At 33.8% G+C, this 144,179-nt stretch overlaps 9 protein-coding genes and 2 pseudogenes across 12 annotated transcripts; 5 read left to right on the top strand and 6 right to left on the bottom strand.

Moving 5' to 3' along the window:
* Window positions 1-606: 606 nt before the first annotated feature.
* Window positions 607-1,594, bottom strand: LOC108331362 (B3 domain-containing protein At2g33720). Its single transcript, XM_017566011.2, has one exon. It carries the CDS (start codon window positions 1,438-1,440, stop codon window positions 916-918), a length of 525 nt encoding a protein of 174 aa, XP_017421500.2. The 5' UTR covers window positions 1,441-1,594; the 3' UTR covers window positions 607-915.
* A 21,440-nt stretch (window positions 1,595-23,034) lies between these two features.
* Window positions 23,035-25,536, bottom strand: LOC108322559 (uncharacterized). The gene is made up of 4 exons (XM_017554696.2): window positions 24,734-25,536; window positions 23,972-24,042; window positions 23,493-23,868; window positions 23,035-23,390 (listed from the first exon to the last, which is right to left on the bottom strand). Exons 1-4 carry the CDS (start codon window positions 24,848-24,850, stop codon window positions 23,208-23,210), a joined length of 747 nt encoding a protein of 248 aa, XP_017410185.1. The 5' UTR covers window positions 24,851-25,536; the 3' UTR covers window positions 23,035-23,207.
* Window positions 25,537-32,113: 6,577 nt separating this feature from the next.
* On the top strand, window positions 32,114-35,446 carry LOC108322560 (transmembrane 9 superfamily member 10). The gene is made up of 7 exons (XM_017554697.2): window positions 32,114-32,306; window positions 32,895-33,059; window positions 33,144-33,253; window positions 33,339-33,447; window positions 33,529-33,641; window positions 33,815-33,965; window positions 34,051-35,446. Exons 1-7 carry the CDS (start codon window positions 32,181-32,183, stop codon window positions 35,206-35,208), a joined length of 1,932 nt encoding a protein of 643 aa, XP_017410186.1. The 5' UTR covers window positions 32,114-32,180; the 3' UTR covers window positions 35,209-35,446.
* Window positions 35,447-38,887: 3,441 nt separating this feature from the next.
* Window positions 38,888-43,198, top strand: LOC108322561 (uncharacterized protein At4g17910-like; annotated as a pseudogene).
* Window positions 43,199-59,118: 15,920 nt separating this feature from the next.
* LOC108331701 (cellulose synthase A catalytic subunit 7 [UDP-forming]) lies at window positions 59,119-64,465 on the top strand. Its single transcript, XM_017566579.2, has 13 exons — window positions 59,119-59,408; window positions 59,560-59,755; window positions 60,104-60,306; window positions 60,383-60,482; window positions 60,619-60,733; window positions 60,871-61,137; window positions 61,244-61,589; window positions 61,810-62,073; window positions 62,177-62,389; window positions 62,494-62,704; window positions 62,805-63,001; window positions 63,104-63,457; window positions 63,693-64,465. The coding sequence occupies exons 1-13, from the start codon at window positions 59,334-59,336 to the stop codon at window positions 64,272-64,274; spliced, it is 3,123 nt and encodes a 1,040-aa protein (XP_017422068.1). The 5' UTR covers window positions 59,119-59,333; the 3' UTR covers window positions 64,275-64,465.
* Window positions 64,466-68,337: 3,872 nt separating this feature from the next.
* On the top strand, window positions 68,338-73,544 carry LOC108330049 (cellulose synthase A catalytic subunit 7 [UDP-forming]). 4 transcript variants are annotated; one of them, XM_017564502.2, is made up of 13 exons: window positions 68,338-68,440; window positions 68,519-68,714; window positions 68,809-68,945; window positions 69,037-69,076; window positions 69,350-69,452; window positions 69,535-69,789; window positions 69,994-70,339; window positions 70,664-70,912; window positions 71,023-71,235; window positions 71,364-71,535; window positions 71,623-71,819; window positions 72,072-72,425; window positions 72,891-73,544. In XM_017564502.2, the coding sequence occupies exons 1-13, from the start codon at window positions 68,366-68,368 to the stop codon at window positions 73,476-73,478; spliced, it is 2,925 nt and encodes a 974-aa protein (XP_017419991.1). In that variant the 5' UTR covers window positions 68,338-68,365; the 3' UTR covers window positions 73,479-73,544. The 4 variants fall into 4 exon arrangements, with proteins under 4 accessions (XP_017419991.1, XP_017419990.1, XP_017419989.1 ...); XM_017564501.2 differs by having other exon boundaries at window positions 71,620-71,819; XM_017564500.2 differs by having other exon boundaries at window positions 69,353-69,452; window positions 71,364-71,819.
* An 8,288-nt stretch (window positions 73,545-81,832) lies between these two features.
* LOC108330165 (polygalacturonase inhibitor-like) lies at window positions 81,833-82,978 on the top strand (annotated as a pseudogene).
* Window positions 82,979-90,775: 7,797 nt separating this feature from the next.
* Window positions 90,776-95,930, bottom strand: LOC108332123 (methyl-CpG-binding domain-containing protein 11). Its single transcript, XM_017567247.2, has 3 exons — window positions 95,774-95,930; window positions 95,581-95,674; window positions 90,776-91,992 (listed from the first exon to the last, which is right to left on the bottom strand). Exons 2-3 carry the CDS (start codon window positions 95,665-95,667, stop codon window positions 91,159-91,161), a joined length of 921 nt encoding a protein of 306 aa, XP_017422736.1. The 5' UTR covers window positions 95,668-95,674; window positions 95,774-95,930; the 3' UTR covers window positions 90,776-91,158.
* Window positions 95,931-101,020: 5,090 nt separating this feature from the next.
* Window positions 101,021-103,038, bottom strand: LOC108330621 (uncharacterized). Its single transcript, XM_017565113.2, has 4 exons — window positions 102,677-103,038; window positions 102,487-102,601; window positions 102,293-102,407; window positions 101,021-102,188 (listed from the first exon to the last, which is right to left on the bottom strand). The coding sequence occupies exons 1-4, from the start codon at window positions 102,775-102,777 to the stop codon at window positions 101,500-101,502; spliced, it is 1,020 nt and encodes a 339-aa protein (XP_017420602.1). The 5' UTR covers window positions 102,778-103,038; the 3' UTR covers window positions 101,021-101,499.
* A 6,327-nt stretch (window positions 103,039-109,365) lies between these two features.
* LOC108331090 (protein PHLOEM PROTEIN 2-LIKE A9) lies at window positions 109,366-112,094 on the bottom strand. Its single transcript, XM_017565714.2, has 3 exons — window positions 111,953-112,094; window positions 110,792-110,871; window positions 109,366-109,824 (listed from the first exon to the last, which is right to left on the bottom strand). Exons 1-3 carry the CDS (start codon window positions 112,001-112,003, stop codon window positions 109,476-109,478), a joined length of 480 nt encoding a protein of 159 aa, XP_017421203.1. The 5' UTR covers window positions 112,004-112,094; the 3' UTR covers window positions 109,366-109,475.
* Window positions 112,095-115,451: 3,357 nt separating this feature from the next.
* Window positions 115,452-143,235, bottom strand: LOC108331761 (phosphatase IMPL1, chloroplastic). Its single transcript, XM_017566674.2, has 10 exons — window positions 142,827-143,235; window positions 142,465-142,532; window positions 140,434-140,567; window positions 139,969-140,057; window positions 135,563-135,620; window positions 135,202-135,254; window positions 134,956-135,054; window positions 134,767-134,880; window positions 124,947-125,048; window positions 115,452-115,723 (listed from the first exon to the last, which is right to left on the bottom strand). Exons 1-10 carry the CDS (start codon window positions 143,082-143,084, stop codon window positions 115,625-115,627), a joined length of 1,074 nt encoding a protein of 357 aa, XP_017422163.1. The 5' UTR covers window positions 143,085-143,235; the 3' UTR covers window positions 115,452-115,624.
* Window positions 143,236-144,179: the final 944 nt, after the last annotated feature.

The following is a 144,179-nucleotide window of genomic DNA, read 5'->3' as shown; positions in this document are numbered from 1 at the left end:
TAGCGTTCCTTTATTCAACAATGGCAATCTATATATGATTTATGATCAAATCTGAATAATATGCAGACGAAATTTATCGCTCCTGCTGAGTGAACCTCTCTTTGTTATCCCTTAACAAATATTTTGCTTTATCCAGAAACATAGAAGAGTAAAATCATCACTGCTTTAATTAAGTCCTATGTTATGTTTCAAAGTTAGGTCTCAAATGTATATTTCATGTATGGATCGTTCACACTTGAAAAATACATGTTAATAGAACTATGTAAGCTTCAATTGCTAATACACTTATGCTTGAAAATGAGTTTATAACCAAGGATCACATTTGTTATTTTACATTACATGACAATCTGAGAAAAAAATTAACGCTTTCACTGTATTTAGTCTCAATCTTACATCATTTAAAATGATAATTGATTTTATTAGAAGCATGTTGCAGGCACATCGTATCTCAAATTGTAATACAACAACTCATCAATTGATGAGGATTTGTAATTCAATCATTAGTTTAACGAATATAATGGGTAATTTTACATCAGCTATATGAAAATGATGAATGCAATGGCCTGAATTTCAACCAGCAAGTAGTGCAATCGGTCTGCAACATGGTACAGTCATATATAACAACAGAAGTAGGAACTGAACACCATCATAAACATTCATTATACATAGATTATCAATTAAGGTTTAAACCACACAAAGATCTCATGCTAGACCTAGATTTGCAAGATGGAAATTAGAAATGATGTGGGAAACGAAAGAACAATGGAAATAGAAAGTGGTCTGGGATTAAAAGGTAAGTTTGAAGTAGAAGCTCTTACAACAACATTATTGTATGTCTACATAAGCATATATAGAGGTTATACTTGTGATTTCCTCAAGGATTGATTTGAAAGTAAAATAAAACTAAGACTGAAATTAATTATCTGGCATAGCTCGTTTGAGAACACAGAAATTGAAAATGCAATTATATGGATCCCAATGAAATCCGATCTCATCACCTTTCTTTAGATCTCTTCTTCTGACGAAGTCTTGGTTCCACTTTCCAATAAGAACATAGCTCTTGGATGAAGACCATCGCTTTAGGACGAGTTGGTGCATGGATTTGGTGTCCATGTCCCAAACTCTAACTGGGGTACCTTCTTCAGTTTCAGCAGCTCTTGCATGATCTGCACCCAACATAGGCAAAATTTGTTTCTTCACCAAATCTGCAGCCAGCAAGAGTCTACTTAGGATTCCCAAATCACTATCAGTTAGAGTCTTCTTGATCTTCCATGGGTCATCGTAAAGCTTCAATGTTGTTGAAACTCCCTTGTTCATCTCCTCTTCAATTTGGTTGCTGCTGCAGAATCTTCTCCTCGATGTCCTAAAGTTAGAGGCTTCACAAATGGTGGATTTCCTCTTCTTTTGACACAGCTCCTTTTCATCTCCAGGGTTGCTCATGTTTTCGAAAGAGATGAAAGTTGTCAACTTTGATGAGATTTTGTGATCGTAAACTCATAAGAAAGGTTGAAAGGGTTTTGAATGTTTACACTACCACATCATTCCCTATATCAGTTTTTGGTATTTGTGAAATGGAAGTGAGGCTCATTTCCTCTTCTTTCTTAATGGATTTCTCATATTTGTGATACCCATAGCCAATAGAAAGGCATTTCTCATTTTTCTTTTCAAAAGCATGAATGGGATAAGAATATCCAATGTCATACAGCTTATTATCAACATCCTTTTTATAAAATTATCTTTAAATAAACCAAATACTCAAATTCTCTTGCTTTCTTTTTTAGTTTCCATAATCATTAGTCTTTTACTTTATTTTAATAATAGGATTTTTTTTTTAAAAAAAAAAATCAGATGAAATCCCCCCAATTTAACTAAAACTCTATGCATAATTTTTCGTTTGTAAATATATGGTGATTCTGTTAATTGATCTCTGCTTTGGCGTATAAAAAAACTGTAATTAAAGATTGGGATTAGAATCTAGGGCTGTTGAGAAGAAAGAGGAAAGAATGAATAGAAACTGTGGACCATGAGATAGAAACAATGGACCGCAATGGACAAATGAGAACTTCAAATTTGATTTTCTCGCACTTGCAATCAGAATCTAAATACTTTTTCGGTATGGTTCATCCATGTTCACACAAACAATTGAGTAATTCTATACATACAAAAATTCCGATGACAAAAAGGCAAAATGTTTTATTTATATATGTTCTCAAATATTTATTTTCGAATATGCAGGATTAATTTATCGAAAACAATACTTATAATAAATTATACACACACATTTTTTATATACGCAGCATTTTGAATAAAAGATTAAATATGTTTTTCATCTTAAATTCGAATTATGTTTCACTCTTAAACTAAAATCATGTAAAGTATACTCTTAGCAAATTATGTTAAAGTGCTTTCCATGTAGCAAACAAACTTTCAGAATGGATTATGAGATACATGTGGTTGTGTGTATAGTTTGTGTCTTTCCCAAACCAGAGTCAGGTTCCTTCAAGACAAAAAGAGAGGGATAAACATGATATAAAATATTGTGTTGAAAGTTTCACATTATCTATAAATAAGACCAATTTATAATGTGTAAGTGAGTGTAAACCTCACTTTATTGGTTTTGTGGGATTGAGTTAGGCTTAAAATTCACTGCTTAACACGAATGAAAGGGATGTGTTGGAAGTCCAAAAATTAAGACCAATACACATACACCCACGTTCATATAATATATATATATATTTTTCCTTTTTCTCTACCATAAACCATTCATTAAGAATAAGATCCTAGACTTAACATTGTTTATGGTTTGTGTTTGAAGTGTGTGATTAAGGTCACTTGTTTGGTTTTCGATGTGTTATCTAAAGTCTAATTTGTTCAGTAAGAATCTTTTATGTATTCAAACTGTTCGGATGAAACCAGCAGAAGGTAGAGTTAAACCATATCTAAATCAACATTAATAGGTTTGTGATTACCATGCTCTTAATTTGACCTTCATTATATAATCTTTAATTATGTTGTTCGATTAGAGTGGTCAACCAAGAATAATAGATCAGCGGTCAGCCAAGATTGTAATCAATATTAGATTTAGAGAGTTTGGTTAATGGTTAGCCGTTTGAGTTAAACGGACGAACATACATTACAGTTTGTATTTGTTTTCTCTACAATGCTAGTGAGCATTTTATTCTCATTTCTTTTGAACCAATGGACATACCTATGGTTGTTTACAATACTATATCTTTGCGGATTAAAAATGGATTCTAAATGTTCAGCACATTTCGACCTGTTGAAAGAAAATTTAGCGGCACATAAACCAGATATCCCAAGTTATATATTGATTGCCAATTAATATGGCAGAAGATCAGGAACTTATTGGCTATAAGGATAGTGTCATGCTGGAAATAATGAGCCATTGAATCAAAGAGATTCCCAACCTAGAATGTCCATGAAACCAATTTGTTGAGAAACCAAACAAAAGAAAAACAACTCATTTACATCCTCGTTTTCCTTCAGTAAAGAACATAGTGTTATTGTTTCTATCTAACAAAGTTTAAGCAACTTTCAACATGAAACCAATATTTTCAAGAAGTACAACTATTATTTCTCCAACAACTCCACTCCCAAAACAGCTGATGAACCTTAACTTCAAGATTGAAACATGGAGTCCTATGTTGTTTCGTAGGAAGTCTCAAACCCAAGCATGATATCATTGGATTCAAATGATGGCAGAAACCTGATACACCCACAGAGACAATGAAATTTCTGTACAAATATGTAGTTTATTGAAACAGACAAATAGTATTCTGGAACTGATAACCTAGAATTGATTTGTCGCAGGTGGCATAGATTATTGAACAAGTTTAAAATACTGTGTCTGCTATTAAATTGTTAAGAAATTATGAAATGAATATATAATTAACATATTAAGTTATATACAGTAAGAGAAAATAGATTCTTTTGCTGACCATGTAAACACTCAGTTGCTGACACGAGTAACATGAAATAAGTGATATCTCCGGTTTATTATGAGACAACCATTGATGAAGGTGAATATAATGAGTTAGAGACAGCCACACACACACACACACACATATATATATATATATATATATATATATATATATATATATATATATATATATATATATATATATATATATATATATATATATATATATAATAGATGCGATGTTAAGTTTGTAATACCTAGGTTAATGCAAGTAGTATTAAAATAAAGATAAAACATTCCATTTATTTTTTTAAATAATTGCGTGAGGCAGGTGAAAAGGTTTATTAAGTTAGAGTTGAGTAGTTGTATGGAGCAGTGCCCTAAGAGAGAGTTCTTTTTTCTCCTGGAAACACGATGTAGGAAATGAAACAAAAGTTAGAGTAATCAATTAACGTAGAAAGCGACTCTCGAGGGTTCATGCTCGAATTGATATATAATCATAATGGCTGTCACTGAAAAAGAACAACACCTCTTCCATTCATGAAATGGTAATAGCTCAGATGAATTAGTTGTTATGAAGGAATTAGTTTGAACGTTAAAAAAGTGTATGTGGAGAGCATTGTGACATATGTCGAAAAAGATGAAATATGTTTGGGCCTGAAGAAAAGGTGAGAGAAATTAAAGCATGATCTATAGTATATATTTTGATATGGTATTGGTAGATATATTTAGAAAAGGGCAGAAAGAGAGAAAGTTGATGTGGGTGTGGTGGAGAAGGTATGAGCTATCGCGTGGTTACAGTTTGTTTGGGAAGTATTGCTTTCGAATATTTGAAGAAGAAAGGGAATTTATGCATAACAAGTAGTAGACATTGCAATCTTTATCTCAACCACGTCTCGTTGCTTGTTATCTAAATCTATAGTGCTCTTATGAGTGGACGATGGGGTTCATGCTGGCTTTCCTAGCTGCAAACTCAACCATATTTCATTTCACCAATTTTATTTCCACAACACTTTTTTTTATAACATTTTTACATAATATATGTTCTATTTTTTCATTAAATTTAATTATAATAAAAAATAAAAAATAAATTAATAAAAATAATAATATATATTATGTCAAAATATTTATATCAAAATATATTTTTTCTATAAAAAAATGTTACAAACAGATACTTCACACAGAGAGTACTTGTATGATGTCAAGAGAGAGAAACAAATTATTATAAGAAATGTGCCTCTTCAAAAATTCAAAAAATGGAGATTCTTCTGAATTTTTGGTTCTTTCGGAATTCTTTTTTAGTGTTTATATGTTTTAAGTATGCCATTTTTTTAAACTTAAAATATATTAAAAATTTGAAAGATGGAAGCATAGAAAACACCTGACTAAAATTACATCTCTGTTTAATAAATTTCTTTGATTTTAATCAGAAGACAGAACATTACTAGGGTTTATTCTAAGGTTTTAATTCGTTTTATAAGATAAATATGAAACTTTTAAATGTTTTTTAATGATTCTTTACAACAGTACTAAGGGTGTATTTACAAAAATATCTTCCTCTAACTCTATTCCTATAAAAAATAAAATTATTCATTCATCACCTTTATCACCTCCTAAAGTGTGGCATATCGTTCTACATTTATTCTATTTTACGTGTGTAAACATTATTGGTTAACATTTCTTTTATTTTCAAAAGATAAAAATATTCTTTAAAATCTTTTATTAATTTTCAAAATTTTGTTTCATTTTTAGAAATTATATTGGCTGACATTAAACTTTGGGAGGCAAAGAAAATGTCAGTTTCAATTTTTTTATCATCTTTTCGTTTTGGAAGGCAAAATGTGAGTTTTAATTCCCTATATTATTTTTTTTGTGAGACCATTGGTTAAGATATTTTTTAGAAAAACATGAAAAAAAAAACAAAGTACTTATTATTGTATAAAATTCGAAAATTTATTTCATTTTGAGAAAGGTTAAGAAATTCCATTTGTTATCTCGTTAAATGTTTATTTATAAAGTAATAAAACTGAATTTTATCCTTTCCATCTCCTTTTCAAGTATGTTTTGCTTCGCGGCTAAGCAATATTCTTTAAAAAAAGAAAAAAAATATAAAGTACTTTATTTTTTGTAATGTATGAGACAGGCCCCTATCGAGTTTTAAGAGAGTTTTCATATGACATTGCATGTGATAATCTTTTTCTGAACAATAAAGAATTCGATTTTAACTATCAAGAACATCCAAATCATCTTGTCGTATATCTAAATGTTCATATTTTTTATTTCGATAAAAGCACTAGTACATAATATTTGTACAAAAAATAAAGATATAGTCATTTGACACTGTTAATTTATTTTTTATTTACATTTATTTTAGTGTCATATATACCCATAAACAAATATTTTATTTTTTATCGATTAGTTTTATTTTGAAGCAATGAAAATATATTTTAACTTAATTTAATTTTGTGTCCAAGTTTATTTTCCTTTCACATGTCCGTTATTTTGCTGTTTTTTAATAATCCATAATCTCACACTTGATAATTCATAATTTATATATTATAGCATTATATTTAAGGTAACATCTCATAATCTCACAGCTTCATAGTTGATATATATATATATATATATATATATATATATATATATATATATATATATATATATATATATATATATATATGTTTTAAACTCAGATTTCAACTACAAACTCATAAATATAACTCGAATTCTTCTAATTATTCTTCTATCTCTTTCTTCATTGGCACTGCATCAGACGACATTCCTTCATCTGTACCCATATAGCGAATTATATGATCATCGCTGTCAATACCCAATTTCGTCCGGGTAAATAAGGTTTCACAAAAATAAATAATAAAAAAAAGAACAAAAGAATAAAAAATATATTATTTGTTTTACTATATATACCCCCAAATTAAATTTTTATTCCTTAATTCAATGACCCAAAATAATCTCACACTTTTTTACTTCCTCACCACCCTTTTTCTCTTATCACACCCCACTCTCCACATCACCATCCACATCACCCTCCATATCACATTCCACATCATCTACCTTTTTCATTTATTTTTTCCACCTCATTTCCTTATTAATTTTTATATACAAACTTTTATAATTATTCCACTCACATTTTTAATTATATTTTCTTCATCAACATTATTTCACCTACTTTCTCCACCCACTTTTTATATTATTTCTTTCACTTATTTTCCCATTAATTTTACTATTTACTATATTTTATTTCACCTACTTTCTCCACCAACTTTTTATATTATTTCTTCACTTATTTTCCACATTAACTTTTTCTATTCATTTTTTTATATTTTATTTCATCTAAATTTTCCACTAACTTTTTATATTATTTCTTTCACTTATTTTTCACATTAACTTTTAATGTTTACTATATTTTATCTCACCTACCTTCTCCATCAACTTTTTATATTATTTCTTTCACTTATTTTCCACATTAACTTTTTCTATTCATTTTTTTTATTATATTTTATTTCATCTAAATTTTCCACCAACTTTTTATATTATTTCTTTTACTTATTTTCCACATTAACTTTTACTATTTATTATATTTTATTTCACCTACTTCTCCACCAACTTTTTATATTATTTCTTTCACTTATTTTCCACATTAACTTTTACTATTTACTTTTTTCTATTATATTTTATTTCATCTAAATTTTCCACCAACTTATTATATTATTGTTATTCATCAACTTTCTTCATCCTTAACTCTATAAATACCTACATTTTCTTCACTTCACATACACACAATTACACAATATCCATCTTTTCTCTCTCACACCAAACCTCTTCATTTTCATCCCAAAACTCTACTTCATTCTTATCTCCCACACTACATATCTTTCCACACATTCCTTATCTCTCCTATTATACACCACACATGAAACACTTCAACACACCTCTTCTCCTCCATATCAACATCTACATCGCTTGAAGCCTCTATTTTCACTCGCATCTTGATCGGACTATCATTGTCTTCTCATCCAGGTTCTTATCCCTTCACCTTTTCTTTTTGTTTTGAATTATCTTATTAAATTTGGTTTTATTGTTCCATATTTGTTTTTACTGTTTTTTTTTCTAAATTGTCATGTATAAACAATTTTGTTTTTTTATCTCTAAAAACTCACAAAAAAATATAAAATAACAAAAGTTAAAAAAATAAGCTGAATATATTTTTAATGTGTTTTCTGTTTTGGACGTTGTTTTTCTCTATGTAAATATTATTATGATGTTATTGTTTTATTTTAAATACTTCAGTAAATAATTTTTTTTTATTAAACCCTATGCAAATATATTTTAAAGGTTAAGCACATGTGTGATCGCTCGCATCGTCCTTGTGCTAAAAACCTTTTCACCTTCTTTTTCTCAGAAAAATACCAAAAAATATTTTAAGAGTTAAGCACATGTGTGATCGCTCGCATTGTCCTTGTGCTAAAATCCTTTTTTTCTTTCTTTTATAAAAAAAATACTAAAAAATATTTTAAAGGTTAAGTACATGTGTGATCGCTCGCATCGTCCTTGTGCTAAAAAACGTTTTCCCTTTCTTATATAAAAAGACCAAAAATATAAAATCTTCAAAAAACTAAAAACATCAACACTTTCAAGCAAACAAACAATTTCTTAGCCAGAACTACGTGATCCTTGATTCTCCAGCAAAAGTGGAGATACGTAGGAGCAAGGCTAGTCCTTGTCAGGTTCACTTTCCAAAAAATCCAAATTTATTCATAATCATTTTTCCAAACAAATTTTCTAAACAATTTCTCAAACAAGCTTTCCAGTTTCCAAAAGAACTACGTAACCCTGATTTCTCATTTTTATGAGAATACGTAGGAGCAATGTCAATCCTTGTCGGGCACAAAAAACTAAAAAATATGTTTTGTTTCTTTAGAGTTTTATTTTAGGGGATAGTTAAACATTTTGAAAACCACATCACATTCGCGTATTTAGTTAAAGGTATTGCCTTAGGGCAGACGTTGTAGGATGCTAATACCTTCCCTACACGTAACCGACTCCCGAATTTAGAATCTCATTTTCATAGACCATGTCTTATCATTTTATGGTTTTTCCGTTGTTTTCCAGAATAAACTATGGTGGCGACTCCAAATCTCTTTTTTTAACTCTGTTTCTTTTCTTTGGGTCGTCGTCCCGTCGCGATTCCGGTTGCGACAATCACACAAACACAAACAAGTAGAGTGAGCTAACATGCAAAAAATCATTTATAAAACATGCATAATTACTTTGATACACTCAACAAACATCATATAATAATTATGTCAGACACCCTCATACCATCATACCACAATCACATCATAGATACTCATCCCATAATATCCAATAGACACTCATCCCACATAACCCAATAGACACTTATCCCACAATACTCAATAGACACTCATTCCACAATACCCAATAGACACTCATCCCACAATACTCAATAGACACTCATTCCACAATACCCAATAGACACTCATTCGGATGATACGTTGATGAGCGGTCACGGGAGGTTATGCACTTGTGATGACTTCTACTTCTTCTTACAAATACACTTCAAAAATACTTCATATCATTCACAAGGTTAGTCCTCAACACTATGTCCAAAATCGACACATAGACCAGGACCTCCTGCCCCTCTCACCACATAATTCATCCTTCTCTACTTGAGACTGGATGATTATTAGAGTATCAGGATAACCTCCAACAACAGGACCCTCAACATCAACATATACACAAATACCATATCATTACAGAATCTCTCCACGAGACTCATACCATGCTCATATTCCTCAACTCATATTATACCACTACAAAATCTCCCCATAATACTTATATCATGTTCAGATGCATAAATTCAAATCCAATATAATAAAATACAATCATCACAGAAATCATACAAAATGAGTATATCACAAAATAAATTAACAATACTAAAATATCACCATAAATGGTCACCGGAGAAGAATCAAATGTTTGACGAATCAAACTCACCATAAACGCCAGTACATATGACTAGTCACAACTTACTAGATTTGACCAAGACTGCTCTATGATCAGGGATGTACCAACTCTGATTTTTAAGATTCCTCTATCCTACCATCACAATTATAATTCATAATTCCATATCTAACCACAATAACATAAATTCATCAGAAATTTTCATTCCAACAAGATATATTGCACAATAATTTAACAGTACATAATTTGTTCAACAAGATTTAAGTTAAAAACTTGTCGAGTAGACTTCCAGGAAAGAGAGGCGCGTCACAATGGACAACTTAAGTACCAAGTCTTTCCTTAGCCAAATTGTTCCTCAACTAGTTTTAACAAATTTCTTATTTACAGATTCAAAACAACAACATATAATATTAACACAGAAATTCAATATAGATAGATATATAACAAGCACATATGTTTTTCATTAACAGTATTCACGCAGAATTTCAAGACATGAATAGTAATAAAACAATATTAAATCATAATATAAAAGCTTAGAAAGGTTAGCTCCCATACCTCTATTCCAGACTTAATCTCTTGCTCAGAATTTATTTCCCCGAAAACCCTCCAAAACTTCTACTCTTCTTGCAACTAAAAATTTCTTCCTAACTCTTTCTTCTCTATTTCTCAAGATTTCTCACTTGATTCTTCCTCTCATAACTATTTATAGTCCAAAAATTTTACTATTCAACAATTTTTTTAATATTATTTATTATTTTAATATTATTTATTATATTAATATTTTAATCACCACTTGACATATTGGATCTCTTAATAATGCCTTAAAATCTGAGTGTTTTATCCACTATCAATATTTTAATTTTTTTTTTAACAAAAAGGTAGAAAAAAGTTTGAACCCATGTTTTTGAAATCATCACGATTTTCTACCAATTAAGCTACCAAAATTTTTTATTTAGCTTTCCACATTTTATTTTTTTTATATAAACTTATTATATTTTCCATTCACAAAGAAATCTAGTAATAAAATTGTTACTATTGAGGTAAATATTTTTCATGAATCTTACAGTTTTACTCATTTATTTTATTTCTAAAGTGATTTGTCGTAAAAATAAAAATGTATTTCTACTCTATTATTTAATATCTAATAAATTATTATTTGAGTTCTTAAATGGTGTGTTATTAGTTTTTAAATTTAAAATCTTTGTATCAATATCTAAATCATTAATTAAGTCTAAAATTTGAATTATTTTGTAAATCAATGTGTGATATACATAATTAAAAATAATTTAAAAATTAATTGATTTTCAAAATAAATGAATAATTATTTCTATTAATGTTTTTTTTAAACACATTTTAACAATCATTAATATTTTTTTAACATATTTTTAATATATATATATATATATATATATATATATATATAATTACAAAATAACTTATTATTGATTTTTTATATACTATTTTTTTTCATTTTTAATTTTTTTTCTTATGATTTATAATTACATAGTCACTTAATAAAATCAATTATAAATTTATTTCGTTATCCATGTTTATGTTATTGAGAAGTGTCCAAAAAAGTTAATTTTTAAGTCATTTCACATTATTAATTTACTTTTTATTTATTTATATTTATTTTGTTGTCAAAGAGTTATTTTATTCTTTCATCCATTTGTTTTATTTTTAAACAAATTTTCCATAAAAATGGAAATGTATTTCAACTTAATTTGTTTTATTTTCAAAATGATTTTCCATAAAAATAAAAATATATTTCAGCTTAATTTATTTATTTTATCCATATTTATTTTGTTATCACATTATCTGATTCTTTTATCTATTTGTTTTGTTTTTATTGTCGTCAAGGTGAAAATATGTTTCAATTTTATGTTTAATATCTAATAAATTATTATTTTAGTTATGAAAAAAAATGCTATTAGAGTTTCAGAAATTTAAAATCTTCATATCAATTTTTAAAACGTTAATTAGGGGTGGGCAAATAGAACTGAACTGTACTGTACTACTAAAATCTGTACTGAACTAAAAACTAATTTGTCTAAACTGAACTGAACTATAAAACAGTTCAGACAAACTGAACTGAACTGTTTTTTGTTTTATCAAACTGGACTGAAGTGTACTATACTAAATTGTACTAAATTACAATATAAACTAAACTGAACTACTAACTATAATAATTTTAAACTGAATAGTATAACAATACATGTTCTTTTTAATTGAAATTTATTTTAATATTTATTTTATTTTATTCATAAGTGTCTTACAAATTAATTTTTTAATTATTTGATATTATTATTTTCTATTTTATTTATATTTCTTTTATCATTATATGTGTATGGAAATTATTTTATTATTTATTTTATTTTATTTTTATTTTTTATTTTTTATTTTATATTTATTTTGTCATGAATGTTATTTTACTTTCATATTTATTTTTTTAATTTTTTATTTATATTTTTTTTTGTTTTATATGTGTATATAATTTATTTTATCTTTTTATTTACTTATTTTATTTTAAAATAATTTTTTATTTATATTTATTTTGTTCCTCGTAAAATTGTTTTATTAATCAATTATTTATTATTTATATTTTATTATGTAAAAATTAAAATAATATTTATTAATTATTATAATATAATAAAAGATGATACTAGAAAAATTATTCTTAATAACGTTTGTTAATTTTTTTGTCATTTGATATTTCTATAATATTAATTATTTTTACTACATTACTATTTTTTTATGATATTTTATTATATATTTATTTAATAAAATTTAACGTTAACAAATATATTTTAGTTTTAGTATGTAAAATACTATCATTTAAAAATAATAATATTGATATTTATTTTAAAGTAAGTTGATTTTTAAAATAAATAGTTATTTTAGTGTGTGCCCTTACACACATTTTAATATCATTAAAAGTCTTTTTAACATATTTTTACATATTTAATAAGATGTTAAAGAATATAATATATTTAAAGTATTATTTTTTTTATATAGTCTTTTTTTTATGATTTATATTAATTAATCATTTAATAAAATAAAATGTAAAAAAATATATTTTACTTTTATTACTTAAAATAATATTATTTAAAAAGTAATATATGTTTATTGATAAAAAAATATAAAAATTTGTGATAAAAATATTTTGTCTTAAAAAATCATTATTAATTTTTTATTTGAACGGTTTCTTTTATTAATATTAACGTTTTCTTAGCAAGAAGGAGCAATTGAACGGAACTAGAGAAGATAAAATAGTAGATACAGTTCTCACAGTTAACTGAACCAAAACTGTTATAAGTTCAGTTTTTAAAAACTAAACCATAAAATAGTATACTGAACTTTTAGTAAAAGTGGATCAATTTTTTTAAGTATAATATAGTATAGTTAACTATAGTACAGTACAGATCAGTTATTTTTGCCCAGCCCTAACGTTAATTATGTCTGAAGTTGGAATTCTTCTATTAATCACTTTAATCATTCTTAAAAATAATTTTAAAATTAGTTGATTATTAAAATGAATAAATAATTACTTTTTTTTATTGTGTTCTCTCAAACACATTTTGATCACAATCAATTTTTTTTAAGTATTTTTAATATATTTATTTGTAAAGAATAATCATTTTTTTCTACACTTATTTTTCGCATTTTTAATTTTATTCTTTTATGATTTCTAATTACTTAGTTACTTAATAAAATTAAATAAAAAAATATATATTTTACTTTTTATTTTTTTAAATAATATTATTTAAAAAAGTATTTATTAATAACACAAATTGTTTATATGCTTATAAAAATTGTCATGTAATATTTATATCTTATAAAAGTTTCTCAATAAAAAAATATATTTATTATTTTATATTAAACTATAATATAAATATTTTCATGGTTGAATATTCTTCAAATTTTTATTATGTAAAAATTAAATTAATATTATTTAATAAAAACTAGTATGAATCATATACACACAGAACTTCTTTATATAATATTTTAAGTGATTAGATTTGTATAAAATAAATTAAAAGATTCTACTTTATAGTTCATGTTTAAAATATGGATTTATATAAAAAAATCACACTTTCTTAATATTTTTTAAAATAATATCATTTAAAAAATAGGTTTAATAACTTATTTTGTTCCCATTTTTGATGAGTTGTGTCAATTAAGTCCGTTCTTTTAAAAAAGTGTCAATTTTATCTCCACTTAATAAAATTTGCCTCAATCAAGTTCCTTTAGTTAAGTACACAGAAACGTCATTAACTTTTTTTCTCTCCCCTCTGCTCCTCTGTGCAAAGAACAGTATTTGTATATTCAGGTCCTTTTCTTTTGTCTTTGGATTATGTTCAGAAACATGATCATGACTTTTTTAACTATATAATATCATATTTATTACTTCATAAATTGAATAAATATATTTAAAAAGTGATTTCTCTTTTATAAAGCATACAAAAAAAATCTTAAAGCACAAAAGAAAGTTGAGAAAAGCAAAAACCATGAATGTTATTTTGGTGATTTGAAGTTCACATGTCTCCTTTTTAAAATAATTCAACCTGGAAAAGCAAATGGTAACATCCCGTGCTATCTCTTTCAAATTAATTTTGTAGTTCATGCACATGTTGGAAATGTTGGAAATTCAATCGTGACAAAATTTAAATTTAATTTTGGAGAATAAATTGGAAAAACGGGTTGCACGGATAGTTCTTAATCCATGGTAGTGTATTTTTTTCCTGAAAAGAAGCTTAAGATTGAAAAAAAAAAGTGGTTGTACTCCAAACACTACATATATAGTAGTGTATTTTTAATTATGTTTTTAAAATTTAAAAATAATTTTATTTTAATTTCTTTAAGTTACTTAAATTTGATTATGGTAATTATAATTTCTTTTAGATAAATAATCGATTTAGTATCATCAACATTAATATATTTTATTTTTAATGTAATAAATAATTATAATTAAAGTTTTAGTAGAAAATTTTATTTTTATTAATTTTGTTTGAATTTTATTGATCTAATTGAATTGTTACATATATTATTAAAGCAAAAAAAAACATATTTATTAAAGGTAAAATTAGTATTAATATATAATTAATTTTTAAAATATATTTTTTATTTTATAAATTTAAAATAATTAGTGATTGTTTCAAAATTAACTAATTATTAATATGTTAATAATGATTATTTTTTGATAAACTCACTTACTAAATGCATACTTAATTATATTGATCATAAAATTTAAACAAAAACAATAAAATTATTAAAAAATTAAATTTTTAATTTTTAATTTTAGAGTAATTAAGAAATAAATACCTTTTAAAAAAATTATAAACTCACTTATTTTAAAGGAATTAAAAATATATATTTAGATTTATTTTTAATCAATTTTTCAAAAATTTTCTTTTAATTAGCAAGACTTTTAATTTATTTTAATTATAATGTAATATAATTAAAAAAAATAAGAGTGTAAATATAATTCAGTGAAGTATAACTCTAATTTTTATTTATAACTCTAATTTTTCTGACTTCAATACTCAGTGAAGTATATTAAATTTTACTGGGAAAAGTACAATAATTTTGATTTCTGTGAAATATAATTCATTGTTTTTTATCATCCTTCTTACTGATAATTAATATATTTTTTATTGGAGAGAAAACTTGAATTAAACTGAATTTAATATATTAAATCATTTTCGAACGGGGAAGTGAGTAGTTATGGTGTTGAAGCATTAATTAAATAAATAGAAATAAGAGATGTATGTATTAAATTGAGTTAGATATCAGTTGCATCACTAATCACCAAATGCTGCAAACACTGATAAAAAAAAACTGATGTAATATTTATTAATAACACAAATTGATTATATGCTTATAAAAATTGTCATGTAATATTTCTATCTTATAAAAGTTTCTCAATAAAAAATATATTTATTATTTTTATATTAAATTATAATATAAATATTTTCATGGTTGAATATTCTTCAAATTTTTATTATGTAAAATTAAATTAAAATTATTTAATAAAAACTAATATGAATCATATACACATAGAACTTTTTGTATAATATTTTAAATAATTAGATTTGTATAAAATAAATTAAAAGAATCTACTTTATAGTTATGTTTAAAATATGGATTTATATATAAAAAAATCACACTTTCTTAATATTATAAATTTTGTTTTATATTTTTTGAATTTATATCTTTTTATTTTCAACTTTAAAATATAAGAGTTTATGAGATCCAAATCTTAAAATATATTACTAGGTATATATAATCAAGTATATTAAAAGCATTAGAATAAAAAGTAACTTATATATTTATAATATTAATTCTTCTTTTTTATGCTACTTTTTTTCATTCAAAATTCTATCCTTTTATGATTTCTAGTTACTAATACATTTAAAAAAGTGAATTAAAAATTATAATTTACTTTCATTTCTAAAAATAATATTATTTCAAAAATAAAATATGTTTATTGATAATATTTTACATTGTTATATAAATATATTGTCATATAATCATTGTGTCTCAAAAAATTGTCAGCAAAAATTTTAATTTATCTTTTTTATATTAAATTATAATATAAATATTATTATTGATTAATATTCTTCATACTTTTAGTTTGTAAAAATTAAAATTATATTATTTAATAAAAGAATCAACATTAATAATATTTACATAGAACTTCATATTAAAATTTAAATAATTATATTTCTAACAAAATAAATTAAAAACATTAAATTTAATAGCTCATTTCAAAAGTTTAAAATATATATTTGTAAAAAAAAATTATACTTCTTAATAATATAAATTAGTTTTCATATTTTTTGAATTCATTGTTTTAGTATTTTCAACTCCAAAATATAAAGCTTAAGACTAAAACAAAAAGGTAAAACCTAACAAATTAATTATTTTAAAATGTATCACTAATGTATTTATATTATCATTACATAAGTTTAGAATATATATATATATATATATATATATATATATATATATATATATTAAACATGGTTAACAACACATACTAGGTAAATATGACAAAAAATATTGGATGAGTCTAATAATACACATTATGAGTCTGTTCATACACTAATTAGATTAAGGTTTAATACCTCTTTTGGTCCTTCGAAAGAGGACAAATGTTCAATTGCGTCCTACGTTTTTTTCAAAGTTCAATGTGTTCCCGACTTATGAAAAAAATGTGCAATTAAGTCCTTTTTGGTAACGGGGTTAATTTTTTAACGGTGCGGCTGCCACCCTAGACAAAAGTTAATGACGTGTACAGTTTCTCTGACTGCGTGGCAACCCTAAATCCCAAACCCTAGCTTCCTTGTGCCGCCAGCACCATGGGCAACCGTAGGCCGCCGTCAGCCACCCCACCGTCTTGCCGCAACCTCGCCATCACCCAACACCAGCGTCGCCGCCGGTAGCCACCACCGTCACCAATACAGAACGCGAACGCCAAAGTCGCGAGTCCTCCATCATCATCTTCAGCATCTTCCTCGACTTCCATCTCTACCATGAGACACTTTTCAGGTCGCCGTAGAGCTGCAAGGACCGCCATCCACCATGACCATTGCAAGAGCACTCTCTCGCACACACATGTAGAAACGGAGAAATCCCCAATTCCAAAAATCTTTCGAAACCTAAATCACCGCCACAACTCTTCAATTCATCTGCTTATGAGTTTCGCCCAACCTTGAGCTAGCCATCAACGCCTCCACCAGACCTAAATTGCGCCATCTCCCCCTACGATAGAAACCCACCATGGCCAATGTTCATCATCTTCTTCGCACGGTAGAACCATCACGCCGCACCTCCAGATCGCAACCTACACACCATGGTTTCTCCACCTTTGCAAAGCACGAGCACCTGCAAGAAAAGAAATCTAGACAGAGATTCCAGATCCAAATTGTAATTCTGATCGCTAACCATGGTTTCTAAATCACAGCTTTAGGGAGCCTGGAACGTGAGGCGAGGTTGCGGCAAGATGGGAGGGTAGCTGACGACGGCCTACGGTTGCCAATGGTGCTGGCGGCACAAGGAAGCTAGGGTTTGGGAATTAGGGTTGTTGGAAGTCCCACATCGACTAGAGATAAGGCCAAATAATAATATATAAGTGAGGTGCAAACCTCACCTTACAAGCCGGTTTTGTGGGGTTGAGTTAGGCTTAAAACCCACGTGTTGGAAGTCTCACATCGACTAGAGATAAGGCCAAATGATAATATATAAGTGAGGTGCAAACCTCACCTTACAAGCCGGTTTTGTGGGGTTGAGTTAGGCTTAAAACCCACTACTAACATGGTATCAGAGCCATGATTAGAGCCTATCCTAGCGAGTTCTAAGTGGGCATTCTATTCTTCTCTTCCACCCGCAATCGGGCCGCTATCGGACCACCCAATTTCTACTATCACGCACGAGATGTCTATACCTCGGCGTGAAGGGGGTGTGTTGGAAGTCCCACATCGACTAGAGATAAGGCCAAATGATAATATATAAGTGAGGTGCAAACCTCACCTTACAAGCCGGTTTTGTGGGGATGAGTTAGGCATAAACTCACTTTCTAATAAGGGTTGCCACGTATTAACCTTCCCCAGACACGTTGCAAACTTCAGTCCACCTTGTTAGCTGGCCCGTTAAAAAATTAACGCCGTTTCCAAAAAGGACTTAATTGCACATTTTTTTCATAAGTCGGGAACACATTGAACTTCGAAAAAAACGTAGGACGCAATTGAAAATTTGCCCCCTTTCGAGGGACCAAAAGATGTATTAAACCTTAGATTAATATAGCAAAAACCTTTACATGAGTCTAGGAATATACACTAAACAAGTTTGTGTATACACTAACTATATTAGTATAACAAAAAAATAAGCGAGTCATTTTATACATTGATTAGATGAGTCTTGTAGCACACATTAGACAAGTTTGTTAATACACTAATTAGAAAAGTCTATCAATATCATTAGATGAGTTTGTTCATACACATATTAGATTGGTATATTATTACACACTAGAGGAGTTTGTTCATTCATTGAGTAAGGGGGTATTACAATATACATTAAATGAGTTTGTTTATACACTACTTAAACGAGTCTAACATTATATATTAGATGAATGTGTTTATATATTGATTATACAACTCTAACAACAAACACTACACAAAGTCTATCTATACACTAATTAGACGAGTCTGGTAATATACATTAGATAAATTTGTTCGTTCACAAATGAGATGAGTATATTAATACACATTACACGAGTTTGTACACTCAATAATTAGGTGAGTCTTGCAATAAACACTAGACGAGTTTGAATATACATTGATTAAATGAGTTCAACAATACACATTAAACGAGTCATTCATATATTGATTGAACGAGTATAAAAATATACATTAGACAAATTTTTCCATACAAAAATTAAATGAGTCTATTAACATACATTATATAAATTTGTTTTGATTGAATGAATATTACAATAAACATTATATAAGTCTGTTCATACACTAATTAGACAAGTATAATAAAAAACATTAAAAGAGTTTGAAATACACATTAGATGAATTTATTCATGCACTAATTTGACAAATATAGTAAAAAACATTAGACTAATCATTATATATTGATTGGACGAGTCTAGGAATACACATTCGAGTTTAAAAATACATATATAAGATGAGTTTGTTCATACACTTATTAGAAAATTCTTACAACATTGAGTTTGTCAATACACTAATTAGACGAGTCTAATAATATACATTATACAAGTTTGTTCATACATGTATTAGACAAGTGTATTATTAATATACATTATATGACTTTGTTCATTATCTGATTAGACAAGTCTTATGATACACATTAAAGAAGTTTGTCCATACACTGATTAGATAAGTCTAACATTACACGAGTGTGTTCAAATATTAATTAGATAAGTTTAACAACACATTATATGAAATTGTTGATGAATTGATTATACAAGTTTAGCAATATACATTATACCAATATGTCCATACATTTATTTGTATTTTTATTGAGTTTATTTTACATATTTTTATGTAGTTTATCCTTTCATATTTTTAGATAGTTTATTCTATATTTTTGCACAAGCACTATTTTTTGTACTTATTTTTTTTAACTTTTTTATATTAACTTTATAACTTTCATATTTTTAGATAGTTTATCCATACATTTATATTAACTTTATAACTTTATAAATTATTTTTCACGTTGAATCAGATCAAAATTTAATTATAAATTCTACATATTTTTATGTAGTTTATCTTTTGTATTTTTAGATAATATTTTTTATATTTTTACACATGCTTTATTTTTTTATAAAGTCTATTTTTTACATTTTTACATATGTCATCTTTCTAAATTTATAAATCATTTTTCACTTTGAATCGATTCAAAACTTAATTACAAATTTAAAAATATTTATTTTCAACTTTTAAATCTCTTTTAGTATAATATATATTTATTAACATTAATAAAACACAAACAAATTTCTACCCATGCGGAAGCACAATTTTAAAATTAGTTTTTTATAAAAGTTGAAACCCAAACTATTGCAACGTTGCCTTTTACAATAAACGTAGATACAAATGGCGAAAAGAAACAAGATACTTTTCATTGACTTTACAAGTGACAATTTGTTAGAAGGTTTAAAATGGGTATGACATAACAAAAATATTGACTTCTTTACATTTGATAATCGAAACAGAAGGCAATTAAATTTCTTAAAAAAACATTTTATTGTCTTCATAACTAAATTAAAGTATGTTGTTTTCATTAATAAAAGGTGTTTCAGGTACGAAGTAGAGTCACTATTAATACCTGCATAATTTTTCTTGGAATGTCGTCCGATATTTGTTTTTTTAGTCCTCCGCTACACTCCACCGTTCAGATGTGTATTTGTCAAAGGTTTTTCGATACTCAAGTTAGTTGACTGTCCATACAAGGTTCAATGTAATGGTAATAAATTCACATTAAATACGAACACACACCTCTTACATTTCATTTATATTTATAGTTTTAGTGAAACCTTAATCATGACTCAATCTCAGTCCAATATCTCTAATTACTATTTACCTTAATCTTTGGGAGAAAAATTTGTTCATCGATCAAGACCGGACACCAATACTTTGCGTTGTCCGGTCTCACCTACCATTTCTGTCACGTTCAACCGCTACTTAATTGTTTTCTACAATCCAAGGTCGTCCGACATGTTTGGTGATGGCCGTCCGGATAATACAGTACAGAAAACAATTAAATTTGTCTAAGAAAAAACATGTGTACCTAAACTGTCAATAAAAAATTTCGTTTTAACCTAAACAAAGTAATATTGGAAACAATCATAAAAGAAACCTTAGGTATGTAAGCAGAATAAAACTAAACCTACCTACAATTTAAGCTTGCAAACATTAATTGTCTTTGTTTCTACCAATTTTTTCGACATAGTATAAATCTTCAAAAACAGAATTTAAGAAAATGAAAATTACAAAACTTAACAATTACAAAATAAGTTTTGAATTTTTCTTTCCCACGCAAAAATATAATTCAAGATCAATTTCATCTCCAAATATTTGAATTTCATCCATCCTCTTAAAAAAAAGTAAAAAATATCTATAGAAATAAACTCGTAACACAATTAAGAAAACAAAAATATCTCACAAGTGGCTAAGTGTTTAACTCTCAATTTATTTCTTAAGAAGAACTTTCGATAGAACCATCAAGAATTTTACATTCAAATTAAAAGATGTAACAAATTCAATGTTCTACTCAAAGAGATCAAGCACAAAGCTATAAGACAAAACCAATGAATTTCAGAAACAAGCTAAAAAAACAAAAAGAAAAAAGAAAAATAGAATAAAGCCACACTACTAGAAAATAAGCAATATAGCCTCCAAATCTAGCGACTGAAATATAGTTTGTCTAATTTTGTTAACACTTAAGTCCTAATTTTATAATCTCAAATTTTAATCTTAAATAACCAAGATTTAATAGTTTATCTAAGAAAACAATGTTTCACGGATAGGAATTAAGCACTGTACAAAATTACTTTTTCATGTCACATTTTATGTTGGACTTAGAAAAAGACAAAAAAAAACGTTATGATATTTTTGTTAATAAATGCAACGTGTTTACGTGGAACGGTTTATACTACAACACAAAACTATTTAAATTATTACTCCAAACTATTGAAATTAAATTCGTAATTGTTTTGGAAATCTCAATCATGATAATGCACACATGTCTTTCATTAAATTTATTTGTTTATGTAATTTTTATTTAATTTAAATTATGATATTTAGTTCATTACATTTGATTATTGAAATCAATTATTTTAAGGAGTGAATAATATTACATGATAATTATAATTATAATTTAAAATTTAGGAATAGTAAAAATTGTAAACATAATTAATTCTTTTAGTCTCTGTAACCTATAAGTAACTTCACCTTTTTAGTCTCTGTTTATCTTTTGTTGATCTACTTATGCGCCTATTAAAATTTAGTCGCTTGAACTTTAATTTCTGTTAAAATTTAGTACAAATGTTTAAAGATTAATTATTTGTATTAAATTTAAAAATTGTTTATATAAAAAGTTTATTTTTTATATTAATATGCATTCATCATAAGTTTAGACTTTAGTGAGTTTTCGATTGAAACTATTTTGTATTGTTTTTCGATTGTAGACTTAATGGTAAGATTTTGTTATCATTTTCATTTTTTGTAATTTTAAGATAAATGTGAAATACGGCTAATCTTATTAAATATAAAATTATAGACTTTGTATGTACATGTGAGTGAATTATGCAAAATAGTTTTCCAAATGGGTAGGGTCTCATCTTAAATTACAGAAGTGAGAATCATATGTTACATCTTCAATTCCTAAGGCTCAAACTAATATAACCCAAACAACGAAACAACATTTTCCTTATCTTCTAGTCTTCTTTTTCATTCTTCTAAATGATAATGAACAGGATTAGAAAATAGACAGCTTTACTGATATGATTTAGCAGTACAGATGACAAATTGAACTCACTTCAAATAATGGTTTCTGGTGATAAATTCCCCCTTTAATGTCATCTTATATATTAAACATATAATGCTATGCTCTATCTTCACAAAAAGGAAAATAAAACTAAAATGGTTAGCACATGCAAAATAAAAAAACAAATTCTATATATTATCAAGACCAACTACACATTCCAAAAAAGCAGGAATTTGACCTACTCAATTGGTTAAATTCCAACCCTCAATACCACCTGATCTTGCCAAGAGATCTTCCTCTTCACTGCACTGTTTGAACCATTTCCAACATTTCTACAAACTGACAACTTCATGTCATTGTGCTGTTCTTCGATAATTCTCTTTTGTTCTTCAACCCTCATGGCCTCAATACCCAGGAATTCCTCCTCTTCTCTCTGCTCATTATAGGACCAAAATACATGGAAAACATAAGCCTACTGGAATGAAATATAAACAGAGATTACTTATCATTAAAACATAACATGTAAATTATTTACCGAAATCTGGTTCAAGTCAAAAAATTTACTGATGCTCTTCTTTGAGGCTTCTTTACCACTATGAATTCCATCTTCGTGTTTTAAGTAAGCCACTGGAGCAGAATTAAGAAAATAAAGCTCCTTTTTACTAAGACTCAAAGCGTTCTGGTTTAAATCAAACATAACTGTTTTTTGCACTGTGCTCGCAACTCTATCGGAAATCCTTCCTTTAGAATTCAAATGAGAGGTTGTGCCAGGGTGCAAAGTAGATTCCTTTCTATTATATTTCTTGCCCTTTCGGATAAGGGTAGCATGGACTTTAAGCTTTTGCTGGTGTGAAATGTCTTGCTTTGGAGAAGGATTTTGCATCAAATATCTGTAACGTTGCCTCAAAAATCTACAATTACAAGAGAGATAATTAAGCATAAACTCCTATGGATGATCATAAAATGATTCCACTATGAGAAACTACTCAAATGAAAGGCATGGTGATATTTTACCCAAGTTCTGCTGACAGTATCGAAATTTTCTGCTTCGCAGCCTGCAGTTTCATTCTCGTGGCATTTGTTTCCTGGACATATTAAAAAGTGATGATAAATAGTTTGCCAAATTTGAGAAAAAAAAACTTAAAAACAAACACAGAATAGATTCTTCATAGAAGCTAAGTTCATCCTTAAAGATTGTATGAAGATCAGAAGCCACCCAAATGATTATATGAAACATAAAAATAAAACCAAGTAGCTCAGCAGGAAAAAACTTCCTTTATGTGAATCACAGATACTCGAAACGAAAGAGAAAAAAGAAAACCAGAACAAATCACACTGCAATGTACGTGATAACTGTTTTACGCTTATTGAATCATTCAAAGGAAATAGCTTTGGTGTTGTCATAATGAGAGGAACAAATATGAAATACTGATAACAACGAGTAAGCTATTAAATAAGGACATAGTTTCATCGTAATCCTTGATTGTACGGGAAATTGAGAACAAAGAGAATAAAAAACACTCTGATGTTCAAGCAAAAACTACAGTCTCGTATCGGTGACAATGGACAACAATTCACGTGATCGAACATAAAAATAGGTTTTTTTTTTTTTTTCAAAAAATCAACAAACAACACAAGATGCCCTATTGTCTTCCTAAAATAATAAACGAGCACAAAGCCAAACGATCATCGAAAGCCGGAAAGCTATGACAGGACAGGAAAGAGTAGATCTATCACAAAATTTCCAAACTTTTAGAAAATTGAGAAAAGGGTTACCTCCTGCAGGTCTTCATAGTCGTGCAAAAGACTCTGATGCCTGAAACTAACCGTCTGATCCTCATACACAGCAGAAGGTGTATACTCCACAGACACAACCCCTTTCATCTTCTTCATCAGATCAGAAAATAACAGAGCAAAGCACAAAGAAAGAATCAACAACAACAAAAAGTAAAGGTAACAAGCAGATCAATGACAAGGTGAAAGTTGGGTAGGTGGTAGGACAAGTCAGAAAGAGAGAGAGAGAGAGAGATAGGGGAAAAGAAGCACGCAACGATAAAGATAACAAGAGGGGGAAGAGGGAGAGAGAGAGAGAGAGAGAGAGAGAGAGAGAGAGAGAGAGAGAGAGAGAGAAGGTTCTTCTGGCTTTCCTGTTTTCTCTGTGGTACTCTGAGCAGGACAAATAAAACCCAAAACCAAGTCCACATAACTCGGTGAAAAAATAATGTTGTTTTGAGAGAAAGTGATGAAGATGCGATTGTTTGGGGTGTTGCAGAAGGGCAAATAGGGGAAGACATTTTTATGACAGAGAAAGAGAAGGGGTTTGTGTTGCGTTGTATGGTTGGGTATGGTTGGGAGAAGGTTTGAAGCCATCAATTTAGCAAATTTCCTTTCTTTTGTGTTTCCCATCATTTCTGTTTCCTTTTCAGTTTTTGTGGTGATGAGAGAGAAAGAGGGATTGATGTGAGTGTGGATGTTTCCATGTTTCTTCAGTCATTCATCATTGAAGATTACTTTGGGTCTTTCTAGAGAGAGAAAATGCAAATGGGTGAGTGAGAGAGACAGAAAGAGAGTGTGGAAAGGGGACAAACCAAATGGGATAAATCATCTTCTTTTTCTCTGCTACGTTGTACTATTAATTCACGTTCCCACCTTAATTTTAGCTCTACGCACATCTTACGTTCTTTTTGTTAAGAAAAAATATTCTAAACGGTCGTAATTATAGTTGGAAAACTGGCGGGAAGGATTTTTGCTTCATTTTCATTGCTTTTTTCACAAAAAAACGTTTTAAAAAGAGAGAAAAAGAGGGATTAAAAGAATAAATAATAAAACATTTATAGTTGTGGTATGGTATTTGGTTTTTAAATAATTAATTTAATTGAAAATAATTTAAATAATTAAATGCAAACAATTCAGTATTAATTCGGTTGTACAAAATTAGTTTTTTTTAAATTATAATTAATTTTGTTATAATTTTTTTTTGTTTAAATTTTAAAATTATTATTATAGTCATAAAATAAATTGCATAGTTGAGATTATTTTTAACTTTAAATTTTTTATTTAAAATGAAATTAGATTTATATGAATAAGCTTGAATTGATTAAAAATATCTTTAACGGAGGAAATTATATTATATATTTATTGAAGTATTATTGATTGATATAATAATATTAAAACAATTTGAATATATAAACATATACCGTAAAATATTTGTCAAATAATAAGAATTTTTTTTCTAGTGAAATAAAATAGTTTAAAAATATACGAAATAATATTTCATGATAGAACATTTAAATGTAGAGAGTTTTAAATAATGAATTAAATTATAAATAACATGAATTATATATAAAACAATCGAATGTATGAAACTAATTAATAACATTTAAAATATATATGGATTAAAATAGAATTTTATTGTAATGCAAAATAAAACTACGAAATACTTAAATACTTTTTTTATTAAAATAAAGGTATAGGTAGATATCATAAATATAAATTGTAGATTCAAAATAAGTTTTAGGGTTGAATATGTTTTTCATTGAACTATCAAGCGATTTTGGATTTAGTCCATATTCGAAAGGTTTGTTCCTTTTAATCATCTTAGTTTTGAAACTCTTATTTTTACGGCGTTAACTTTTCTTTGATGTGGCAAACGATGAGTCATGTCACTTTTCCTTTTTTTGAAATGTGTCATCCTTCTTTCATGCATCTTTGACTTTTAAATGTTTGATTCTTTGACTGTCAAATGACTTTGGTGAAGATGAAGGTTTTTCGACAAGCTCCGCGGTGGTTTTGTTCAGATGTTGAGGTTAGGCGATTGGAGGAACTCGATCTGGGTCATCTTGGTGTTGCGCCAATTTGGGATGCTAGCATGTGTGTGGTTGTTGCCCTCTAGCGGCATCATGAGGTGTGCATCCTCTCCTCCCTCACCTCATCGGAAATCACCACCCTGGCCTGCACCTCCAAGCAATTGGGATCTCTCTGCACCCGTTACTCTAAGCTGTGGTTCAGTATGTGCCAGCGTAGGTGGGGTTCCAAGACTTGCATCACGCAATGGGGCAACGCCAAAGGCACAATATTCTTTTTTTTTCTAGTTCAAAACCTCTTCTTTGTAACTGAAATTGACATGATTTCAAGCAATAAAACCAAGTCTCGTGAAGGAACCAACACCCAAGGAAGAAAAAGAAAAAAGCTCACCTTTTTATTGTTTTGGAAGTGATAATCTTCTTCTTAATAGCAAACTTTGGACCCTTTTTTAGATTTACCCATTATTAGAGAAAGGGCTAGATTATTCAAAACCCTGGCCAGAAACATAAATCAATTCTGATATTAGTCAAACTCTCAAATATCAACCTCCAAACCCTAATTATCCCATTTTATTAAATTCTACAAAAATTGAATTTAAATATCACAAGCAAATATAGGGAATACAATACAGCAAAGCTAGTTTCAAAGTATTTCAACAAGTTGAATGAATCCACTTCAGAAAACAGAAAACGGTGTTCACAATAAGGATTTTGATGAAACAGGTGCAGTACTAAAATCGAAAAGGAAAGAATCTAACTACAAACAAGAATGACCTTCAAAGTTAGGCAATAAAACGAAATTTCTAGGGCATGAGTCTCGAAGGTTCGCCATCAAGGTTTCGAATAGAATGGCGGCACAAGGTTGTGGAAGATGGAAAATTGTTCCTGGGAGTAGTATTCGTAGATGGCAGGGGTAAGGTTCTTCTCATCCAACCAGCCCTTGTAGACTCTACCAAACCCACCTTCACCCAGCAATGTGTCGCCCTTGAAACTCTTGGCCGCAGATTTCAGGTCCTTGAAACTGAACTCCTTCAAGTTGGGCCGTTCCAGAATCTGGCCGTTAGGGGAACAAAATGGAAGAGACCCTTCGCTGATCTGAAAAATGAAAAAATCAACGTGGCACACAATAACGAGGGAATGTGGCATCACACGTGGCTCATCGTTTGCCACATCAAAGAAAAGTTAACGCCGTTCAATTTTAAGAACTAAACATAAGAGTTTCAAAACTAAGAGGACTAAAAAGAACAAACCTTTCGAATAGGAACTAAACCCAAAATCGCTTGATAGTTTAAGAAATATTTAACCCTAAGTTTTAAAACATATTTAACCCTAAGTTTTAAAAAATATATTAAATAAAAAAGTTTAACTATTTGAGTCAAAAGTCATACAGAAGATTCGATTATTTTGAACATTAGATTTTAGTTTTATAAGTAAAACATGTTAAAGATAAGATAAAAAATAGTTATTTTTTTTGAGTTGTAAACCAAAACATAAATGTCAGTATTTTATTTTAACTAAAAAAAATTCAAAACATTAAACTATAAATAAATAATAAAATATATGAATTATCAAAGAAAAATAACCTTAAAACTAAATAACATTTTCAAATCATAAAGTTATTTGGTTTCGACTTTATTCATAATTATGAGCTCAAATTTTTTTTATGCTTCGGTTATATAGATAATCAAAATTTAATGTAGTTTTTTATTTAAATTATTTTAAGGGTATTTGGTTTCAATTATAATTTAAATCGAAATTGAATATTCGTTTCTACTTTGCCTTTAGCTATAACCGAAGTCTAACATGAGCATCTTTTAAGAATATTTTTCTTTTACTTTTGTTTCATTCTATATATTAAATCTACAAAAAATTTAGTACAAAAACATAACAGAAACATAAGAGCTTATATATTCATTGCAGCTAGAATAAGTCACAATCTAAATATATGTAAATATGCTAAATGTTATCCTTACATTTGTTCTAAATTCTTAAAAATATGATATTTTTATAACAACTAAATATGCTAAATACTATTATACATTTATATTATGTATTTTGTACAAGCTTTCCTTAAATAATGAATGGACTTATCGAGAATTGATGTAGAACTTTTGAATTTTTGCATAAAAAACAATAATTCTTAAACAACAATGCCTAAGATTCTTGTTTTCAAAATGAAAAGATGTGATTTTAAAAATGTGTGAAAAACCTTTCTAAAGAAATATTTGATATTGAAATAAATAAAGAGACAAAAATCAAGTATATTTGAATATTATAATAATATATTTTATCATATACTTGTGTATGTGATTGATTTCGGTTAATTGAGACCAAATTTGGCTTCCGTTATAACTTAAATTGAAGTTGAATACCTATTTATGCTTCGATTTTGGTTATAATCAAAGTCGATGGTTATAATCAAAGTCTAATGTGAACATTTTTTAAAATTTAGTATCCATTTTACTGATAGATTTATCAATGGAATTTTTTGTTAGTAATACAAAATTTTACATTATCAACGAATTTTACCATGAAATGGTCAAAGCTCAAAAGGGAATTTTAACGTCATTTTATTGACAAAAAAATTCATCATTAATATCAATTTTAGATTACCAACCAATTTTACTGATGGATGTTTCTCGAAAAGTATTTTTATTTGTAATTCAGATTATAATTTATCAGTAGATTTTACACCAGAATTTATTTTTGTTGGTAAAAATAATCCATAAATTTTATTTTACCAACAAATTTATTTATGTAAATAAAATTTCATCGATAATTAAAGAGTTTTTTTTGTAGTGAGTGCAATGTTAAATTGATGCATGATTTAGGAATTATTGAAAAAAAAAAGTTTTAACCTTTTATCCAAGAGATCTTCTGACATAACTTGTCCTTTCTTATCGGATCTATTTAACAAACAAAAGTAAGGAACATTTCTTGTAAAATAAACATTTATATGTTCTTATATAATATTATATTAGTCACCATGTAGAATAAACATTTATATGTTCTTATATAATATTATATTACCCAATCATTCAACATATTTATTTTATATTAAATATAAAACAAAACTAAACAATGTTATATTGTCTATTACACAAAACAATTGCATCTTACATTATTTATTATTAAACCAAACTATCATCTTTTATCTTTTAGACAAAGTACACTACAAAATGAGAATTAATTAACGACGAATTACATCCGTTGGTAATGGACAAAAACCGTCGATAAATATACATTATCAACGACTAGGAATCTTTCGATAAAAAAATTTTCGGTAACCTCTATCGATGAAAACTTACATATTCTATAAACATTTGTCTGAGTCAAAAGCGAGTCTAAAATAAACAAAGTTTACCATGGGCCATGCAACATTAAATTATTCAGCTCTTTGTGAATTATGAAAAATAGTAAGTAAGTGGATGACCCCATGCCATGATAGTACATGGCCAAAAGACTCTTATAAGGAAGAATTTAGTTTCACACTATCAATTAAATATAACAACCGAGAACTCTCCTACTCACACGCAAACGTCTGAGATTTCTAGACAAAACGTAAGTTGTATCCAAGCTTCCCATTCATTCCAAAATCAAATGTACAAGGAATTTAGGAGCTATACCTTTTGATCAGACATCACTCTACTTCACCTATTTCAAAGTTAGGATATGCATTTCAACAATTTTCACTAGGCAAGGCATAAACACAAGCCAATCAACAATGCTAACATACATCAATCATATCACTAGAACAATTATTACAGATCATCATTACAAGGTACTGATACAGTTAACACCTAAGCACGTGTTCACTATCATGCAACAAGAAACATTTACTATATGAGTTATGTAGAGAAGAGAAAAATCTATTATAATATTTTAGGGTCTCACATATAACACCTAAACATCCCCAAAACATAACTAAATATTAATACTATTCATTCGGTCCATAAAAACGTCAAAACATAGTCATTATATGCCATAGACAAACCCCAAAACAAATCTATTGTACTTTCTCACACACCACACCTAATTTCCAATGAAGGGATGTTACCTCGTGAGTGTAGTGTCGACAACGGGAGTCTGTAAACCACAAGTTAAGCCCAATGAAGCTTGTGGAGGGGCAATTGAATTGTAATGGCAGTTTTCGAGCTGATGTCGTGGTTGAAACATAATGGAGGGAGCAAACTCTGGCAACCCACACCTACGACCCTTGGAGAAGATCACTACGAGGGCGAGTCTCGAGCTGACATCGCGGTTGAATTACAATGGAGGAAGGTGAACTCCGACTACCCACACCTACGACCCTTGGAGAAGATCACTACGAGAGTTCTCAAATTGGGGAAATCAGAGAAGGAGGAGAATAAGGGTTTTCGTGCGAAATCAAAATGTGAGAGAGAATACCTGATTTTCACCCTAATTGATCAAAGAAAATGGAGGCACGCAAACTCCGGCAGCCAACGCCTATGACCCTTGGAGAAGATGAGTGTGAGGGTTCTAAGATTAGGGAAATCAAAGAAAGAGCTGAGAGAATAAGGGTTTTCGTACAAAATGAAAATTTGAGAGAGAATAATGAAATTTTGTGCCTAAATTATTGAAGACGTTACGGACGGCCAAGACCCATCGGTAATTTATTTCACCAAAACATTACCGAAGGTATTAAATCTATGGTAATGTTCCGCTGATAACTAGCCATTTCCTAAAGTGTTATAACCTTATTTTATACTTGATTGTCACTTAATTAAAATCATAAAGTATAACTTAATTTTATACTTGTTACTTAATCAAAATCATAAAGGATTTTGCTCTAAAAAAGTGGTTGTCTAAGTCATTCCCATCATACTCTCAAGGAAAGCTTATATTCTCATTTTGATAACTTTAATTGAATAAAAATGTGAGTTCTTATATTGAGTATATCATATCTGAAGGTCACTCCTTCTCAAAGTGCCTATTTATATGTTTAGAAATTAAGATATATTAAACATGACTGTGAATCATGTTTGAACAATCAACAACCACTTATATTCTATCAAGTAAAAGAGTAAATGGATAGAAGTTTATTACAAAGTGTTTCAAACAAACAAACCCTCACATTTTATTTCGAAATTATGTGGAAAATTTTGACAAATTCTTTTTTTTCTGAATAAGACAAAATTACCACCCACGTACCCGAAACTAAAATTGCAATGCATACTCTGATGAAGAAACATGTATGTTAATTTTATGCCTTTAGATACGAGAATAGTTGTTACGTTATGATAGAAAAACGTACCAACGGCCACATAACTTTTAGTCCAACAACTAAAACATCATTTTGTAACGAACATAGCAAGAAAACTTAAAACGCAAACTAGTGGGAGGAACGAGGGTAAGAGGAGAGAGAGAGATAGAGAGAGAAAGTACGTTGTTTTGAAACCATGGCGAGAGAGCTTCTCGCACGCAATCTGGGTCAATGGATCTCTGTGTGTTTGCTGTTACTTTTTCATGTCAATTTCGGAACTTGTTTTTACCTTCCTGGTGTTGCACCCGAGGATTTCCACAAGGTACCTTTTTTCGTTAAAAAAACTGCTTGTGTCGTTGTTGAATTTTCAGTTTCATACTTTCTTCTGAATTTCTGGTATATTCATTCTTTCCCTAGCCTTTGTTAATTAAGATCCTTATTCAGTTTTACAAGTTGGCCAATGATGATATTTATTTTTGCTTGTTGGAACATTCAACGTTGGTTTGTGAGATCCGAGCATTATGGTGGTATCTGGGTATGAAATTCTTTCCAACCAGAAGTGGACGTGTTCCTGTGGCAGTCATTTTCACTTGATATCATTCACATTTCTTTTCTATAATTTTCGATTACCCAAAAACTGAAGAATCTAAATTTTGCAGTTCACGTGATGGTATTTTGATTAGTTGCAATGATGATGAGATTCCTTGTGCATGAATATTTTACGGCCATTCTGTTTTATCAAGAGGGAGATAAATATAGGAATTTAGACACGCACTTTTTCATCGCACCTGATTGATGTATTTTCCTTTCCATAAATGGCATTTCAGAGCTTATTTACATGATTTAATGAATGTTCATCGATCAGAATATAGTTTTGCATAAAACATGTTATGTTGTTCATTGGTGACAGGGGGATCTGTTGAGGGTGAAAGTGAACAAACTATCTTCAACAAAAACACAGCTTCCTTACTCCTACTATTCACTGCCTTATTGTCATCCAGATCGCATTGTTGACAGTGCAGAGAATCTTGGGGAAGTGCTTAGGGGTGACCGCATAGAAAACTCTCCTTACGTGGTTGGTTTAATTTTTGCATCAATTCTTCCTTCTCACATTTAGAATGTACAATTACAAAATACTGAAACAGTTTGATTCTTCAAGTTCAAAATGAGAGAACCCCAGATGTGCAATGTTGTTTGTCGGCTAATTCTCGACAAAAATTCAGCCAACGAGTTCAAGGAAAAGATAGATGATGAATATCGAGTGAACATGTGAGTCACTAATGACGCTATACTTTGCTTAGCTCTTTTACCTGACAAAAAATTCTATTTTCTTGTATACTTTTCAATGTTGCAGGATTTTAGACAATCTTCCTTTGGTTGTCCCACTGAGACGACCTGACCACGAATCATCCTTGGTTTATCTGCATGGCTTCCTCGTTGGCCTTAAAGGGCAGTATGCAGGAGTAAGTGCTAGTTTTTAATCACCTTTGTTTTTGTCAATGGTTTGTATTTTATTTTGACATTTCAAACAAAAATGTTGACAGAACAAGGATGAAAAGCATTTTGTCCACAACCATTTAACATTCATAGTTAAGTATCACAGAGATCCACTGACAGAGATGTCCAGGATAGTAGGCTTTGAGGTTAAGCCTTTCAGGTTGTATTATATCTCTTTCCTTGGTTTTATCCATCCTTTGATTTTAGGAAACAATTTTTCTCTGGACAAATTGAAAACAAAAGTTACTTTTACTGTTTCTTACCCAACCATTTGAAACAAAAACAAAACATTCATTTTTGAAATTGTGAGTTGAAATCACTCCTATGAATCAGTGTAAAGCATGCATACGAAGGTGAGTGGGAAAATGACACGCGCTTAACTACATGTGATCCTCATGCAAAAAGGTTAGTCTCAGGCTCTGAGCCTCCTCAAGAGGTTGAAGACAAAAAAGAGATTATTTTTACCTATGATGTTGAGTTCCAGGTTAGTTGCACTGTTCATGGTAATGAAAAAAGGGTGCATGCAAGAATTGAGTTTGGATGTTCATTTGTTGTTGAAATCTTTGCAGGAAAGTAATTTGAAGTGGGCATCTCGCTGGGATTCCTATTTACTGATGGCCGATGATCAAATTCATTGGTTTTCAATTGTTAATTCTTTGATGATTGTACTTTTCCTATCGGGTATGGTGGCTATGATAATGTTGAGGACACTTTACAGAGACATCTCAAAGTACAATCAATTAGAGACACAGGAAGAAGCTCAGGAAGAGTCAGGGTGGAAGCTTGTTCATGGGGATGTTTTCAGGCCTCCTCCCAATTCAGATCTACTATGTGTATATGTTGGAACAGGTGTTCAATTTTTCGGAATGATTCTTGTGACAATGATGTTTGCGGCACTTGGATTCTTGTCTCCCTCAAACAGAGGGGGGTTGATGACTGCAATGCTCTTGCTCTGGGTGCTTATGGGACTGGGTGGAGGCTATTCTTCAGCTCGTCTTTATAAAATGTTCAAGGGACCACAATGGAAGAAAATTGCTCTCAAGACAGCTTTTATGTTTCCTGCCACTGCTTTTTCAATTTTCTTTGTGTTAAACGCTCTAATCTGGGGCCAGAAATCTTCTGGGGCTGTCCCGTTTGGTACAATGTTTGCTCTTGTTTTCTTATGGTTTGGAATCTCAGTTCCACTGGTGTTTCTTGGTGGTCACTTTGGCTCTAAAATGCCAATGGCTGAGGATCCTGTGAAGACAAACAAGATTGCTAGGCAGATCCCAGATCAGCCTTGGTACATGAATCCAACGTTTTCTGTTCTGATAGGAGGCGTGCTTCCGTTTGGTGCTGTCTTCATTGAGCTTTTCTTCATTCTCACATCAATCTGGTTACATCAGTTTTATTACATATTTGGTTTCCTGTTCATTGTGTTCATCATCCTCATTGTTACTTGTGCTGAGATCACAATAGTTCTCTGCTACTTCCAGCTGTGTGGTGAGGACTACCGTTGGTGGTGGAGGTCATATCTCACTTCTGGTTCCTCTGCACTCTACCTTTTCCTCTATGCTGCATTTTACTTTTTCACAAAGCTTGAGATCACAAAACCAGTATCTGGAGTCTTGTATTTTGGATACATGCTGCTTCTTTCCTATGGATTCTTCGTGGTTACTGGTACAATTGGTTTCTATTCATGCTTCTGGTTCATAAAACTAATCTACTCATCAGTTAAAATTGACTGATCCATTTCAGAAATGTCGGGATTCTTCTTCTAGATCTTTAGTTCCCACATTCAACTCAAACCTTCAGAAATTTTTAGGTTGTTTTACAGTTATGATTTTATTTGAATATATTATCCAGGGATCATTTTGTATACTAGTACTTTTCCCTCACATTTCTCTCTTTCTAATTCTTTTGTCTAACACACTCATTAGGAACATTATCTCGTTGTCCTCAATGTCTATCTAGGATATCACAGTGGTAAATACATGAAATCCTGTTAGAATTTGAGAATATTTCTTTCTTTTGTGTAATATATGACCAATATACCATTTCATGTTTTTTTTTATCATTGATTGCTACTTTAATGAAGATAAGTGATATATCACAATACATAAAGTTTGTTTTTAGTTTAGAGTGTGTAGATGGAGATTCAAAACCTATCATGCCATATATTCATATATTTTTGAAGTTATCGATAGAAGTAAAGAACAAATAGTTGTAAATTTCAAAAATCAAGACTCTCAATAATTTATACTCGTTGGAATTTGCAATTACATAGGCATTTTCATGTTGCTTACTACCTTAATCCTAAGCAGTTATGTAACTATAAATTTTTATATTGTAACTTATAATGATCTTTAATACTTATTTTTTATTTTTATCATATTTATTTATGACAAAAACTTCAATAGTGAGTTTTATGAGACCGTTGGTAAATTAATTCGAAATAGAAAGATTAGATTTCAACTTGATACTCAAGAAAGCTTAAGGATTTGTTTTTTAGAAACATGACGATAAACATTAGAGATAAGAAGAATCATGGTATAACTTTTAATTATTTGTCAAGATTTCTTAAAGTAGAATTATTTCACATTTATTTATGTTGGCTTTTTATTTGAAATTACAGTAATTAATGAAGGAAAAAAAGCCAACATAAAAGAAAAAGATTAAATCTTGATAAAGATCACTAATAAAAGATAACAGCATCTAACAATGATTTCTTGTCTAGCTTGTAGTGTTATTGGGTGAAAGAAATTACAACACATTTGATCAAGTACATAATGAAGGAAAAAAATCACTTAGACCAAAAAAGATTAAATCGTTTTTTCTTTGTTAAATATAATCCTCAATTTAGTTGAAGTAAAGGTTAAATAGGAGAAAGACAATATTTATAATCATATATATTTATTTGATAATAAATCAAATAATGAGTTGATTACTGAAAATTGTCTACCAAATATTTTTTCATATGGATAAACATAAATATTTAATTCTTGAAAAGAGAACTCCAAACAATAAAAAGAAAAAAATATCCTTGTTTAAATTTTAAAACTTATGAAATTAAGTTAATCATAAATGTTAATGTACTTATATTGTTTTTTGTTTGTTTAATAAGTTGAAGAAATGTAACCATTAAGGTGAATAAAAAGGAAAAACTTATCATAATAACAAATGACAATGAACTTGAAGATATAGTTGGATTAGTGAAGAAAAAACATATGGATAAATTACAAGAGAACATCATAACAGAAAACAAACTAAGTGGTATTGATCTCGAACGTAATAAATAAGATTGTAACATTACGATGCAAATATAAAGAATAACAATTTGTTGTATGAAAATAATGTTTTCCTCTTATAAGTTCAAGACTTTAAGTTGACTTCATTTATATAAGAGAGAAAAAATAATAGTTAGAAGAACAGCATGGTAAGGCGGAATATCAAAATAAGTTCAAAAAATATGAGATTTTATTTAATGTGAAATTTATGTTTTGATTCCCAAGAATCTCTTCTCAATATGAATCCCATTTACATGAATACACTTTTTTCCTCTTACATAAGCATTCTCAACTAATCATAATCACAATCACCTGTAGCCTTTTTCAATCGTAATTAAAACAGTAAATTAATGCGTCTTTCATATCTTTATTGAACAATCTAACATTTTCTGAATTTTGAAGAATAAAAGGAGGCTAACCTCAAGCTCCTCCAAGCCCTCAGAAGAACATAAACGAGTTGAACTAGTTTCCATATAAAAAATTGGCTCTTCTGCCATTGCAGGCTTTGGGACTAGAGATAATAATGCCATGGGAAACCCAAACACAAATCAATGACTGATCAGTTACTCTACAACCATTAAAACTAAGAACAGTTTGCTCATCAACATTTTGTAATATGGATTCCTTTGATATATCCTACTAAAAAAAATCAATTACTATTAAATGATAAACTAAAGGTAAGATAAAATTTACACTTAAGATTCATAAAAACCTGAAGAAATCACATATGGGGGAAAGGAGATGTATTCACATTAGAAGATTAATTTTCAAAGGAACTAAAGGGGTATTTGGTTTCAGAAATTTGTTTTCATTTTCAATTTCCTGCATTTAAAAGTTTACATAGGAAATGGTGAAAACAGAAAAACACAGAATAATGTACACTATTTCCTGTGCATACTTTTAGAAATCGTACCAAATTGTTCAGTTTATACACTAAAATTATATCAAATTAGTATAACTTCAATTAAAATTAAAAAAATTATGAGAGATCAATTGGACCCAAACAGTGTTTGGTTTATCCAATTCGAACGTCATAGTCAACCTTTTGTAAATTTAGCTAAAACAAATCACTAAGAACTTAAAGGATAGATCAAACTATTTCATGCTTAAAAATTGATGATGGTCACTTTCCCATCAAATGTAAAAGTATGGTTAAATATGTTTTTATCTCTTAACTTTTAGTAAAAATTGGAATTAGTCCTTTTAACTAAATTTCTAAAGTTTCTAAACTTTAGAAATGTGTGAATTTAGTCCTTTTAACCAAATTTTGTTAACTTTATTTGATGTTTCAAACGCATTTTTAAGTTAACATTGAAGCAAAAATGTGTCAAATAATATAAACAACTCAAATGCTATCATGAAACGCACTTGAAACATCAAATAAACCTAACAAAATTTAGTTAAAAGGACTAAATTCACACATTTTTTAATTTTGGAGACTAAATTAGATCAAAGTTTTAAAGAAAAACTAATTCCAAATTTCAAAGTTAAGGGATCAAAAACATATTTAAGCCTAAAAGTATTTATTGAAGTAACTAATAAATATAATAATACAGAAATGAATATGTTTTTCTGTTTTTTTTCATTGAAATATTTATAATTTCAAATTTGTTCATGTAAGTTTTATATTTATTTTAGTATGATAAACAACCTCTCTTAGAGAACTATCTCCATATGTCTTCTAATTTCTCAACAGTTAGTCTGTTTAATAGTCTTCCAGGCCCCAAAAGCATTGATTAACAGTATACTTCTGTTTCTAATTATTTTCTTTTTAAGAGGTTCAATAATATTCATGATCAAAATATATGGTAAGTATATTAAGCAAATAGGTGGTGGGTTTGAAAAAATGAAGTGGGAGGGGAAAAGAATGCTAATTTTTGCAGTCTCACAGAACTTATCGAACACTGAACTTCATCCTCCGCTGGGTTTCTCATTCTTTTCACATTTCCATCATAGTTCGTTTTGCTTCTTCCGCTGCCTCCTCTGTTCGCCAACCACGTATTGCACTGAGTTTGCTTCAATGTTTCCTCGTTGTTTGTTACAATTCTTTTGATGTCTTGTAGTTTAATGCCTCTGTTATGTGTTCTGCACATTTTAACAAACATACCAGATTTGTGTGCTTTTCCATCTGATTTCATAGATGGATCTTCCTCTGACTAAATCGTCCTTCAACTCCAATAAGCATATCAAAGAACAGTTACTCTTTTCTTTACTTTTCTCAACTGTAACAATAGTCCTTGATTTTTAACCTCTGATATCGTATTTCCTTTGTCTCAATTTTACAGATTTGTTAGCAACTTGACCGGATCATCTATGCCCGAAATTGTGGCACTTATAGTGACTGTTCCGGTGAGTGACTCTGCCGTTTGCATGCCCATTCATTCCAGCTTCAATGTGAGGCAGTCGTGAGCTTCAATGTGACGCAGTCGTGGTTGTTTTGTGTTCTCATTACAGGTTCTGGTTCTTATTAGTCACTCCATCTCCTCCATTTCCATTACTGGTCAGTCTCTTCCAACACTTCAATTTTAAATTTTTAAATTTGTATATTCTCTTGCACAACTTTTTAGCTATGCTAAATTGCAGGAATTTGTTCTAATTCCGTTTGACTCTTTCTCTCATCTTTTTGTTTTTGGGCAGAACATGAGTTACTTTTAGTGTATAATTTTTCTTTTTATTAATTATAGGTGCCTCCCTGAAAAAGAAAAATGACAATGCACCTTCCCGTAAAAATAATTTCAAATCATACTTCGGCACATTGTCTCTGGACTTTCTTGTTATTGTTGTTCCTATGCTCTTATTTTTCACTGTAAATGCTCCCTCCCTAGCAGCAATAGTATATGATGTTTTGCCAACAACTTGAAAACTAGTGGCTTGAAAGTTGTGACAGCTTGTTTATGTGTAGCTAATCTGTAGTAACTACCTTTTATGCAAGTTTCCCTCATTGTTTAGTTTGTAATTTCTGCAATGAACTTGCTAACAGGTACTTGCAAACTGGACCTATATCATTGCATGTTCGTTGACTATCTTGACATTACTATATATTGCAACCAAGAGGTAATTTTGCAATCTTGTATGGGTAATTTCTTAAGGGATATGAATTTTTTATGAAACAGAAAATTAAGGTCGAAAGTTTCAAATGAGCCACAGTAGATAATGGCGGATTCTGTACACATAATTGTAGGTCTGGAGGCTCATCTTCTTTTGAAGGAGAGCCCAATTCTCTTCGGGCATATGTCACTTCTTACAGGGTTCTTGTGGTATGAAGTGCCATATAGAATTCTTTATCCCGTTGTTCTTATTTTTTATTTGTTTTTGTGCTGATGAAAGCTATTTTGGCAGATGATTATAACAATCCTGTGCATCTTGGCTGTTGACTTCAAAATATTTCCTAGAAGATATGCAAAGACTGAAACCTATGGAACAAGTTTGGTATGATTCTTCTGCAATTCTGATACGATTCTATGAGAATGAAACAAATGTTTTACAATAAGAATACAGGAAAAGAGATTTCATTTAATATGATTTTTATACTTCCTAGTCCAACACTTCTTGCTTCTTCAAAAGCTGAAGTACATAAGTTGAGTTTAGCTTATTGGATAAACCAACTTATTTGATCTTTTTATTTTCTTCTCCTATAAGTTCTTATAGAGAACTTCATTCAAAAAAATTATTTGTACTTTGTTCGATTAAGGAGGATTTCTTTTCCTCTTGAGTGATTTAGGACTAGAGTAGATTCAGAGTTTGTGTGAGTATGGAGTTGGATAAAAGGGGCTTTTTATTCAACATATAAATTAATTCTCATCCGGATTACATTATGTTATAAAATTTGATCTCTCTTGCTCTCTCTGTCTCAGTGCAGTTATTGATTTTATTGTCATCTTTACTTATACACCTAAATTTTTGTTTCACAATGTTTCAAACACTTCAATAATTTGATTTCTCTATTATGATTTGAGATTACTTTTGCATTCCAGATGGATCTTGGAGTTGGAGCATTTGTCTTAGCAAATTCACTAGTTTCTTAATATCACATCTGTGTGAGTCATCTATTGCTACCCTATCTAATATCTCAAGGCTTTAGTATTATTCATAATTCACCAAATGACCTCTTGGAAATTAATTTTTGTATGTAAGATGCAAAAGGGTATTTTTTTAGTGTGATAGACTGTGAGATGTTTTACTTGAATGACTTAGAGAACATCTCTGACAATCCAAATAATGACTGAAGCAATGAGAATAAAATGAACCTTGCTGACAATCTCTTAAAACTATGCTACCCTCTTTTTAAATATTCTTGCTCAAACATACGGTAAGGCACTCTGTATTTCCCTGATTATGTCATCTTTTCTCATGCTACAGAAGCTGGAAGACTGCAGTAGTTTCATCAAGTCCCCTGATCATCTTAGGATTTCTCCGTCTTGTTACAACAACTGGTGTGGATTATCAGGTGAGATTTTTCATTGGGATTCTTAGTGATATGTGGCAACTCAAATAGATTAACTTGTCTTGCATACACATACTGCCCTTAAAGCTTTAACAAGGCTAGTCACCTATATGTTTTTGTGCTTGAAATGAAGATTCCGATAATAATCTTTTGGACAGTATATGACTTATGTCAAACCCCGTGGTTTTTGTTAGCCCATAAGCCTGAAAACTATGAATGCCGTGGAATGCTGGGGTAGTACAGTTTTTTTTGAAAACCTGGCATCTGAATGAAATTTAATGTTGATTGCACTATGCAGGATGATTTCATTTCCTCAGATTTTTAATTAAAATTACTACTGGTATTTGTATGTGCTTTTACTTATATATAGAATCTAATTTCTTAAGGTAGGCAATAATAGTTTTATGGTCTTCATTATTGTTTTTGTAAGTAATAATTTTGTAATCCAAGAGTGAAGACATTCTCAAGGAACCAAGTGATCAATTTCCCTTTTTTATAGGTACATGTCGGTGAATATGGTGTGCATTGGAATTTCTTCTTCACACTTGCTGCTGTGTCAATCCTTTCTTCCTTTATTAACATTGCTCCTCAATATTGTGGAGTTATTGGTTCACTTCTACTAGTAGGTACATCTTTATTTGTATTATTCTTAGGTCTTGTCTTTGAAAGCTGATTTTCTTATCTGTTTATTTTCTGTTTCCAAGGATACCAGTTCTGCTTGGTGCAAGGTTTAAACCATTACTTACTTTCTGATGAAAGAGGAGTGGATATTTTAAGTCAAAACAAGGAGGGAATTTTTAGCATATTTGGTGAGAATTGCACCCTGCATTGTTCAGTCTTGATTCTAAGGCTATAGTTTTGTTTACTAGTACTTCTAGCCGTTTTATTTTTTATATATAAAAGTTGGTTAAACAATATGTATTTTGTCTCTAGGATACTGGGGTATGTACCTTCTGGGTGTTTATTTAGGAAACTCTCTTATCTTTGGAAGCCATTCCTCTGGATTTAGAAGTAGCAGATGGGTACGGATGAGAGTTTGGGCTCTTTCCATCCTGTTTTGGTAAAGCTTGATCCAAAACCTGTTTATCCTGCACTAAGCAATCTTGTTTTGATCTAAAATGTGTTTATGCTGTCTACGTCTTTGAGCTTATTCTTTTATCATGATGTTCATGGGCAGGTTATTAACTGTACTACTGGACAGGCATGTGGAAAGAGTTTCACGGAGAACAGTATGTCTGGCTATATTGCAGTTTCTTAATTAGAGGGGGCATTCTTTAGCATCAGTGATGGAAACTAACTGTTGATATTTTTGTGCAGTGCAACCTTCCATATGTTACTATGGTATTGGCTGACAATCTACAGGTCATTCTCACTTGAGTTCTATTCTATGGATCGGTGTCTAACATAATACGATGGGTCATATTGACTTTGTAGTTTGTATTGAAGTTGCTACATTTTAAAACTTTTTAGATTTTATCTTGGTTGGTAGTGCGGATAAATTTTATTTGAGCAATTAAATTTCTAAGTCCAACATATCAAATGCAGTTTATGGTGTCTCAATTGTTAATTCCACAGCAAAGTATTTTTGAGTTATAGTTGACATTGTATTTTCTAATCTGAAATCTGATAATGGATTTGGCTATTTAATCTGAATATTGCCCATTTTTTAGTTGTTATCAGTTCTAATGCTGGCTGATCTTGTTCCTGGAAGGAAAGCTTCAGTACTTGAAGAAGCATTCAGTCAGAACTTACTGGCTACATTTCTACTAGTGAAAACAAGATATTCCTTGCTTACAAACATTATGCTTTCTCTCTCTAGACATCATCAGTTATAATTTTTCTGGACAATTTTGTGCAGGCAAATATTCTCACAGGGTTGGTAAACTTGTCAGTGGATACCCTGTCTGCATCATCAATGAAGGCCCCTATTATCTTGTTGGTCTATGCTTATATTTTATCAATTGTAATTGGTATAGTAGATTATTTTGGTATTAAATTAAAATTTTGGTGAAGCAGTCTATTGCTACGCTGTAGTCTGTTCTATTAGTGTTATTATATATTTTCAAATAAGAATTCTTTCTTTTAACCATCTATTGATTTCTTTTATAAAAATCACGTGGCAGTTGTGATTTATTTGTAAAGGTATACATTATGAAAATTCTACTGCAGTTGAACTCAAGTTTAAGATCTAGGAATGCATATGTACTCTAGACGTAGACTGGACAAAGCTGATCTTTATGGCACTTACGGACAGCCATTTCGTTGACCTAAATATGAATTTAAATTATATTTTAGGTCATATATAAGCTTTGAAATCAGTAAACATAAACCTAAATATGAATTATAATTAAGTCCATAAACTTAATTACAAAAGTTTAAACAAATATAAAAAGAATTTCATATGCATTAGTGACTTTAAAATATTTAAACAAATTTGTCTCAATTTTAAAAAGTTAATAGAAATTAGCAGAGAACTACAATTGAAAAAATATATATTTGTTTCAAAGTCCTGATAAAATTCAATGTAACTAAAATCAATAAAAAATAATATCTAAAAATATTATGATCAAAATAGTAAGTAAAGACTAGATGAACCAAAAATATAAAATTAAAATAAATATATACAATAAACCTAATTTATTATTATTAAAAAATAAACTAAAAATTAAAATAAATCATATGGAAAATATTTCTAGTACACAATAAAACTATAAATATGGTGTCATCAATAGGCGTAAACTATTTTTTTTTTACTATACAATGATTTTTTTTCTATCATCATGTCAATCTTTCAGGTGGTTAGTGTTTTTTTTTTATTTACTTTTTTTTAATGTTAGTGGAGAATACTTTCAAGTAACATTAACTATACTATTTTTTGGCAAATGTTAACTAAGTAAAAATTTTAGCCACCATTGAGTGAAAGGTTAGAAAAAAAAAATTCCAACTGAAAATGTCATAAAAATAACTTCAATAGATGTCTGTTTTGATAATTATAGTCTACATCAATTGAAAATAGTTTTGATCTACATCAAAACTGACAAATTTTTTTTCTCAATATCAATAAAAAAATTGAAAAACTCTAAAATATTAAAATCAACCACAATCAATTAAAAAATAACCCATATTAATATTTTTAAATTATTAACAATTATTTGATATTCAAAATATTCTTTTATATTTGATGGCAAATGTATTAAAAAATAAAACAGTTAAAAAGTAAAATAATTTAAAATAAAACTAATTCAAATTTAATGCATTTAAATATAAGATGATATGTGAAATTCACTATCGAACAAGAAGATAAAAACTAGCAAAAAAGAAGATTCAATTTTGTCTAAGTTTCTAATAGTCAAATAGGCTCTGGGTAGCTTTCTTTCTGTTTCGGATGTGTAGGGCTGTGCAGTTCCAAACCTCCACGTCCTCCTGTCAATTTGTCCTGGTAGCTGATCTTCTATGTTGACTCTCCGTTCCTTCTTTCAATCCTGAGGGGCGGAGACCTGCAAAAGATTCTCCGATGCCAAAGTCAGTTTCAGATCCATGGCTTCTCTCAGGGATAGTAATCGATGTGCATTTAATGTAACCTCCTTACCACTCACCGTCAACCTGTATTTATAGTTTTCGCTATGGGCTTGGGATTAGTGGAAAGTTAATCACGGCCCAATCAGCCCAATAGCTCCTAATTTCTACTTACCTCTAAACCAGGTCAATTTTACCTGAGCCGCCGTAATTAGTGGTTTTGGTCGGTCAGTGTGGTACGGGCGTCCGCCCAAGTTATACGGGCGTTCGTCTTCCCTATGGACGGCTCAGGCATTACATTGGGCGGACGATCCTCTGCAATGTCGTCCGGTACTTAGTTGGGCGGGAGATCCTCTATGAGGTCGTCCGGCACTTAGTTGGGCGGACGATCCCCTATGTGGTCGTCCGGCACTTCGTTGGGCGGGCGATCCTCTATGCGATCGCCCGGCACTTCGTTGGTTGGGCGATCCTCTATGCGGTCGCCCAGCACTTCCTGATGCTAGACGTCTCTCAGCATTTTCTTGAAGGACAGTTTTTGTGAGCATGGAGAGTGCGGCGCTGTCTCGTGGTGATGGAATTCCTTGTGAGTTCTTCAAAGTTTCTCTTAGAGACAGAGGTTCTACCCAGTTGGTCGGCGTATGCACCGAGATGGTCGGACGACCTCCTTAGTGGGCGTCCATACGTGTGACGCCGGGCATTCGCTGGTGTAGGAGTTTATACGGGTCTGGGTTCAATCCGTACCTACTTGGGCGGTACAGCATTTGTCTGTGGCGGGCGTGACACGGGCGTCCTTTGGGCGGCGCCCGTCACTTCATGGGCGCCCTTCGTACGGCGCCCGGCTCCCCCTGGTACACAAGCCCCCCAAGTCCTAGTGCACGTAGTGAACGTAGGATTTTGAATACGGCGCGCCTTGGCTCAGGAACCCGCAATTGGGCTTTATCCAGTGGGCTTTTTGAGTTTGAATCTTAGGCGGGAAAACACGTGGCGCGCTCCTATTGATTGAAGGTCTACCGTCGCCAAATCCGGAGCGTTGGTCGTGCTGAATCTGGACGACCAGGATACACCCAACGGTTACTGAATTTTTCCTATAAATAGCGGATTAGAGGATGTCATTTTCACTTATCTTCATTACTCCAGAGCTCAAGATTCTTTTTCCCTCAGGTAATAAATGGCATCTGTGTCCATCGAGTCAGGTTCGGGGTCGTCGGGCGGAGTCCGGGAGGGGTCGGCGCGGGGCGACAGCAGCGATTCTCTCAGCTCAGTTTCTTCTCATTTTTTGGAAGAGGCGATTGGGTCTTCTGGGGCGGACCACGAGTCACCGGTATCGGCGGATGAGCGGATCTTCCACGGCGTACCGTTATTCTTGCTCAAGGGCGGTATTCGTGTAATCGGGTCCCCCTTTGAACCAGAAGGTCAGGGGGTGGTGGCGTGTGACTTGGCTCCCCCTATTCCTAGCCGGTATGCATCCTGCTACGCTTTCCGCAAGGAGTTGGAGTGGCGGATCCGCCATACCCATATCGTCCGGGATGTGGAAGACTCGAAGTTAATTCTTGCCGGGGTGACTTTGTTAAATGAAAGAGTGTTCCACGATGGGCGGTCTAGCCCGTGTGATTTCTTCTTCATGTACGTGACCTTCTTTACCCATCTTTTCATCCGGGTTCCTTTTACTAGATTTCAAATGGCGATTCTTCGGGAGGTCAATGTGGCTCCCACGCAGCTGCATCCTAATTCGTGGGCGGCCGTGCAGGCGTTTCTGGCGATGTGTTTAGCAGTGGGCGTCACTCCCACCATCCCGGTATTCTTTTACTATTTCGAAGTCCGCCCTTCTCGTTCTGGCGGTTGGGTGTCTTTTACCTCGGTGCGTGGCAGGACCCTTTTCCGCCCCTTTTCTGATTCCTTCAAAAATTTTAAACAACATTACTTTAAAATAATCGTTGACAAAGCCGGCGTCCGCGAATTTTCTGATAGTGAAGGGAGGTTGTTGTTTCCATTCTATTGGACAAGAGATCCCCGACATATAAGGGCGACTCCCATAGGAGCCTTGACAGCACCGGACCTAGAAGCTGTGCGCACCATTAACGCCCTCCCCCGCCGGATCTCCGCCCGTCACTTGGTCGAATGCCTTAGTCTTGAGGATTGTGGACCAAAGGCGTTCGGTACGGTCTTGTCACATTGGGTGTGTTTTATTTTTCGCATACTGACGTTAAATTCTGAATTTTCTTGTTTTTTGCAGAACTAATGACGAATCCGGGCCCCCGCAAATCCAACTTTTTCGCCCTAAGGAAGAAGTCCGGGGCAAGCTCGTCGACCGCCCGGCCGACCACTGTTCCGAATGCGCCCCGCCCTCCTCCCTCTGGTGTCCGTCTGACGGCCGCTCGCGCTATTCCTAAGGCAGGAGTCCCCCCCATATTCAAAACCGGGGGTTCCAATGTCGAGGTGCTGCCTCCCAATCCCCCGCCAGAATTGAAGGCCGCCCAAGTGGGCCCGTTGTCTGAGGCAGCCACTATTTCTGCTGATCTGTCGAAGCGCAAGAGAGACGAACCCACTGCTGAAGGGCGTAGAGACAAAGAAGGGTCGTCGTCTCGCTCAGCCTCGAAGAAGGCCCGGAAGGGCAAAGACAAGGAGAAGGATCGGGGGAAAGCCCCGGCCGCTCCTCTTCCTGGCGGCATTTTTAGCCCGGCGTTCAGCATGAGCGACCGGGCCAAATTTCACATGAGCTCCTCCCAACGGGCGCTCATCGAACCTCTTTCCGAGTTGGAGCTTACGAACGCCATGCTGGAGATGTCTACCCGGACATCCGCCTTGGCTTGGTATCTGAGGGAGTTCGCCGACCGCCCCAGAGTGGCAGAGGTCCGGGCCGAGCTTGACAGAGAGAAGAAAAACGCGGCCTCCCTTCAGCTGACTTTGGAGGAGATGGTCCTCAACCAAGACGAATATGATAAGAGGATCGAGCAGCTGGAGGCCGACCTAGAAAAAGCCAAGAGGGAGTCCGCTGAAGGGTTGGCAGCCGCCCGGGCCGAGCAGGAGCGCTTGGCGGAAGAAAGCCGTCAGAAAATTGAGCTGCTGGAGGCGGAGGTAACCCGCACGAAGGAGGCCGAATCATGCCGCGCCAAGGCCAATGAGGAGCTCACTCTTGAGGTGGCCAAGGCCAAGGATCAGATTGCTGAGTTGGAGTCCACCATCCTGTTTGAACATGAGGAGGGCTTCAACAAAGCCCTTCGTCAAGTGACCCTTCTGGCGGGCATCAAGGATCCCTTTGCTCTTGGCGTGGATATAGAGAAGGACGTCTTCAACGGCGTCCTCGTGGATTTGAATGCCGTCGAAGAGAATGAGCCAACTGTGGAGGCCGCCGGGGGCGGGAAGAGTTAAAATTTTTCTTTAAACTGTTGACCATCCGTCCAACGTCTAGAGTGTTTCAGATGTTGGCCGGGCGATCTTTTTTGTAAATCTCAGCGCCTTTGAGCGCAAATGATTAATACACAGCTATTTCTTTCAATTTTATGTTTGATGAGTTGTGCCTTCATTCTTTGGACGGGGATGTTCTCCTTATTTTAATTTTGGGATCTCATCCATGGTCCGGCTTTCGCTCCCACGGACGGCCACGTTTATTTTGCGAAACGAAGTAATTCTCGGAAGAATATTAAGTTACTTAAACGCTTGAGGACTTTCATTGTTGTTTTTTAGGAGCGGACGGTCCTCAGTAGGGAGTTGTTCCCGAAAGAACACTCTAAGTTATTCCCGGAGGAAAACTTTTGCCTGTTTTGTGGGGCGGACGGTCCCCAATAGATAGTTGTTCCCGGAAGAACATTCTAAGTTATTCCCGGAGGAAAACTTTCGCCTGTTTTGTGGGGCGGACGGTCCCCAATAGAGAGTTGTTCCCGGAAGAACACTCTAAGTTATTCCCGGAGGAAAACTTTCGCCTGTTTTGTGGGGCGGACGGTCCCCAGTAGAGAGTTGTTCCCGGAAGAACACTCTAAGTTATTCCCGGAGGAAAACTTTCGCCTGTTTTGTGTGGCGGACGGTCCCCAATAGAGAGTTGTTCGTGACTGACTCTTTACCGAATGTAGTTGTTGGTGCGAGAATATCCTGTCATTCATTTATATGGGACAACTGTTCATGTCATTTACATCATACAAATGAGCTAAAATAGAACTTCAAGTGTGTGGCGTTCCAAGTATTAGGAATGGGACGTCCGCCCGTTTGCTCCAGTCTGTACGCCCCATTTCCTAGGGTCTCTGATATTCGATAAGGCCCCTCCCACTTAGCAGCAAGTTTTCCATGTGTCGGATTTCGGCGAGCATCCCCTGCTTTTCTCCATACTAGGTCTCCCTCTTGGAAGCTCCTTGGTCGCACTTTGGAGTTATATTTCCTCTCAACCATACGTTTGCATGCTTCGGCTCTTAACGCCGCTCGATCGCGCCGTTCGTCTAAGGAGTCTAATTCAATCCTCAGCTCCCGGTCATTGAGGTGTAAGTCCTCAACTTGTCGCCTCAGGGACGGCTCCCCCAACTCGACCGGCAACATGGCGTCTGTGCCGTAAGTTAGGTTGAAAGGAGTTTCGCCAGTGGTCCCGTGAGGCGTGCATCTATACGCCCAGAGGACTTCGGGTAACTCGTCTACCCAGGCTCCCTTTCTCTCGCCTAAACGACGCTTGAGTTCTGAGACGATGGTCTTGTTCATTGCTTCGGCTTGACCGTTCGTCTGGGGGTGTTCGACCGAGCTGGTGATGCGCTTTATCCCCAGTCCTTTGAAGAATTCGGCGAGTTTCTTGTCAATGAACTGTCGGCCATTATCCGTGATGATGGACCGAGGGAGGCCGAAGCGACATATCAGTTTCCAACAGAACTTCTGGACCTGGGCGGCCGTAATGGTTGCCAAGGGCTCGGCCTCTACCCACTTGGTGAAGTAATCAACTGCCACCAAAAGGAACTTCTTCTGTGCGCGCCCTACAGGGAACGGTCCAACAATATCCATTCCCCATTGGGCGAACGGCCATGGGGAAGATATTGAGTGTAAAGCGTGTGGCGGCAAGTGGGAATTGTTGGAGTGTTCTTGACACCGGATGCACTTTTGGACAAACACTCTGGTGTCTGCCTCCATGGTAGGCCAATAATACCCGGCTCTCAGCAGCCGGGCTTTCAACGTTCTCCAACCCGTATGGAGACCACAAACGCCGTTGTGAAGTTCGTCCATGACATAACGGGCCTCTTCGCTTCCTAAGCACTTGAGGAGGGGGGAGGAGAATCCTCTTCGGTACAAGTCATCCCCTATGACAAGGTAACGGGCGACTTTTTTGGCGTCATGAGGGGTAACCGTCCTTCCTTCGTCTTGGCGGGTCATGATTTCTCTGACTTCCATCCGCCAATCACTCCCTCCACCGGATACAGCCGAACATTCCACCGAGGGCTGGAGTAACACTTGTCTTACAATGGTAGTTAGTTGTCCCTTTTCTTTCCCGGAACTGAGTTTGGACAGTACGTCGGCCCTAGTGTTCTGTTCCCGGGGTATGTGTTGTATTGCAATTTTGTCGAAGTTTTTTGCGAGCTCAGTTGCTTGCTGGAAGTAAGGCAGTAGTCGCTCCTCCCGGACCTGGAAATTGCCGTTCATCTGGCCAACCACTAGCTCTGAATCTGTGTGGCAAGTAACCCTCCTGGCGCCCATATCTTTTGCGAGTTTGAGGCCGGCCACTAAGGCCTCATATTCGGCTTGATTATTGGAGACTTTGAATTTGAATATCAGGGAGTGTTCGAGTAAGAACCCATTGGGACCTTCAAGGACGATGCCGGCCCCACTGGCCGATTGGCCGGAGGCCCCGTCAACGTATAACCTCCATTCATCTTGATTGGAGGGGGGTAGTTCTGCTGCAAAATCTGCTAAGTGTTGGCCTTTGATCGACCCTCTGGGTTCATAACGCAGTCCAAACTCCGAAAGCTCCACCGCCCAAGCAACCATTCGTCCAGCCAAATCCGGCTTTCTCAAGATCTTGGAGATGGGAAAGTCGGTCCTGATTATCACCTGATGACTTTGGAAATAGGGGCGGAGTCTCCGGGACGCGTTTAGCAAAGCTAAGGCCACCTTCTCTACCCTATGGTAGCGAGTTTCGGCGTCTAGAAGCGTTCGGCTAATGAAATACACTAGCCTCGGCTGAGGCTGCTCTTGCACCAATACGGCGCTAATGGCCGTTTCTGATACTCCCAGGAAAACGTGTAAGTCTGCTCCTGCCCCCGGGCGGTTCATGACCGGCGGGTTGACGAGGATAGTTTTCACATCTTGGAAAGCCCGCTCGCACTCGTCGTCCCATACGGGGCCAGCCCCCTTTTTCATCTTTCGCAAAATCGGTCTCACTCTTTCCGCCAGCTTAGGGATAAATCGTGACAAAGCGGTGAGACGTCCAATTAATCTCTGGATTTCTTTGAGCGTGGCGGGACTCTGCATCTGAAGTACCGCTCCACATTTGTCCGGGTTGGCTTCGATCCCTCGGGATGTCAACATGAAGCCCAAGAATTTCCCTGCCGCTACCCCAAATGTACATTTGGCGGGGTTTAGGCGCATACCGAACTTCCGCACCTGGCGGAACACCTCCTCCAGGTCTCTAATATGCTCTTTCCCGGCCGAGGACCGGACTACCATATCGTCTACATAAACGTCCATACACCGGCCTATCTGCTCCCGAAAGATGCGGTCCATCAAGCGTTGGTACGTCGCCCCAGCGTTTTTCAGGCCGAATGGCATCACTTCATAGCAGAAGTTTGCTTTCTCCGTGATGAAGGCCGTCTTTTCAACGTCCGGCCCGTACATGGGTATTTGGTTATACCCGGAATAAGCATCTAAGAAACTTAACACTCGGTGTCCAGAAGCCCCGTCCACCAGGGCATCTATGCTAGGCAAGGGGTGGGAGTCTTTTGGACAAGCCTTGTTTAAGTCCGTGTAATCTGTACACATGCGCCACTTCCCACTTGCTTTTTTCACCATCACTACGTTAGCCAACCACGTAGTATATGTAACTTCTCGGACAAACCCAGCCTCCTTCAGCTTCCTCACCTCCTCCTGCACGGCCTGTCGTTTTTCGTCGCCAATCCTCCGCTTCTTCTGCGCGACCGGGCGGGCATCCCTAAAAAGCGAAAGCTTGTGGGTCATGACGGCAGGATGGATACCCGGCATATCGGCCGCCGTCCACGCGAATAGATCCCTATTGGTCCACAGGAGTGCTCTCAACTCCTTTTCCAGGTCGGGATCCATTTCTCTGGCGATGGCAGTCGTATGGGCGGGGTCCCTTCCTATTAAAACAGGCTGGGTGTCCCCCATTGGTTCCAGCCGGTCCTCAGTGTTCGTCCTGGGGTCAAGATCCGCCATTGCAACCTCCGAACCGATCGCTCTACGTTTTGACTGCCGGGTGTGCAACTTCAAACCCGCTGCGTAACACTCTCGGGCCGTCTTTTGGTCCGCCCGAACAGTACATATAGTCCCTTTTTCGGACGGATACTTCATTGTGAGGTGGGGCGTGGAAACGATTGCTCCAAACGCATTTAAACATGGTCGTCCGAGCAATACATTGTACGAGGTGTTAGCCTCGACTAGCAAGTATCGAATCCTCTTTTCCTCGCTATATCGGCCGGTTCCCAGCCTTGTCCTCAATTCCACATACCCCCTAGTATCGACCCTTTCTCCTGCAAATCCCACGATCTGGCCATCGTAGGGGACGACAAGGTCCTCTGAGATGTCCATTTGCTGAAAAGTTTTCCAATACAAGATGTTGACCGAGCTCCCCTGGTCGACCAGAACTTTGCTGACTCCGTACCTGGCTATCTCGGCCGTTACGACCATCGGATCATCCTGGTCAGGATCTGGGGCATGAAAATCTTCATCCGAGAATGTGATAGGCGGCATGGTCCGCCGCGGTTTGTCCACCGAATTCACCGATTGGAGGGCTCGTATGTGGCGCTTCCGAGCAGAGGAGGATGACCCTCCCCCTGCGAACCCTCCTGAGATCGTGTTGATGTGCCCCCGTAGAAGGCGTTCTCGACTTCGGCTTCGGCTTCGGCTTTGGCTTCGTCTCCTCTCTGATCGAGGTCGCTCGGTCCTTGTCGGTCTCGGCCTGTCCGAACGATATGCCGGTCGCTGAGTAGACCGGGTGGCCGTATGCGGAGGTCGCTCCTCGCGGACGTATTGCTTGAGCTTTCCCGCCTGGATAAGCTCCTCTATTTTATCCTTAAGGGCCGTGCATTCCTCCGTGGTGTGGCCCATGTTTCTGTGATAAGCGCAGTGCTTACTTCCATCCGCTCCCTTCGGAGTCTGGCATCCTTCCGGTTGGCGGATTAGGTCCGCGCTAAGCGCTTCCCTTAGAATCTTCTCCCTGGGTGCGTTCAAGGGAGTGTATTGCTGGAAACGAGGTCCTCTCTTTTGCTCTTTGTGTCTAAGGCCAGTCGGTCTTCCTGCCGAGGCACCATTCTTCCCTCCGTCTGCTCTATCGACCTTGGCCTCTTGGCTCTCCCTCCTATATGAGAGTTTCATCTCCTCCACCCTTATTTCGTCGGCTGCTCTTTCCCTTAATTCCTCCATCGTCTTGGGTGCTCGCCTGCAGACGCTATCCTTGAATGGTCCTGGCTTAAGAGCCGGCAGGACGTAGTGCAGGGCGAGCTCAGGTGTCAGGCTTTTTACACGCCGGACGGTCTTCTGGTACCTGTCCATGAATGTCCGCAGTGTCTCCTCTTTCCCCTGCTTGAGGGTCATTAACTCGAACACAGTCAGGTCTTGGGCGCTACTGGCCGCGAACTGTTTAATGAACAGCTGTTTTAAACCAGCGAAGTTCTCAATGGAGTTAGGAGGGAGGGTGTTGAACCATTCCAGCGCTTCATCCTCTAATGATAATGAGAATGCTCGGCACCAAATGGCGTCATTGTCCGTCCGGAACGCCATTGCGTTCGAGAACGTTTGGATGTGGGACGCAGGGTCAGTTGTCCCGTTGTACATTTTAAATTGCGGAGCCACAAATTGCTCCGAGATTTGGACGTTCATTATATTTTGGGTGAACGGCAGTAGCAAGGTGGATGAAGGTTCCGACTTCACTACCATCCGCCCATCCTCGGCGGCGCTCTCTGCATGCACCGATTTGGCCTTACTTTCTTCCGCTTCAGACCCAGTAGGTCTCCAAGTTCTATCGCACTCGGTCTCAGTGGGCGGGTGGTCCCCCGCTATCGCCTTCCCTTTGTCCTTCCTTTGCTCCCCTTCAGCTATCCGCCCGACCTCTCGGGCTATTCGGGCTTCACAGTCGGCCTTCACGGCGGCTAGTTCGTCCTCATGCCGCTGCTGCATCTCATCCATCTTTTGCTGCAATACGCGAATCATTTCAACTGGATCGTCCATGCCCATGTTTCTTGTGGTCACCATTGAGTTTTTGAAATCACACGGCCCCACGGTGAGCGCCAAATGTTTCGGATGTGTAGGGCTGTGCAGTTCCAAACCTCCACGTCCTCCTGTCAATTTGTCCTGGTAGCTGATCTTCTATGTTGACTCTCCGTTCCTTCTTTCAATCCTGAGGGGCGGAGACCTGCAAAAGATTCTCCGATGCCAAAGTCAGTTTCAGATCCATGGCTTCTCTCAGGGATAGTAATCGATGTGCATTTAATGTAACCTCCTTACCACTCACCGTCAACCTGTATTTATAGTTTTCGCTATGGGCTTGGGATTAGTGGAAAGTTAATCACGGCCCAATCAGCCCAATAGCTCCTAATTTCTACTTACCTCTAAACCAGGTCAATTTTACCTGAGCCGCCGTAATTAGTGGTTTTGGTCGGTCAGTGTGGTACGGGCGTCCGCCCAAGTTATACGGGCGTTCGTCTTCCCTATGGACGGCTCAGGCATTACATTGGGCGGACGATCCTCTGCAATGTCGTCCGGTACTTAGTTGGGCGGGAGATCCTCTATGAGGTCGTCCGGCACTTAGTTGGGCGGACGATCCCCTATGTGGTCGTCCGGCACTTCGTTGGGCGGGCGATCCTCTATGCGATCGCCCGGCACTTCGTTGGTTGGGCGATCCTCTATGCGGTCGCCCAGCACTTCCTGATGCTAGACGTCTCTCAGCATTTTCTTGAAGGACAGTTTTTGTGAGCATGGAGAGTGCGGCGCTGTCTCGTGGTGATGGAATTCCTTGTGAGTTCTTCAAAGTTTCTCTTAGAGACAGAGGTTCTACCCAGTTGGTCGGCGTATGCACCGAGATGGTCGGACGACCTCCTTAGTGGGCGTCCATACGTGTGACGCCGGGCATTCGCTGGTGTAGGAGTTTATACGGGTCTGGGTTCAATCCGTACCTACTTGGGCGGTACAGCATTTGTCTGTGGCGGGCGTGACACGGGCGTCCTTTGGGCGGCGCCCGTCACTTCATGGGCGCCCTTCGTACGGCGCCCGGCTCCCCCTGGTACACTTTCCATTAAGGTTGCTTGGGATGTGAGTATTGTACATAGTAGCTTAATCCATCATTTATGGATATTTATCACATTTTTATTATTATTAAATGGTTGAAATTGACACTAATATAATGTGCATGTCTGAACAGGTCACTAGCTAGTATATATGAGTCTTCATTTTTTTAATAGGCTAGCATATTGTAGATGATTTTTTAATTGACATCAGTATTGACTTAAAATATATATATATATATATATATATATATATATATATATATATATATATATATATATATATATATATAATATTTAATTTTGTCATTTTTATTGTGAAAGGCAAATTACAAAATAACTTATTTTGTTGTAATGATAAATGATTAGCGGATATTATTTATCTGTTATATGATTTACGATAAAAAAAAATTCACTTGTATCTATTATATTATTCATCAAAATACTGGTTTAAAAAATATTTACAAATATTTTAAAATTTATAAATTAGATATATGATATTTTTAAAACATATTTTATAAAATTTAAAATGAAATTTAAATAAAATTATAAAAAATATAAAATATAATACAAATTAAATTAAATATAAATTAGTCTTAATTTTAATTAAATTAAATTTAATAAAATATAAATTAATTTTAATTTTATTTAAATTCAATTTAATAAAATATAAATTAAATTATTCGTATGGCTTTATATTTTTGTCTTCCTCCTTGATTGCAACAATATACTGTGGTTAAACAAAACGTCATTTTCTGGTCAATAGAACTTCTTCGTCTGGTTTTTCATATATATATATATATATATATATATATATATATATATATATATATATATATATATATATATATATATATATATATATATAGAGTATGTGTGTGTTGTGGTATGAGTGAGAGAGGGTATTCAATGGCTAGATGTAGAAGCTGTAACTTACTTACCTAATGATCTGAGGATAGCTTACCTTTTAAGTTCTTGCCTTCCAAGACCAATGCTGACAATGTTTTTTAGCTTGCAAACAAGCGTAGTCTTCTGAAAGCAACACGATGTGTACTATTATAATTGTTTTTGTTTTTATCACTCAAATCTACTTTCTTTTTTATACCTGTGACGTTAAAGCTTTTGTTCAGGGCTCTTTTCTCATGTGGTTAAAACGTTTTCGTATAATATTCCTTTCTAATTAACTTTCCGTTGTAATAGGTGTTTATAATTAATACAACAAATAATAAATATATAACTTTGACATCGTTTGCTTCGGTCTATTGTCCCCCCCCAATATTTACACAACTTATATAGAATTGGATAAGTAAATGAAATAAAACTAACTTTGTTACAATTCACTCTTAAGCTATATCCAATTCTCTTCGTCAAATATGTACTTTATACATTCATTTTCAATTTTCTTCAAATTATTAGTGGCAAAAAGTTTGGACCTTCCACCCATTTATAATATATAATATATATAAAAGTCAATTTATAATTTGTGAGATTGAGTTAAACTTAAAATTTATTTTTTAACTTAATATTAAAATCATGAATTAATGTTTATCATAATAAAGTTTATGTATATCTCTTAACATGAATTGATTTTTTGAAAATTTTACATCGATTAAAAATAATGTTAATTTATAATAAATAATTGAGTGTAAATTTCATGTTATAAATTAGTTTTATAAAATTAAATTATACTTAAAATTCACTTATCACTTAAAATTCCTTCATCTATATAATAATATGAAAGCAACAAACACATGAACAATCATTTTTGGCTCCTTAATAGGTTTTTTATTTTATCGAGCAAATTACATAAACTCATCAACAAAGTTCTCAAACCCACTGCTAATGTGATGAAGATTTATCTAACTTCAATTTATAATTACAAATATTAAAAGTTTCATTGTTATCAATTATGTAATGTGATTCTTAATGTTCTAATTGAAGATGAGACTTTAGTCATCATTTAGGAAAATATTTTTCATGATTTGTTAATATGTATAAATTAAGTTTATTGTCTTAAATTTGATAAAATATTAGTAATAATTCATATTGATTTTTAAATCACACTTTATATTTAAGTTATTTAATATTAGAGTTAATTATTTTGATAATTGGTCGATCGGTCAAATTCTTCTACTATTTGATTCTAATAATGATTTATTTGTGTATTTTATTAATAGTTGATTATCCAATTTATAATTAAACCGACAATACAAGTAACTTTACCAAACTTTTCAAAAGAAACAACTTAAGAATTGGTATAAAAGATAAATTAAATTCTTTATACTAAATCTTAAATGAGAATTAACAATAGCTCAATGTATGCATGTGCAAAATTAAATATAAGTAATATTACTAAAATAAATACAGAACATCCATTGAAACATATATCTTTGAAACATCAGTCAAGTTGAATAAGTTCACTTAAGAAAATAAAATAATTATGATTTCATATGAATCACGTTTCACTAATGTAGTATAAAAGTATATTGGTACAAGTGCCCACACAAAAAGATAAATACGTACTAGTACATCGATAAATGTGGATGTATATCAGTATTCCAAGTGAAAAATAAAATAGGATAAGAGATTGCCAAATCTGAGATAATGAGAATTTCTAATGGGAATTCAATTACAGTTTTCTTGAGTTAATAAAAATTGTGAATTTCTTAAATGGCCTTTGCCATTGTCTAAATCAGACAGCTGTAGGTTGAGAAGGATTTAAAGTCGATTTTAATAATCACTCCACATTTGAATGAAAATGATTACAATGTAATAGTTGGTAATTATGATTTGATGTTTTTAATGTTATACCTACTTTTAATCGTAGTTAACGTATAGCTTAAGTGTGATGGGCAAGTTTAACTGCAAATATTAAGGAATGTGGTAATGTCTATTGTGATAAGAAAATCATAACTCAAGTCAAAAGACCCAATGGCGACTACTTTTTTCTTCTTTCCATAACTTATTAAATCATGATTTATCTTCTAAGTAAAACCAAAATGTATTTTGAATTTTCTCATGTAGGGCATCTAAAAGTTTCGAGTATTCCTGTCTCGTCATAAGTTACATTGAAAAAGATTATCCTAAAATTTATATAGGAATAAATAACCATCAATTTGATCTTAAACGTTTGAGATGATGCCAATTTAGTTATTAAAAAATACAAAATATTTATATTATTTTCTCAATGCAGAATTATTTTTGTTATTAAAGTATATTTGTATATTAAGTTTGATAGTATATTAGAGACTATATATTGTCATTAAACTACAACATTAAATTATTTAAATTGTTTACCCATTTAATGACTAATTTCTTCTTTCATTCTTCTTAAGGAATAACTGTGCCTAGTATCCAATTTTCCATTTATCTTTTATATGCATTTAAAATAATCAAAAAATATACAAATTAATATAAAATAAGTAATAGAAATTAAATACTATACCTTAGATGAGATAAATATGAAGTTCATTTGTTCCATGTTGAGAAAAAGTGTTTTGACCAAAGAAGTATATTAATCAATAACAATCTATACGCATATATATACATATACATGTATATATATATACATATATATATATATATATATATATATATATATATATATATATATATATATATATATATATATAATGACCTCGACCCTCAAATTACTTTCGTTTGATCAATACTTTGCTTAAATTCCTTTAATAACTTGTTCTGAGACTTACCAACAACATGAAAGGAGAAAAAAATTCAATTTGATTGATACTAATTAACCATACTTTCACATCAGTCTATCTTTAAATATCAGAGTGATTTGGCACATTATCACATCTTACCCACTAGTAATTAAGCTAGAACTGTGATTTATGAGCAACCGAGTGCAAAAATGAACTTAAAATTTGATCAAAGGGTGAAAATAACAGAGACGGTATTTAGAGCCCTGTAATTTCTTTTGGAAGCTTGAAAAGGATACGCACCAAGGTAGCCTGCTCGACAAGGCTTCAAAGCCATGGTTGTTGAAAAATAGACGAAGCTTAGCTTTAAGGCAATGGGGACCCTGCAACCAACAACAGCACCCTTATGTGGACATATTTGGTGAGGAACACAGCAACAATTTTCCTTCATAAAACACAAACCTTTGATCACAAACCTCAGCTTCACAGCACACCCTTTGTGTTGTGTTGAATTCTATCCCATTGTCCCATTCACAAAGTCACCACCAAGACATGGAAGCCAGCGCTGGACTGGTAGCAGGTTCGCATAACCGCAATGAGCTCGTTGTCATTCATGGCCATGAAGAGGTAATGCAGTGGTAGTGGCAATAATGGAAGATAACTGCTAAAACAAGTGCTGTCAAAAGACCCTTTTCTTTGTGAGTGTGTATGCGTGTGTGTTGTTTTCATGGAACAGTTGGATTAACAGTACTATTATGTCATCGGGGGTTTGGTGCAGCACAAGCCTTTGAAGAACTTGGATGGTCAAGTATGTGAGATTTGTGGTGATGGCGTTGGACTCACGGTGGATGGAGACTTATTTGTGGCTTGCAATGAGTGTGGTTTTCCAGTGTGCAGACCTTGCTATGAGTACGAAAGAAGAGAAGGGGGCCAGCTTTGTCCACAGTGCAAAACCAGATATAAGCGTCTCAAAGGTAAGCCTTCAATCGATATTTGGATATGTCACTTTTTGTATACCACCTTTTACATACTTTTTTCGAAAGATATTGCTTAATTTCTCTCTCAATACCAGGGAGACTGAATGAAATAGTGAGTTAAACTGAACCTTTTCATTTTCTTTTAGTAAGCATAAGTCCAACTAAATTTAGTTCATAGTAAAACGTTCAAACATTAAAAACCTTAATTTACTTTTTCTACAGTTAGATATAGCTGTGCTAATGACAGCACTCAGAATTTTCATTTATTTTGATGTGGTTGAACTTGAACTCATGGTTGAAACAAGTAGGGAACCTGATACGATCTTGATCTGTTTGTTCATTAAGGGAGCCCGCGGGTGCAGGGAGATGATGAGGAGGAGGATGTGGATGACATTGAGCATGAGTTCAATATTGATGATGAAAAGAACAAGCATGGTCATGCTGCAGAGGCCATGCTTCATGGGAAAATGAGCTATGGAAGAGGTCCTGAAGATGATGAGAATTCCCAGTTCCCAATACCTGTCATTTCTGGGGGCCGATCTAGGCCTGTAAGATTTCACACCATTTTCTCTCCAATAACTTGTTTTCATTCAGCTATAAAATGTCATTCATGCATGGATACAGGTTAGTGGCGAGTTCCCAATATCATCCAATGGTTATGGGGAGCAGATGTTGTCTTCTTCATTGCATAAACGAGTGCATCCATATCCAATGTCTGAACCTGGTAAGTGGTGGTCTATTTTGGCAGCCCTCTTTATTAGTAGCACAGAAACCTTTTTCCTCATGAATATATATGCAGCTCCTTGAGCTGTTCTTCTTAGTGTACTTCAATATGTGACATGCTATGATGTCTACTGCAGGGAGTGCCAGATGGGATGAAAAGAAAGAGGATGGATGGAAAGAAAGGATGGATGACTGGAAATTGCAGCAAGGCAATTTGGGGCCTGAACCTGAAGAAGATGCAGATGCAGACATGTATGCTTCTTGCACTACATTTCAGAAAACTATGTTTATGTAGTTATTGATTATGAACGAAATAATATATAACAATGATGGCCACCCCTTTACTGATATTTTGGCCACTGTGTAAATGTGGATGCCAATCATTGCAGGTCAGATGAAGCAAGGCAACCACTTTCAAGGAAAGTACCAATAGCATCTAGCAAAATCAATCCATACAGAATGGTTATTGTGGCACGCCTTGTCATTCTTGCTTTCTTCCTCAGATACAGACTTATGAATCCTGTGCATGATGCACTGGGGCTGTGGCTAACCTCTATCATATGTGAAATATGGTTTGCTTTTTCATGGATTCTGGATCAGTTTCCCAAGTGGTTTCCTATTGATCGAGAGACCTACCTTGACCGTCTTTCCATCAGGTAAAGGTTGCACAATTCAATAATGCAAAGGCACAGCTCTGAGATACAGGGTAATTATGTTGAGGCCACAAAGTTTAAACTTGCTGCTTACCAACATGTTTTTCAGGTATGAGCGTGAAGGTGAACCAAACATGCTTTCTCCTGTAGATGTCTTTGTTAGTACCGTGGATCCAATGAAGGAACCTCCTCTGGTTACCGCAAACACTGTTCTTTCAATCTTGGCCATGGATTACCCAGTTGATAAGATATCATGCTATATTTCGGATGATGGAGCCTCAATGTGTTCATTTGAGTCCCTGTCAGAAACTGCAGAGTTTGCAAGGAAGTGGGTACCGTTTTGTAAGAAATTTTCTATAGAACCTCGCGCCCCTGAGATGTACTTCAGTGAGAAGATAGACTACTTAAAGGACAAAGTGCAACCCACCTTTGTCAAGGAGCGTCGAGCCATGAAGGTTTGCATTATTATGACAACCTAGTAGGAATCGTAATCAATAGTGATGATTTTGACATGCTATACTAGTTTTCACATCATGAATTTCGCAACTAAAACCATACTGGGAAACAAAAAAGTAATTTCCATCATTGAGGGACTAATATGGTACTAAATAATTTTATTCAAACTTTTGATATCTGTTAGAGAGATTGATCTGCTGTAAATCGTGTAAATGGCAGAGGGAATACGAAGAGTTTAAGGTTAGGATCAATGCACTTGTTGCAAAGGCCCAGAAAGTTCCTCAGGGAGGATGGATTATGCAGGATGGGACACCATGGCCAGGAAACAACACTAAGGATCATCCTGGCATGATTCAAGTGTTTCTTGGAAGCAATGGGGGTCTAGATACTGAAGGAAACCAGCTTCCTCGTCTTGTTTATGTTTCTAGAGAGAAAAGACCTGGTTTTCAACACCACAAGAAAGCTGGTGCCATGAATGCTCTGGTAGAGTTTCTGAACACCTTTGGTTACTTTCATCACAACAATCGTTCACCTTTATGCATAACAAATATTTCATGACCCTACTAATAAGTGCTGTAATTTACAGGTTCGGGTATCTGCTGTTCTCACAAATGCTCCTTTCATGCTGAACTTGGATTGTGATCACTATGTCAATAACAGCAAGGCTGCCAGAGAGGCCATGTGCTTCTTGATGGACCCCCAGATTGGGAAGAAGGTCTGCTATGTCCAGTTTCCTCAAAGATTTGACGGTATTGATACACATGATCGTTATGCCAACAGAAACACGGTTTTCTTTGATGTAAGAAACTCAAAGCTAGCAGAAATTTTAGCTTGCAATTGACTTTGTTTTAACATTGTGAGCAGAATATTTGATCATTCACCGTTCTTTTTGTCTTTCTGCAGATTAACATGAAGGGTCTTGATGGTATTCAAGGACCTGTATATGTGGGGACTGGGTGTGTTTTCAGGAGGCAAGCTTTGTATGGCTATGATCCTCCAAAGGGCCCCAAGCGTCCAAAAATGGTAAGCTGTGATTGCTGCCCTTGTTTTGGAAGCCGCAAGAAGTACAAGGAGAAGAGTGATGCAAATGGAGAGGCTGCTGCAAGCCTAAAAGGTTATTGTTTTTCTAGTCTTTCTTGTCACCGACTTATGTCTCGGTTTATTTCTTTCCTTTTACCTCTTCCAACCTTGTGTGACTTGTCTAAATTCAATAGGGATGGATGATGACAAAGAGATACTGATGTCCCAAATGAATTTTGAGAAGAAATTTGGACAGTCCTCTATCTTTGTGACTTCTACCTTGATGGAAGAGGGTGGTGTGCCTCCTTCTTCGAGTCCAGCTGCCCTGCTTAAAGAAGCCATTCATGTGATCAGCTGTGGATATGAAGATAAAACTGAATGGGGACTTGAGGTACACTAATAACATCTTTTTTATGACTTCATGATGCCTTCATGTGTCTTATTAGGACAATTAGCATATCCAATTCACACTTTTGCTTTTGAAAATGTGCAGCTTGGTTGGATCTATGGATCTATCACAGAAGATATTTTAACAGGCTTTAAGATGCATTGCCGTGGGTGGAGGTCTATTTACTGTATGCCTAAGAGAGCTGCATTCAAGGGCACTGCTCCAATCAACTTGTCAGATCGTCTCAATCAGGTGCTTCGTTGGGCACTTGGTTCCATTGAGATTTTCTTCAGTCACCATTGCCCTCTATGGTATGGCTTCAAGGAAAAGAAGCTAAAGTGGCTTGAGAGATTTGCCTATGCAAACACAACTGTGTATCCATTCACCTCCATTCCTCTTGTTGCCTATTGTATTCTCCCTGCAGTTTGCTTACTCACTGACAAATTCATCATGCCACCGGTAAGGATCTTATTCTTCCCTTCCTATTATGAACTTAGCTGCTCATGACACCATAATAGGCTACAAAAACCACTAGACATGAAGCTCATGCTAATCATGTTTACTATGTAGTAGGGCTAACTTTTTAATCTATTATAGCTGAAAGGCTCAGTTCTTCAATCCTAATTCAACCAGCCTATAACATGTGCACTAAGATTCTTTACTCATAATGCTACTTTTTTCTGTGTTGATCCAGATAAGCACCTTTGCTGGTTTGTACTTTGTTGCTCTCTTCTCTTCAATCATTGCAACTGGTATCCTAGAGTTGAAATGGAGTGGAGTGAGCATTGAGGAGTGGTGGAGAAATGAGCAGTTTTGGGTTATTGGTGGAGTATCAGCTCACCTTTTTGCTGTGATACAAGGTCTGCTAAAGGTTCTGGCTGGAATTGACACCAACTTCACAGTCACATCCAAGGCAGTAGATGATGAGGACTTTGGAGAACTATACACCTTTAAGTGGACTACTCTCCTAATTCCTCCAACCACTATCTTGATCATTAACATTGTTGGTGTTGTTGCTGGAGTCTCAGATGCCATAAACAATGGCTACCAATCCTGGGGACCACTTTTTGGAAAACTCTTCTTTTCTTTCTGGGTGATTGTTCATCTGTATCCATTCCTTAAAGGTTTGATGGGTCGGCAAAACCGCACACCCACCATTGTGGTCATTTGGTCAGTTCTATTGGCTTCTATTTTCTCTTTGCTGTGGGTAAGAATTGATCCGTTTGTCCTCAAGACTAAGGGACCTGATACCAAGTTATGTGGAATCAACTGCTGAAAGACTAGTATTCTTTGCTAGACATCTTTGAATGATGTCTTGTAGGGTAATTCATGATTTAAAAAACCAGCAAAGTGACACTGCACAAGTATGAATAAGGAGCGAGTGAAAATTTTGTGTAGCATAAACATTGTTATCAGTTTTGTAAATGTTCTCAAAAGCATATTGATTACCATATGGTTTGGCTGAAACTGCCCCAGGATTCTAGAGTAAAGCAAAATTGCAGACTAATATGTTCATTATTTTCAAGATTGGTACGTTAATGTCAAATTCAAAAATTGTAATTAAAAAAGAACATATAAATATTAAAAGAAGAAAGCAAAATGTTAACCACAACCATTGTAAGTGGTAGGCTTCATCATATTCTCAACGAACACAACAAAAAGATAGAACCTTACAAGGCAAGGAACCTTTTCAGTATTTATACATAATTTAAATATTAAGTCCAAAAGTAATGATAAATATATCTGTCACAGTTTTCTCTTTAAAAAAACACTTCAAAAGAGGGAAGAAGAAAAAAAAGTATTTAAAGGGTTTTAAACCTCCACTTTTAAAAGTTATGAGATTATTAAGCTTGATAGAAATAAATATGAAAATATGTGATTTTAGGATGAAAAGTCACATATCTTTGGTCTCTATGATGTTGTGACTTTGAAGCAACTTCTGAAGTTGAAGGAGCATCATTTATTGTTTAATGAAGCATTATTCACTTTCATTTGCAAACTTATATTCAAGATATGATAGTTTCTTGTCATTCTATAAATCATCATTAAATTTAGCATCAGTTATTTCTTCTGTAACAAAGATTTAGTATTGTATATTACAAGCCATGTTTCTATCAAAGTGTCTTGAGAATATACATTTATCATTTTTGGAGTAAAACACTCACAGCATCATTAATAAGTGTATTAGTTTAGTTCTAGTGGCTAGTTCAGTTATGATAAGACATTGAATTCTGTTAGTAGAGTTGACCACACATCTTTAGAAATGGATACTAATACAGCAATACATCTTATAGTTAAAACATATTATAAGTGCATGCTGAAAATGGTTATGTTTGAACAAGAAAAGTATGTTACAAAGAAAGCTATTAAAAACACAGCAGATTGAGTTTCAACTCTCTTTTCAAAGCTAATATATTATTTCATGTATATATAGACTAAAATATATACATTTTTTAGTAAAATAAAACACATTTTTCAATGTAAAAAGGACAAACATTGGAATGTTTATCAAATTTATGTCATTCTTGACTTCTTTTTTTCTTGATATTAGCATTTATCACAATGTTAAGTATGCTTTTTATAGACTGTGTCTAAATATATAGCCATTTTTAATATGAAGATCTTAGAAGATACTTCATTTCCCATATCCATTTATTTGTTATTGATGAACCATTTTGGGTGACTTTTAACAAATTTACGACTTTATGTCAAACTTCAAGTGTTAACTTAGGAGGTGACTCATTCATTATTTCTCCAAAATTGGTTATCATTATCCAAGGTGATTGTCAAACAAAGAAGATTATTTCCTCTATTTTTTTAAGGTAAACAACTTTGAATAATGCAATATAAACATAAGTACTCTTAACCCAAACAAAATGCCTTGAGCAAGGAAGCAATACATTCAAATCAATGTATAAAATATTTCTCAACAAACAATTAGTCAACTAAAAAATATCAACATTAGAAAACACTTTGTATTTATATTAACGATTACTTTTACAAAATAATAATATAATACGGATATAAAACATTATAAACTTATAGAAATAAAAAAATATTAAAACAATATTATAATATTATAAATAAATAAAAATATGAAAATAGTAATATTATACTATCACTATATATGATATATATAAATTATAATATTTACTACACCTATGTATAAAAAAAAATCCAAACTAATGCCAAGAGGCGTATAAGAATACTATTTAAATGATTCTTATTTACTACACCAAATTAGCCAATATATCAGTAAAATGGTTCCCTCACCTTAAAATATGTGAAACTTTAAATTTCATATTATTATAAATCTTTAAAAATTTCTTTCATTTTCCTCTAAAGAACAAAGGATCAATTCTTTGTGAAAATAAGGTTTTGTACACCAAAACCAAATCACAGTGGAAGCATAATTCACAACATAAATGATTCTCATAAGTTTAACATAGTGATTGAACTCTCAAAAAAGGAGAAAAACTGCCAATATTTCCTCCTGTCTCAAAAAATACCAGCAACCAAAACAAAAACAATCTTTTGCACCATCTGTGTTAACTTTAACCCAAGTAACCAACAGAAGCTCCCAAACCAAAGAAGAAACTTTTCCAAACTAAGTATTTAATACCAAAAAAAATTTAATACTGTGAAAATAAAAAATGGTGTTATCCATTGTTTTAGTATAAGATATATCAGCTAGCCTCAAAATTAGAAAAGTGATCCGAAGAGTATAAATTATATGAATAGGCTTTTGAAACTTGACATTATCAGCTAGCCTTTAGAAATGATACAAGTAGAAGTTATAGGAATAAACTTTTGAAATTTGACGTGATTTCTTATTTTCCAAATAATTGGGACTTCACCAATAACAACAACAAACTTCATTAGAAAAACTAGTGATTTGTGTTTCCCTTTTAAAAAGAAATAAATATCATAAAAAGTGAGATTCTTTTTTTAACTAACACCAAATTTTAAGAGCAGTTAAGCATTGAAAGAATAGATACAAAATAAAATTCTCATATAAATAACACATAAAACATGAAACATAAAGTCACTTCCTATTATGCACAAAATCATCAATTATTAACCTATATATAGCTTAACAATTTCTAGAAAACTAAAGTATTAGTTGGAAGAATAAAAATATATCATATAATAAGATATTAGTTGAAAGAATAAAAATCTAAGTGAGTCTAAGCCTCACATTGAATATAAATGAGAAAGCAGTGTACTATATAAAGATGAAAGATCCATTGATCCATTGTCTTAAGATTTTGGGTAGAGAGTGATGATAATCCCTTATGTTTTTATTATTGTAACACTTTTATAAATATTTATATATATATATATATATATATATATATATATATATATATATATATAAATATTTATATATATATACACGTTATATAATATTATGAAAAAGTTATTATATAAATATGATAATTTTTTAATTTATCATATAAAATAGTTTTACTTGATAAAAGTATGATATATGATACCAACCTTCATACAGTGATAAAATATTATATCTTTAACATAAATAGCAAAATCATTATTTATTTATTTTCTATATGTGAGATTGAATGAACACGTTTTAAGGGATCATTCTCACTGTATTAATATATTTGCTCAAAACATTCATAGCCCAAGTCTATAAAGATGTGTGTTTTATTAATTAATTAAAAAGCATTCATCCTGTTGCCTCATGGGTTAGGATGTTGCTAATTTCGGAAGATGGGTTCATATCATATGCATATCTTAATGCAGACTCTTTTTAATGTGGCTATCACATCTCAATTTTTACAAAATCAATGATTAAACTTACCCCAACCATGATGCTAATATGGAATATAAACAAGGTGAGAGTTTATATTTTATTATTAATGAAGAAAACAGATGGCTACTTCCACATTAGTATTTTTTGTGGAATTGTTTTACACATCAATTTCGTGTTACCAAACACTATAGAAATATCAGAATCCTGAAAAAGATTGAGTTTCAAACTATGCAGCAGCATGATCTGAAATTAGAATAATGGTAATCTGCATAATAAAACGTCAAGCATTAGGAACAACGTAAGTTTCTCCAGTAATATAAGCATTTTGAAACTGAAACATGACATGATCATTCTACCTACGAACCTTAACAAGGAAAGAACTTTCACTCATCACCTCAACAGATGCTAAACATTTTTATTTTGTTGCAGTGTATAACTTCAACCTTTCAAATCAAAATTAATCCCACAACCATCAATAGTAGCCTTATGTGGACACACATGCATGTTTTAGTTACCTTAATCCATGAGAATAGGTATATATGCAAAACCCAACCTCTCACAGATACTTGCACTGCTTCCATTCCCCATTCACCATGGAAGCTAGTACAGGTCTTTTTGCTGGTACTCCAAACAGCAAAGAGCTTGTGGCCATTCAAGGACACGATGAGGTAATAACTTTTTTCATAATTATAAGGTAACATTTTCTGTATGTTTGAATAACATAGACCAACCTTAATTTGCTGCAGCCTAAGCCGGTGAAGAACTTAGATGGTCAGCTCTGTGAGATATGTGGTGATTCTGTGGGAGTTACAGTTGAAGGAGACTTGTTTGTAGCTTGTGAAGAGTGTGGTTTCCCTGTGTGCAGGCCATGCTATGAGTATGAGAGAAGGGAAGGGACTCAAGTTTGTCCTCAGTGTCATACAAGATACAAGCGCATCAAAGGTTAATTGGAAATTTAGCTACTGTCATGTATATATATACTTTTGTTTTGTATTTTGTAACTTATGTTTTGATTGATATTTCTTGATGTGCAAAGGAAGTCCAAGAGTGGAGGGAGATGAGGATGAAGACGATGTGGATGACATTGAACATGAATTCAAGCATGAAGAGATGCAAAAGGGAAACATGATCCATGGAGATGATGATGGGAATTCTGAATCGGGTTTAGCAAAGGTAACTCTAAGAAGGAATAATTGTATTCTACAAGCATGCAGTTTACGTATATGTAGTAATAACTTAGAGACTTTCATTGTATAACTCGCAGGTGAATGGGGAGCTGCTTTCTACAAGTGTGGGAGAACCTGGTATGTTTTGGCCTTCTCTTTTAGAAGTTATAGGGAATCTGCCACACTAATTGGAGTATATGCAGTGATCTTTTGATGAGCTAAAGTTTGTAAACCAAACCAAACTATATATGTGTGTGTGTATGTATATAATTGTCTGATGCACTGTCTTTCAAAATCATATTTATTTCTTTTGAGTTTGTGATTTGACATCATAGAACGTTTTGAGGATAAATAAAGAGAAACAGAATGAAGCCAAGACGCTTATCATAATTGACATATCTTCATAAGAAGCAGGTGCAAAGCTGGATGACAAGGAGAACATAGATGAGTGGATGTTGCGCCAAGGGAATCTGTGGCCTGAAACTGATGCCTCAGTTGATCAGGAAAAGGCCATGTAAGCACTACAATAGCCTTTGATATTTAGGAACTTTGTGATTCTACTTTAATGTAACGTGATATGATATACCATGATGCAGGAAAGAGCCATTGTCAAGGAAAGTAGCAATACCATCAGGCAAACTCAGTCCTTACAGAATGATGGTTGTGGCTAGATTCCTCCTTCTATTACTCTTCTTCCAATACAGAATCTTCCATCCAGTACCTGATGCAGTTGGACTATGGTTCATATCTGTAACGTGTGAAATCTGGCTTGCATTATCCTGGATGATTGATCAGATTCCCAAATGGTATCCCATTGATCGCGAGACGTATCTTGATCGTCTTTCAATCAGGTTAATTGTTCTGAATTTCTCTGCAGTAAAGTAAATGGATGTAACTTCCAAGAGCAAGACTTGGGCAATTATAATGATTGAGTCAGAAGTTCATGACAGTAACATAATTCTTAAGAATACAACGGCGTTGATATGATAGATTCTGCATTTTATAAGAGTTGGAAGCTAAATTGATAAGCTAAATGTCTACAATTTGCTCTGCAGGTTTGAACAAGAGAACAAACCAAATATGCTTTCTCCAATAGATATCATTGTCACTACTGTGGATCCAATCAAGGAACCTCCTCTTGTGACAGCCAACACTGTTCTTTCAATCTTGGCCCTGGATTACCCTGCTGACAAAATCTCATGCTATGTTTCTGATGACGGAGCTTCCATGCTCACCTTTGAAGCTCTTCAAGAAACTGCCGAGTTTTCCAGAAAGTGGGTTCCTTTCTGCAAAAAGTTCTCTATAGAACCCAGAGCACCAGAAAAGTACTTCTCTGAGAAAATAGATTTTCTAAAGGATAAGCTTCAATCCACTTACGTAAAAGAACGGCGTACTATGAAGGTTAGCATTAATAGTCTTAAACTTTAATTCCTCCTTTTAAAACATATAAAATTGAAATTTTTCTCTACTATTTTCTTAATTTGATCCCCGCATTATTGGTGTTTGTGTAGTCACACGCTAATGCTCCAAATTTTTCAAAGTTAACAATCTACAATGTTATAATTCGAATTTAATCACTACTATGTTAAAATTGAAATAGCAGTGACTAAATTTAGGAAAGGTCAAAGGTAGAACTAACTTTCAATTTAGCAATTAAACTGTTCATTTTATACTAGTTCGATGGGAAGAACAAGGTTTCATTGTTTGTTGGCACTTGCATGACAGAGAGAATACGAAGAATTTAAGGTGAGAATAAATGCACTGGTGGCTAAATCTATGCGAGTTCCCCCAGAAGGGTGGACTATGAAAGATGAGACACCATGGCCAGGAAACAACCCCAAAGATCATCCAAGTATGATACAGGTCCTTCTTCCACACATTGTTGGTAATGAACTTCCTTGTCTTGTCTACACATCTCGTGAGAAAAGGCCTGCATTTCAACACCACGGCAAAGCTGGTGCAATCAACGCCTTGGTAAGCATTTCAAGCACCATAATTTCCCAAGATTACATTTTCTCATTCTCTTGACGTGAAGCTAAAAGAAGCTTTCATTTTTGGCCAAAATGTTGCTGCCGAATTTCCAGCTTCGAGTATCAGCAGTGTTAAGCAATGCTCCTTTTGTGCTCAACTTGGATTGCAATCACTACGTAAATAACTGCAAAGTGGTGCGAGAGGCCATGTGTTTCTTTATGGACATACAACTTGGGAATGGCATTGGCTTTGTACAGTTTCCATTAAGATTTGACAGCCTAGATAGGCATGATCGTTATGCCAACAAAAACACTGTTTTATTTGATGTGAGTGCTACAGTTTTGGCACTGAATTAATTCTCATCCTATCACCCTTTTTATCTCTTCTGAATTCATTTATTTCCTTCATTGGGGTAGATTTTGATAGATTACATTCTGTGTTTGTTTTTCTGCAGATTAACTTGAGGTGCCTAGATGGAATTCAGGGACCTGCTTATGTTGGTTCAGCATGTATCTTCAGAAGGAAATCCTTAACTGGCAGTGACTCACCAGTGTCTTCAAAACGCCCAAGCATGGTGCAAGTACATTCAAAACAGGATGAGAATGGAGAAGAAGCTAGCATAACAGGTGATCATAATTCTTTGTATTTATCAAAAACACAAAAGAATCATTTTCTTATCTCCTATATCTCAAACTACTCTTCTTCTGCAGCAGCAACAGATGAGGAAAAGGAACTATTGAAGTCACAGATGAATGATGAAAATAAATTTGGGAATTCCAATCCTATCATGAACCCGTCATTAACTGAAGAGGGTGGTATTGATCCTTCTTCCAGTCAGGAAGTTTTGCTTAAAGAAGCTATTCATGTCATGGGTTCTAAATATGAAGACAGAACTCTCTGGGGATATGAGGTATTCATTCATATGTAATGTAAACATAAGTTTTAACACTGCCAATCAATTCCAAATGATCTTTGAAATGACACGCAAGATAATAATTAGAAAAGTCATCAAATTTTTCAGTTATGTGTAATTAGATGATAAAACAAAAGACTTTTACACTATTCGTATTGTCTCTGTAAAAAAGTTGCAGAAACTTAAACAATATAATAAAAGTTATTTGAAGTGGTAGATAAAATGGTGAAATATTTTTGGAATGCACAGGTGGGTTTAAGTTATGGATCTATAGCAGCAGATACTCTGACAAGTTTGAAGATGCATTGTCATGGTTGGAGGTCTGTATATTGCATGCCAAAAAGAGATCCATTCAGGGGTACAGCTCCTATCAACCTCACAGATAGACTCAACCAGGTGCTGAGATGGGCAGTGGGTTCACTTCAGATCCTATTCAGCCACCATTGCCCTCTTCTGTATGGCCTCAGTGGTGGAAGACTCAAGGGACTTCAAAGGATTGCCTATATTAACAGCACTGTCTACCCCTTCAGCTCAATACCCCTCCTAATATACTGTATCATTCCTGCTATATGCTTGCTCACTGATAAATTCATCACACCATCGGTATCATTTATTTCCTTCTATTTATTATATCACTACTTTCATTTGCTTTATAGAAAAAAAAAGACACAATATATGTCATTGGATAACCAGTAACTTCTAACTTGCCAACTTGTAAGATATGTCTAAATAAAGCAGTCTAGACTAAATGAACTATAATGCTTATGTTTGTTGAACATTTCTTAAACTCAAAATAAAATGTCAAATCACAATGTACAAAAATAAATAACAATGATACATGAACACCTAACTACATAGTATAAACACTCTTCATTTGTAGTTCTCATTTCTTTTTATCACATCATCGCTGTTCCTTTCTTTCCCGAAACAGTATTAAAAAATACTGTTGAGAAAGTGAAAGATGCTCTTTCGAATGGTTTAAACAGTGTAAAGATAACTTTTTTATTGTTGGTTGGTATTCCTTCCCATCAAAGATTCATTGACAGATGAAGAGTGATTGATTTCCAGGTTGGCACTTTTGCAAGTCTAGTTTTCACCGCATTGTTCATCTCAATCTTTGCCTCGGCTATTCTTGAATTGAGATGGAGTGGAGTTAGCCTGGAGGAATGGTGGAGAAGCCAGCAATTCTGGGTGATTGGGAGTGTGTCTGCAAACCTCTTTGCCGTTGTGCAGAGCATTATGGGAGCTCTTCCACTGGGTAGAGTGAACACAAACTTCAGCACTGTATCAAAGGTTCCAGATGATGTAGAGTTTCGTGAACTGTATACCATTAGATGGACTGCACTTCTAATACCTCCAACCACCATCATAATAATCAACCTCATTGGTATAGTGGCTGGCTTCACAGATTCCATAAACAGTGGAGAACATTCTTGGGGAGCACTGCTTGGGAAACTCTTCTTTTCTTTATGGGTTATTGTCCATTTGTATCCTTTCCTTAAAGGTCTAATGGGTAGGCAGAACAGAACACCAACTCTTATTGTCATATGGTCTGTGCTCTTGGCTTCTATCTTCTCCTTGGTTTGGGTGAGAGTTGACCCTTTTGTGTTGAAAACCAAGGGACCTGATGTCAAGCAATGTGGAATCAGTTGTTGATTCTACGTCTCAAGAACCATGTAATTTATTTACAACTATGAAGGGTGAAACAACAATCTAGGTCCACAGAGATTAGTAATGTTAGAGTAAAATTTTTTTGAATCAAAAAAATTGCAGCATGTCCTTGCGTTTTCTGTTAAACACAGTGAAAATTATATATGGGATTAATCTCCCTTGTGTTAAACACACATAGGGTTCTCTATTTATAATAGAAAAAAATATGGGATAAACCCAAAATACAAATAATAAATAATAACAAATTAACTGAAAGATAAAAGATATAATATTTCTAACATTTTCCTTTTTGCATTTTCATTAAATGAAGAAAATGGAGAGCAATGTACTTAATTTTTCTAATTGAAACAGAAGTGTTACCCAGGATTCCTTTTTTGGCTGCTCATGAGATCCCAACTTAAAATGGTTATTTGACTTACTGAAATCGAAAGAAGACATTAAACCTAGCATCATCATGAACCAACTTTTACAAAAGCTAAGCACATGAATGCTTTTTCATATCAACAGAATAGGTGGTTAGGACAAAAAAAAAACAAAATAGAAAGGAAAAATATGTAATATAATGCAAAAAAACACCATTCAACAATTTAATGCATGAAATACATCAGAAGAAATCGAAACAGCAAGGATCAGTTAAAATTTATTAAACTTTTTTCTAGTAAATTTTTAATGAAAAATTTGTGTTCTAACAAATAGTGTCTAATTTTGCAATGGATTTAGTGGTGACGCAAAATTCTCCAGCATATCACAGATTTGTTTTTGGTACCACTCCAAAAGGTCTTTTATCAATGAAGGTATCTTATGTATATATAAACTCATATTCATCTCTTATTTTATCCGATGTGTGATTTTGTTTGTATCCAACAACATTATGATGGTCTTAAAGAAAAATATTCTTATTTAATAGCATTTTTTTAAAGAGAAACCAAAAAAGCATAAGTTTTTATAAATCTTATGTAATATTGTGCTAAACCATGGATTCCCTTTAATTTAACATTCTAAGGCATTGGTCAATTTAACTTTCCTTAAACTTTTTCTTGGTCCATTACTACCCCATCACCCGAGATTGTACAACCTTTATAATTATTTTGTTCAAGGCCAAATGAGCATTTGGATAATTTAGAAAACAACTTATTCTTATATAAAAGCTACAACACTATTTCCAAATGTTGCAAATGAGAGGTCCATAATTAGCTGTATACTGGGATGTCATTAAAGAATATTAAGATGAACTTTTGTCTAAAACCTAGAAACATTCATAACAATTTGAAATGTGGAAAGGATATTAATAAGCCCAAATTGTATGTCAAGTCATTCATAATGATCTGGTAATAATCTAATCTTATAGTCAATTTAAAAGAAATAATGTGTGTCAATCAATTCATCGACTATTGGAGAAAAATTATCTTTTGATAGTATATAGTATTCAAATTCCTATAATCAATACAAAATCCTTAAGTACTATTTTTTTTACTTGCGTATGAGAAGAAAAGGAACTTATGATAGGCATAAGTACTCCTTCATTAAACATATGATGCGCCATAAAATTGATTTGTTTTTTACTTGGAGGATATATGTAAGATTTTACCTTTGTAGCGGTAGAACCAGGTAACAAGGGAGTGAAATGATCCTAGGTTTTATAGGAATTAGTCTGATTGGAGTAGAAAAAACATCCTGGTATGTATGCAATAACAAATTTATTTCTAGCTCTAAATTTTTTTGGCAATTTTATCCATTGATTCATAATATAGTGTGGAAAATAATTCACAAGGTGAAAAATTAAGCAATGGCTCTAATGTGATCCTAGTCTAGCCAAAATGTTTGAAATGGGTAGTAAGTAGACATGTAACCTTGAACTTGTTGAGAATTCAAGTGTGATTTTAAGTCTCAATTAGATAAAAATAAAAAAGTTGAATATCATATAAGAAAGAAGATTCATAAATCAATTGTCTTAGTGTGAGTTGGATTCAGATCATATTTATGTAATCTCTCCTTAATTAATCTTCCTTTTAAAATAGACCCATCAAAACTTTAGTCCTTGGAAATTACGAATAGGTTGTGTTATTGTATGGAACCAAATTGTCATGTAAGTTTGGTATGTCCCTATTCCGCTACCCGAGATGTTCCCTTGAACTCTTTAGATGGACAGAAGAACGATGGATACCTATAAACACTTTGATGTTCAAGTGAGTTAATGTGATTTAGGTAACCTGGTTAAGAGAATAGATTTCAAGATACCTTTAACCTCGAACACAAAAGTTTTTTGTAAACCTATGACCCTTATTAATTATGTTAAAATATTTTAGAAAGGTTTAGATCTTCTAGTAAATGCTAATTGTTTCGGTAACATTTGTCCAAGGGTCGGTCGTCCTTCCTTGCTATGCTCCGATCGGCCAACTCTTCAAGTAATCCTTCCTGATTGGTGGTTGACCTGCAGAAGATACTCCGACACTCAAGTCAGATATGTTTTATAAAGAGGTCTATATTTTATTAGGATAGAAGAAGATGATTGTACCTGGACATCAATTGTCTACTTATAAGGCTTGTGACAACCACATCCATTGATTAACCATTAGTGCAATATATTTTAGGTAATCAAACCCAATAATTAATCATTAATGCAATATATTTGTAGAGCGTAAGACAATCTGACCTATTAGTACCTGCTTAATGACAATCAATTCCGATCGGTATACTTCATATAGTACATACGCCCTCCAAGTCCGAGCAAACTCTTTATTAAAAGAGGTGCGTAGGGATTATTATGAGCTTTAAAAGAGGTCGCTCACGTAGTATTTAGGGAGTCTATCTTCGACGTTTTAAGTCTTCATTGCTATATGAGCGGCGAACTCTAGGAGTTCTCTTTGGATCTATTCCTTAGACTGAACAGAAAATGCTAAGAGTTCTCTTTGAAACTTTTTCCTCTGCAAGAGATTTTCACTCCAAAAAATATGCTTTTAAATAAAGTAAACGCTTCAATATTTATTTTTATAATGAAAAGACATTGGAACCTGACAAAGCTGAACTTGTTGAGTAGTTGACTGATAAGAGTTCTTTTTCGAACTTCATATGTTGAGCGGGGATTTCTGAAGCCATTTTTCCGACTTCCCCCCGAGCGGATTTAAAGTTAAGAGTCATTTTTCTGACTTCCTGCGTTGAGCGAAGATTTCTCAAGCCATTTTTCTGACTTCTCCCCGAGCGGTCCTAAGACAAGAGTCATTTTTCTGACTTCTTGCGTTGAGCGGAGATTTCTGAAACCATTTTTCTGACTTTCCCCCAAGCGGTCCTGAGGCAAGAGTCATTTTTCTGACTTCCTGCGTTGAGCGGGGATTTCTGAAGCCATTTTTCTGACTCCCCCGAGCGGTCTTGAGGCAGGAGTCATTTTTCTGACTGCCTGCGTTGAGCGGGGATTTCTGAAGCCATTTTTCTGACTTCCCCCGAGCGACCATTATAGCTGACCAAGTTGAGGTCTGAACCTTCCTGCACATAATATTTTATAATTTAAAATTAAGAGTTGGTAGAACCTGACAAGGTTGAACGCAACTCTCAACCATCTTGTGCATAATATTTTATAATTTAAAATTAAGAGTTGGTAGAATCTGACAAGGTTGAACGCAGCTCTGTGAAGGTTGGATGTAGGGCTGAACGTTCTTGAAAGTTCTCAAAACAAAAGTCATGCCTTTAGGAATTATTACGGAATTTTTTACTCTTGTTACAAAACCTAGTGTTGATCCGAATAGCGATGTCGAGACCGAGCGCGCGTCTGGTCGTGGCTTCATGGGGATGCCGCTCGGCCCCACGGTGAGCGCCAAAATGTTTCGGTTACATTTGTATGGGGTCGGTCGTCCTTCGTTGCTATGCTCCGATCGACCAACTCTTCAAATAATCCTTCGTGATTGGTGGTTGACCTGTAGAAGACACTCCGACGCTCAAGTTAGATATGTTTCATAAAGAGGTCTATATTTTATTAGGATAGAAGAAGATGATTGTACCTGGACATCAGTTGTCTACTTATATTATGACAACCACGTCCATTGATTAACCATTAGTTTAGTGCAATATATTTTAGGTAATCAAACCCAATAATTAATCATTAATGCAATATATTTGTAGAGCGTAAGACAATCTGACCTATTAGTACCTGCTTAATGACAATCAATTCCGATCGGTATACTTCATATAGTACACTAATGAATGTTTGTTAAAACGACAAATAGACTCATTGACACATTGTCTAGGTTGACATGATGTTGAGAATCTTTGACCATTATGATCTTCGGTTGCACATAACTAATATGTTCTTGGTCGAGCTGAACTCTGGCTTACATATTGTAGTTGGTTTTGGCAGAAATGAGCTCAATAATTTATAATACACTAGCCCTCCAGACTTGATGAGGATGTATTGTAACAAATGTCTTGAAGCAAAACTATACACAAATACGTCATAACAAATCAGGAACATATCTTTTAAATACTATTATTCAGGGTAAGCCAAGATGATTTTTAAGATGATCAATTGTGATTTCTAATATAATCCTTATTTCTCTTAGTACATCTATCTAATCCCCTGAGTATTGAGGGCAATGAGCTAGTCTAAGATGAAAAAGGCATTACTGATAATATGGCTATGAAGATATCAGTGGTTTATTTCTTTTGTTGCACTCAATTTTCTGCATTAGGTATTATCCAACATCATTTAGTGACAATCTTGACCAATAATCTTAAAGAGCTAAAATAATATATTTAATATTTATATATTTAATTATTGTTATTAATACAACAAAAATGAAGACATAATTTAATATAACTAAGTATAAAATAAATTCACATGTCTAAAGGATTGATCTTTGTTCATCAATTCTTGAACTAATTAATAATTAAATTATAACTAAAAATTTTAGCTATTTTCTTTTATAAGAAATTTATTTTCCAGTTTATTTGTTTTGATAACTTTTATTACAAAAAAATGTCTTTTTTGTTATAGTTGTAAAAACAAAAAAAATTAAATAAGATAAATTAAGTGATCAATAAGAATAAATGAGAAATAAAAACATAAGTAATGAGTAAATTTGTATTTAACTTTTTTTTCTTTAGAAACAAAAAAGAGACATAAAAAAATATTAAATATGAACACACATAATAATAAGTAACTCAAAAGACAATAAAAAACAAAAAAAAATATGTTAATAATTCTTTTAATTTTTTATTACATTTAGTTTTATATTTTACTATTTATTAATACTAAATGATGTACTTTATAAAATAAAAAATTTAATTACCATAAATTTCTACTGTACATAGATAAAATTTTAAAATTTTGAGAAGGCAGGAATTGAAAGAAAATCCGCATATCCGGCCCTTGGTGGCATCCAAACGGGAGTGAGAATATTTTTAAAGGAATTATATGGTTTAAGCTAAAACTTGATATTACTATTTAAAGAAATAATTATTTGCTAAAGTGACATGATGAGTGCCACATGTAAAACATTATTTTCAACTCTTTAATTGGCAAAAGAAGTCCTAACACTTTCCCTAATTGCCAACGAAGGCCATAAAAAATGTGAAATAAATAATTGCGATAATAGGATAGTGGCTGTGTCACTGTGCCTATTTTTTAATTCCACCATTATTTCAGCTTGCATATCTCGTGAGGAATTATTTACCTTTTTCTTTTTTACGGGTTGAAGCCCCACACCACATAATATAAATAGAAAAAATAACACATAAATGTTTAATAATGTGCTCATTAAAATAAATAAAAAATGGATTACATCTCCATCAATTATTGAATCATTATTTTCAAAATTATATTCTTAACTGTTCTTTTTATAATTATATGTAATTAATTGCAACTCTAGTATATGTACCATTCTATTAATTGTTAGGTATACAATTTTGTGTATCCTATTCTCCTCGAGCCAATAGATTGACACCAACAATAAAAATTTTTTTATCAACCTCATAAAATAATATATTTAATGATTGTTTTATTAATCTAAAAATGTATATTATTATATTGTTATAATGGAATGTGAAATGAATGTTTTTATTTGAGAGAGTATCAAAGTGTAATTTTTGCTTTCCCATATGGCAAACGTGTTTTACCTATAAGCTCTACGTCTATTTTTTAATTCCACCTATGCAGCTACAAATATCGTGACGAATTATTCTCCTTTTTTTTTTATTGGAATGAAGCCCCCACAATTTCCAGTTATAGTAAATACAGTGAAGGTAACAATTTCTTGTTATAATTTGTCTTCAACGATCAAAGAAATAAATATTATTTATCGTTTTATATTAATACTGATTTATATTAATCATAAAATCTCACGTAAAAACAAATAAATATATAATAAAACGTTGTAAGATCTCATTCTTATTATTCAACATGCTTTTAATAAATAGAGTAAAATTACTCGTTATTTTATATTAATTAAATAGCTCCTCACAATTTTTAGTACATAAAAATAAATAAACAAGATGAATACAATATCGTCAATTAGAAAAAATCAAACAATAATAATTTAATTAAAAAATATAAAACTTTTAATATTCATCAAATAAAAAAGTTAATTAAAAAGATTTGAATTTATGATGGACTTAAAAAGTTACTAAAGGCTTTTAGACTTGATTATCGAGCTGTCTGTTTCGCATAAGAACCAATAGAAAAAAAAAGTTATAACAACTTCATAAAAGAATATTTTAATAATAGTTCTTTTATTTTTTTGATTTAAAAATACATTATTATATTGTTATAGAGAGAACGTGAAACGAATGTTTAAGTTTACGAGAATATCAAAGTCGAATTTTAGGAAAATTTAAGAAAAGGGGTAGTTTATTCCGTAAATTATAAAAATGAATTATTTACTTAAAATTTATGGTATAATAATAAGTTGTTATGAGATCTTATCACCTTGAAGTTATTATGACTCTTGATATTTTTTATAAAATTTAAAAAAGGTGAAGTTATTATAAGTTATATATACTGATTTTTTTTTTTAAATTTGTTGAAAGTCATTATGAGTGATGACAAAGTTCAATTTATAGGATGTTGTTCATAGTAATGATTTTCAATTGAACCAAAGTCATTTTTTACGAATGATGACTTTGGTTATGTATAATTTTTCAAGTTAAAATTATGGTTAATGTAATGACTTTCATTATTATTATTTTTATATAAAATAGAGGTTGTGTTAAAGTCCAAGTCCAATGAGTTGCATGATTTGATTAAAAGATCAAATATGTTGATTAAAATAATAAAAATTTAAGACATAGATATTATAACATAATGATAAAAAACCTAATCACGATAGGGACAAATTCCCCTGTGATGTCCTTCATTTTTACAATAGGAACATTTTTTTGATTAATTGGGATTGGGTCGATCCATTTCATGGTTGATATGAGTAGTTTATAGGTCGTCTCAATATCCTATGACACATGTTACTATTTGGAATGCAATTAGGTCTAAATTTAAATAAATTCAATAATCCTTATTCTTAACTGGATGGAAGTGGAATTCATATACCTTGTTGATGGTATATAGACTATAAACATGATGGATGTATATGGTCAGGTCTAAAGAGAAAAAGCAGACAATTATTACATGATGACAAGACAGTCGAAGAGCTTGAAAATGACCATAATCACACCACCAATAATTTAATTTAGTTGTGAAAGACATTGATGGACAGTGATCATGTGGAGAAATTATTTCTTGAACCTCAAATTCAAAATTTTGTCAATCATATCTATGGACATGACACATGCTCACTTGTTGATTTCTTATAATAATTTCATTTATTTCTTTCAAATATTGATGGTCAACTCTTAACATAGAATCTACCTTCAGGTCTCGATCAACAAACCATGATGCAATCCTTTCAAATGTTGTCCTAATTAGATCCCTTACAACCATGATAAAATAAGTCGGTTAATCATTATTATTTTTAATCCATATGTTCATATTTTTAATCCATATGTTCATATTTTTAAAAGTTATTTCACAATTGATTAAGTCTAAAAATATAAAAAAATATAAAAAAAAATATTACAATTAAAGTTATCATAAGTCAAGTGGACTTTGGTTTAATTGAAAATCATCACCACGATATCCAATAAATTAAAAGTACTCGTACTTCACATTTTTCAAATTTTATAGAATAATCATAATATGTAATGATTTCAATAAAAAAATCGTCATAACTCATAATTACTTATCCACATAAATTTTAATTCAACTAACCTCATTTTAATAATTTACGAGATAAACAATCCCATTTTTTTCCCATAATTTTTGTTTCTGCATGGCAAACGTGGTTTCCCAATATCAATCCCATTGCGTTATAGTACCATTTCTATAAATGGGAAGCATCCTCGTAAACCACCTCCAACAAACTACCCTCTTCACATCTTTCAAAGCAGAAATGAAAACCACGCTGATCTTGGGACTGTTATGCTTCCTACTGTTCTCCCCATTCCCACTCGCTTCCTCGGAGCGGTGCCACCCAAAAGACAAGAAAGCACTGCTCCAACTCAAGAATGACCTCAACAACCCATACATCCTTGCGTCGTGGGATCCCAACGTCGATTGCTGCGAATGGTACTGCGTCAGGTGTGACGAAAAAACCAACAGAATACCTCGACATATCTTCCTCTGATCCAGATTCTGACGTGTCGGGCCAAATACCACCTTCTGTCGGTGACCTTCCTTACCTCCAATTTCTAACCTTCCACAAGCTCCCCAACCTTGTCGGGCCCATCCAACCCACCATTGCCAAACTCACCAAACTAAAGTCTCTCATCATCACCAACACGGGTATCTCAGGCCCGGTACCTGATTTTCTGTCGCAACTCACCAACCTCTAGTTGATCAAACTTTCCTTTAACAGCCTATCCGGTTCCATTCCCACCTCACTTTACCAACTGCCTAAACTCACCTCCCTTCAGTTGGACCGCAACCAGCTCACGGGCCCCATCCCGGGCTCATTCGGGTCTTTCAACAAGCCCGGGCCTGATCTCATCCTGTCTCACAACCAGCTTTCAGGGCCCATTCCCGCTTCCGTGGTCAACCTAGACCCTGAAAGGATAGACTTTTCGAGGAACAAACTGGAAGGTGATGCTTCCGTGCTTTTCGGGAGCAAGAAAAGGACGCAGGTGCTTGAGCTTTCGAGGAACACGTTGGAGTTTGATCTGTCCCCTTTGACGTTTCCGAAAACGAGCTTGATATGGTTGGATCTGAATCACAACAAGGTTTATGGGAGCATTCCTGTTTCGCTTACGAAAGTTGAATATCTGCAGCATTTCAACGTGAGTTATAATCGGCTGTGTGGTGAGATACCGCAGGGTGGGCGATTGCAGAGGTTTGATGAGTTTTCGTATCTTCACAACAAGTGTTTGTGTGGGACTCCTCTTCCTCCATGCAACTCTAAGGCCGATATCTAAAACTGCTTCGTCAGATTATTCTGATCTCTCAATAAAATAAAATAAATTTCTGGTTTCAATCAACATCTCGTTTTCCATCTCCAACCTATATATTCATATACTTCTTCTAACTTGCTACCAACTACTTAAAACTAAACTTCTTAACTAATTAAAACTAACATAGTTTACTTGCTATATCATGCTCTATGAACAAGAATAGTAGTATTTTCAAGCGAAAAAATAATCTACAGAAAATCAAATTGAATTGTGGCTGACGAAGCGATCGAAAGGCCGAGTTTAGTAAGACTATGACAGATTTAACTACAGACATATTTAATATATATATATATATATATATATATATATATATATATATATATATATAATTATTATCATATATTTCCTTCGTCTCTCATCTTGCTTTTGCTGAATTACAATCCATAAGATTTTAAGGTTGACTTACATTTTAGATTTCTTTTTGTAAATTAAATATATTTTAAATTGGCAATTCATAATACATTACATATTGAAAATTACATTCTATATTTTAGAATTTAAAATGTATTTAATTTTCAAAAAGCTCATTTTATATGGTTACACGAGTATCAGTTTCTCCAATTATTATAAGTACTTACTATTCTCTAAGTAATAAATACAAATTATTATAAGTACATACTATTCTCTAAGTAATAAATACAAACATATGTAGGTATAACTTTTTCAATCTTCTCCTAAGATCAATAAGTCTCAATAGAATATCTGAGAATCACTCTCAAAGTAAAATAATATAATTTAAGGTTACAGGGGGTAAACTTCAATATGTGAAAAATATTACAATGATTTAGTATACTCAGTTTTCAGACTTAACTTATCAGTTTTTGCAGTTATCATGAGTACATACACCTCTGCAGGTAATAAGTATAAACCTCTTTGGACATAATCTTCTTAGTCTCTCCCCAATATCAAGAACTCTCAATAGGATAATTGAGAAACACTCTCAGAGTAAGATAATTCAATTTAAGCTCACGAGATAAACTTCAATATGTGAAGACTATTACAATGGTTTAGTACTCACCGTTTTTTAGACTTAACTACTCACTAAGTAGAATCGACAATGATTTGTTCTCTTTTTCTCGTAAACATTGTTGTCATTATTTTTATATTTTCTTGATTAGTTTGTCCTCTATTTATAACTGTTGAAAATATAGTCATTGAAGTATTATTGAATCTAAAGTATTCGATCTTACAATTTCAACTTCTTATATAATTCTTCATATAGAAAGTCATGATGTTTTCTTCGAATTGATCTTTAAATTTCTAAATATTTTTGTTTAAGCTTTAATAGTTTTCCTCCTTCTTGATTCAGAGAGAGCTTGATTTGGAATCCTTTGATTTTATTTTCTCTCCAACTTTCAAAAAAAATTCTATTAAAGGAAACGTGTGCAATATATTATGTAATTTCTTGTTAGTAGTGTAATCACTATCAAATTTAATCAAGATCAAATTAATGGTTAGTCACATATAAATCATGTTTGCATAGAAGTAATATGATCGTTTGTCATTAATATCATTTTTACTTCATAATAAAACTTTTTTATTTACGTTTTATTATCTAAAATAATTTGAACTTGTGGCTTGTTATTATAAGCAATCAATAGCTAGTACAAAAACAGCATACAACGTCGAATATTTTGGGTCTTTTACGTCGAATTCGAGAACGACGTCATATCGGGAGACGTTAAATTAACGTCGAATTTTATCAATAAACGACGTTAATCAATTTTTTATTTTTTTAAATTAATTGTGATCCTTTTTTACAACTCTACGAGATCTGAAAAACAGAAAAACAACAAATTTCAGTTTTTGGTATTTTGTAAAGCATGAACTATGAACATGTAATATAGTATCAATAACAAACAACAATGACAAACAACAAACAAGTCCAATCAAACAACAAACAAGTTCAATCAAACAACAACAACAAATAAGTTCACCCAAACAATACCAACAAACAAGTTCAACAAAAAATAACAAGAAATAAGTTCAACAAATAAGTTCTTCAAAACGAAAACGAAAACGAAAACTAACCTTGGTTCATCGGAATAAAGTGTTGCCACATGTGAGAGAGAAAGCAAAATGCACCTATGAAGGACAACAACACAAAAATAATCGGTTAAAACAAACAAAAATCATACCTAAAGTAGTAAATTAACATGCATTTGTATCAAATGAAAGAAAGATTACATGTGATGGTCGTCAAACTTCGTTCGAGAAAAGTTTGAGCAGAGAAGAGAGTCTCGCGCGCTAAGATAAAGTGAATGAATTTTCAATCTCCCGCTCAAATTTTTATTGAATTCACTAACCTTTTAACGTCTAACGCTGGGGCATTCGACGTTTTATATCATTTTACATCGAATTACAATTCTAAACGACGTTTAATAATTGCATTTATTTACAAAAATGCCACCAGTCATTTTTAACATTGGCTATTGAGTGGTTCGACGATGAACGTGTGACGTTATACGCTGTTTTTGCGCTAGTGTTAATAATCAGAGTAATGAATCAGAGAACGTTGATTTGTAGTGTTCTGATCAACCACTTTTAATCGTTTATGGCTACTTTTATCTAATCTCAAAGTCTTGTGATATCATCTAATTAGTTAAGATTTAATCATATGATTTGTCAAGAACATACTTCAGTTGCATGAACACACTTAGACTAAATAGAGTACTGAACAAATAAATCTTTGTATTATATGTCTAGTGTATGGTATCATCTCATAAGATACTTTAATTGCTTGAGTATTTTTTTTCATAAATATATTGTCTCGTTAGTTGAATTTTAAGTCATCTAATCAAAACAATTAGGCTCCAACTACAACAACAAATGCCAGACAATTCATAATACTTATGAATTTGAAATTCATCCTTATATTGTTTGATCAGTGTATTTCTTTGTCATGTTTCTTGTATTTATTTTTCTTTGTTTTCTTCTTCATCCTTAGGATACTCTTCCTTATCAATTTTTACGTCATTTTAAGGTCTTAATATTTAAGGAATTGAGTCAAGATAATGACAAGTGGTTTATGTACTTGTGATAACTAGAAGTAGTTTATGCACTTATTTTAATCTATGATTAGTTATTTAAATCCTTAAAAATTTGTATTATGTAACCCATGAGGTTTAATGAACTAGTATCAAACTACTTTGTTATTTTAGTTTTTAATGTTTTTATAATAATTTAGTTTGTTGTTCATAAAAACAGTTTAGAACTTATTCAATCCCACTACTACTAGGGTCAGTTATTTCAATAATAAAGAATAAAGGTATACCTTTTCTCATACACAACCTCACTTTTTTTTAATCCAAATTAACTAGGTTTGATTCACCTACATAAGAGTGCTTACTACCTATTTATGTTTGTGCGTATATTATTTGCTTTGGATTTTATTCACCTTTAGTTTAGTTTTTAGCATTATGAAATTGTAGGGTTTTCTTATTTTGATTAATAATTGTTTTGTGTGTAGGGTCAAACTTCCAATTAAAATAACTTCTTTATCGCTTACTCCTCAATTGTTCTTTTCCTATTTGGATAATCACTTTTCTAACCGATCAAGTATACCTGCTAAAGATACTTTGATACTTAAGTCAATTCATGTTCAATTAGTAAAAGTGTCAACAACCATACCATTGACATGTACATGGCCAACCACTAGTTTAGTCGATCTTGCATTTCAGTCTTTCCCAAGTCCTTGGCTGGTTTGTTTGACACTTTGAACTTTAAAACCAATTATTGTTTCATGCCTACCCCATTTGGCTTTCTAGAACAATGCATGCTTCTCCTCCCCTTTTGTCTGATTACCCGCCCACATACAAAGTCTAATGGGTGTCGATTAGTTGCTTTGGGATCCCTGCAACTCAAATGCAAAGTCAATAAGATGCCAGCCTTTGACAAAGCCTTTCAGTTCAAATTTGAGATTGAATTTCGAAAACTTCACTACCCAGGAAATCATTCTTCCTACCATATCAAGCTTTTTGAGTGTATTTTCTATTGGGTGATTGGTCTGGATGACTACCTGGTGACTTTGGAAATGGGCCTAAGTCAGTTGTTGGCAAATAACAATGTTAGAGTGACTTTCTCGACCAATTGATATCGGGTCTCAACATCTTGTAGACCTCCATGTTCATGTCTATTTGATAATGGAAGATCTTATCCTTTAAGCATTGATAGGTTGCACCTGCATTCTTCATGTTCAACGACATCACTTTATAGTAGTAGTTAGTCCACTCAATGATCAACTCTTTGTTCGGGTAGTTCATGAGAACTTGGTTATATCCCAAATAAGCATCCAAGAAGCTTAGCACCTAGTGCCCTAACGCGCCATCTAACAGTTGATCGATACTGGGGAGAGGATATGCATCAGTAGGGCATGTTTTGTTCAAGTCAGTGAAGTTGGTGCACATTCGCCATTGATCGTTTGACTTCTTCACCAATACCATGTTGGAAAGCCAACTGGTGTACTTGACTTCCAGAATGAATCTTGCTTCGTTCAGCTTTTCTACCCCAGCCTCGGCCGCCTTTCACCTCTCCTCCCCTAGCTTGCGTTTCTTCTACACTAGTTTGGCCTCCTTAAAGATAGACAACTTGTGGGACATAACTCCTAGTTGGATTTTGGGCATATCCCTCGACGTCCAAGCAACAAATCTTTCTTTTTTAGGAGCATGTCCAATAACATCCGTTCATGTTCCCTACTTAAGTCATTAGTTAACTTAGTGACTTGATCATCCAATCAACCTATCTTCAAACTATTGGTCTCTACTTATGGCTTCATCCTATCGGTGACATTCGTTCTGGGGTCTAGATCAACCATCGCCACCTTTGATCGGTGAACCTTCCAAAGGGGTTGTATGGTGTCACCTTCAGGCCGACAACGTAACATTCTCAAGCTACCTTTTGATCTACATGCACTATCAGATTCGACCATTATCGAATGGAAATTTCATGACCAAGTGTGGCATAGACAATATGGCCTCAAATGTGTTTAAGCACGACCAACCAAACAATAAATTGTAGGATGTTTTAGCCTACACCAACAGATACCAAACTTATACCTCTCGGTTATAAATCATCGAACCTATTTGAGTCCTTAGTGGGTGATCTTTGCTTTTGTTCTTGCTCTGGCTTTTGTACTTGGTCGACACCCTTTTTCGCCTAATCATATGGTCTGTTCTTTTAGTATTGCACGTTAGACTCTATTGACAAGGTGGACTTCTATCTGAGCGATCCTTTTTCATGAATTGCCTCAGGTGGTAAACTCTGATGAGCTCTTCGATTTTATCCCTCAAGGTTGAACACTCTTTTGTGGTATGACCTAGATTTTAGTGATAAAGATAATGTTTGTTCCCATCGACATTAGGAGGAGTCAACTTCTTCTTGGGAATAGACAATAAGTCAACATTGAGTGTCTTTTCTAATATTTTGGCTCGAGGCACACTCAACGGATGTAATTGTTGAAATGAGGACCCTTTAGTATTTCTTATGGATGTCTCTCGTATCCTCCACCTACATATACTAGGTTGCTCTTTACCTTAGCTCGTCCATGTTCTCAATGACCTTCGTACATAAGTTGTCGATGAACGGTTCTTCGTAATGTTATGATCAAGTGGTGCATGGCCACATTTGTGTTGAGGTCTTATATCTACAAAGACACCTTTTTTGAACCTTTCCATGAAGGCCCGAAGGGACTCCTCTTTCTCTTGCCTAACGTGTTAAGTGATATGGTTGGCTTGTTGTGAACTAAGCTTTAAATCTTGCTCGGATGGTCACAAAGCAATCTATTAAATTTTCAACAACAACGAAAACCAAGCTAAGGCTTCACCCTTTAGAGAGGTGGAGGAAACCATGCACCAAATGGCATTGTTTGTCGTGTATAATGTCATTTGGTTCATAAAGATCCATATGTGTTCATCCAAGTGAATAGATATGTTGTATTTGTCGACACCGACATTCTTCAATTATAAGGTAAAAGGGTCTCCATGATCCAAATAGATTGTCCATGTTGATGGTTGAGATAGAGTGGTGGCGGTCCTTACTTGCACCGATGTTACTTGCCAAGATTGTTCGGTCTGACTCATCACAGGATTTTTAGTTACTCCGTTAAGAGTTGGGGTGGAGCACACAGAACCTTTGCTGCCTCTCTCCTGGCGAATGATCTTATTCTAAACCCCTAGTGCTTTTATCTCTTATTCATATTTGTTTTACATCTCGTTCATCTGCCTCTGCATTTTTTGCATCATCTCTATTGGGTCCATCTTATCGCTAGTGGCTTCCTCTACTACAACGTTGCTCACCAAATTCCTAGTGGTTATCGTGTGGGCTTCAGAATTTTTCACTCAACCTCATAGTGGGTGCCAAAATGTTTTGTATGTAGGATTGAATGTCCACTTAAAACAATTTTCTTGTTGCTTACTCCTTAGTTGTCCTCTTCCTATTCAGATAATATATTCTCCAATCAATCGGGTGTATCTGCTAAAGATAATTCAATGCTTAAGTCAACTTAAGTTCGATCGGTTAAGCGATTAAAGTTATAATAAATGCATAGTAAAAGTTTCAACAATCATATTTTTAACCTATATTTATAGTTTTTTCTATGAGCTTTTGATTGGGATCGACCTAATTTCATTTAAACTTAATTACTGACTTGTTTAGATTAATTAAATAATTAGTTTATTCTAATAATGACCAACCAGTCTCTTCCATGTTTATAAAAACAAGTTACATTTTCTAAGCAAAATAAAACTTCAATCATAAAATCAAATTTTATAACATTTGTTACATTTTCTAAGCAAAAAAAAAAAAATACAACTCATCAACTTGAAATGCTCCCCTAAGGATTGCTTGCTCCCCCTTAATTTGTAAACTCCCTTTTTCTTATCATAAAAAACATATTCATCCCTGAACATTATCATATGCATTTCTCCCTTTTCTTTAAGCATCAATAATAAAGTCATTGACAAACAAAATGACCGAATCTAGTCAACCTTTTCCATGTCTTCATCATTGGATGATAAATAGACGAAGTTGTTGGCACGAAAGACAGAGCAAGAATGTAGTCAGTCATTGCTTTCCATCGAGCAGCTTCATCATGAAGGGTTCTGGTGCTTGAAGGGCTGTTTAAGAAGAGCACCAGCAGCATCCAAAGCGGCCTTTAGACAATGATTCTCACTCCAGAGAATAGAAGCTTGAATCTGAGGCTCAGAATAGAAAACTATTATGCAAGTTGGCAAGACTAAAATGCAAAGAAAACGTTCCTTGCACATTGCTAATACAACTGATTGCACTGTAGCAACTGATTTCAAACTCAAAGATGTCTACAGGATTCATCCATTATTCAAAGTCTTCACTATCTTCCATATAGACAAGATCAAGCTCATATATGACCTCCGTGTATGTTGATCTTAACTCACGAATTCATGAGAGGAGTTTCATTTTAATTTCTCTTAAAGTTTTGTAATTTTTATCATAAAACATTTGTATGTGTTATTTTAATGCCTAAATATATTTTATTTTGAAATATTTATTTCTTTGTTTTCATGAACCCCTTTTTTTATAGAAGTAATATAAATGAATCGTTTTATCTTTTATTTTCAATAGTTTATTATTTATCTAAGAAAAATGCTTTGGAGTAGAAAAATGTCAATATCCATTTCCTTTTGCCATTAAAAAGTAGATAATACCTATATAAATCAATACTTTGTCTTTAAAAGTTGGAATGAGTTCAAACAAATTTTTGTGGGTTAAAGGTTTAAAAACAGAATAATTCATAATTAATCACTTTCACGTGATTTAGAAAAGTGAAATAATCCAAATCCATGAAACAGAAAATGGTAATTCCATATGAACCGTTGTTCAACCAGGACCAAATTACTTAGACAATACCTACCATAATAGCATAAGACTAGGATATTTAGGACCACTGCCTTACATATGATTGAGGTTCATATCATACATCTTACCTCATGTGACAACAGCAACTACAAGCTACACATCTGTCCAATACATGCACAGATGGTATATTACATGGCTATGCTCTGTAACTGTATATTGTAGTTTCAATAAACAATCAGATATATAACATTAACAAAAACTACAGTCATCTTCAAACAGATTTAGAAGGGTCAGAATGAGGAGACGCCTAGAGCTTATTAATCTATTGCCTGCTCCAGGCTTTGACCTCACCAGTTCAACTCCCATGATTGCCATTCTCAGTCAACTCAGCTTCAACCTTCTTATTTATATCATCAAGCTTGTCATGTTCTTCACTGTTCACTTTCGTTCCTTCTATTTTCTCAACTTCTTCAAGTTTACTAGTACTTTTGATGTATTCTTCTGTATTCACTCCTTCCACTTCAACTGTTTTGTCAGCAGTACTGCATGTTTCAGATTTCTCTGGCTCCCCAGACCTGTGATATTCTTTTGTCTCTTCCCGTGGTTGCCCAATCTTTTCTTCATCATTTCTCAGAGAAACTGCACCCTCAGTTCCTTTGTCAACAACTTCATCTTTCAATGCGTGTAGTTCTCCATCAGCAGCATTGGATTTTTCCTCATCAGTACGTACCTCAACGTTTTCTCTAGCTTTAACATCTCCAGGATTAGTTGATTTGTTGATATTTGTATCCTCTGCAGTCTTGTCATCTTGATTTTCCGTTACCACATTATTTTCCTTCTCTATATCTTCATCAACCTTAGCGATTTCATCATCTGCTTGCATCTCCGTTTCCTTTGTGTCCTCTTCTTTTTCCTCCTCGGAAGTTTCTTTCTGCGAAGCTGGTGTTGTTTTACTACGTTTCTTTGGGGGTTTGCTTTCTGTTGGAGGAGCTGCCTTCGCCTTCTCACTGATTCTTGCGGATCTTCTTGGGGTCTCACCAGTGCCCCAATCAAATTCTGATACAGCTGGACCACCAGGGTGTGCCTTCAAATATTTTTCCAACTGCTTCCTGTTATTGATATCCTCTCCTGTTGGTGCAGTGAACACAATCTCATTTTTTTTTGGAGTACCAGCTTTCTTTGGGACGAACTGCAATCAAGTACAGTATGTAATTTTCTAATTATCATCTTACAGGAAAGATCAAACAAAAAAGAACAATCATAATACAAGATTTTGCTTGAATAATTGTGTTAGGAATGGGGACAAGACTAAGAGGGAAGGGGAACATCCTTGAAGTGGACAGTAAAGACCAAGCCCAAACCCATGACCAGATAGAAGCCCAAGACTAATACAAGGCTTATTAAATATTAAAATGTACAAAATATTAAAATAATTAAATGTAGGAATGGGACCCTTGACCTCAAGCTTAACTATGATTCACTTAACCACCTTGACATATTAGTTATGCTTGCAATATTTAGAAAAAAAAAATCATTTATTTACTTCCAAATGCATAGTGTAAATAATTTAGGAATGAATTGAATGAACATAATGTTTTAGTTATCACTGAGAACGAGAAATTTCTCTGCTAGGGTTTTTCCTTTGAACAATTTGGTCTTATCAAGAATTAGTGACTATACTCAAGACTTGATGGAACCAAACCTAGTCATCATAAACATACCAAGAACCTAACCCAAATCTTCAGAGGTGCAAGTTTCTTTCTCTTAACTTCTCTCTTGAGCCTCTTGAAGCTTGAGTGGAAAGATCCACCCCCTTTTCAAACCCTTCAACTAAAGTTTACATCATTAATATTAATACAACATTAATATAAGGTAGTTTTCTAGGGTATCTTCCAATCACGTTCAGATATCATCCAAATAGTATTATTAACAAAAGTAATAGAATCTGGTATTTCACTGCAGATTTTAGGGATATCACATGAGGAGCAAACTCCTCATTAAAGAACCCAGCAACAAAGAACATAAAAGAAACAAATAAGGAAAGAAGGAAGAATACAGAGGAAACGTATCAGCATTTTAAACCAAAGTATCACTAACTTCTCTTCTCAGAGGGTATTTCGGAGATCAACGCATAGTGCTGCTATCCTGTTCACTACAACTGCTATTCAAGTCACTACTTGGTCAACCACTGCTTCTACAGAAAACCACTCTGCTACCCCCCTATAGAATGGTATTTAAAACATTAAAACAAACTACTCTCATGAAAGATTCTTCCTATCTCCCCCCCTCTCTCCCCAAACTTGCTCATTTCTCAATCCCTAATGGCACTATCACAGCTCTCCATCACCAATCTTTTAACAGCAATAGACTATTCAGTTAGAATTTTTCATTTCTTAACTGAACTCTTATTTCCAATTTTGTATTTAATCAATTTCTTCTTTCCAAATGTATCATGACTGGCGGCCAATCTGATGTTGGACCATCATAAACATTTTAATGATATTGCATATACATGATTTTATGATTTTGTAAGAAACATTTCAATGGAAATGTGCCATACAGCCTCTAAAAATTTAAACCTAACCAATGCATTATAGCAGTGAAAAGAATGGCCTATTGAATTTTTTGATGTCCAGTAAATTTATCAATTTTAGTCGTTAAAAAAAATCAGATAATTGACTCGCTGATACAGGGCTTGCATAACTTCTTGAGGTCATAAATTATAAATGACATAACTTGGGGAATGAAAACTCATAACTTGGGGATTGTAGCAAATATTGTACTATCCTACGTTCCCCAATCAAAACAATACATAATTTTTAATATTATTATTCTTTAACTTATTATATCATACATTTTTAAGTTCTTATTGTTAATCAGTTTATTATATATATTGCTTTCAATAATTTATTATACATTTAATACTGTTATACTTTTTGTTGTTATTATTATTTAATTTATTATATTATATTAATGTTTTACATAAAAAGACAAAAAAAACTAAATTGGGTTCAAATTGAGTCCCAATAAATAAAACCAGAAAGATGAAAACACAAATGTGTGAGCTTAATTCCACTGAAACCCTAGGACCCTCCTGCTAAGTGGTAGCTAAGTACCCGCAGCAGCAGCTATGCGTGCAAGTGCAACCCTAATCCCCCAAGGACCCACCAACTTCTAAACGAAGTGGTAGCTAAGTACCTACGGCAGTTGTGAAAGCCAAATTGCAACCCTAGTTCCCCATGGCAGATGGCAGAACACAGACGTGGGAGCACTGGGACTTAAGTGGCAGGTAGAGGGTGGCGATGGAGTCCATCCAGAGATCAAAGTGGAGGAGCAGCTGCTAAGTCCACAAAATGCCATGAGTTTTGTAGCAACAGGTTGCATTACGGCTGTGAAAAATTCTTCAGGAGCATTGGGGGATTGCTCTGCTCCACTGCCCCATGATTGCAGTTCAATTGACTCCTAAGTGACTAACCCACTTTTCTGTCTGCTTTGATTCGTACGGAATCGCTAATCCATGACGACATGACATGACTGCAATCACACAATCCTAACAACAGTAGCTTGGAGTCCAACCTAACCAGCTCAGAAGAGCTAATCTAGAGTAGCACGCAGCTTCCAAAATATTTTCCTTTTAACCAGTCATTCAATGCATTCAAAACAATTAAAGTCAAGTAAGAACTGCTTAATTATTTTATGCAAAGTAATTTCATGAGGGATGAATGCTAGAAAAAATTCAGAAAATCAGCTGGGTATACTAGAGAGATGGTACAACACTACAAAAACATAACTTTGAGAACAAAACTCTGAGATGAAAAATTACTTTAAATCTCATACATGAAATGATTTTAGACATTTTCCAAATTTGTGTCGCTTCTCTTCTTTTCTCACCTCCATAAAAACCAATCACAATTCCCCAATAATAAATATTTGCAAAAAGCATCTAGCAAAACACAAAATGCTGACTTCATTCCAGCAATTCAGCGTAAATACTTTTGTTTCTTTCTGAAAAACTACGTTACATTCATTTATCATAATGAAAAAGGAATTTATTTCACGATTGGTACACACTTTACTTGTTTCTGGAGGGAAAAACAATCAACAAAACTATTCCAGCTAGAAAATACTAATCATTATCCTGCGATAAGCTGCCAAATTCAAAACAAGTTTAATGCAATAAACAAGTATGCTGGAACAAAAAAAGTCAACTCGAGTCCAGTGATAACCCCTTATTACTGATTGAAAAACATAAAAATCCAAAGCCAAAAACATTTTCATTCGTGTCAAAATTTCAATATAAAGGCGTTAGTCCTATAAATAATACATTACCAATTTCGCATATAAAGGTTATAAACGTGTCTGGGGATATATTTACGTAAGACCCACAATAGAATCAATCAAAACGCATTTCCGCATATGGAAAATATAGGGCGAGACCAGAGAACCCTAACAAAAAATTGACACTCGTCTGTCATATAATTTCTCAGGATGTATTTCATGAGAATTTTGAAGCACGTTTATTCAACATAGACAATTCAACACAAACTAGCCAAAAGTACCAAAAGCCCTAATTTATGTAAAGTCACAGAGTATTGAAATCACGCAGTGCAGACCGAATATGGCGAGAGAGAGAGAAAAAAAAGACCCACATTGAAGCCAAAGCAAGAAGGGGGACACAAAATCCGCCTATTAAAGTGAATTAAGTAGTGAATCCCCTGAAACGAAATAGTCAAAGCGAAGCAGTGCATTAATAACAGGAAGAGAAACAGTGGCAAACCTTCTTCTTCCAACCAGGTGGAGCAGGTAGCTCCAAAGTGAAAATTTCCTCGCTAGCATCACCCTCTTGCTCTACTAAGCTCGCCATTTTTCACCTGCAAAATTCAGCACAAAAAAAAACTTATCTTTTAAAAAAAAGGGGGGGGGAAGAAAACAATAACACAGGACCAAGGAGAAAGAAAAAGAAAACAAACTTTTTTTTTGCTAGAATTTTTTTAATTCCGGTGAGTCTGAAATTGGGGAATTGTAATACTTGGTGTTGTGTTTGGGATCTTGAGGAGGACAAAGGTTACGAAGAAGAAGACGTGGGTTGGGAGTTAGGACACAAAGCGGAGAAGTAGTTGGGCACTGAGTAGGGTCACGGTGCTCTATCTCTTGCCACCTGTCCTCTTTCTTCTTCTTCTTACCTTTGCTTGTGTAATGTAGGATAATATTTTTATAGATTAAAATCTATAATAAATAATTGAATTATACATAATTAAAGTTGTGATAAAATAATACTTTAAATACAAATTATGTATTCTAATTTTTCATCAAATTATTAAATAAAATTCTTTTTAACATGAAAGTTGTAAAAAAAAACTAATTAAAATTAATTTAGAGATAAAGGTAAAACATAAAAAAAAAGGTTCAGTTAACATGGAAAAAATCTCCGTTTAAAGAAGAAAATAGATACAAGAAAAATAATTAATTAACTGTGAAAAAATGTGTAAGGAGTAGTGCAAAAGATAAGATTATAATTTATTACTCGTAAAAATTAACTAAACGCATTAGTTTTAACTTAATTACACATTTTGTCACAATTTTTTTATCTTACGAATTTTATTATTAAACTTTTTTTAATAAATTTTAAGGGAAGTATAAAAATTAAAGAAATGTTAACACTTTGTTAGACAGAAACAACATCAATTGTATGATAAATAAAATGTAGTTAGAGTCATAAATCGACTAGAACGTGACATACTGATGTTTTTCAATGACAATGTTTTGATTGTATTATTGACCTTTTTTAAGGATTATGTATGACATTTCATTAATGCTTTAGGTAATTGAAATTGTTACCAATAATGAAAACATAAATTGAGTGAAGGAAGGTTCTTCATTAGGTGAAAATAGTGAAAAGGATGAAGAAAATGGGCGACAATGTGGTGTATATGAAAGCCAAAAACAATTAATGTTCAAATATTTCCAAAAGTTAGTTGTCCAATTCAATATTTGATATGAATCTTAGAAAGTTGGTGTAATCTTAATTAACTCAAGAAAGTGTAGGGAATTTAAACAACCATGAAATAAAAGGTTTCAATGGTGGAAACAAACGGAACTCATGGTTATGTTTGTGGCCCTTATTGAAATAAAAGAAACAAAAGAGGAACAAGTAACTAATTTAAAAAGAAAATAGAGTGAGACTTAGGAAAGAAGAAGAGCATAGAACTCTTAAGACTGTCAAGGTTGAGCTTTCAAAAAGGAGAATTTATTTCCTCTTCAAAAATAATTTTTACAAAAGGGAATGACTCTCTTTTATAATGAGTTGTCATGGTGAAGAATAGGAAATGATACCTTTCAAGTTTTAGAAACACTAGGAAACTCAAATACAAACATATAAGACTACTTAAGTTAAAATTAACTCAATTGTTGGTATGTTTAACACTTAATTAACTCCTAATTAATCTTAATATAGAGATGGTTCCTTAAAATTATGAAGAAACAAAAGGTAGTTTCTAAAAGTATGAAAAAGATTATGAGTAACCTTCCAAGAAGCACATGTGGTGAATGGAAAAGGATATATAAGTACATGTTGGTTTACATCAATCTCACTTTTTTTCACTTATTCAATGTAGCTTGCAAGGTTTAGCATTAGGAGTGTTAGTAAGTTGAAGTTTTTTACCATCATTTGACTTTTACATTGGTATAACTTCCTTCATCAATAATAAAGGTGTAAGTTTTGTTTTTTCATGATAAGGCATTTTACGTTAAAAGTATTTTGACTTTAAGTTTCTTTTAAATCTTTATTATTATGTTTAAGCATAAGCTTAATTAATAAGAAATCATCTTCAATTGAAGATAACTCCCACTTTTTATCACTTAGGGGAATAAGAAGATGAAGATGAAGAATGTTGTGAACTTATTTCCCCTATTATCTTTTAACATCATAATTATTTTTGTTGGATTTTTGTTGGACACTCAGACGCAATATTTTCATAATCCAAACATTTAAAATATTTTGTTTTACTTCTCTTTTCTTGAAAATTAGGTTTAGATGAAGAAAATGAAAGGTCTTTAATTTTATGATGTGAAGAAGAAGATTGAGGAGTTATGTGAGGGAGATAAGAGAAAGAAGACAAGAATAAAAAAAAATGAGAAGTTTTGGAATGCTTACCTTAAGATGACATTTCCTCTTCCTTCTTATCCTTTTATGGTGAGTTTCATGTGAAATATGAAGAGAATCTTGTGTTAGAATTCCTCCTTAAGATTTTTCACTTTCATGGTGGACAAGCTCCTCCAAAGATCTACAATGATAAAATTCAACTACATCTTGAATGTTTTGATTTGGCTCTTTCATAAACCTTGTCATGGTTGGATCTAACCCTTTATCAATCTTATAATTAACAAGGAGCATCCTCCATACTTTTGTTTTCTTGTCTCAACATTTGAATTTGAAGAATCAAATCTTTTTTTTATAATGTATGAATATAAACCTTTTTTTTCGAACAATTTTAATGCGTCACAAGTGACTATTAACCTCTTCTCGTCATCTTCAATATCAATGGATTCTACCAAACCAATACATAGCCTTTAAAATCTAAAGAAAAAAGAAAAAAAAAACTTAATAAGGCCCATGTCCAAAAGTCCAAAATTCCTTAAGAAAAGAAAATTTTAATCTAATTTCCTCTCCCATTTTTGTTTATATATCGATATCAACACTACCTATGAATCTAGGAAAGTTTATATTATTTTTATTGAATTTTTCTTCATGTGCATATTTATCCCTTTAGGAGTGGACAAAATTAATCGAATTGAACTATTAAATAATTGTGTCATATTATACTAAAAATACTTAACCATTTATAATAAAAAAGTGAACTAAACCATTTTATAGTTCCGTTTTGAAAAACTAAACCTCTAAAGTTGCAGTTCAATTAGCTACTCGTTAACTTAAAACTACTTTGATGAAATGCATAGTAGCACATAGGCATATAGGTTGAAGGTCAAGACGAACTAGTTTAGGTCAAAGGTCAAAACGGACTAGTTAGGTCGAAGATCGAGATGGGATGGTCTGAACCAAAGGTCGAAACGGGATAGGCTAGGCTACAATCAAAATTTGGCCAAATTCAATCACGGTCAAGATTTGGTCTAATTCGACAGAATCGACCAAGATTGAAATTTGGTCGAATTTGACCAAGTCATGTCTAACCTAAATTCGAGAGTCATCACCAATCGAAATTCGATCAAAATTGACCGAGTAAGACCTAGTCCAAATTTGACTCAATCAGCCTTGGCCAAAATTCAGTCGAATTCATTCGAGTTGACAAATTTGACCATTTTCAATGCAATTTAGTATAGTTTGATTTTGTTGAACATATAGTTCAGTTTAGTTTGTCTGTACTCTTCAGTTCAAACAAACTATTTTTTCATTCACTAACAGTTTTTAACAGTTTAATTCAATACAATTCATTTTGTTCACTCCTATTTCTCTCCTTGCACCCTCCTTTCTTGGCAGTAGAAATCATCTCTCTCATTTTCATTCATACATGAAATAAGCTCTTGAAGGTTTTCTTCCCCTTCTTTCATTTTTTATATTTTAGATTTCAAGTCTTTCTTGCTCCAATAATTCAAGAGTTGTTTACGGGTTTCTTGTTGTCTTTCCATATTCACACTCCCTTCTTCCCGAAGTCTTTTGGGGGACTTAGAGACATCCTTGCAAAACTACACAAAAATAACAAAAGCAACACAAAATCTAGTGTGTGAATTGGGGGAAATTTTCCTAATCTCTCTTCTTAGTGGTTACACTCAATGTTTTAGGCTTTTCTAATAAATGTATAGTTTTTTTAAAAGGGTGGGCTGCATTCAAATCACTCAAAAGAGTACATCAAAAGTTTACTAAAATTGCTTCAAAATTTAAATCATGAAGTACTTTCCCTAGAGTGAAATAGATACAAATCTAAAATATCAAAATAAATGAAAAATATTTTAAGAAACACTAATTTAATTTCTAATACGTTTTACTCATTTTATTCTTTTACATATATACATACTATTCATTTTCACTAATATAAAATATAATTTGTTTTATATATACATAAAGCCAGGACAACCAAACCAACGAGTAAATCAACCTTGTCCCAACTTCAACCTGCCAAGTTGATACATAAGACAATTAATTAGTGGGTTAAATCTACTAACTCTTTTCACCATTTTTGGCATGTTAAGTGAATAAATCCAACAGATTCAATCTGCTTCAGTACACCAGAATGATCGTCACACGTTCGACACTGATCTTAATTATTAATTGCACGGTCTATCAGCTTTGCCTGTCTGTCTATAATTTTTCATTAGAATTGGAATTGGAGTTACACTCTGATAATACGAAAATCTGCATTAAAAGATTATGCATTTTAAGATAAGAAACTCCGGCTATAATTAAATTACAAATTAATTCAAAAAGCATCTACAGAACTTCACAGAAGTTTAATCATTTGCTGTGAGCAATTTTTCCAATGGTTTAACTGCATTGAATACATAAAAGCGCCTGCACTCTTACAGACCTATTGCCATTCCTGCACAGGATTTTCATTTGCATAAAAGTAGAGATTACTATTACCGTAGAGGCAGGAGTTGAATTCCATACAGGAACCAACCTCTGCTCCTGCAACTCTCAATATTCATTCTTAAATTATTGAGTTTGATGATCAAAAGCCCTGTGTCTTATCGGGCACAGTAGGAAATTTGAAATGCATCAATAATGAGTTATCAGATATTTATCTTTTATGATATAGAAACTCACGCTTCTACTAACACGACAGACTGATTGACTTCAAACATAACGTTGTCAATTACATTGGACAGTCTCAGTGTTAATGAGATCAAGTGTAAGAAAGAGCAAGAATATTGAATCTCTGATGTCGTCATACATCTAATTAATTCCTGTTAAGTATTACAAAAGTGAAAGTTTTCTTTTTTATTTTACTTTTATAATTCACCCATTATAATGGAAAATGCACCTTATGGCCTCTTTCTCGGCTGATCATTTGCATTAGACATAATTCTGCAAAGCAAAGGCTTAACTGAAAAGTGATTCCAGTTAGCAGATTGAACTGATGACCATAAGAATTTAAGAGGTACAGATAGCATAAATATAGTACATCTGCCATGTTTGCCCCCCCAGTTTTTTAATTCAATCAGGCCACACATTAAGTTGGGGCATATAAACATTCATTAAGACATTTGTTTCTCTTTCCTTTCTCGAATTTGGCAATTTCTGAACCAAGTAGAACCAAAACAAAGCAAGCTAATATATACAGATCAATTTTGCAGCAATGATAGAGAAAATCAATACCACCTAATTTTTACATGCAGAGCTACAGACAGAGAATCCACGTGAGAGGACGAAACATCATGGATCAATTAAAATTGCAAAAGCATATATGCTACGACAAGAACGACAAACTACAAACCTGACCCAACAATTGTACCAGTAAACAGATTGGACGGAACCGTCATTGCCCGCAAAATTGCCCATCCCGTACCTAGAAGCGCATTGCCCTTCTGAAAAGTTGCCCCTGTTCTGATCACCCTCGACGTCATGGTATAAATGCATATTTGGTTTAACTTCTTTTGAAGAAATAATCACTTGTTATTTTATCAAGGAAACTAAAAAAGACAACTATGTTCCCCAAATGAAGCTTGTTCCCAAAGCATGCAACTAAATGGTACCGTAACCAGTTCCTCTGGGGTAAAAACAGTAACCTTCATTGATCTGTTGAGATGAACGGCCAAATTTACTAGCCTCCTGAGAAACTCTTAGCCTGACATCTTCTAAGCCATATGCCGAACTTGTTTTGTTAGTCTGCAAGCACACACCCAACCTCAAAGACAAATCACATTCCCCGGCTCGCGACTCCTCCTCCGCAACACTTACAGCAGGTTCTTTCACAATTCTGTTCGGAGAACAATGGACTCTACCACAGTACAAGTTCCGCAATGGATCCATTCTAGATGGCTCCAAGGCTGGACTAACGACGGGTCTGCCAACAAAGATTGTATCAGAGTAAGTGTTCCCTAGGTTGTTGATCCGCAGTCGAGGCTGTTGGGCTTCAAAACCATAACACAATGGGTAAACCGAACCCAAGTTCAATGAGGGGTTACTTTGCACTGCCAAGGGTTGGTGATGGTGAACAGCAGCAAAGTTGTTCAATAAAGAGTAGTTATTTAGGCTGGTCTGGTGGCTGGAATCCGACACTGGAAAAAAGGCTAAAGCATTGCTAGAAGCAACAGATTCGGGAGAAACAGAACAAGGGTATTGTTGATTCCTCGATGTAAGGTAAGTCCTGGAGTTATTGTGCCTATCACTTCTTGATGTTTTCTCTGGCTTGCAACCAAGGTAAAGTGCAGCTAACAGAATAAAAAAAAAAACGCTCAAATTTATAATTCCTATATGACACAAGCAGACTCCGAAAATTTTCAAAGGAAATGTGAGGGGAAATTTTTTTTAGCACCTTCGATACATGGTGGCATAAGCTTGCCGGTCTCGTTGGTTTCTTCTCTGCGAATGATAGTGTTGATGGCATCGTTGAGGCGGTCGAGGAGCGTGTCGGGGTTAAGGTACTCTGCCTAAGGAAAGGAAAAGAAAAAATAAAGAAAAAGATCTAAGAAAATGTGACATGCATTTGGTGGAAACAGAGAGAACAACCTCTGAATTGGCTTTGGAGTAGATGATTTCTTCGGCTCTGAGGACAACGACGGGAAGCTTCTGCTGCCACTCCTTGTTGTTCTTAGTAGAGGGAGAGTGAAACTCATTGGCGACCCTAATCGAACAGGTGAGGCGCGGTTAGGAATCGGAGGGAAGGAATAGAGCATTAAAGAGAAGAAAGAAAAAGAACCTGAAAATTTGTCGAATGAGGGAACCTCTGATGGGTTGGTGGCGGTCGCTGTGCCAAGCTCTCCTCATGCACTCGTATGGTCTTGGGCCTGGCCTGGGCATCTTGAAGAGGGTGGAAAGTGGAAAGAAAAGAAAAGAAAGAAAAGAAAATAAGCGTGTGTTTGTGTTTTTGCGTTGTGTTGTTGGTTGAGAGAACCGAGGTAATATAGTAGTTGATTCTACCTAGGTTTTGGTGCGATGTGTCTCAAACTTTAGGTCTTGCCTGTAATGGCATAGTTTTGGTCGTGTAGTAGGAGGAGGAAAGAAAGGAGAGAGCACCTTTCTCATTTTCTTTCTCTGACAAATTTAAAAGGTTAATTTGGGTTGTTATGTTTTTTCCTTTTAATTATGTTTTGTGTAGTGCCAAGGGGGGGCTCGGGGGGTCAGACCACGCCTGTTGTGAAAAGGAGACGGCTTCGGTTAACGTCAAAAGGTACCTCCTGGACATTAAACTCCATTCAAATCTCTCTCTCTCTCTCTCTGCTTTCACTTTAACTTAACACTATCATTTTTAACTATTTTTATTTTTATTTTATCTTTTTTATTATAGACCAAAGAACTTATTTTTGTATTTTAACAGCTTTTTTATTTCCTTTTAATACAAACATGTCAAATAATTACTCTGAATTTTCCTTTTATTGTTTCATTATCATGGCCAGCTGTGGCTCATTCGTACACCCAAAACAATACAAGATGACAAAACTTATCCAATATCAACTTAGTTATTAAAAAGTATAAAGCTAACCAAAAGGATCTGGTTTAGCTTTTCGCATATATATAATCTTTACAGCTCTTTGCTTTAAATCGATTTTTTTTATTTATTCATTTAATGAATGGTATATGTTGTTTCGAGATTAATTTTATATCTGAATAAACTTGTTTTGACTTTGAAATGTGTGAAACGATTATGTTATATTCAGTTATTTAATTAAGTAAATTAAAATAACCTTTTTCAATCAAATAAATTGTGTATAGTATAAAATATTAACCGAGTGGTTATAAACAACCAACCGGATATTCAGGTAATCTATTTATATCTTATTCTGTTTATATTTTATTGGGCTTATATCAGCTTAGGATCCATGAGGTAAATTATAAATACAAAGCCAGGGCCAAAGGCCAGGTACGTTCCACTTACGCATTATTCACTCTACGCTACTCTAAAATACTCAGTAGTGAAAATCATTCACTAAACATTCAACTAAGAGCCGAGGCTCCTCAAAATCACACGCCCGGAGTACCTTTTGCAGGTACATCCACCCCCGTCCAAAAGGAGACCGATCGGCTTGCGCCAACACCGATCGGCCAACAGCTGGAGTTTGGAGGCGAGCGAGCAGCCCAGACACATCAACAGGTTAGTTTCTCGGTTCCAAAACTTTCCACCGAAACAAATTGATACAAAGATTAATTTGATTTAAAATTGAACAAAATGCTTATAATAATAATAATTGAAGACATTAAATGAAACTAGATTTAATCTAGAAATAGTAAAAAAACTAAAATTTCTCAAAATAAAGATTGAAAAAAAGAAAAATGATTTCAACTTCCAGCAACTAGAATATACTTTGCATACAACAATAAAACAGAGAAAAGGGAATAAGAGATTCATGTTCAACTTAATTTCAACCCCCAACACCTTTTCCTACAAATAGTTACCTTTCACTGATAGAAATTGATACTCTTCCATTAAATAAAAAACTTCTAGAAAATTATTATAAAAGAGAAACTAGGTTATTTATAAATTAAAATTAATCTATACACAGATTTAAAGAAATTATTTGAAAATTTCTACCAATTAATTTCTGCAAAAGTTAATTTTACACTTTTCCTTTTGCTAAAAACTTATATGAAAGTTCAAACATATTTAAAAATAAAAATAAATTATAATAGGCATAAATAGATAATTATATGATAACTGATCAACATAATGTTAATATTGTACGGACATCTTTCATGTTTATTTTACTGTGTTGTAAAAATTATTTCTATCTCATATTTAGTAATAAAATTTTGTATAAATCATGTCTTTTAATACTGTCTTGAAGGATGTGCTAAAGTTATTATAGACCATCAATCATTCCAAAAGACTTCTGTATCAATTTTGGAAGGATTATCTTTTCGATATGGTCCTGTGTCTTGAAGGATGTGCTAAAATTATTCTAGACCACCAATCATCCTGACACGCCTCTGTATCAACTTTGGAAGGATTATCTTCCTCATATGGTCTTGTGTCTTAAAGGATGTGCTAAAGTTATTTTAGACCATCAATCATCCTGACACGCCACTGTATCAGCTTTGGAAGGATTATCTTCCTTGTATGGTCTTGTGTCTTGAAGGATGTGCTAAAGTTATTCTAGACCACCAATCATCCTAACACGTCTCTATATCAACTTTGGAAGGATTATCTTTCTCAGATGGTACTATGTTTTACTTTGGTATGAATAAAAGCTCTCTGATCTAAGTTTGTTAAGTTAAGCTAGCTATGGAGAATATGTAATGCATCTTTATATTTAGGGGTGTATAGACATAATGTTAATATTGTACAATTTGAACATCTTTTATGTTTATTTTATTGTGTTGTAGAAAATATTTCTATCTCATATTTATCAATAAAATTTTGTATAAGTCATGTCTTTTAATACTGTCTTAAAGGATGTGTTAAAGTTATTATAGACCATCAATCATCCTATCATGCCTCTGTATCAACTTTGGAAGGATTATCTTCCTCATGGTTCTATGTCTTGAAGGATGTGCTAAAGTTATTTTAGACCATTATTCATCCTGACACGTTTCTGTATCAACTTTGGAAAGATTATCTTTCTCATATAGTTCTATGTTTTACTTTAGTATGAATAAAAATTCTCTGATTTAAGTTTGTTAGGTTAAACAAAGAGAGAGTTAGTAATTATTTTCTCATTCCACTGATATTAATTGGAAATAATTTGCAAAAGAAAAATGAATGTATGATATAGAAATGTCAAATTTCAATTACTAATTTCTTTTAATGATTAACCTCATAAAATGAGTTTATTACATATAACAACAATTATCTGTAAAATTATTGTTTGCCTACACAAAATGATTGAAGCTGTCACTAAAAATATTTGATTTTCGATAATAGTTTTATTAACAAAACCGAAGAATCATCAAAAGGAAACTTTTACTCACCAATTAAAGAAATCCCTAACTTTAATTAAAAAGATTTTAACCGTCATTAATTTTTTTTTTGAGGTTCATGCCTTATGAAAATAATTAAAAAAAAGTAAAAGTTAATGCCAGCTTGTGTAATCAACATTGTAAAAAGAAAATTAAGAATTACCTTTTCATTTTCCACTGTAATATCTCCACAAAGATCTCACACTCACAAGTAATCAAGAAAATTTGTAGAATAAAATAAATTCAACAGTTTAGTAATAAAAATTATTTAGATATGAATGATTTATAAAGATATGTCGTTACCAATACTAATTTTATTTAATCAATAATGTCTAGAAACGAGTTCATTACACTAAAACATTTTACTTTAGTTTGGACTAACGAATGACCCTCACGTCTTCTAAATTAAGGAGTCTTCTTAATTTTAGTTTATCCTAATAACTGAACCTTTCATATCAAAGTCCATTTCCTTGTCTTTGACCTTCATCAATAATTCTTTATTATTATTTTTTATCAATAAATGATATTTTATTAATAAAGAAAGGACTTAAATTTACAATCTTTTTCACATTATTTTTTAAACTGATGAAACTCACCATAAATTGTATGATTGCATAATAAGAAATAGAAGCGATAGGATAAAAAGTAGAGTGAGAAGAAGTTGTTTTAAAGTGGAAAAAGGTAAAGTAGAGATTTTCGAAAGAAAAAGATTTAAAATAGAATATTTATTACAGATATAAGTATGGAATTATTTGAATAATGTGTGGTACAGAGAATACACATAACAAGAAGGTGATGAAGTTATGACAGAGGATCTTTACAGCTCTTTGCTTTAAATCGATTTTTGTTTATTTATTTATTTATTTAATGAATGGTATATGTTGTTTCGAAATTAATTTTATATCTGAATAAACTTGCATTTAACTTTGAAATGTGTGAAATGATTATGTTATATTCAGTTATTTAATTAAGTATATTAAAATAACTTTTTTCAATCAAATAAATTGATACAAAGATTAATTTAATTTAAAATTGAACAAAATGTTTATAATAATAATAATTGAAGACATTAAATGAAACTAGATTTAATCTAGAAATAGTAAACCAACTAAAATTTCTCGAAATAAAGATTGAAAAAAAGAAAAATGATTTCAACTCCCAGCAACTAGAATATACTTTGGGATACAACAATAAAACAGAGAATAAGAGATTCATGTTCAACTTAATTTCAACCCCCAACACTTTTTCCTACAAATAGTTACCTTTCACTGATAGAAATTGGTACCTTATTATTTATCGGGTGTTGTAGATACTCTTCCATTAAATAAAAACTTCTAGAAAATGATTATAAAAAAGAATCTAGGTTATTTATAAATTAAAATTAATCTATACACACAGATTTAAAGAAATTATTTGAAAATTTCTACCAATTAATTTCTACAAAAGTTAATTTTACACTATTTCTTTTGCTAAAAACTTATATGAACATCTTTGTTCAAACATATTTAAAAATAAAAATAAATTATAATAGGCACAAATAGATAATTATATGATAAGTGATCCAACATAATGTTAAATGTTAACGGTGTACAATTTGAGACATCTTTCATGTTTATTTTATTGTGTTGTAAAAAATATTTCTATTTCATATTTACTAATAAAATTTTGTATAAATCATGTCTTTTAATACTGTTTTGAGGATGTGCTAAAGTTATTATAGACCACCAATCATCCTAACAGACATCTGTATCAATTTTGGAAGGATTATATTTCTCATATGGTCCTGTGTCTTGAAAGATGTGCTAAGGTTATTCTAGACCACCAATCATCCTGACATGCCTCTGTATCAACTTTGGAAGGATTATCTTCCTCATATGGTCCTGTGTCTTAAAGGATGTGCTAAAGTTATTTTAGACCATCAATCATCTTAACACGCTTCTGTATCAGCTTTGGAAGAATTATCTTCCTCATATGGTCCTGTGTCTTGAAGGATGTGTTAAAATTATTCTAGACCACCAATCATCCTAACACGTCTCTGTATCAACTTTAGAAGGATTATCTTTCTCATATGGTACTATGTTTTACTTTGGTATGAATAAAAGCTCTCTGATATAAGTTTGTTATATTAAGCTAGCTATGGAGAATATGTAATGCATCTTTATATTTAGGGGTGTATAGACATAATGTTAATATTGTACAATTTGAACATCTTTGATGTTTATTTTATTGTGTTGTGGAATATATTTCTATCTCATATTTACCAATAAAATTTTGTATAAGTCATGTCTTTTAATACTGTCTTGAAGGATGTGTTAAAGTTATTATAGACCACCAATCATCCTAACAGACTTTTCCATATGGTCCTGTGTCTTGAAGGATGTGCTAAAGTTATTCTAAACCACTAATCATCCTGACACGTCTCTGTATCAACTTTAAAGGATTATCTTCCTATATAATCCTATATTTTACTTTAGTATGAACAAAAGCTCTCTAATATGGGTTTGTTAGGTTAAGCAAAAAGAGAGTTAATAACTTTTTTCTCATTTCACCCTATTCTTTTACCTATTTTCTTTAGAAAAACCCCACACTCTTCCACTCATATCAATTGGAAATAATTTATAAAAGAAAAATAATACATGATATAGAAATGCCTTGTTTCAATTACTAATTTTATTTGATGATTAACTTCATAAAATGAGTTTATTACGTATAACAACAATTATCAGTAAAATCATTGTTTACAAATGATTGAAGTTGTCACTAAAAATATTTGATTTTCGATATTAGTTTTATTAACAATAACCGAAGAATCATCATCAAAGGAAATTTTTAATCACCAATAAAAGAAATCGCTAACTTTAATTAAAAAGATTTTAAGTCATTAGTTTTTCTTTTGACGTTCATGCCTTATGAAAATAATAATAAAAAATTAAAAGTTAATGCCAGCTTGTGTAATCAACATCGTAAAAAGAAAATTACGCATTACTTTTTCATTTTCTTCCACTGTATTATCTCCACAAAGATCTCACACTCCCAAGTAATCAAGAAAATTTGTAGAATAAAATAAATTAAAAGTTTAGTAATAAAAATTATTTAGATATGAATGATTTATAAAGATATGTCGTTACCAATACTAATTTTATTTAATCAATAATCTCTAGAAACGAGTTCATTACACTAAAACATTTTATTTTAGTTTGGACCAACGAAGGACCCTCACATCTAATAACTGAACCTTTCATATCAAAGTCCATTTCCTTGTCTTTGACCTTCATCGATAATTCTTTATTATTATTTTTTATCAATAAATAATATTTTATTAATAAAGAAAGGACTGAAATGTACAACCTTTTTCACATTATTTTTTAAACTGATGAAACTAACCATAAATTGTATGATTGCATTATAAGAAATAGAAGCGATGGGATAGAAAGTAGAGTGAGAAGAAGTTGTTTTGCAGAGGAAAAAGGTAAAGTTGATTTGAAAAAGTAGAGATTTTCGAAAGAAAAAGATTTAAAATAGAATATTTATTACAGATATAAGTATGGAATTATTTGAATAATGTGTGTGGTGCAGAGAATACACATAACAAGAAGGTGATGAAGTTATGGCAGAGGTTGGACCACAGCTTTGATAATTTCAAGGCCTCCCTTCCATTTTCCGCTCCAGACTTCATAAAGTCCAAAATGAAGATCCGATGGGCCGACCACAGGAATCTCAAGTTGTTCGGAGGGAATGACGATGTTCTGACCAGGACTTAGATTGTTTACTTTAAACCTATATTTTCCGGTTTTACCGATTTTAGCCATCACAAGAACATCTGTGCCCTTCCATCCAAATCCATCTTCTTTAACGTTAACCTCAAATGAAACAGAATATGTCGCTGCTTTTGTTATGGGTACCACACCGGATACCTCCAGCCATGAAACTTGTGTAAGTTCCGCAGGACCTTGCCTGAAATCATTATACTTTCCTTCAACCTCTCCTCAAAATTAACCTCTATGTGTCTATCATGCTTCTTAAAAAAATAACTTTAATTTCATTTTTGGTTTTATTTTCTTTTATATATTTTTTACTACATTTAATCTTTATTTTTTTTAAGAAAGTGAGTTTTCAATTTTGTAAAAAAAATTAATCTGAACATTAATATTAAATTAACGTTAATGTCTTTTAAAATTATTATGTGTTAAAATTTGAATTTGTCACCTTTTAAAATTTGAGTTATTTACGTTTCAAAATATGTTTTAAAATAAGAGAGATTACAAAAGAAAAGATAATTCAAATCTTAATATCTAACCTTTCTGAATAGTATTATTGTTAATTTAAGACATATGGAAATATTTTTAGGATTAAATATGTTTTTATTTTTTTAGTAAAAGTTGGAATTAATTTCATAATTATAAATAAATATAAATATTATCACTAATTAAGTCTAAAAATAAATATAACTTGAATCTTCATAATTATAAATTTAATGATAGCTTACATATTTCAAACCTGATAGTTTGATTGAAAACATAAATGATGAAATCATAATGAAAAAAAATTCAAAACAAAAATATTGAAATAAGTATAATAATTATAATGGTGATTCTTAAAAAGGTTAAGTATATTTTTTATTTCTATTCTATTATGAATAATTGTATTTAATTTTTAAATTAAATTATAAAGTATTTCATCCAACTCACATAAAATTAACCCAAATACAAGACTAAATACTTTATAACATTTAGAAGAAACACAGTTTTTTAATATATATATATATATATATATATATATATATATATATATATATATATATATATATATATATATATATATATATATATATATATATATATATATATATATATATATATATATATATATATATATAACCATTCTTAAATAACAACGTAGTTGATATGATGACAATACTCACTCTGGTATTTTCCAGTATCGAGAATCATTTCCCCACACAATGTTGAGTCCTCTGGGAAGTATTACGAACTTGTCGCCATCCTGCACATTGTTATTGTTACTGTTACGGCAAAGTATAGTTAAATATCTTTATTACATATATCAAATATTTATTTTTTTTCTTATATTTCTCATCTTATCATTATATATATTTTATAGATCTATAATCTTTTGTTTTCTCTAAGTATATCTCAAGTGTTCATGGATATTGTAGATGTGCATGAATAATTTTTCTATAGTTACAGCTGTGAAACTTGAATATTGATTTTAGGTTTATGTATCAAATGAGTGTCTGTTTTTGGTATGAGGAAAACAATTAATTTTAATTTTGTATACGCAAATTGATTTCAGTTTCAGTACTTGCATTAAAATATAAAAATATTCCTTTTGTGTTTTATAAAAAAATTGAAAGTAGAAAATAATATAGCAATATGATGGTTTACCTTTATAACTCAAGAAAAAAAACCGGTCTGAGTATCACTAAAAACTTTTACGACACACAAATAAAAGGAAAAAATACTAAACAATTTTTTATATAACAAAAAATAATAGTTTTGTAAATAAAAAAAATGTTTTCTGAAAGAAATTACAATAAAGAGAATTAGAGAAATTTCTTAGATTAATTATTGATATAGTTGATAGATAATAGCCCCTTCCCATAACTAGTTATTTGCATTCGATTATGACATATTGTTCCTTCTATCAGAAAATATAAGTAGCAAGAAAAACTATCTTCTTAACAAACTGATTTACTATTGTACATATAAATTCTTGTTCCAAAAAACATTTTATGTTGCTCATCCTAAATTTTTAGTTTGTGAGTATATATATATATATATATATATATATATATATATATATATATATATATATATATATATATATATATATATATATATGGTCTATAGAGAAGAGATTCACTAACAGACTCAACATCAATAAAATATAAATCTAACTATATAAAAAATTCACACCAATTTCAATATAAGAAACATATTAACAAATCTTATATTTATATAATACTTTACTTCATCATTTCACAATTTTAATTCTATCAATATATATATATATATATATATATATATATATATATATGACTGGAAAAGAAAACATATATACTTGCCTTTGTTATGCAGTTCTTGTCAGAGGTGTGATGAGGCTTCTTGAAAGGCATTGTAGAAAATCTGCAAAAAAAAAGTTATTTGTTATGGATACTTTCTGTGAGCGAAGAAGAAGTGAGGGAGTTTATATAGATAAGAAGGAAGAGAAAGAGAATAAATTAATATTATAGAAATTGAAGAGAAGAAGAATAAAGTTGAATTCGATGGAGAAAAAAAGGAAGGAATAATAGAACAAGTTGAACACAAGAAAGAAAATGGCATCAACTTTTTAAAAGAGCCTATCAATAATACTTTTTTTCGAATAAAAGAATAATAACCGTCTACGTACGATGCATCATAATCACTTTTTATTTATTTATTTATTTAGACTAATCACCTAAATAACTTTCAATTAAGAATATAATCTTTTTGAAGTTTTTATAAATTTAAAGTAACATTACAAAATTATTTTCAACCGTAAAATTGAGCACTCAGGGAATCTTCAATAACTTTTATTTATACTTTTCATTCAATAGGAGTGTGAAAACTTTTAAGCATATAAAGTATATAAGAATAAAACTGACATTGTGTATTAATTATTTTTTTTACAGTTTTCACAAAGATTCTTTTGATGTGTAGGAAAGCATTTGATAAATCATCATTTATTCATATATCTCACCTTACATTATCCAACGACACAAACTATAAACTGCAAAATTTTAAAACACAATTCAATATTCTAATTTTGTATATTTATTGTTTTTCATAAACTTTCATGTTCAAGTTTGTCTATGTTCACTTAGATATGTAAATATGTATTAAACGTATTTTATGCAATATTAAATAATTCATAATTTATTGTCAAAAACACTTCATTTGTAAAGAATCATGATGTTTTGTGTATATAAATAATGGGTATGGTAATCGGTCCATTTGGTTAATAATAATTAATAAGTATTGAATTTTACAAAATTTTATAGTTAATTGTGATATTAGAGATGAATTATGATTTCAATAATAATTAATATAATTTTATTTTATTTAGAAGATAAAAATGTTCATAAATATTATACTGATAGATAAAACATATTGAAAAAAAATATATTATTTATAAATATTAAAACAAATGTTAATAACATGGATAAAATTGTTAATACTTTTTTTTAAAACTATGTAAATATTAGATGATATGGTGTTTCTTATTTACAAAATGTCATATTATATTGACATACATTAATATCTTTATTAAATTAACAAATATCTTATTATTAGAAGATATTTCATCAAACATTTGATTATTTAAAAAATTAATCTTAAAAAGTGCATTACAATCAATAATCATTAATTAGTGGAGTTAATTATTTCAAATTTTACTAGTAGTAAAATCAATGATCATTAATTACCTTAAACAACATCTTTTGGGGACTGTTTAGCATTTCCTATAAATTATATCATTATACGCTTAAAACATATTCATATTTTATAATTTGTTGTTAAAAAACACTTAATTGAGGGTTAGACTTTACTCTAACAAATGTCCTTCAAAAGAAGACACAAGTTCAAGATGAAGCTTATAACAAGAGATAAATTCAATTTTATTTCAATAAAGATTCTAATACAACAAACCAATTTTCGTACCATTTTTTTTAAACATTAGTGTTTTAAATACTATAATGGACATTTAATATAAAAGGTACTTTTAACATTTATCTAAAACAAAACTATTTATAATTTCTCGTCAAATAAAAAACATGAATTTATATGAAAAATAGAGTTATGAAAAATAGAGTTCGGCCTCAAAGCCATACTGCTTTAAACTCAGAGAGAGTTTGACCATGAGGTCAAATTACTTTAAAGCTTAGATAAAGCTCAATCATGAGACCATAATTATTTTGAAGCTTAGATAAGAACTCAATCACAAGGACAAAATTACTTTGAAGTCCAATTAAGAGCTTGGTCATATGGCTGAAATTGCTTTAAAGCCTAAAGAAAGCTTGACCTGGATGTTAGATTGTATATTAGAACTCAACCCTAAGACCAATCCACCTACAAAGCATGATCGAATGACTTAATTATATCATGAACTCGGCCTCGAGGCCAATCCACCTACAAAACATGGTCGAATAGCCTAACTATGAACTCGACCGAATAGCCAACCCGTTTGCAAGTCATGCAAGTCAACCCAAACCAAACTCTTGAGACTAGGAGGCATATGTTTCTATCCAACCCAGAATGCATATTAAGTACACATCCCAATAAGGTTATTTAGAACTTTTCATTATGAATCAGCTCGAACCTATAACTCTTTGAGTCATATTTACATATTATAATTAAATTTCAGTAATTTGACATGTTAGTTATTATTTATCCTTATATTATTATTATTACACTATTATTATACTTCTTAGGTAAATATTATTCTAATAAGGACATAAGTCCATAACCCATGTTGATGCAATAAATACAAAAGTAACTCTCAAGGAATACTCTTACTTCACATTTAAGATGATTACTCTCATATAATAGATCCTAACTCTGACCTGAGCATCAAAAAGTTTTTAAGGTGAATATTTCCCTCTCATTAACAAGGAAACCTTGTTCAAAGAGAAGAAACAATAAAAAACATCATTAGGATTTTGTCACTTGTCAAACAAAATCCACACTCATCAAGATCCGAATAGATCATATTGTATTTCAATTTTTTGGAATTATATGAATGAGTTATCACTGAAAGTTAAGGAATATGCAAGCATGTGTGGTTGTATTTGAGCGTATAAAGGTATTCGGGAATGTAATTCAAAGTTGTTGGTGTCTTAGTTTTGGAAAATACGATTATCATTTTTGAAATTAGATATTGAATAAGCTACTTTTCAGACGCTATCCAAAAGTTTCGAGTAGTGGGATTATTTCAAGGATAAATACGTATCATTCCTCATCATCATCGTTATTATTATTATTATTATTATATCTGAGTTTTCATACATATTCACCTCTCTTTGCAATTTTAAACGACTCGATTATTGTTTGAAAATTCATGTTCAACTCAAATCACTCTCACACCGTTCTTCCCTTTTATTTAATTACAACAAACGTCAATGTTTTTCTTTTTATTTCTGATGTAGGTCTTCCATAATTTTGTATGTCAGCTTTTCTTTTTCAATTTTTACAGTGGGTAGGTTTCATTTTGAAAGCGCACTTTTTTTTTTCTCTTTTCCATTATATTTTGGAGGGTTCAACAAATATAATAGTGAACAGTTTTCTTTATCACCTTTAAATATTACATTTTTCGTAAGTAGTAAACTGTTTGATAAAGAGAACAATATTTAAAGATTTATAATATAATGGACTAGTAAACTTCTTTATCTAAAGATATTCCTCTTTTTGTTGTTTACATTTCTTTTTCAATGTTATCCTTTAAATGACTGTAAAAGTTATTTATATTTATTTTTATAATTATAATTTTGTTATGCTTTATTATTATAAAAAAAAGGTAAACACATGCATATATAATAGCGATAGGACTGTGTGTACAAGTAGTAATGAAAACGTAAAAGTAAGCATCATAATAGTAGTGGGTTTAAACAGTAAAACGATATATGGATGTTATCATAGAAATTACTGTTTTGTGTTTGACGAAAAATACAAAGAACAAAAGTCTATGGCGGTTACAGTGAACAAAAGCAATTATTGGTACCTTAAACGTCTGCCCTGTAGTTCTCCGGTTTATACCACAATGAAAAATCAATTCCCTTGTTTTTCAATTTCTCTGTTGCAGGTCCAATTCTGTTCAAAAGCTGTGGAGCAGGCACAAAAAATTGTATTTTCATTTGCGTTAGCAACAGTCTATAAAATTCGTTCACTTCATTCTAGTTATTTATATTCTATGCAAACAAATCCAAAATTAAGTGTAAGAAAACTAATAATTGTGAAACTAGAAGGGACTTAAATATTATGGGATGCCTAAATCTTAGATCAATTTGTATGAGATGTTAGCTTACTTATTTAGTTACAAGCTGTTAATAGTTATAGTTCTTGTTAAATGTACCGGTCTATTATATTATATTGATCATCTTACCTAGAAAGCAGCCTCAATTAATCAAAAAGATTGTCTTTGATGATCAAAAGCTAATGTCTAAGTCTGTATATTCTTAAGTCAACTATTTACCATTTTCTGAAGCATATTTTTCGCACCCATGACACCTTTGTTGGGATTTGGGAGCAAAGCAAGTATGGTTACTATACACCAATAATACTCAACCCCTCAATGGTGTTCGCCAAAATCTTCTGAGCATCACTGTCCCTCAACGCCTTGATAGTCCCATGGTTGAAAACATGCGCAAGGTTCATGCTATTCTCTTCAATGAACTATTCGCTCATGTTGTCACTCCTGCCTAGAAACCTAGAGCAATGTCAGACCTTCTTTACGTTGATGGCATTGTATGGATTATTCAATGGGTATTAATCAATTTGTGATCAGATTTTGAGCTCTCCAACTGTGCCCACATTGAACTCAACTTGGTCCACTATACTGCATGTGCAATGCAAGTTATCACTTGTCATATTTTGCTAAGAGTATTGTTGAACGATCTTTGTTTCATTTTGCTTTAGTTCACTCATATTTGAGGACTGAGTGATGTTAGGTCTACTTTAGGGTTTCAGTGTTTTGTAACTTTCATTAATGATTATTTCACTATTTGCCTCCAAACCCACCACCTATGTCTACTATCTGAGTTTATCATCGTCGTTAGCATTTTACACCTTTTTGATAGGCCAACTTCTAACTCTACTTTGATGCCACCTCCTTTGTCCCCTCTTCTCGTGTTTGATCTCCCTTTTACATTTTCTAAAACTACATGCTCCATTCGTAATGTTTCCACTCATTATGTCACTTTGGTTTATCTTAGGTTGTCTTCATCTCATTATATTTGTTTTTCTTCCCTTTTCTCCGTGTCAATTCATAAAACTACAAGTGATGCCTTAACCCACCCTGATTGGAGACAAGTCACGCTCGATGAACTATGTGTTTTTAAAAACAGTAAGAATTGGGATCTTGTTCTTCAACCTTCTGAGAAATTTTTCGTTGGTTGTCAATGGGTCTTCATAATCAAAGTTGGCTTTACTCGCACTATTGATAGGCTAAAAACATATTTGGTGGCCAAAGGTTTCAATAAGATCTTTGGGCCAGATTATGGTGACACCTTTTCTTTGATTGCCAAGATGTCCTTGTTAGATTATTTTTTACTACTCTTCAACATTCTTCCCTCTATTAGCTGGATGTAAAAAATGTGTTCCTACATGGGGATTTCACACGGTATTTTGTCTCGACAAATCTTTATATGGTCTTAAACAGTGTCTCAAGGCATGATTTGAAAGATTTAGTGCAGTAATCCAATAATTTGGTATGACTTAAAGTGAGATTAATCATTTTGTGTTTTATCATCATTTAGGGGTTGAATGTATATACCTATAATGACATTGTTCTTACATATAATGATTATCATCGCATTTGTCATCATTTTTAGACGACTTTGACAAACTTAGATATTTCTTTGGAATTGAGGTGACACAACCCAATAATAGAATTGTATTTTTTTCAAAAGAAGTATGCTTTGGATATTTTAGAGGAATTCTACAAATAAATTCCAAGCCCCTTAACACACCTACATATCCTAATGTTTAACTTCTACCAAGCTAAGGGAAACCATTTAAAACCTTGTGAGATACAGGATATTAATTGGAAAGTTGAATTACCTCAGTCACTTGCCTTGACATGTCTTTGATGGTCAATGTGGTAAGTCAGTTTCTATATTCTCCATGTGCATAACATAAGAATGTTGTCATTCACATTCATTGAAGAAACCCTAAAATATTGTGTCTTTATTGGTGACAACTTGATATCTTGAAAAGGCAAAAGGTAAATGTAGTGGCAAGATCTAGTATAGAAGTAGAGTATAAAGCTATGACTTTTTGCCACCTGTGAACTTATTTGGCTCAAACAACTTCTTAAAGAATTGAGATTTGGAGAGGTTATACAAATGTCTCTCATTTGTGATAACCAAGCTACCCTTTATATAGCCTCAAATCTAGTATTTCAAGAGAGGACCAAACATATTGAGTAGATCATCACTTCATCCGTGAAAATTTTGTATATGGAGACATTACTACTCAATTTGTTAATTCCATTGATCAATGGGAAAATTTCTTCACCAAATCATTGCAAGATCTTGAAATTGACTATATTTGTAACAAGTTCGGAACATATTATATACACCATGTTGAGGGAGAGTGCTAAATGTATTTTTAACATATGGACCTAGGCCTATCTCCACGCATTGCTTTGTACCATCTACATATATAATATGGCCTTTGGTTGTGATCATATACAAGGATTCGTCCATATGAATATCCATCCAATATTCTCACATTTGTTACTCTGTTGGGAGCTTACGTAGCCATCTCTTTGTATTCTGAAAACATATTCAATAGAATTCAGTTCTTTCTCTTTCATTCATGTATGTGTTCTTTTTCATCTTATTTCAAATATGATACCAAAGATTTATAAGGAAAGCTATGCTCATCAAGTTAACAACTTTCACGACATATAGTATATACCATCAACTGTTCTTCGTTCTCTTGGATTTGCCAATAGCAAGTGTGATCCATCCTTTACCATTCTTGCAACAGGGTCCTCATTAGGTCATTATACTTGTATATGTAGAGGATATCATCATCACTGGTGACTCTATCCTTGATTCAAAATATCATTGAGTGATGATTCTCTCTATCCTTGATACAAAATATCAGTTTGCTCTCAAACAAATAGGAAATCTGGATAATTTTTCACGAAATTGAGGTTCATCACTTAGAAGATGACTCCTTTTACATCAGCCAAAGAATATTCGTGACTTGCTTTCAAAAGCAAAAATGTCTAACGCTCAAACTCCCAAGCATGGTGCAAATAATTTCTTTGATCCCTCAATTTATTGTTGTATGGTTAGGTGCTCTTCAATGTGCAACAATTACTAGACCAAAAATTTGATATCTTCTTTTTTAAGCAAATATATGCCAAAAACATCATCGTGTAACTAGCAATTCCAAGTAGGTTGACACCAAGTTATCTCAATCATTTGTAACATAACAAAATATCTTTAAAACAAAAAAATAAAATACAGAAGAGAATGGGGACTACACCAAAACACACTCAAAAAATAAACCTATAACTAGGTGCATTCCATCTATTCCTATAGAAATTAAAGGTAATAAAATGTGGAATAAGATCCCACACATAGTACATCTATTTCTAATCCCAAAAGAAACAAGTTTCCCAGCACAATCGTTCCCTCAATATATATATGACATACATGAGATCTCATATTCTGAAGCATACAACATATTCTGACACCAATTTTGAAGATGCCAAGGAACAATGTGATGATTATAGAAAGCTTGAACCACCAACTCAGAATCACATTCAATCCATGGACTATGCCATCCTATCCCAACCATAATTTGAAGAACTCAGATGGTATCAACAAGCTTTGCATAAATAGTTTTGTACAATTCGGAGATCTCATAGTGACTAAGGTTGAGTTAGATAGAAAGTCCACTTTACAACTATACAAGGAAATAAAAAATAATTTTATTCATAACAATCACACCACCTACATGTGTAATTGCAGACAGACCATGAGATAAATAGGCTGTAGCATGCAGGTGGATTTATAAAGTAAAGTTTCAACTTGATGGCACATTGGATCATTACAAAGAGAGATTAGTTGCTAAACGGTGTACTCAAACCTATGGTATTGACAGAGGAGACATTTGCCTCAGTGATGAATACTTTCATAATCATGATCTAATTAGCAGCTTATTTTGGTATGAAAAATACTTTCTTGCATGGACAACAAAAGGAAGAAGTCTTCATGGAGATTGTTGTAAATAGAAAATGATTGGAATAAAAATATCATATGTATCTACTGATTAGGAAATATATTTACAACCTTCCTATTCATTTCAAGATATTTGTAGTTCCTTATTTTAAAGAACTTGATTATTAACAATAGAAATTATCAGAATGTTATATAAGGAACCTTTAGCTGAACTAAGCTCCGTCACTTTATGTCAACATTTGATAAACCATGCATAGGGATGTGAAACTAACATGAAAATAAAAATAGATTGTGTTAGGACGTGGAGGGTTTATGAAAGGAGAAAGAAAGTAGAGAAATAAGGATGAGTACTTAACTGTTGAGCAGTTAAGGGGGGCGGGAAAAGGTCTATATAAAGGACCTCTTTTGTAGTTTCAGTTAGTTAGTTACCACGTACATTGTATAGACCGGTGTTGAACCTGGTGAGGGAGGTTAAGCTCCCGGATACTGGATTGTATTCTTGATTCTTTTGTTGTGAATACAATACGTTTCTTTACTCATTCTTGTGTGTGCCTTTGGGGAAGTGTGTTAGGTTTCTAACCCAGTTTCCTAACAAAGTGGTCCGACCTGCCGGATCCCAATCGGAGGGAGAACAAGATGGAAGGAAAGTTGCATGCGTTGGAGAACCAATTGAAGGAAGAATGAACGGGGTGGAAGGATGGTTGGAGCATATTGAAATGACCGTGGACGGTTTGAAGGCGGAATTAGCGGCGAATCATCAAGATTCGATTGCGATGCGCAAAGATATCCAAGAACTAATGAGGATCATGGGTGCGCGAACCAAACAGACGGAAGAGAACTCCAATGGGAGTCAGGGGTCAGTCAATGGCCAATGGAGGGAGAATGTGGAGAGAGAGAGAGAGACGAAGAACGAGTGGAGGGGCAACTTAATTGGCGGCGAAGGGTGGAGTTACCATTTTTGAAGGTCCGGATCCCCTGAATTGGATTAATCGGGCAGAAAAGTTCTTTGAAATCCGGAAGGTAGCGGAGGCAGAGAAGGTCGAACTGGCGTATCTGAGCATGGAAGGAAGCGCCGGCTACTGGTTTAAGTTCTGGAAAGAAAAAGCGAGCGACCGGTCGTGGGAGGGGCTTAAGGAGGCTTTGTTGATCAGGTTTGAGACTCGGAATCGAGGGGGAATTTTTGAGAGGATGGCGGCGATGAGAGAACGAACACTAACAGAGAAGCCAAAAGGAGGAGATGGAGCGAGTATTGGAGGAGTATGAGGAGATTTTTCGTGAGCCCCAGGGGTTGCCACCTGACAGAGATAAACGGCATCAAATTACGTTAAAAGACCGGACAGACCCCGTAAACGTCCGACCATATCGATACCCTCATGCCATGAAAGGAGAGATTGAACGGCAGGTGGCGGAAATGCTGAAGGCGGGGATCATTAGACCAAGTACCAACCCTTACTCAAGCTCGGTGATCTTTGTAATAAAGAAGGATGTGGTTTTTGTATAGATTACAGAGCTCTAAATAGGGCCATGGTTCCAGACAAGTTCCCCATCCCCGTAATAGAAGAGTTACTGGATGAGCTGAGAGGGGCGTGCTATTTCTCTAAGGTGGACCTTAAAGCGGGGTATCGCCAAATCAAGATGGGGGAGGAAGATGTCCAGAAGACAGCGTTTAGGACACACTTGGGGCATTATAAATTCTTAGTGATGCCATTCAGCCTCACCAATGCCCCTGCCACTTTCCAGAGTGCCATGAACGAGCTGTTCAGTCCGTATTTGAGGAAGTTTGTACTAGTTTGTTTTGACGACATTCTCATCTACAACACTACTTGGGAAGAGCACTTGCAACATGTGGGTAGAGTGTTGGGTAGGTTGCAGCAGCAGCAGCTAGAGCTGTCAAAATGGGTCACAACCCGCGAGCCAACCCGGCCCACCATAGGTTTGAGCCGGGTTGGGTTAGAAAAAATTGTATTTTTTTTATGCGGGTTAGATTTCAACCCGGCTCATTTAAAACCGACTCATGCGGGTTGAACCCGTGGTGGGCTGGGTTGGCCCACCAACCCACCTACCTAATTTTATTTTATTAAAAATTAATTTTAATTTTATAAAAAATATTTATTATTTTGTTTTTGCTTGAAAATATTATTTAAGTTTCTTATTTTCAAAATTAATTAAACACTCATGTTGGAAGTGAAATTTGGGAGTGAAATTTGTTTAGATTTGTATTATAGAAAGTTTGTAATTTTTTTTATTTAAAAAAAATTGTAATTAAGTGAGCCAGTGAGCCAACCCGTTTACCCACCAACCCGTGGTGGGTCGAGCCGGGTTCGAATTTTTCTGGCTCGCTAATAAATGAGCCGGGTTGGGTTGGCTCACTAAGTGACCAACCCGTGGTGGGCCGGGTCGGATCGGGTCGGGTGGCCCGTTTTGACAGCTCTAGCAGCAGCAGTGGGTGGCCAATCGAAAAAAATGTGAGTTTGGGAAAACTTTTATCCGATATTTGGGGCATGTGATAACGGAGAGAGGGGTAGAGATGGATAAAGAAAAGGTGGAGGTGGTTCTAGCGTGGGAAGAACCCAAGACCATAAAAGCTTTGAGGGGATTCTTGGGATTGACAGGGTATTACCGGAGATTTGTGAGGGATTACGGCAAGATTGCCAGGCCTTTGACCGAGATGTTGAAAAAGGGCAACTTCATATGGACGGAAGCAGCAAGGAGGGCGATGGAGAGATTGAAGGCAACAGTTACAATGGCTCCAGTACTTTCATTGCCTGATTTTACACAACCATTCCATGTGGAGTGTGATGCTTCGGGGGTGGGAATTGGAGCGGTGCTAACGCAGAATCGGAAGCCTATCACATTCTTTAGCAAGGCACTCTCGGAGGGCACGTTGGGGAAGTTAATTCACGAGAAGGAACTTATGGCTGTAGTGATGGCGATACAACACTGGCGGCCTTATTTGCTAGGCCAAAAGTTTGTAGTACACACCGATCAAAAGAGCTTGAGACACTTGTTAGAACAGAGGATAATGAACCAAGCTTAGCAAAACTGGATGCCAAGCTCCTTGGCTATGATTTTGAGATTGTATACCGAACCGGAGCCACTAACAAGCTGGCAGATGCGTTGTCCAGAAAGGAAATGGAAGATATGGGAGGGGGGGGGGGGGGGGTGGCGAGAGTCAATCAGGGGGGCAGGAGAAAGAACTAAGGGTGTTGATGAAACCCTACTGGAGGGATTTACCGGAAGTGATGAGGGAAGTAGAAGGGGATGAAGATTTGAAGAAAATTGTGGACGATATTACTAAAGATCCCGAAAAGCACTCGTCCTTTACTTTGGAGAACGAGCGCCTGCATTATAAGGGGAGATTGGTCCTTTCGGCTAAATCAGAATGGATTCCAAAACTACTGGCAGAGTTTCATGCGACTCCAACAGGGGGCCATTCAGAAGTGTATCGCACCTACAGGAGGGTAGCACAATCCCTCTACTGGATTGGAATGAAGAAGGTTGTAACGGAGTTTGTGGCTCAGTGTTTAGTATGCCAGCAACATAAGTACTTAGATACCTCGCCGCAAGGTTTGTTGCAACCTCTGCCGATTCCCCAAGCTATCTGGGAAGATATCATGATGGACTTTATTGTGAGACTTCCAAAGTCCAAAGGGTTTGATGCCATAGTAGTGGTAGTGGATCGTTTAAGCAAGTATGGACATTTTATTCCTCTCAAACACCCCTATACTGCACGCATAGTAGCAGAAGCATTCGTGAGAGAAGTAGTGAAGCTACACGGAGTGCCCAAGTCCATAGTAAGTGACAGAGACCCTTTGTTTCTCAGTTTGTTCTGGAGGGAATTGTTCAAGTTGCAAGGAACGCGCCTCCAGATGAGTACGGCGTACCACCCGGAGACTGACGGCCAGACGAAAGTGTTGAACCGCGTGTTAGAAGGGTATTTGAGGTGCTTCTGTTCGGAGCAACCGAAGAGCTGGAACGAAATCCTTCCTTGGGCAAAATACTAGTACAACACCAGCTACCAGGGGGCGGCCAAGTGCACACCATTTGAAGTGGTTTATGGAAGGACACCTCCAGCCTTAGCCAGGTTTATTCCGGGGGAAACGTTAGTGGAAGCAGTGGCCCAAGAGCTACTGACGCGAGATGAGGCGCTGCGACAGCTCAGATTCCATTTGACAAGAGCTCAAGATATGATGGTGAAGCAAGCAAATCGCAAGAGGAAACCGGTAACTATAAAGGTGGATGATTGGGTATATTTGAAGATACGGCCACATCGACAATCTTCTATGCCCGTGAGAATGCACCCAAAATTGGTAGCAAGGTATTATGGGCCATTCAAGGTGATTCAGAGAGTGGGAGAAGTAGCCTTCAGATTACTACTGCCTGAGACTGCAAGGATCCACCCTGTCTTTCATGTATCACAGCTTAAACTGACCATAGGAGAAGGAAGGGTGGAAAAGGAGCTGCCAACGGATTTGCAGATCGAGGGGCCATCTTGTTGGTCGGCCAAGGTCTTGGATAGAAGGATCCAACAGCAAGGGGAGGACAGGCGGGAACAGGTGTTGGTGGAATGGCAAGAAAAGGGGCGGATAGTGCAACTTGGGAGGACAGGATAACAATGCAAGAGCAGTTTCCAGAGTTCAACCTTGGGGACAAGGTTGATCTTCAAGGGGGGAGTAATGTTAGAACGTGGAGGGTTTATGAAAGGAGAAAGAAAGTAGAGAAATAACGATGAGTACTTAACTGTTGAGCAATTAAGGGGGGCAGGAAAAGGTCTATATAAAGGACCTCTTTTGTAGTTTCAGTTAGTTAGTTACCACGTACATTATATAGACCGGTGTTGAACCTGGTGAGGGAGGTTAAGCTCCCGGATACTGGATTGTATTCTTGATTCTTTTGTTGTGAATACAATACGTTTCTTTACTCATTCTTGTGTGTGCCTTTGGGGAAGTGTGTTAGAGAGTAAGAGTGTTAGGTTTCTAAACCAGTTTCCTAACAGATTGCTTGTTATAAACATGTCTTTGAATGGTGATGAAACTTGGAGATATTCATGTGTAAGGACAACCGGTTCATCCTATTCAATAAGTGCAACATAATTGTCTGCCATAAAGCAGAATCGGAAAAGACTAACCTCTGTATGGAGCAGGCCATTCGAAACCAAAACAGATCTATCAAAAACACAAAATTTTCCTCCATCCATCCGAGAAACTGTGCCACCAGCTTCTTCAACCATCTGAGTACACAATATTCTCATAATTAAATGATTCTGTTAAAAAAGTGAAGTGATAAAACTGAATCCATTCAAGGGATTACTAGTAAATAAAAAATTATATACTGAAATAGGGAGGTAAAGGAAACAGCATTCAATTAATCCTATAAATTTAATACAACTGTTAATTCCTTTCATTTTGTGTGATTCTTATGCTCGAAGTTAGCACACAAACTGCCATCAGTACCATGTTTAAGAAAGGTGTGAGAAAGGATGTGTGACAATTGCTAAGTTTTTTTACAATAGTGCTATACCTTTCAATGTGAAAAAGAGTGAGGAATTCAATGCTAATATATGGAGGAAGTAACACATACATCACTTGCTTTACAAGTACATAAGAAAACAAGTGGACAATTATGACTGATGGTTAGACTAATAAAAAAAGTACGACAACAATAAACTTCCTAGTGAATAACACAAAAAGGAATCATGTTTTTGAAGTCCATTGATGCATTTGCAATTTCAAAACAGCTTAAAAAGTTTATGAGATGATAAATACAATTGTAGAATAGCTAGGGGATAATACAACAAACTATAAAGTTGCTAGTCAAATGTTCATGGCGAAGTGGAAAAGGCTATTTTGGACATCTTGTGTTGCACAATGTTAACTTAATGTTGGAGGATTATGAGAAGAACATCCCAATTCATGAGATGACAATTCAAAAAGATAAAATAATTACAACCTTTATCTATTCAAGAACTTCTCTAATTTCTCTACTACAACATTTCACAAAAGGAGGAGATTTGGTGAGGATGAGTATTACTCACTTTGCATCATCTTACTTGACATTAGGGTTTCATCATGAGAACAAGAGAGTTTTAATTAAAATATTAATTAGTGTTAGATGTTAAGATGTGTGTTTCTATTATTTGGGCTTAGCCTATTCTGTATTAAGGGCATTGGCCCATATCTTACAATATAAATAAATTACCCTATGTGTATGTTAAACACACAAGGGATATTCTCTCCCAATCTTCTCTATTTCTCAAATGGTATCAGAGCACAGGAATAGTTCCTGCCAACTCCAAGGTCTCCGGTACCCATCACCGCCGCTGTCGCTGCAGTCACCACCGCCACCGCCACCGTCGCCGCCGCCGCCGTCGCCGGAGTTCCAGAATCGACCGACGACCACACCGTCGGAATCGTCTCGGCCGGACGACCACCGTGGTCCAAAGATCGCGACGAACGGACCACCCACGCGCCTCCACACGCCGCCGCAACAGTCACCGGAGAGTTCTGCCGCCGATCAGAACCGCCGTGATCGCCTCCTCGCCCTCTTTCTGGATCTGTGGTCGTTGCGTCAATCGGAGCACTTTGGATTTTTAGGGTTTCTCCCTCTCCATGGCGTCTTCCTCGTCTACAAACACCTCTGTTGGAGGCTCATCTTCTGATCCCTCAATATACACCAATTATGTGAATGTACACTTGTCCATTGACAAGTTAGATGACACAAATTATGCAACATGGGCATCCGACATCAAACTTTGGTTGAAGAGTCAGGGGTACTTAGATCATCTTACCCAAAATGTGACTACTCCTAACATAGATGACACTTCCCGCTGGATGACAATTGATACTCAGTTATGCATTGTTCTAAAGTCTACCATTCACTCCTCACTGAAACAAATGTTTCAATCATATGAAACATGTTCAGAAGTATGGGCACAAGCGAAGTTGTTATACACTGTTAGATATATTATATCTTTTATCTTTTAGTTAGTTTATTATTATTTCTCATTTGTATTTTGGGCTTAGCCCATATTTCTTCTATTATAAATAGAGAACCCTATGTGTGTATTTTACACAAGGGAGATTAATCTAAATATAGTTTTTCACTATATTCAACATGGTATCAGAGCAGGTTCTCTGATCTTCTTCCAGGGTTTCTGCTGTCTGCCAGCGGCCGGCCGCCATGGCCGCCGGCAGCCCCTAAAATTTCATTCGGCAGCCCCTAAAATTTCAGTTGGCAGTCCATTTTCTCTTCTTCTCAGTGCAACCAGTCGCCGACCATCGCCACTTTCCGCTGCCGTCGCTGCTATCGTTGTTGCCGCCACTTTCCGCTGCCGCTGCCGTCGCCGGCCACCGTCACAGTTTCGACGGGTGACCTGCGGATCTGGACGGTCTCTTCGAGCGACGGCCAACCACGCTGGTTTCGAGAGCCAGTTCTTAGTCACGCGCCGCCATGCAGCGCTTCTTTCCGGCAAGTCCGTCGCCGGCCGCCGGTCGCCGTCACAGTTTCGACCAGTGACCAGAAGATCTGAAGCGTCTCCTCGAGCGACGGCCAACCCCGCCGGAGACAAGCACAGACTCCGCTCAACGCGCCTCCACGCGCCGCCTTCTTCTCGTCAGATCTCGGGCGCGTGTTCTGCACGCGCCGCCTTCCCGGTGTCGGAGTTTCACCGCGACACCTCCATAGCTCTCGCCGGACCTCCCTCTCTCTGTTCAGACCTTCCAGAGCAGCCATTGCTGCCATCTTCGTCTGTCTTCGTCTCCGCCGTTGATTGTCTAGGCACCGTTTTCCGCTGTACAGGCACTGTTTGCCGCTGTCCAGCCATTGTTTTGCCGCTGTCCGCGCCGTCTGCCGTTGTCCGGCGCCGTTTGCCGCTGTTCCGCGCCGTTTGCCGTTGTCTCGTGCCGTTTGCCGCTGTCCCGCGCCGTTTGCCGTTGTCCAGGCACCGTATGCTTCCAACCACTGTAGGCCCCCATCACCTCGTCAGTTAGTGATGGCAGTCCCTGTAGTTTGTCGCTTCCAGCCACTACAGGCCCCATCAGTCAGTGATGGCAATTTAGTCCCTACAGTTTTATAGCAGTCAACCGCCGCTGCAGTCGCTACCGCCTCAGACAGACGCAACTGCGTCAGTTCTTCTTGGGCTAGAGTTTAGCCCGATCTTCTTGTGATACACGGCTAAGTATCACCACTTGGGAGTTGTCCAGCAAAGAATCTTGGACCTCTAACATATCTTTGGATCTTTGATGCCTTTGTTTCAGCATTGTAGCTTAATATTTGGTTTTGTTTTAGTGGTACAGCAACTGTGATATTCCACATTTCCACCCTTCACACTAAGGGGGAGTACGTTTCCAAGACACTGCAAGTCACATATATATGGGTGTAGTCCCTGCAGTTTTGTAGATTTCAGCTACTACTGTTGATCCCGTCACCCATCCATCATTGATGAGGATTTAGTGTAGTCCCTGCAGTTTTGTAGCTCTTAGCTTTCAACTACCACTGTTGATCCCGTCACTCTTCCATCATTGATTGGGAATCAGTCCTTGCAATTTATCATTGTCCACATGGCTCTCCTTCATCCACTTTTGATGTTGAAGTTTCACAAGCTGCTGTTAGTCTATCTATGTTTGCCTCACACTCTTGAAGACAAATCATCTAGTTCAACACTGAGTTCATCTATTTCAAGCTTAGTTCATACAATTTGTATGCTCCAGCTTGAGGGGGAGTGTTAGATATATTATATCTTTTATCTTTTAGTTAGTTTATTATTATTTCTCATTTGTATTTTGGGCTTAGCCCATATTTCTTCTATTATAAATAGAGAACCCTATGTGTGTATTTTACACAAGGGAGATTAATCTAAATATAGTTTTTCACTATATTCAACACACCAATGATACTTAGCGTCTTTATGGTGTTTGTCAGGACCTATTAACTGTTATTGGTCCACGCAATCCTGGTCCCATGGCAGAATATTTGGGTAAAATTCATGCCCTTCTTCATGATTTTAATGATATATTACCTCCTGCTTCCACTCCTGCTGAAGAATTGGAACAACGATCAAAGTTCTTCATGTTGTTGGCATTATACGGACTCTCTGATGATGTTTCTCATGTCCGTGATCAGATTTTGGGTTCTCCTGTCATACCCAACTTTACTTCTACTTGTTCTGCTCTTTTGCGTATACCAGGCAAACCCGTCACTGAGACATCTCCTCGTACTGATGATTCCTCTGTTATGGCTGCCCAACGTGATGATCGAAGTCGGTCTCGCAAGCCAAGTAAAGGACGTCCAAAATGTGACCACTGTGGCAAGTTAGGCCACAAAATTGATAGATGTTATGCGCTTCATGGACGTCCTCCTCGACCTGTAGCAATGGCTAATTCTGATCCACCTCCCCGATCACCGTCTGTCGACCATCCTACTTCATCTAATACCGTAGACCAACCTGCAATCTTTAATGAATTTCTCAAATGGTATGAGGATCGTCAGCACTCTAGTTCCACTACATCTGCATCTGTTGCACGTACAGGTACACCTTTTGTTGGTCTGACTCACTCTCTCTCCCTCGGACCTTGGGTCCTTCACTCAGGCGCCACCGATCATATCACTGGTAACAAGTCCTTGTTTTCTTCCTTGTCGTGTCCGGATAATTTACCCTCGGTAACAATGGCTGATGGGTCTAGAGTTTCATCTCATGGTGTTGGTACTGTTAATATTTTTCCATCCATATCCATTTATCATGTACTTTATGTCCTTGGGTCTCCCTTCAATTTATTGTCCATTAGTCGTCTAACTCGTACTCTTAATTGTGTTATTTCATTTACTAAAGATTCTGTTTGGTTGCAGGACCGAAGTTCGAAACACATGATTGGCGCAAGATGTGAGTCTCATGGCCTTTATCATCTCTGCCCTTCTCCACATGTTGGCGTAATCATGGAGTCACCATCCCTTCTTCATGCTCAGTTAGGTCATCCTAGTCTTGCCAAACTACAACAACTTGTCCCGAGGTTGTCAAAATTATCAAGTTTTTCGTGTGAGTCTTGTGAGTTAGGGAAGCATACTCGTAGTTCCTTTCCTAGTAGTGTCTCACAACGGGCGTCGTCCCCCTTTTCATTGGTTCATTCTGACATTTGGGGACCTAGTCGTGTTAAGTCCACTTTAGGTTTTCAGTATTTTGTTACCTTTATTGATGACTATTCCAGATGTACTTGGTTGTTTTTAATGAAGAATCGTTCTGAGTTGTTTTCTATTTTCCAATCTTTTTTTAATGAAATAAAAACACAGTTTGGGGTTTCTATTCGAAATTTACGCAGTGATAATGGCCGTGAATACCTTTCTCAACCATTTTATGGCTTCTCATGGCATTCTTCACCAAACCTCATGTGCTTATACCCCTCAACAAAATGGGGTGGCTGAGTGCAAGAATAGACACCTTATTGAAACAACTCGTACCCTTCTCATTCATGGTCAAGTACCCTCACGTTTTTGGGGTGATGTTGTTCTCACGGCATGTTATCTTATCAACCGTATGCCATCTTCCGTCCTAGATAACAAAATCTCTCATTCTATATTATTTCCTCAAGACCCTTTACATCCATTACCTCTTAGAGTTTTTGGGTCTACATGTTTTGTTCATGATTTTAGTCCTGGTCTTGATAAGTTATCTCCTAGGTCTCACAAATGTGTCTTCTTAGGATTTCCACGGTCACAAAAGGGCTATAAGTGTTTTTCCCCTTCCCTCAATTGTCATTTTATCTCTGCTGATGTCACTTTTGATGAATCTTCTTTTTACTTTACACATCTATCTTCTAGTTCTGTACCTCTCCCTGTTACTGTTGATATTCCTCTTATCTGTGATCCTCCTGGTAATGCTAATCCCATTTTGTCTCCTCCTTCTTTAGACTCTCATTCACCACAGGATCGTCCTTCACCACCACCCCTTCAAGTTTATAGTCGCCGCAATTGTCTCCCTCATGACTCACTTCCAGTGCCGCCTCGTGTGTCTCCTCCGGCTCCAGCAAATGAGTCTGACTTGCCTATTGCCCTCTGTAAAGGTATACGCTCTACCCATAACCCTTCCCCCCATTATACTGTTCTTAGTTACCACAGATTATCTCCATCTTTTTACACTTGTCTCTCATCCATTTCTTCTGTGTCAATTCCTAAATCTGTGGGTGATGCCTTAACTCATCCTGGCTGGCGTCAAGCTATGCTGGATGAATTAAGTGCTTTACAGAAAAGTGGAACTTGGGAGCTTGTCCAATTACCATCTGGAAAATCTGTTGTTGGTTGCAGGTGGGTGTATGCTATCAAGGTTGGCCCTGATGGCACAATTGATCGTCTGAAAGCTCGACTAGTTGCCAAAGGCTACACATAGATTTTTGGTTTGGATTATGGTGATACTTTTTCTCCAGTGACAAAAATGACCTCTGTTCGCCTATTCATTGCCATGGCTGCTCTTCGACAATGGCCTCTTTACCAACTTGATGTAAAAAATGCTTTCCTAAATGGTGATTTGCATGAAGAGATTTATATGGAGCAACCGCCTGGCTTTGTTGCTCAGGGAGAGTCATCTGGATTGGTATGTCGTCTTCGCAAATCCTTATATGGCCTAAAACAGTCTCTTCGGGCCTGGTTTGGTAAATTCAGCTGTGTTGTTCAACAATTTGGTATGTCTCGCAGTGAAGCGGATCATTCAGTGTTCTATCGCCACTCAAGTGCTGGATGTATCTACTTAATAGTGTATGTCGATGATATTGTTCTCACAGGAAGCGACTATCTTGGCATCTCTCAGATGAAACACCACCTTTGTCATCATTTTCAAACCAAAGATCTTGGCAAACTCCGGTACTTTTTGGGTATTGAAGTAGCACAATCCAATGATGGTATTGTCATATCTCAGAGGAAGTATGCGTTAGACATCTTGGAAGAAACAAGGTTAATGAACTGTAAATCTGTTGAGACACCTATGGACCCTAACATCAAACTCCTACCAAATCAGGGGGAGCCTTTCTCAGATCCTGAGCGGTACAGAAGATTAGTTGGTAAATTAAACTATCTTACTGTTACGCGTCCTGACATTTCCTTCGCAGTTAGTGTGGTGAGTCAATTTCTAAACTCCCCATGTGAAGACCATTGGAATGCAGTTGTTCGCATACTGAAGTATATTAAAGGATCACCTGGAAAAGGTTTGCTATATGGCCCTAACAACGATACAAAAATTGTTTGCTATTCAGATGCTGATTGGGTTGGTTCCCCTTCTGATAGGAGGCCTACTTCTGGATATTGTGTCTCTATTGGTGGCAACCTGATATCTTGGAAAAGTAAGAAACAAAGTGTTGTGGCAAGGTCCAGTGCAGAAGCAGAATATAGAGTTATGGCGTCAGCTACTTGTGAGCTTGTGTGGCTTAAACAATTGCTTAGTGAATTGAAATTTGGAGATGTCACTCACATGACACTTATATGTGATAATCAAGCTGCTCTCCATATTAGCTCTAATCCTGTCTTCCATGAGAGAACCAAACACATTGAAGTTGATTGTCACTTCATTCGAGAAAAAATCATATCAGGAGATATCAAGACTGAGTTCGTTAACTCAAGCAACCAGTTGGCAGACATATTCACTAAGTCCTTACGAGAACCTAGAATTGATTATCTTTGTAACAAGCTTGGAACATATGATTTATATGCTCTAGCTTGAGGGGGAGTGTTAGATGTTAAGATGTGTGTTTCTATTATTTGGGCTTAGCCTATTCTGTATTAAGGGCATTGGCCCATATCTTACAATATAAATAAATTACCCTATGTGTATGCTAAACACACAAGGGATATTCTCTCCCAATCTTCTCTATTTCTCACAATTAGTAATGAATGGAAGTCTAGTAGGTTACCAAAACAAAGCATGGAAAAATAATTGAAGATGTGGTTTTGGATAAGGATTTTTGGAGGAATATCATAATTTGTTTAAAGGATGCAATAAGTTCTTTGAGTGGTTGATTTGGATAAAAAACTAGCCATGAGGTTCATTTGTGAAGCAATGAAAAAAGCTAAAGAGAAGATACAAAAGGCTTTTAATGCTGTCAAAAAATATCATGAATACACATGGATAGGACATGATAAAGACCAAGAATGAGGCTTGAGGCTAGGATAGAAATCTTATATGTTTTGTAATTTTTTGTAAAATGGTCCAGCAATGATTGTTTTCCTTTCTCTCAAGTGTTTACACTCTTTTTGGTGTTTTCTCTAACCATAGGTGTTGTTCCAACTAGGTTTCCACAACACCTAAGATGATAACTTAGAAAGATGTGAGTTCTCCAAGAAACATCGGTTAACCAAATCATTTCCAATCAAGAATATGAGGAATGAAAATAAAGGAAAACTCAATTAGAACTGATCAACTCCAAAGAGAAGAGAGATGATGACAATACTTCAAAGAATTCCAAGAAAAAGACAAACTAGAATCAAAGGCAAATTTTAGAAACTAGCACACAAAATGAAGTCCAAAGGGATGGTTCTAAATTTCATTAACAAAAGAAAATGAAAGTTGAATCAAAGAACAAAACACAACACAAATTGCAAATTCAATTTGAATTAAACAAATTTTAAACTCTAAAATGCTTGCCACTAGACATGAAGTCAAGCCAAAGGATTAACTAAGTGTGAAGGTTTGTATCAAAGAGTATTGTTTTGCTTTCAGTTGCTTGTTTTTCTTTTTCTTTGCATCTTATATGTCTCAGTTCTTTCTATTTCTTTCCTTCTTTGATTTGTTTTTCTTTCTTTTTGTTTGTGAGACCATGGTTTGTTTTTCTCAATTGTAACTCAAGAAGCAACTCATTGTTTTACTAATTGCATTCCAAAATCAACAAAGCAATAGTGATTTTTCATGTTCTAAGCAAAAAGATTGAACAATGTTTATCGAAATAGAATGGAATTGTTTCCACAGTTTCCACCAAAGGATAAAACATATAGAAAATATAGAAGAGATCAAAGATGAAGAAACCACAATTTAACTTAATTGATAAGTTTGAGACGCCACAATCAAGAGAAATTGATAAGTCAAAGAAAGAAGATTAGTCACTTTGAATAAAAATCAAAATTTCATTTTAAGAACCTAGAGAGAATTTCTCACTCAAGAAATGATTCAACTTCCAACATGAGCAATTATGAGTACAAGAGCTTACAAAATGTCTTTTACACTATGGACCTTGTATTCCTAGGCACAATCACTAATGAGGCCTATCCAACAAGCCTCTTAATAAAAACTAATGTCTAAAAAGTCTCTAATTACAAATAATTTGTAAGGCCCAATACAAGTCCCATACAAAAAATTACAAAACATACAAGATTTCTATCCTAGCCTCAAGCCTGCTTGGCCTTTTATCATATCCTATCCATGTACTCATCAAAAGGTATATGATCTAATTGTCTATATATTTATTTATTTATTTATGGGTTTTAAAACTGAAAACAAAAACTAACTCAATGTAATATATTTCGGTTTATTATTTTCCTTTGTGGGATGAAAGGTGAAACACGAAACTTCATAGGCCTTGGCATGTTGCGGACTATTTCATTAACTCTCAAATGCATTATTGTCCTAGATTTAAAGGTGATTTGGAACTTAAACAAGGTCTAACAGAATCTCTAACAAGCACGATGAAGAATAAAGATCAACAAACTTTGGGATACAATGTGGATGTCCATGGACACTCTGAAGTTTGAAAACATAACACATTACCTTATATATACATCTTGAGCCTGTTCTTACCAAAGTTTTTGTCAGAAAGATTTCCTAAACCACTATTTGACTGATTGTCCTAATAACCACAGAAATAATTCTTCACGAAAAATTACTCTTTCCATGCAAAACCAAAACATGATTTAATCTCAAAGATGCAAGGCTTATAACTTGTCAGAATAACTTTCTATGATATAAAACTTGAAGAGCATACCAAAACACCAGCAGCCATATCCCATGGCTTTAGACGATATTCCCAATAAGCTTCTACAATTCCTAATGCTACATGACACATGTCCACAGCAGCTGCACCAAGCCGTCTTACACCCTGAATATCAAAGTCAAGAAATTGAAGTGGAATGCAGAGAAATGAGGTGCAGTTCAATAGATTTCAGATGGATACCCTGCTGACATCTGTAAATTCTTTGAATAAGTCAATGTTAGTAGCCCATGCATCATCATGATCATACCCAAAGCCTGTCACTAGAAGAGATTTTTCCACCTAAGACAAAGGGAGAAGATTAGTTATACAACAATCATGAAGCACCATACAAATAGTATTTCAGATTGTTCCATTAAGGGTTGAAATCATGTTGACCCATGATCGTTGTTCACTTTCCGTATTCAACATCATTTTTTCATTAATCACCTGATTAGTTGCGCTCACTTGAATCTTTTGGCCATTACAAAATGCTCCACCACCTAGAAGAAAACTATATCAGCAGAAAAAATTAAAACCATCGAAAAAAACTAGCATAATCCTTTCTGTTGAAAATATGTCAGAAATTAGTAAATAAAATATATTGTAATAAATATAGAATATAGGCACATTATCTTTAATTTAGAGGAAACAGTATATCCTCCATTTATGTATTTATTTCTATATATCTATCCTACAGTTATCAGACATAAGGTTTCACTCTGTCTCTTTTCTTTACTCTTAATAAAAATTAAAAGTATTAAACTTAATTTTTATTAAAGGACTGATGGAAGTTAGGAAAATTCTTCACCTGCAGTTGCAGAGAAGAGGCGAGTATTCCAACACATTGGACCTCCTACAAACTCAACCTGAAAACAAAAAACCATCACGAGTTGGCATATCTTCTCTTATCCAATATTGTTAAACTCGAGTTTAGCTACTTGCCGAGTTTTCTTGAACTCGACTTATAAGCTTCACTCAAACACATAAGAGTTTACTTTATAAAAAGTGATAATAATGTTAAGGTATAGACGTATAAGACACAAGTCTTAATCCTAATATCAAGCCTGGAACACTCATGTTTTGATAATAACAAATAAGTGTTTTGGTGTGTTTAAAAATTAACTTGAGTGTGAAAATAGGTATTAAAAATAGTCTAGACAAGCATGAGATGCTCGGTTACAAAGCATAGATGAAGAGCTTGAATTATGAACAAAACTGCTAGATGCAAGTCAAGACAAGATAGTCTTCATAGCAAGACACTACAAAAAGCTAAAACACAGTCCCTATGTCTAAGACTCAACATGCTCAAAGTGCTAGACGAGCAACATTGGATGAAGACTTTTGAGACATTAGATGAAGACAACAACTAGACACGATCAACAAAGTCTAAGTGAAGTGCAATTGCTTTGAACCTTGGATGCATCTTACACGTTTTCAACATAAGACACGTTACAAAATGCATGTCTAAGAGTTGTAAAAATGGTGAACCAACCTTTAGGGTTACAGTTTAAGGCGGGTGCCTTGCCCTTTCTTGGAATTCTATAAATACCTGAGTAAAAGGATAACAGTGTAAGGATAACATACATTGTTTTACTTAATTACATTTATTCAAGTTGGTATAAAGAGCTAGACCGTCTGTCATCAACACCGTCATCCTCTGTCGTTTCTGTCCACCAACGACGTCCACAGTCGTATCTCCTCCGGCGAAGTCAAGGTTAGGTGTGCCTCGAGAAGTGCAACCCATCCCCAGTAGTCTCCGCCTCAAATTCTGTTAGATGCGCCGCCATGCGCTAGCCAGGTTGAGGAGCGTATCCGCCACACATCGCCTTCCTGGTGCCAGAATCACACCAAATCGTTGTCGTTCGTCTCGGCGAAGCCTCTTGTCCTTCTCTTTCGAATGACTTCCTCTCTATCTACTACTCCTACTATTACCACTGCAAAGCTCAACTAGTCAAGGATACCAAAATCGTCTAGAACAAGATGTCTCTACTATTCCAAATGAAGACAAATCTCAGCAACAGAAACCGGACTTTAAGTTATGTGCTATTTTATGCCAATCTGTTGAGAAAAATGTCTTAGAAGTTTGGAAATCTTACAAGACATGCTTGTCTTTATGGAAAAGGGCATAAAACATTTTTTCTAATGACATACAACATCTCTTTGATGCAACTCAAAGAGTAGCCCCACTCAAACAAAAAATTTCATAAGTTTTACATGATCCTAACTCTGAGAAGCCTACACTCGGATTTTGATCATGTACGTGACCAAGTTTTAGCTAGTGATAAAATCCCTTGAATCGACAACTTAGATACTAGACTTCTTTGGGTGCCTACATTATTAAAAGATGAAAATTCAACTAATGTTATTGAAACATATGCAATGATAGCACCACGAGTAAGGAGGTCATAGGAACTGAGGAGGACGTGGTGGTCGAAGTGGGCGTCCTCAATGCTCATATTGTTAAATAATGAGTCATACCCAAAAAGATGTTATTCTTGGCATGGTTTTCTAAATAAAGTTGCTCATGTGTCTAAATCTAACAATTCAGAATCTAGAAATTCTGTTGAAGAGTAGCAATAATGTTTGACGTATAAGTCTGAAAACTCTACCAATCTTGGCCAATCCTCTTTAATGTCAAATGTGTCAACTACATGCATCTCTCAATCTGTGAAAGGTCATAGTCTATGGATTTTTTATTCAGGTTCCTCAAATCATGTTTCTAGTAACATTTCTCCATTTCCTCTCTGAAAATTCCTCATTTTATTACTGTTGCCAATCGATCCAAAGTGGCATCTCAAGGAATTGGCAAAGTCTTTACATCCTTCACTAAATTTAAATTCTATTCTGTACATTCCTCATGATCCTTACAATTTAATCTCTTTGAGTCAATTGCTTCTTCCTTAAACTATTTTGTAACCTTTACTGTTAATTCCTTTGCTATACAGGAACATGGTATGAGTCGTCTGATTGGAGAAGAACATGAGTAACAAGGACTTAATTTCCCAAAACTAAGCTCCTCATTATCTTGTTTTGCAACTTCATCCCTAAAACTTTTGCATGACCATTTGGGCCAAACAAGTTTGACTAAGTTGAAGATGATGGTTACATACAAGTCTCAAATACATTCAAGCCTTAGATTGTGAGTCTTGTCAGTTAGGAAAGCATGTTAGATCTTCCTTTGCTAAAAAGTTTGAGAAACAATGTAATTCTATTTTTTCTACTATTCATTCTGATATTTAGAGACCACGTCGTGTCATTTCTTTGCTTTTAATTATTTTATAAGCCTGGTTGATGAATTCTCTCGATGTACTCAAGGTTTATTTAGTGAAAGAGAGATTTGAACTTTTATCCAAATTGATGTCTTTTTTTAATGAAATTAAGATCCAATTTGGGAAGACAATTAAAATGCTCTAAAGTGATAATGTTATGGAATATTTTTTTGCTGCGTTTTCTTCATTCTTATCTTTCCAAGGAATTTTACACCAGTCAACATGTCCTCATACTCCACAATAAAATGGCATAAAGAGAAAGAATATACATCTTATTGAAACTACATGCTCACTAATGTTGAATACTAATGTTCTTGTTCATCATTAGGGAGATGCAGTCCTCACTACCTATTTTCAAATCAATAGGACACCTTCTTCTCTTGAAAATAAAGTTCCTCACTTTATAATTTGTTCAAATGATCTTTATACCATGTCTCTCCATGTGTGTTTGGGTGTACTTGTTTTGTTCATAATGTCTCTCCAGGTCTGACAAGCTTTATGCAAAGGCTATTAACTGTGTCTTTTTGGGATATTCTCATCTTCAAAAAGGGTATAAATGTTATTCTCCCTCAACCACAAAATATTGTGTTCCTTGGAGAGAACATTGTATCCTAGGAAAGTACGAAACAAATTGTTGTTGCTCGATCAAGTGTAAAAGTTGAATATCGATCTATGGCCCTAGCTACATGTGAACTTGGGTGGAATAAACAACTCCTTCAGGAGTTGAAATTTTGTGAAAATGGGCAGATGAAATTGTATTGTGACAACCGACTAAGCTCTTTGTATTGTCTTTAATCCGGTGTTTCATGAAAGAACATAACATCTAGAGATTGGTTGTCATTTTGTTAGAGAAAAGTTGTTGCCCAAGAGTCTTACTACTGAGTTTGTCAACTCTAATGAATAACTCACAGACACTCTAACTAAATCTCTAAGGGAACCTAAAATTCAATTTATATGTTCCAAGCTTGGTGTATATGATCTATATACTCCAACTTGAGGGGAGTGTTAAAATGTAATGTTTTTATTTATTATTTTTCTAGTATGTGAACCCAACTTTGGGGTTAGGGTTTTAGGCAAGTGCCTTGCCTCTTCTTTGTATCCTATAAATACATCAATAAAAGTCTAGCAGTGTAAGTTGAATACATTGTATTTTTCCCATGCCATGTCAAACGATCTTTCGTTTTGCTCACATAGATAAAACCAATGAATTGTGGGTCTATTTATGCTAAGCTTTGCCAACTTCACCTTCACATCTTTCATTGCATTCTTTGTAATTCCATGTAAGTGACAACTCTCATCACCTACCCTACTTGGTTGATTCCATCAAATAGGGGAGCTCGACCCTTCTTGCTACCATCAATATTCTTCTATGTCGACACTTAATGAACCTCCTTGTGATAACTACCTTTGCAACCATTGCTCCACTCATTTATCATTTCTAAGAATAGAGATTGTGGGAATTCTGCAATCAAGAGTTTAATTGAATCTGCCAATGCAATAACCTTTTATGCAACAAATTGGCTCTATTAGTGAACTTGTGTGGCACAAATGAGTTTGTAACATGCGGGTTGAACCAATTGATAGAGTAAGACAATTACTAAAACCAAAAAATGAAAAATACTAAATTAAGATAGCAGCAGTGTCAATATCTCACAAATGGAGACCCAGAACAGTAGCTTTTCAAAGAATACTCTCGCTATCTGAAAACTTGGGCGTTGTTTGATGCAGACCAACTAGTTGGTCTTTTCCAAGTTCCCCATCAAGCCCGGTAGTGGTCTATCAATTATTCTTTTGCCAAATACACATTATAGCTATATCTTAATTTGCATTATATTATGTACTAATAATATGTTTACGCGAAGTATACAGAGATACAGAGACAATTTATATGAAGCCATTATTGTTTCTTTTCCCCATGTTCACATAAACAGTATGGTTAAATTACCACTGCGGCAGCAGCAGGATTCCCTCGATATAGAACTCCAACAGAGACAGCAAAGCTCGGATAACCATGTGCAAAGTTTGTTGTTCCGTCTGCAAATTTATCCAAATTTTGTAATTAAACTATACAAATAATGTGCAGAAAAAGCAATGGTGAGGAAAATGCAGTCTGAGAAAATCATTGAAGGAGGAAAAAAATATTTTAGGCTTAAATTTATTTTTGGTGCCAAAAAGTATGACACTAGATAAAAAAATTATTTATTTTTAGTTCCTAAAAAGTACAAAAAATAATACTTTTCGAATCCCCAGTAGGGAGTATAATCCACATTATTTTGTTAAACGTAATAAGTGGATAATTAGAGGTGCTATAAAATTCCTTCCTTTGATTTAAAAACAAAGATAATCTTTATAAGGACTTAAACCATAAATACTTGTGTGCTTAAAACCATAAATACTTGAAATCCCAGACCTAAAGGATCAATGCACCAGAGATAATCAGATGCTGTATCTCCTATAACTCCTCCTTCTTCCCCAAGAATAAGATGATCATCAAAATTCTTTTTCACCACTTCTAATATGGCAGCTTCACTCATTTTATCAGTCCTGCAAATTATTCAAAAGCTAGTGAAAATAGGGTTAAGAAAATGACTCGTATTTGGTTAGAGAAAGAAACAAACAAAACATGCAAACAGGTTGTTAAGAGCTATTGTCTGTTATCTCGTTAGTTCCATTATCATTCTGTAGAAGTCAAAATTATGTAATTTCCATTTGTGCAGTTCTGTAAAGAAAAAATAGTTCCATACAATACGATGAAGATCAACAACAAAAGAAACCAGGAACGTGTTTGTTTTGTAATTTCCATTTTACTCTAAAGATATTTTATTTTCAATTTTTTAAATTATTTTTTCTAAAGTTTAAATTGCTCATATATTTTAGTTCAATAAAAATAAATATTAAATAATACACACTTCTTGTTTGGATGAATCAATTTATGCCTATTATGAAAAAATTTAATAGCAATAAGCAATATTTAAAAATATTATAACAATAAAAATCTTTTATATGAATAATACTAGAACTGATACTATAATAATCATAATTATTTTATATGTTACATTACACATCTTATTATATTAATTATATGTGATACTAATTTAATTATGTATGAGAATTTATAGGCATAATGAAATATATATTGCTCACAAAAACTAATTACATTTCAAAAATTTATACAAGAACTGGATTGTTTAAATCAATTCAAACTACTTTTTAAATAGATTGAGTTAAATTTTAGATTTAATATTTCATTTAAGTCCTTCTTATAAATGTTTTATTTAAATAATATATATATATATATATATATATATATATATGAGAAATATTAATTAAATAATTAAATTTATACATATGTGGATGTGAAGAATGGTGTGCAATATTATACGTATATCGGAACCGAATCCCCCTCAAATTTTATGGGTAAATGTACATCTGAATTGAGGCAGTAATTACCTAACGCATTTCACTTTTACTGTGAGGTTCCTTAAGGTCTGTAAAATTGTAATCCCTTGCTAAATGCAATACTATCATGGCATATTTTGTGCTAGTTTCTACGCACCATGGAGAAAGAAAATTATGACAATAAAATGATAAACCAAAAACAAATCGGGATGATACAGGCATATACGAACACTATTAAGACTTGTGAGTGGTCAGAAACTAGCGAAGATGCACAGCCAAGCTATGTAGAGGACGAAGGCGCATACAAGAATTACATATGCACAAGAAAAAATGGGAGCACATCTTAACTCCATGGTGCTCAGCTCTTAGGGACGGGTAGATCAGCAGACAGCAGATTTTATTATAATGGTAGTGGCTTTGCTAGAAAAGTTGCCAAAAGAAATTCCAGCATCATCAGTAGCACCAATGGCTAGAAAATTTAGTTGATGAGTGGATTTTCGTGAATGCTTGAGAGAAAAAGCACACAATAGCTCTTATATACACACATATAAATATATATACTTGAACTGTGTAAGAAAATAAAGAGTTATACCAATTACATTCTCATCATCTCTGTTTGTAGTAACCAAAACTTTTAAAAAACGAAATAATAATATGCTGAAATGAATAGGAAGATTATGAAGATATTTGAACCTAATTACTATGGAGATATTGAGAATACTTCTTATCCTAGTATATATATTATTTACATCACTCTCTCTTAAAGTTGGTAAATTGGTAAATGAATATCAATCATTCCCAACTTACCTACAAGATCCGGGAATCTATCCTAAGAAAGCACTTTTAGTGAAAATGTACACTATCTGAAATCTTGTAGAGACGAAAAGTATTGGGCAACTCAAAGGATTTCCCAAATCCTGTGCTACCCAACTATATGAGAACAAAAAGGAAGATACTAGAACAGAGAGCACATTGTTTGTTTCGATAAATTGATTTGAACATAGGAAGGTAAACATCAATTATAGTTACAACGAAACCTTACTCGGTCACCAAGTCAGTTGATCCTTTATATGTAATATTTCGAGGCTTGTTGACTGCTTCCATCACAACCTGTAAATAAGGTGTAATATCCAATATTAAGAAGGTGGTATGCCAAAACCATATTCAAAATGAGAGAGTCTCATCACAGTTGCACAGAAATATAATAGCACTTCGAATTTCGAGTCCGAAAACCCTTACTTTCCTTCTCATAATGGGGAGAGGAAAGAAACCTTAGTAGTTAAAAAATGGAAATAAATTAAACAGACACAGTTATCATGAAATCCTAAACTCGATGCACAAGCAAGCTGCAGAGAATAACAAATGTGAGTGAAAATAACAATGCAAAAGTGGAAACCGGAAAACCTGAGCGCCAGTATTTGCTGCAGTTTTAACGACTTCAATGAGATGAGACGGAGGAATAGGCCCTACTGATGGGGCAGCCACCGTTGGAAACTTATCAGATAGCAAGGAGTTGGCAATTAGGGACTGTGACCTGGATGTAGAGAGAATTGGATGGTACCCATTTGGATGAAATTTGAAAGGGTAAACATTAGAAAATTTTAGTGTAGAGGATAACGACCGTAGAGGGGAAAGGGTTACAGCTGAGAAGACAGTTGACATTATTAGTTTTCAATTGCAGAATGTACGTTGTTCTGTTTTGATTCAACGTTTCCTCTGCAAGCGTTTATGCCTCGAAGGCCAAACCGATGTATCGAACTCCACTGATTTCAGCAAAGCAATGGATAGTTGGATACCCAAAAGGAAGGGAAGGAAAAAAAAAACTAATTTTATAAACTATTCACATTTTTATTATATCAAGATAATATATATATATATATATATATATATATATATATATATATAATTTTGAGAAAATAGTGTTTAGAAAATAATATAATCCTGAATTTTTGAAAGAAAATTACTTAATTATATACACAACAGTATAATTTTATTGTTTATATAATTATGCTGTTTTATGATTAATTAATTAAAAAATAAAAAATTGATATAATTTTATATATATATATATATATATATATATATATATATGTATAAATTTTTAAAAATAATATTAATAAAATGGTTAATACCTATTTTGGTCCCTCGGTTTGTACGGTCTATTCAAAGTTGTCCTCTCTCAAAGTTGTCCTCTCTTTTTTTAAAGTTCACTAACATCCTACTTTTCGCAAAAACAGTTTAAGTTGATCCTTTTTGCTTACGGTGTTAAAAAACTAACGGCAAAGTTGTTCGGTAGCCAAAATTAGATGACCTGTCCAATTAGTTGGCAAGTTCAGCCAATAAGAGAGTGCCACGTGGCAGTCCTCCTTCCACTCCAAAGCTTTATCACACTTCTTCATCTTTATCATTAACCAATCATACTGTAATTCAGTTGCCAAGAAACAAAAAAATCAAAGTGAGGGAGAAAAACCTTCTGAGGGTGAAGACCAGCTTTGAGTTCATGAGATTGTTGTTTTTCGGTTTCTTTGCTGCTTGAATCAAGTGTCGACGTTAACTGAAAAGAAAAATCTAATGTTTGATGACCATTTTCGGGATTATTGGCGATGTTGTTCTCTGAATCCTTCTTCTCCGTTGTGAAATCCATAATCGCGCGCCAAACCCTAATCCTCTTTTCCCCTCTTCCCAAACCTTAATCCCTAATTGCACATTGCTTCAGAAATAATTTAACGTACTTTTATTTATGTTTATATTCAATTT

This window comes from Vigna angularis, chromosome 4 (genome assembly GCF_016808095.1).
Source record: "Vigna angularis cultivar LongXiaoDou No.4 chromosome 4, ASM1680809v1, whole genome shotgun sequence".
In the NCBI taxonomy this organism is placed as follows: Eukaryota; Viridiplantae; Streptophyta; class Magnoliopsida; order Fabales; family Fabaceae; genus Vigna; species Vigna angularis.
The sequence above is the reverse complement of the archived record's forward strand: the minus strand, read 5'-3'. Positions and strand labels throughout refer to the sequence as shown.

Excerpts from the sequence above, each read along its gene's own strand:
- LOC108331090 (XM_017565714.2), bottom strand. The coding sequence starts at position 112,003 with ATGCCTTTCAAGAAGCCTCATCACACCTCTGACAAGAACTGCATAACA. Across the intron at positions 110,872-111,952 it reads ACAAGAACTGCATAACAAAG|GATGGCGACAAGTTCGTAAT; the intron begins GCAAGTATATAT and ends AACAATGTGCAG. Across the intron at positions 109,825-110,791 it reads CGATACTGGAAAATACCAGA|GCAAGGTCCTGCGGAACTTA; the intron begins GTGAGTATTGTC and ends TAATGATTTCAG.
- LOC108331701 (XM_017566579.2), top strand. The coding sequence starts at position 59,334 with ATGGAAGCCAGCGCTGGACTGGTAGCAGGTTCGCATAACCGCAATGAG. Across the intron at positions 59,409-59,559 it reads TCATTCATGGCCATGAAGAG|CACAAGCCTTTGAAGAACTT; the intron begins GTAATGCAGTGG and ends GGTTTGGTGCAG. Across the intron at positions 61,590-61,809 it reads AGGAGCGTCGAGCCATGAAG|AGGGAATACGAAGAGTTTAA; the intron begins GTTTGCATTATT and ends TGTAAATGGCAG.
- LOC108330621 (XM_017565113.2), bottom strand. The coding sequence starts at position 102,777 with ATGCCCAGGCCAGGCCCAAGACCATACGAGTGCATGAGGAGAGCTTGG. Across the intron at positions 102,602-102,676 it reads CTCATTCGACAAATTTTCAG|GGTCGCCAATGAGTTTCACT; the intron begins GTTCTTTTTCTT and ends CTGTTCGATTAG. Across the intron at positions 102,408-102,486 it reads ACTCCAAAGCCAATTCAGAG|GCAGAGTACCTTAACCCCGA; the intron begins GTTGTTCTCTCT and ends TCCTTTCCTTAG.
- LOC108331761 (XM_017566674.2), bottom strand. The coding sequence starts at position 143,084 with ATGTCAACTGTCTTCTCAGCTGTAACCCTTTCCCCTCTACGGTCGTTA. Across the intron at positions 140,058-140,433 it reads CTGGTGCATTGATCCTTTAG|ACGGAACAACAAACTTTGCA; the intron begins GTCTGGGATTTC and ends ATAAATTTGCAG. Across the intron at positions 135,255-135,562 it reads CCTCTTCTCTGCAACTGCAG|GTGGTGGAGCATTTTGTAAT; the intron begins GTGAAGAATTTT and ends GTTTTCTTCTAG.
- LOC108322560 (XM_017554697.2), top strand. The coding sequence starts at position 32,181 with ATGGCGAGAGAGCTTCTCGCACGCAATCTGGGTCAATGGATCTCTGTG. Across the intron at positions 33,060-33,143 it reads TAGAAAACTCTCCTTACGTG|TTCAAAATGAGAGAACCCCA; the intron begins GTTGGTTTAATT and ends TGATTCTTCAAG. Across the intron at positions 33,642-33,814 it reads TTTGAGGTTAAGCCTTTCAG|TGTAAAGCATGCATACGAAG; the intron begins GTTGTATTATAT and ends CCTATGAATCAG.
- LOC108322559 (XM_017554696.2), bottom strand. The coding sequence starts at position 24,850 with ATGAAGAAGATGAAAGGGGTTGTGTCTGTGGAGTATACACCTTCTGCT. Across the intron at positions 24,043-24,733 it reads ACTATGAAGACCTGCAGGAG|GAAACAAATGCCACGAGAAT; the intron begins GTAACCCTTTTC and ends TAATATGTCCAG. Across the intron at positions 23,391-23,492 it reads TTGACTTGAACCAGATTTCG|AGAGAAGAGGAGGAATTCCT; the intron begins GTAAATAATTTA and ends TATAATGAGCAG.
- LOC108331362 (XM_017566011.2), bottom strand. The coding sequence starts at position 1,440 with ATGAGCAACCCTGGAGATGAAAAGGAGCTGTGTCAAAAGAAGAGGAAA.
- LOC108330049 (XM_017564499.2), top strand. The coding sequence starts at position 68,366 with ATGGAAGCTAGTACAGGTCTTTTTGCTGGTACTCCAAACAGCAAAGAG. Across the intron at positions 68,441-68,518 it reads CCATTCAAGGACACGATGAG|CCTAAGCCGGTGAAGAACTT; the intron begins GTAATAACTTTT and ends AATTTGCTGCAG. Across the intron at positions 69,077-69,349 it reads TACAAGTGTGGGAGAACCTG|CAGGTGCAAAGCTGGATGAC; the intron begins GTATGTTTTGGC and ends CTTCATAAGAAG.
- LOC108332123 (XM_017567247.2), bottom strand. The coding sequence starts at position 95,667 with ATGGCGAGCTTAGTAGAGCAAGAGGGTGATGCTAGCGAGGAAATTTTC. Across the intron at positions 91,993-95,580 it reads CACCTGGTTGGAAGAAGAAG|TTCGTCCCAAAGAAAGCTGG; the intron begins GTTTGCCACTGT and ends ACTTGATTGCAG.